The sequence below is a fragment of the Aythya fuligula genome, chromosome 12, assembly GCF_009819795.1.
Source record: "Aythya fuligula isolate bAytFul2 chromosome 12, bAytFul2.pri, whole genome shotgun sequence".
Taxonomy (NCBI): domain Eukaryota; kingdom Metazoa; phylum Chordata; class Aves; order Anseriformes; family Anatidae; genus Aythya; species Aythya fuligula.
Window position 1 is genome coordinate 7229190 of NC_045570.1, and position 105426 is coordinate 7334615.

The following is a 105426-nucleotide window of genomic DNA, read 5'->3' on the forward strand; positions in this document are numbered from 1 at the left end:
GTTTTGTCTCCTTGTCAATGAAAGTGATTTGCAATTTATTTAAGGATAAGAAGACCCAGCATTTGAAACTACGTTTGAGGACAACTTTTCTTATCTTCCCTTTTTCCTGAATTTAATTAAAATACATACATAAATAAATGTTTCTAGCTAGGAAACTCAAGGCCAAGTGAAAATTATCGTCATATAAAAAGAAACGTGGCATGCAATTACAATTCAAATGATGAAAATATTTTAAATTAATCTGTAAAACTATATTACTTCTAACATTGTTCAGATTGCTTTGTAGCAATGTGATATCGCAGAAAGCTGTGTAGAAAGTTTAAAGGAACTTTCTCTAAATGAAGCTTTGAATGCCCCATTGGTACAGTAACCTGCCTGATTATTGACATTGCTGTTGAGTCTTGTTTGTGTCCCCAGGCTGACCACACAGCCTGCTAGAGCTTCATGCGCAGGATGCACTGGCCTAGAACCTGAGAGAGAACATCCATAACTGTGTTATCCAAAATACCTAAAACTCCTTGAGTAGAATACCTGCATTGGGATGTTTTAAATAACAACCATACTGTATCCCTGTTAATACAGACCAGTGTAGTGCATCGCTCTTCTTTGTCAGTGGGACAAGCTCTGAACCTATATTTGGAACTACAGGAAATTTCTAAACCATATGTCATGAAAAGTATTTCTGAGATATCCTAGATCATTGAGATAGTAGCTGGATAGTGGCCCAGAAAAAATATATTCCAGCTAGAACAGAAATAGGGTTTTGGTTAGAGGACACACTTGCAGATCTGTACACAGCACAGATCTAACAATTATAAAAATAAACAAACAACAATTTGGATAACTGAAGGCCTACTCAGATTATCTCCCATACAGCTAGGGCACAAAGCCATGACACCCGGAAGAATTAAATACTTGCAGGTTTTAAAGCCAATGACTTTTTAAAAACACAAAATTTAAATCTTGCAAACGCTGCTCCACTACAAGCTAGAAGTATCCTACTGGTGCTCTGATGGTGTTTGCTCCAAGTAATTTGAACAGTTATTGAGGGAATCCAGATGCTCCCCTTCCTGTTGGGCTGGAATACACACAGTGGGTCCATAACTATTATTTACTGTTTAAAAGGATTTTTTCCCACTTAAGTGGAACTTGGGTGACAAGTAGCCCAGAGCTGACCATCAGAAAAACTAGCAAAACAAAAAACATGCCACTGCCAAGGTACAGCTTCCCCCAACAAAAGGCTTGGCAGAAGTGCTGCAAGTTCATGGCCAGGATTTCACCCCCGTGAACTTCCATTTTCAGCACATTCCTGCTCCTCCACATCCGAGGATCAAACCAGCTTTATGAACAAAGCAGGACGGAAACTGGCAACCTGGCTGCAAAGGTTTCTCCCCAACAAAGACTGGCATCTAGTTCGTCCTCGACAAAGATGAGCAGTCACTGCAAGAGGCCCTTTGGAGAGGACCACAATATGTACATCCATGTGTGAAGAACTGGGGACACAGGAGTAAGAGCTCATGTGAGATGCAACGTACAATCCTCTGCATGCCATTTCCAAGAGGAAGAGAAGGCAAGAAAAGGTCACGTTATATTTATACAAGAGTTGGTGTGTTAACTGCAATTGAAAATTTTGCTGTTCTCCTAGAAAATACACCACAGCTTAGGCATTAAAAGACCACCAGAGGACACTATGGTGCCACTTACATTCAAAAATTATTTACTTCAAGAAACTTCTCACCTCACGTTTTAAAGTTACTCATAACTGTATTTGGTGCATCAAATAGACATTTTCTACAAAGATGCATTAAACTCATCTTTAGACAGTGAAAAATGACCAACTTGTTTTCTTTTTCCCCTCAAATTCAGGTTCTGTACATTCAAATAAGAAGAGATGGATCAATTTTTTCTCTACTAAAACTGCTAAATATTGCAGTAATTTTCAGGGTAGGGTTAAGATGCTGGAAAAATGTTCAGGGTTTGTTGCATTTTTTTCCTTTTTTTTTTTTAATGAGCATTTTTCAGTTCAGTTACATTTTTAGCATGGATAGATTTGTCATGATCTATTTCTTTTTAATAAAAGGCTCAAAGAAGAAACTGAGCACAGGCTTACCCAAGATTCTTTAGATGTTCTGAGTTTATCTACAGGAGGATACTCAGGAAAATTAATCCAAATGGGCTTTTCAAACCTATATTAAACTTTTTTTTCAAAAATTTTTATTCATACTAAAGGCACCTTCATTTGATTTGTCTGGCAAAACTTGCCTTAACTTCAGTTTTAATCTTAGCTATTTTAAAACCTATTTTGTTTCTCAGAAAAACCCATGGGGGAACTTGAATTCATGCTTTCTTGGCACTGCTTTTCTTTCATTGCACTTTGGACTCCATGGGTGAAAGACATGCTTTATAAAAATACTGAGACCAGATACAGAGAAAGAATTTCAGAGAAAATTACTTACCCATTAGAGGGGTGAGGATTAGCCCAGTGAAGGTTACAAAGCAACCTGGGGAGAATCAACAGAAACAGAGCAAAATCAAGCGTCTTCTCCCTTGGTTCTGGTCGTCAAGGCCTTGCTTATAAACAGCAACATTTATGTGATGTAAGCTAAATGAGGAACTTCATGTAGCATCTTTTACAACTTTTACAACAGATTTTTCATGACAGGAGCTGCTGAGCCAAATCTAAGATCTTCTCTAGGGTCACAGTTTTAAGGATATGATGCATGCCATAAGGGTTGTTTGTTGATTTTGCTTTGAATGAAAAAAAAAAATTATAAGTGGCAATAATTTCTCAAACAGCATAAACACTGGGGAAAGAATTGGCGCCTTTGCAATTTGAGTGGTAGGAAGTGAAACAGGCTGTGAGCAGCTCTCATCTGTAATGCTAGACCAAGAGACTGAGAGATTTTAGCTGTCACCAGAGATTCTGACACCTATGAAATACAAAACTGAAACAAAAATGCTTCCTTTTTTCCACAGAACTTTGTTTTTCCTCTGATATAAATTATATAATCAACTTATAAATAAATATGATGGTTAATAAAAGATTTTACTTTCATCTGGTTTAAAAAAAAGAAAAAAAGAAAAAAAAGGCAAATTAAAGGAACACCAAACACCCACCACCACCTCACGGTGTCCTGTGTAGTTGTTAGGCTTGTAAGTAATCTATCAAGTTAAAAAATAAAACCAAATTAAAGAATATATACAGTTCCTAAAATACTGACTCAAGCCTTCCAAAATGGCCCAAGAAACATTATCGCATGTTAGTCTATCCTGAACGCAGCTCCGGAAATCCACTAACATACCATTCTGGGTCTGTGAATTAAATCCAACAAATCTAAAGAGCAAATTTGAAAGCCATTTTGTTTTGTTTTGTTTTGTTTTGTTTTGGGTGGGGGTGTTATGTGCATGTTTGTAGATTAGATGTGTTTTGTTTTCAGAATCTGAAGTAAGTTGATCATTTCCATATGTGTAAATCCAGGGAAGTTCAAACAGACAAACTGCTGCTTCCAATAGCAAACATAGGGGAAAAAAAAAAAAAAAAAAGAAAAAAAAAAAAAGCCTCAGTTGCTGCAGTCTTGCTCTGCTTTTCTGCTTCTCCTCTCCTCTAACACTGAACATGGGTAACCCTGAGAGAGCTGATCAGCAGAAAACCTATCACTTGAGGGAGGAAAACAGAGGAAAACAGTTTTCGGCTAGATCAGCCCCCTAAAACAGCTTACTATGTAGTTACACAAGCACCAGTGTTGCCACAAGGGACAGGGGAGACAACGTGCAGACCAGAGGCAGTGTAGCACTGAACCAGTCAAAGCTGACACTGGCATGAACTGCTATAGCATTGCGGCACAGCGCCTTACTCCAGAAGATGATTGAGATGTAATGATGCCCAGCTCTTCAAAGTTGACTCTGTGGTGCAGATGGCCACTCAACTTTAAAGTCAAACAGAAGTTAATGGACTTAATATAGGTGGCCTGAGTAAATGTATGAAGTTTACTGACCTTGAAACATAGAAATATGCTGACATATTGCTTGAGCAGCTCAATGATATGTAAGAGGGAATGCACATGTGGAGCACTGATCAACTTCAGTACTGCATATCCAATGTAAAACTTGTGAAAGTCCTTTCATGGCCCATAAAAGTCACCCACTGAGTGAGAGTTAGATGCATGAACTGAACTACTCAGATCTTACCTAACAGATCAGCTCTATGTGTAAAAACAGCAACAGATTTTTTAGGCCTCGTTTCTAGCATCACCACATACCCAGATGAGACAAATGAGAATTGCAGTTATTTATTTCTGTGGATGCTACAGCCCATTAGTCTAAAAAGGGACTTGGGAAAGGGTGCTAGCACAAACCCTTTAGAATCAAATCAATAATCTGCATTATTTTGTCTGGAGTTTTTGGCTGTGCATATATCGCATGTGAAAGCACAAGCCTTGGATTTTTAAAGAAGTCCTGAAGTTTGGCTCTTATTTACAACACCAGCCTAAGGTACCTTGTAGTATATACATTTTTATACTTACAGAAATAGTAATAGCTGTTTTCAGAATTCACATTAGCACAACTCATTATTTAGAAAAGGTAAACAATGAATCCTTCATTTGGCAACCAACAAAGTCTATTACAAAGTTGCTATCTTAATTATATCTGATATTTCAGTAATACCACCAGCTGTAACAGAATCAGTCAGTTTAGCTATCATACATTGCAAATTACCAGTGAAAATTGCTCTTATTAATCAGTGTAGGGCAAAGGCATTCAGTTTCTGGATGAATCATCCTATCCATTGGGAGACAAAAATCAGAGTGCAATCATTTTATGCTTGAGCTGTTGGAAATGCAGTGTTATGACTACTTCTACAAGCTGCTGTCAATGGGACCAGAGACACTAGCACTCAGACTAAAGGGACACTACAGTTTTTCAGACAGCAGTCACAGTCATATCTTGACATGATTTCACTTTTGAAATGCACTTTTACTGAGGTGCCTTTCTAACGTGTTTCAGTTCACATCGTTATGATTTTAATTAAGAAAAATAAATTGACCACATCTATTAGATAAGCTAAATAGCACGTGTAATCACTGCAAGATGCCTAAGATTCCATTTCTTGCTTGATGATTTTGCACTTTCATGTTGGTCTCACACAAACAGCTTATTTGACATTTTGTCAATTAACATTGTAACGAGTAATGGAAATGGGGACTTCAGATCATTGTACATCTTTGAGAAATGTTGTGAAGCAGAAGTTAGCCTACCTTGGTGCAGACAATCTGTCTAGTTCCCCATAAGCCTTGTTGTCTACAACTTGACTTGCTTGACCAAGTGATTCGCTACAGGAAACACTGTCATCATGGACTTGCTGCAATGACTTTGAGTTACCCTCCTTCTGTCTTCCTAAGTACCTGCTCAGACTTCTCTCCAGGTTAGGCTGCATTTGAACAAAGATGAAGCTGACTGCCTACATCTGGGATGCTTCAGGGCTGAACCTACCTGACTTTCTCCTGCCTATCATGGAAGAGCTATCTTCCGATGCGGAGCACACCTCAGAGGCCTCACAATACCGTGGCCTTCCTTTGCAGCAAAGTTGCACGGTTATTTCAGGGTTTCCTGCAGTTATGAACATTACATTGTTTTGTGAGATTACACCAGTATCTAGACATTTTTAATCAATATTTTATTTAAATTTCATGTATATATTTTGCCACAAGATTACAAATTACACATTATACAAAGCAATCCAGAATAAGTGCAATACACTACAAATAAAACAAGGAAGTAAACTACAAATATCTATAGCATAGTAAAATAGAGTAATGTAAAAATACTATCCATATCTTAAAGAAGAGGAATGTATATTAAATCCATGCTATGATATCAAAGGAAAGTACAAATTAGGCAGGAATGTGGCAACACACTAAAAATTATAAGTCTGAAAGGAATAAAGAAGCATCTTACATTTTAAATATGCATTAAACTTAATATAATGGTACTAATTTTGTGAAAAGAGACCATGGATGGCAGTTTTCTAACAGCATATGAAGCTATTAGTAGAAGAACTGATGAGAAGTAAACTGATGATAAGAAGTAAATATCTGCAAATATCTATTCCATTCTTCATTTTACCAGTATCGTGCACTTACAAAACAAGTTCTGATGCCAGTTAGGCAGTATCAGGAAGGCAAGACTAGTGCTGTAATTCTCTACTGTATCTCTATAACTGGGCTCAATATTTGTTGAGAAACTGCTTTTAAAAACTTGGCTTGTATGCATTAGAATATTCAACATGGCTTAGAGCCTATTAAGAATATGCTCATCAAGGTGACCACCTTCTCAGAAGAGCTAATGAAGCTTCATTTTGAAGCAATAAAAGGACCTGTCTTCCTCCAGAAACCCAACTTGCAGACGAAAAGCAGGAATGGATGGCAGGAACAATCTCAGGTGACTCTGGAGAACAACTGACTTGTTGTTTCCATTCTGTTTCTGCTTGGCATTATCTTTCAATTGCTAAATAACTTGTGTGTTAGAATACAGGACTTTAATTTATATTAAGGTTATATTATGCAGATGTTCCATCAGTAAATAAAAACATGTATCACAAGATAAATTAACAAGTATCATGAGATGGTATTTACAAGCAAGAGGTGGGAAATGATCCTACAGAGATTTAGTGCTGCCATCTTATAATTTCATGATGAATCTCAGACTATTTGATTAAAATTCCAGCTTTGAGCCTTGAGAACCTGCCAAGAATAGGCCTTTTGCACAAGGACAATTCTCTTCTGTAAAACAGGAGCTGCTAACCTCACATACCTTGTGGACTTGAAAACAAGTTCCAAAGATTTCTTTCTAATCTCATGTTTTTTAATCTTTTGATGATGGTCTGATTTTAGCATGGATAAAATTTTATTTAAATACTTCTTTGCTTTTGATACTGCAGTAAAAATAACAGAACAATATCTTACTCTCTGAGTAGCCAGAATTCCTGCTTTGGCCTGGCTTACTCATGTTCTAACTCCATGAACATGCAGCAAACAGCAGTTCCCAAATTATACAAGGATATCTACAGCACTATCTGGACATCTGTTCCTTTATTTTGCTGACACCTGAATATAAGACACCTACCTTCTCCCTTCATAAACTCTCCAGTTGCCCATTGTCCTGGTCAAGGTTCAAAAATAAGAGTTTAGTATTGCAAAACAGATGCCTAGAGCTAGTGGCAGGCATGAGAAATGAATTCAAATAGTCATATCATCCAGTTTGTTGTCTAGAACACATACACACACACAAATCACACACAACCACTACTCTACACATACCAGAGTGGAGGTGTCTTCTCTGACCAAGCCACTGACTGATGACGAAAGCTGCATCACGTGAAAAGAAGTAATATCTGAAAACATCCCACTACAGATGTCTTAATGTCTTAGTCGCATTCTCTCATTCCTGTGTAGATCTGCTGATTCTGGACTGACCCTGGTATTTACATCAACTGCCACAACATGGGTACCAAAAACACAAGTCATGTATTAGAGGATTTATTCATTAAGTGTGAATACTTTCCATTTACAGTGCTGGTCCTGACTTGGCTGAGATGACAAAGAATTTACCACTTCAAAGCCTAAATGCTTTTGCCACAAGACTTAAAGTCTACATTAACTTTCAAGTATGTGGGTAAAAGTTTAGAACTTACACAAAATATTTTAGCAGAGCTCTACATTAACAACCCCCAAAAAAGATACTAGTGGTATTGCAGGTTACTCCATCTCTTTCTCTCTCCAGGCTCCATAAACTTTATGATCCATAATACAATATTAAATACGGTACAATTACAAGTGTCAGACTAAAAGACTGTGCCACAGAAGAAAATCCAAAAGAACTGATTGTCTCAATCCGATAATTATGTAGGTCTAGGCGACAGGAATTTTGTACTTCTTTGTGCAGGATTTCACTCTCGCCTACATCCATTAGACCACTGGAGTTCCGCACCTAGAAAAATGCAAAAGGTTGCACCTGAAAGCAAGACTGGCATAACAGCAAAAAGCTTTATGTAGCTGGTAAATTCAATGCCATGTCAAGTGAACAGAGTCAAACTGTATTGCAAAAAAAACACAACTGAACTTGGGGAAAGCAACACCATTATCCTCATGTTTGCATTCCAGTGAAGTTTTTCCCAGAATTAGTTACAGATAAATTATAGCACAAGTCACAGGCTGTTCTTTGTCTCGGCTCCTGTTACGTTTGAATGCATTAACTGGAAAACCTTTTAAAAAAACAACTCATGAGCATTCTTCCCTGAAGTCAGCTCACAATCTTAAAACAGAGCTCAAACCTCTCTAATTTAGAAGAAAGATAATTACTAAATCTCACAGATTGATTAGGTGTGATGAATGTCAGCTTCTTTATAATGTCAGTCTGCCATGTGTGCAACTCAGCATTAGGTAGATATGTTGGCAGAATGACTGAAACAAAAATTCCCTATTTCTATTCCTCTAACATATCCTAAAAAGGCAACTGGAAACATATATGACCTATATACATTTGTTGCCTATAAGGTTCTGTTTAGGGTATCCTTACTGTCATACAGTCTCTCTTCATCCCTCCGCTCCACTCTCATCCTTCTCCACTACTTTCTGTCATTCACACGTAAAGTTTGTTGCGATCTAGATGTTATGTTTACAATTTGTTAGTGTTCTAGTCATGGCAAGAGCCCTTTGGATAGGAGCCTGATCCCATGACAAGAATTCAATGGATTTGCAGCAGTCAGCATTCCTTACTGCACCAGCGAACACAGCTGGAGCAAGGGCTGTGACGCTGGAATATCCGCAGCTTATCTAAACCGTGAAGTGATTCCATTTAGAAGTCAACGATGTGTATTTATCAGATTACTGTGGAGAGAAAAAAAGCAACACAGAGTTCTGTCCACTCTCTCTCACTTTCTTTTATTTTGCTAATATTCCCTTGACTTCTTTGTTTCTTTCCTGGCATTTGGAATTAATGCATTGAGTGCTTAAGCTCCCTCATAGCTCTCTCATTGCGCATAAAAAAAGCAAGACACCAGCATTTTCTTTCTCCCCTTTAGTAAGAATCAAGATTCAGTTTAGTTTTTAATCTTACCTTTTCCACTTCCCTGAAGACACGCAGGAAGTTCTCCCTTAAGACCGCTTTTAGTTCAGTTTCGCTCCATCCTCTTCTAAGAAGTTCCTCAATCAAATAAGGGTATTTAGAAACGTCTTCCAGTCCCTCAGGGAAACTGTTGGCAAGAGTCACACAAGAACATTCAGCACAGGTCACTCACTGAAAATATGTAGAAAAAGATTTATTTTTTTTTTTAATCAGTCTTTTGCACACATTCACTTTTAGAATGAGCTCATTTGGGACCCACTTCTTCCTCTGAGAAGTCAAAAAAATGATGAATCCAACTGACATAATCAGAAGGAATGGGACACGATGCTTTTTCTGCACAGAGTATCTCATTAGCAAAACTAAACTACGTATGAAGATGCACTTACATGCAGGAAGGACAACAGCATGGAGCAAACAAACCAAAAAAAAAAAAAAAAGAGTAAGTGAAGATTCAGAATAAATAAAAATCAAAAAAGGCTAAGGGTTATACCAGTAAATGCCACCCAATAACACAATATGCATTTATTTTCTGTGCTGTAATGTAACATTTGCCCAGGACTGAACAGGAGAGAGTTTACGTTGTAGGCTGTTCCATGATCTGCTTTCCTCAAACATATGCCAAGGATAGCTGTCCAAGCCCAGAAAGCAGGAGTGGTTTCACAGCCCCAAAGCACTTCGGGCTTTCCCCACTAGAAAGTAACAGCAGAGGAAAGAGTTTTACAGCAGTCCTGGGCTAACACATTTACCATCTGAAGGATGAAGCAGCTTTACTGTAATTCATCATTGTTTTCTGGAAGAAGGTACCCTCCATCATCATTTCTGTATGCAGAAACCACTGCCTAGAGACACATTTGCAGAGTTCACAGGATGTTGGGACTAGTTTCCACATTTAGAGTACTCCATCACAGAGTTCTAAAAATGAATTATGCCATTCTTTCCCAAAGCCTGTTTTAGAGCGCTCATCACAAAACAACTTGCTACAACTCTTCTTCGTCTGCCTTCTTCTGCCCCAAAGAATGTCAAACCCCTTACAATCTAGGGGTCAAAAGTCAATGTATATATGATGTTACCAACCGTTCCACTCCATCGTAGTCACCACCAATTCCTATTGATTCTGGACCTGCAATTTTCTTTATGTAGTCAAAATGATCTAAAAGAAAATACCAAAGAAGGCAACATCTAAGCACAAGACAAGTAGGAATAATCCAGTTCAGACATATTGGTTCCAGGCTACTGTTCTCAATCATGGATTCATAATAAAATATATATTTTTTTAAATAAGTCAAAAGGCATCCTGATAATATAGCTTAAATTTTAATAATCCAATTGATGTATTCAGGATAATTACAGGTGGTTATCTGGATATTTTCTGCCACTGAGTGCATCAGGTAGCAATCTTCAAAATAACATCTACACAAATGAGATGTAAACAAAGAAAAAGACATGATCATTACAGCACGTTAATTTCCAACAAATAACCCACATATGCCAACAGAATTTTCTTTACCATTAAATAGCAATGTTTTGCACTCTTAATTAGAAAAGTTTAAGGTGTTTTCTAGAAAGGAACAATTACTTTGGGATTAATTGTTCTTTATTTCGGTGCATCAGTTCCTCAAACTATGCACTTTGTCCTCTTGTTATTGTGTAATGAATATTAGCTCCAAAATGACTCAGAGCTGGGTCAATGTGGAGAAGGAAATAAGCAAGTAGTATAATTTACACAGTCTGAAAAATGATGCAGACAACAGGAAATTCTTAGAAGCCACCCACAAAAATCAGAATATATTAACTTCAAACCTGCGAGGGTAGAAATATTAACAACTTCTCTGCCACAGGCCAGTACATCTGCATTGAAAGTCACCATGATAATTCCCCTGTTCCTTTTCTGAAAGATAGGAAGAGACAAGTGATGAGCGTGCCCTGCAAACTTCATGGGTACCTTATATAGATCGTTCCCTATCCATCCACCAGTGAGCACAACAACACTATATGTCAAAGTTTAGATGGCAACACAAGGCTTTGCCTTTATGCTTTACCCTGAATTCATTACATCCTCATGTGGCCTGGATCAGCAGAAGCCCAGTGGCTACATCAAGGAAATTCAACCAGAATTCCAAAGTGTTTGTAGCCAAAGACAAAACACAACCAAAAGAAAATATCTCAGAAGTGATCATGTAACTTGCTGCTCAGGGATCTGCTTATAAATCCAATTCAGAGATGAGAGAATCAAAAGTAAACACTCTGATATGCATGCAAAAATTTGCTTCAGACTAGCAAGTTTTTAAACAACACTCACCAGTTGCTGGAGGATATCATCAGGAACATTTCTCGAATGATTACAAACAGAAAATGCAGCAGAATGGCTGAAAATTACTGGTGCTTTTGAGATATGTAGTGCATCTTTTGCTGTGGAATATGAGGTATGAGATAAATCTATCAGCATACCCAGGCGATTCATTTCCTTTACCACTTCCTAAAACAGATTTACAGACAACAGTGTCAGTATTACATTTCCTTAAAGGAAACTGTTTAGCTGATGTATGTAAGCAGATAAATAAATTCTGCAGCTGTCAGCTAGTTATAATCACACTGCGTCTTTATGGATTTCTATTTACCTATTAAATTAATAGTGATTTATTCACTCACAATTAGTTAGCATACCATCACATGCTCAAACCTTTGAAATCTTTGTTCTTTGAAAATCTTTGAAAAAAGATAAGGTCAGAAGTTGTTAGTTGCATAAGAGATTGCTTAGATTATCACTCAAAAAGAGATCCTTACTTGGCCAAAAGCAGTCAGACCAGTAACACTAGGATAAAAGTTGTGTATTCCTTTAGATGAAGATTCAGACCTTAAAAAGGGAAGTGAGAGAAGAAACATCATATCATTCTGGAAACTATGATATCAGCACCTGAAACGTCTTATGCTATACACAATAAAAGTCCTATCACTTAGCCAAATTTAAGGATAATGAACTGCATAATAAGGATCTTGTTCAAACAGTGCTCTGTATAATCATAACTATTTTGTGGATCATATGTCTTCAGGTTTCAGACTGCTGCATATTTGTGAAGTAATGCAAGACAAGCAAAGAGACACTTGTCAAAAATTTTCCAATTAAACAAACCTTCATTGGAAAACAAAGATAAACTGAAATGTCCTTTACCTGATAGACAGAAAGCTAGATTTTCAGTCCTTTCTGCATACAATTCTATTTTGCCTTAGTCAATACAAAGGAAGTTTGTCAATCCAACAAAGAGTAAGTGCTAACACTCTGAGAGAGGAACTGAGTACTCATCTCTGTAGCCACACATTGGACCTGTCCTGAGCTGGCCAGAGAGGACAGTGTTAAAGGCTTCTGACTGCCAAGTTCTTAGATAGCATTTACCATCTTTGAGCCACATCATAGCATTTTCTTTTGTTTGTTGTTGCCTATTTTGACCTATGTAGCCTCTCTAGTAAAGCAAAGTGGGAGGCAATTTTCCAATCTTTCTGTTGCTAACGAAGTTTAAAAGTTCCCAAACTGTCAGTGTAACAAGCGCTACATAACAGATCCTTCAGTCTCCCAAGTGATTTACCCCCCAAACCTGTCACTGTTGACTTGGTTTGGAATGAGTACAGCACAGGTGAACTGTCTGAATCCATACTTTCCTCATCTTGGAATTGCCACCGCTTTGTATTATATGGTCACATAAACACAGGCACATCAGTTACCAAGGTGTATTGCAGGAATGTGTTAAGGTCATGTAACGAACGCCCAGGTCATAATACATCCTCAGTGTCGCCAAACTGCTGTCAATGGAGTGACCACCTTCGATTCCAATCAAACATGCAATCTTCTTACTGTCAGAGATACCTGGAAACAAGAAGCCAGCACCACTGAGCAACAACAGTTATTGCAAACTGCAAGCAGTACTACTGACATTTTTGTAAGATGGGAGGTGTGTTTATACGGCAAATTATCTCATGGCTGCAGCGGGCCATGACTGTGCACAGTCAGATATTGTAGTTCAGTAGAAAAACTGAAGTTACTCTTTAAACCAGGATACTGTTTGCTTGCTTCCAGTTTTCTCTCTTTTGCATATACCTCCAGAAACCCCAGTAAAAATATTCTGTTACAAGAAAGTGTATCACCTTGGGAAGTCGTCACAAGTTCAAGCTCTTCATAGCTGTTACACATCCTCTTGACAACATCAATTTGCTCTAACGTCAGACGCACAGCATCCTTATTCTGAGCGCTGCAAAGAACATACACTGACCAAAACTGAAAGAGACATTGACAAGTAAACTAGATAACTTCTGTTCCAACATGGAAGCTGCAATTTGCTAATAGTGAAGTTTCTGAGTACTACCAAAATAATTTCCTACAGTTTACAAGGGAGTTGCCACTGCAGTTTCCCCCCCCCCCCCCCCCAAAGGAAGCATTATGCTCTTGCCTTAAATCATCTACTCCAGACATGGTTAAGGCCTCTTGACACGTTCAACTATTCTAGGCAGAAGTGCAGGCAGGAAAGCAGATGTATGTTTACTTTAATTCATTTATCACAAAACAACAACTGCTGTTTTGGTTAAGGGTACCTGGCTTATAAAACACAAATATTTGCAACACAAATGTCCTGAAAAAGTGTCTGTGGCTTTTCCGTTTCATTTTGTTTTTTATCTTTCAATAGCAAAAGCCAAAACCAAGGCCACTAATACTTCTGTGATTGGGAAGGGAGTGAGGCAAGTGTAAAATTGTGTTCTCAGACAGTCTTATTGCCATGACAGTACGTACCTGAGCTCCCACATAACCAGCCTCAAGTTTTGCAAGGTTTGTATGGGTCTTGTTGATCTCTCTTAAGTTGACCTTGCTGAGTCTATTTTGGTAAAATATTCTCAGCCGTAGTACAAAGTCGTTGTGGCTAGAAGAGAAAACAAGTAAGGCTTGTGATAGAAATATGCTGTTACCTTCTAATACAAATGTCATTTCTTTAACTCTTCTTAGTCTCTCAGACAATTAACTGCCAATAATCTTTGCTGTAACATATACTTAAATGTCTCCTTCCTTTCACAAAAGATCTTTTTTTTTCTTAAAGCTCTGTCTAATCAGGACAGCAAGAATCCCTTTTGCTTTTCCCACTTTTATAGCTGTTGTGATTCTATATCTATTTTTCTCCCTATTATTTCTGAAGGAATAGAAGAACTAAGATCATTCACCATGCTCCTTAGAAGCAAATACTCATGGTAGAACAATCAGTGCTGCCTGTGTTAGAAATAGTCAGTGTTTCTCCTCCCAGGTCAAAACACATTCACCACAGGCAGCATTCCTTCAAGTTGCAAGGGTAACCTTTCAAAGCATGGTGTCTGGCTTCTAGCTCTGAAACAAGTCATGGCTGCCAAAGATGCCATTAAATTAAGGAAAGGACACCATGAAAAGGGAAACAATAATTAAGTGGTGAAACCTGACCAGAAAATCACAAAGGCATTTAGAGTAACCTAGTCCTACAGTATGCACCCAGTGAACTGAAATTCCTTCTCGCTGACAAATCTGTACAACGGTAACTAACTGCTATGTGCTAGGCACAGTCTGCTGTTTCTACTCATCCAAACACACTGTGGCATTTCCTCTTCACTTATCAAGATTCACTGAGAGGGTTTAATCAAACATATTTTATATACCCATCGATTAAACGCGTATCTTGCATCAGCTTGATAGCTTGCTCTCTCATTGATTTCTCGTAGGTGAATGGCACAGAATCGGAGAGGAACATCAGCCATAGCAACAACTTTGTTGGATTTCTCTTCATTTCCATTTTCAAGTTTGCTAAAGCAAAGAGATACCACAATTATTTGCTGAACATGATGAAACAGGTAAGTTTCCAGTCTGCAGACATTGTGGATTTAGTAATATAAGCAGAGGCAAAATGCCCTCTTTTCTGGTAAGGCTGGGGTGAGTTTGTAGGAAGAAAGACCAATGAACAGAAGGGAAGGCAGCCATGGGAAGTGTAAGACTGCTACCTTTTCTGAAAGATTTGAAGACCTCTGGCTAGTGTGGTTTTGCACCTATAACTCCATAAACACTGCTGCTGCCACCAACTGACTGCTGAAGGGAACCATCTTATTCAGAGCTAGCAGGGTGAGGGTGCACCTCCCAAAACACTGCAACAAGATTGTTTTCTCCATTGGAACAGCTTTAACTTGTTTGTTCCCATTACTGGGGAAACCTCAGGCTGAAATGAACACTGATACATTTTTTGAGAAATTCCAAAAATCTTCTCCTTTCTGAGTAAACTCTTCATTGTTAAAACACAGAGTATGTGCCAGAGAAAGCTATGGAAACCCTACACATTTTTCATATTTTAACAAGTACAGAATGTGCCAAATTTCAGAGTCACTTTATTTTAATGAGATCATAGGTATGACAACTTCAAGAGTAATCAATGTACCCCCTGTTCTTTTTTAAATATAGCACTCAAGCACTTATACAACAGCCTTCTATGTGTTGGACAAAAAGTATTTTACAAACAGGTTAGAATTACCTTCTGTTCTGTGTAAAGTAGTGTAAGATGTGCTAGGAGGTGAAAGTACCTTTGCAGGGAAGAGAGTTGTTTTTCCCCACATTCAGAGTTACTGGCAACATTACCTATGAAGTTGAGAAGCAGTCACCTCCTTTGCTTATTTGAGTGACATCCTAATCTAGAGACACTTGCCCTATTAATTCTTTCAAGTCAAAGGAGTTCAGCAAGTGGGCATTGTTCAGCTCCTATTGTACAGCCAGTACTCAAGTTTTTCCAAAGGACAACAGAAGAAAAATAAAGTTGACTTTCCATTCATTATTCACTATAAGTCAGTGAAGTTCATGTTTATAAACCTTCTGGCAGCAGAGAAGTGTTTTTGTTCTTGCTGATTATGAAGGTTGTTTTGTGAATTTCTTGTTCCCAGAGGTAAAAACAAATAGCAAATATCCAAGATATGATGAAATTACAAGGCAAAAGAGATTTTGAAATCAGGGCACTAAGAAACAGTACAGTGAAAAAAACATGTTCTTGAGATTCTTATGTTTCCAGGCTATACATTACACTGTTTTCCTGTCACCTGCAATACACAGAGTGTAAATCAAAGAAAAGTTTAACTGGATTATTTGCCCTGCCTATGTCTGAGAGAATGTAAATATGCTATAAAAGGAATTTTGATTTAATAAGCCAGTATAAGTTTAATTAAGTTGCATAATTAAAAAGTTTTAAAATGACAAGTCATTCATTTTGCACATATTTTCTCTCTAAATCAGCATTATGTAAAAAATTCAAAAATAAAAGTAAGAGTAAGAAATGATCTCTCACCTTGGGTTCAGCAAGGTGTAAACTGCTATTCTAAAAAGTCCTGTAATTGAGGAAAATTCCTGAGGTTCCTCTTTGGAGAAACTGGCTCAGGACTTTTCTGTTCCACAGGATTTGGGAAGGTACTCACATGTGGGACCATCTGTCAGGAAGTGGTACTTCAGAACAGCGGGAGCATAAAAACTTAGGCAAAAGGCAGTGTAGAAGGGGAAGCTGGTTTAGAATCAATGCTGAAGTTGTCTAGAAAAGAAGCACTAGGACAGCTGAATAAACACAGTAGCATGTATGTAGGCAGAAGTGAAGATCCAGTATAAACATGACACAGGGTGAGCTGTATTCCTAAGGTTAAAAATAATAATAATAATAATAATAATAAAGTAATACCACCCACCCAGTGTTTTTCCTGAGAAACCCATTACATAAGGATTGGCCCAGGCAGTACCTGTGATGTAAAGAGATCTGTCTAACTCTGCACAGAGAAGAATGCTGTAGAAACTGATTCATCCCTTTGAGGATGCTTAGCAGTCTTCATTCATCAACAAACATAGCAGAAGCATGATTGACTCCATCAAGTGTCTTCTCACGTACAAAACTTAAGAGGTTTTGGCTAGGCCCTTAGGACAATGTAGAAATCAATTTACATCATAGTCTGCGCATCTGGATTTTATCATGGTAATGGTTTCCTTCAGGCCAAAGTACTTCCCCTAGCATCAGGATGAGGAGCAGACCTCTCAAGACTGGGATGATCCTTTCAGGCTTCCCCTTGACAGAGCACAGCTGACTCCCATGCAACACTTTGGTTTGTCCAGGATTCATACCATACCTGATGGAAGAAGCTTTTTATTCCTCTTATGCCTGCAGAATAACCAAGGGAAGTGTTCCTCCCACACTAACTGAGTAAAAGGGAGCTTTTCCACTTTTATTCATTGCCACAGGTTAATGCTTGTATACAGGGAAAAAATATTGGAAAAGTAATTTTCTATCTTGTGTGTGTGTAACACAGCCTTTACAAGACAAGTATTTGAATTGCCATTGGTAACAACTAAGCCGTGTCAGTTCTGAACAAGTTGACCTCTGTTTTTACTTTTACTAGAGGAAATTGAATATTTATGTATTTGGCCAAAAAATGAGGCACTGCAAAGATACGTGGTCTTACACATTACATCTAGCAACAGGGAAATCCTTGTCCAGATTATGAGCCCTGCTGTGCTACTAGGACCCGCTGTTTGGTTTCTTTCTCTCATTTATTTTCAATAAAATCCATTTACGGAAGAAGGCAGTTTCCAAAAATAAAAGATAAACATGACCACAATGAAGTCTTAGATGCCTTTAAAACTGCAGTGGTTCTCTTAAGTTGACTTATAATTAAGCTGGTGCAGGAAGCTGGAAGGTGCCATGCAGTGGGGAGGTAAGGTAAAACAGGCCCTACAGCCTCCCTGCTCCTTTCCCTGACCAGGCTTCTCTCTCTGAGCCCTGGGGCAGGTAAAGCAAGTATCATTAGTTCCCTTGGGACAAACCCAGAGGCAGCCTCCTGATGCTGCCCCAGGGACTGAAATAGGGCCGTATGTCTCTCCAGTTGTGAGTTCAGCACCGCAGCTGAATCTCCCCCAGACCAGGGTCAGTCCCGGAGAAATACGTGTACCACTGCAAGGGACAACGAGCACAGAAGAAATTTTCTGCTGACTTTCAGCTCCACTGCAGCTACTCAAAATATCACAGGCTTGCAACACACAGACACAAACGCTGGGGAACAGATAAGGAGGGTGGTGCAAAATGCAGCGTTATCTGTTCCTCCACATTACACTTCAGAGCTAAAATGCCTCAAGATCCCCATCTGCTTTTGCACCTCCCATTAAAAGCATAACTGCTTTCCATCCCCACTATTCTTCTACACGCAGGGTAGGCACAGCAATTTGGGGGCACCAAGCTTAGAAAAGCCACCAGCACAAAGCCCAGAAGAAACTAAACAGTGGTCCCAAAAGAGCTGGACTGAGCACAGAGTCTTTGCAGACGCTCACTACAGAAATGAAGCTTTGCTACTTCCCTGTATTTTGCTTTTACAATTGCTTTATGTTCTCCAAGCTCTTTACAATCATCTAGGAAGTTACTATCAATAAAGCACGAGTGCTGAGAAAGCAGACTTTGCAGTGAGTGTTCCCACGTCAGGGAGGACATCCCGTAACAGCGGGATGGCCAGATCTGCCTTATAAGGCTGGGACAAGGAGGGGGGGGGGTTGCTCTTTTAAAATAGATGTATTTCAATGGTAAGTTTCACAGTAAAAAAGGAAAGCTTTACTGCATGCCTCTGTCATTTACCATCTTCGGAAATTACAGGCAAGCGCTGCCTGGCCTCTCTTCTCCTTTTCAGCAGCAGGACAGACCTCAGTGCAGGGCATTTAGTAAACAGCTGCTATTTAAGTGCAGCAAATCTCAGTTAGGAATGGCGTTCCTTTCACCCATTTGATGATTTTCCATCTTAATCTTTATTAAAACATTTAATGACAGCCTTGACATTGATACCAGAGTTCATTACATTATTATGCCCGATCAAGTGTAAGAAGTGCCATAAAACAGGGCTCACAGCTCAAGGTAGTAACAGCCTAGAGATGAAGAAGGCTCATGCCCTGCACGGCCCAGTTACGCTGGGAGCTCATGTAGATAATACCAGGGTAGCTCTGAATTAACTACCTCAAATCATGGTAGCAGCTTCATTGCAGACAGCACAAACACCAAAAGATGACTGGGACCCTTGGTGAAAACTTCCTTGCTGATTTCCAGCAAAAGCTTGGATTTTCCCTGTCTCTGAAATAATAATTAAACATGATTAGCCATATGTAAATAGTGAGCATGCTTCTGGAAGAACACATGCATCGGACTGTGCAGTATGTTTTTTACAAAGGGTAGGGATCACTTTGAAATTCCTCTTGTCATCAAGTCAGTCTTTCAAATCTTTCCATATTTTTTCTTAAAAGTCCTTCCACTGTCAGCAGCTCAGAGCCACGTCAGGTTTAGCTGTTCATCTGCTCAGAAACCTCCTCAGTGCTGTCCCAGTGCAATGTTTACAATTTATGATTTCCACATGCTGTTCCTTTCCTCTTTGTGGAGGTACAATGAAACGCCCCCAAGCACTGAGAGAACAGGGTGTTGTTTCACTTACTGCTCAAAAAAAGGGGAATAAATACTGTAATGGTTTGAATGCACGTCAGGTTCCCTAGGGAAGAGGAAGCAACAAGCAGGATAATACGTCCCAGACTTTCTGGGAAAGAGGAACCCCGTAGAGTAATTACAGTACTTATCAAGTCGTGCTTAGCTTTCAGCCTTGAACATGAATGCATCCTTGGACATTTCACATGCTACGCAGGTGAACTGCAGGTTTTTCAGAAGCAACATAACCTCAGTGTGCAAGACTTTTTTGCCCCTGAAGTACAGGAGATTGGTTGCTTTCTATGATATAACTTCCTAAACACATAACAAGCCAGAACAGCCTCCCAACTACTTCTATAGCACTGTATCACAGCGCACATTATCAGGCAAACCTTGCTTTGGTTGAAGAGTGCTGACTGACCTCAGAGGAAGGATCAGCTAGAAGTGTTTCACCAAGAGAGTAGCCTGGTGACAGCTTCTCTGTTAACAGTCTCCCCTTGGTCGGATCCAACAGTGCTGCTTTCGTAGAATGCAAAGCAGAACCCTCACATGTACTCGAGCAAACAGCTCCTCCAGGGTTTCCCTCTGCAGCCACATTCCTAACTGTACACACTATAGCAGGCTCCAAAGCTAGAGACAGCAGGCTGCAGCTGAAAGGGATGGTTTGCCTCACAGTCATCCCCTCTGGGCCCTCTGCCTCATGCTCCTGCCCCTTGGTTAACCAGCATCTCTGCCCCTGTGCTTCTCCATGCCAGGAGCAGTGTGAGCCAAGTCCCCTCCAGACTTCACTGCTGACAGAATCACTCTTTTTGGCAGGGTTTTGTCAAGATCTAAAATATTCCTAATATTTTTAAAATGTTTGGATCCAGCATTCAAAAAATAATGCTACAAAGTAGTGAGAGACATAAAGGCCAGGAGGATGAGCATTAATGAGATTTAAAAACTGATTTTGACCATAATGGATGTAAATGCTGGGGAAATACTGCTCTTGCAGAAGGTAATGACCTTGCTTCAGCACAAGAAAGCCTATCTGAATACTTGCGTTGCTGTGGAGTTTATCCTCACCACTGGCTAAGCAGCGCACTCGATTATGAACCTGCAGCAGAGATGATGATGGACAGTTTTTCAAAGGAGAGTGTTCTCAAACACACCACAAGTTGTTTTGTTGGGTTTTTGTTTTGTTTTGTTTTTTGTTCTGCCCACATTTTTGAAGCCTAAGAGAGAGCACACTTCTGTTATCTTCTGATGGTGACACATAAAGGAAAGATTTGGAGGAACAGCAATTACTGAAAACACAACTGTTGCTGAAATCCTTCTTAAATGGGTATGCAATCTTTGAGAAGCTTTGCTTCCACACAATAGCAGAAATATATACACAGTGTAAGATCCAAAAAGCTCTGGTGAAACAGCACTTCTGCAGAACTGAAAAGGACAGAGAGCAGTTCGAAGTGGCTTCTTTTCTGCTTTGTGACAACCACAAACGTTGCCCTCAAATGTAAAAAGCATAAATGTAGACTTGGTTACCACAGAAAAAAAAATCTTTCTCTCTCTTATCTAGAAAATGCTATATTTGATCTTAAGAGCTAAGTGTGTAAGATGCTAAACAATAAAATGTCAAAAAATTGGCCGAGCATCAGAGTTCTGGCAAGCTGGCATTACAAAGGCCATTTAGCTTTTGAAGGCGACTTTCAGCTTCAGTTTCCACAAATCAAAATACAGCTCCTATGTGCAACCGCTTTCTCTAGAACTCCACGAGTTCCTGACAAAATGACTCATAAAGGAACACTAAGGTTTTATGGTTTATTACAACTCTGTGGCATAGTCCAATATAACTGCTATTCCAGAAATTCACGTAATTTGTTGCTTCAAAATCCTTAATGGGAATGTAGCAAGCCTTTTTCACACAATAACGCTGTTCTGATGCTACATAAATCTGTTACATGCTAAATGTTGATCCAAATATTTACTCTTTTTTCCATCAATATATGTCCATAGTGATTTTCAGGAAGATTTTTAAGCAGAAAACGTAATTGTATGTTCTTCAAGCTGTTCAACTAACAGCAATTATTTATACATTTCCAAATCTCCATTCTGTGTATTTATACAAAAATAATATTATTGGTAGCTATGAAAACTTCCTACTTAACATTAATCTGAAGTCACTGTGCCCCAAGAACATAGAATAAAAGTACCTTCTAGGTTTCATCCTGTTACAACCTATGCAAAATATTCTTTACACTTTGACAATAAGACTTATTTGCCTTTGAAACTATTTAGGTAAATAAGACACTCGCTTGTATCATCATTCAGTAACCTGTTCTTGAAAACTGAAGCAAGCAGTAGACAGAATTAAGAACATGGCATACTAGGCACCTCTATTTAAATGGCATTTAACATAAAGTACAAAAACCATACAGCTTTTTTCTATGCTGTCTGAGCAGAGTTGAGAAATGGAAGTAAACACGAGATTTATACTTTTTCTTGTTTATCTAAAGGCTCCTTGGAGCAGGTTACCTTCTTAGGGAAATGCAGCAGAGACGAAATCCACATACCACTGCAACAGCTAAAGCTTGGCACCAGCTCCTCCTGGCATCAGGACAGCAGCCAAGGAATGTCCTCTATTGCTGTAGCTCACACATCTCAGGCTTCACACTCAACAGGCGTTCGGAGATTACCCCTCGCACAGGAATAAAGTCAGTGAGAGAACTTCCAGCTCAGCTACCGCCCACCCAGCAACCCGCAAGCCTTGTGCTGTGCATGTTCAAAATCCAGCGTCTCCTCCCTCTTGTGGCAGACTTTTGTGCAGTCCATCCTGCATCTGCTCACTAACAAATGATGTGTTTAACACTGCTCTGTTTATGTGGGTTTAGAAACAGGTACCCCTCATCGCAGAATAATTTCGGTTGCAGGGGATTTCTGGAGGGATGTCATCTAGTCCAGCCTCCTGATTCCAACTAAGCTAAATTCAAAGTCAGATCAGGATGCTCAGACCCTTGTCCCATCAAGGTTTTGATGTCTTCAAGGAAAAAGATTGTACAACCTTTCCAGGCCTTAAATCCACTGGAATCTCCCTTTCTGCACTTCGTGATGGTTGCATCTCTGCCTCTTGCTGACCCACACTGAGAAGAGTCTCCTAAGAGCTGAATTTGCAGGAGAACCAGGTACAGGTATGCACCATACCACTGACCGAATTTAGCCACACTGACCACATCTAGCCCTTGTTACCATACCTGCCAGGTTTTACGCAGAACTTACATCACCACTCTGTGATATTTGTAAAAGCCAAAATGCTCACAAGTTACAGGCGACCTTTTCAAATACACTTATCTTTCTGAACCTACAGGGGCCTTCTGTTCCCTTTCTGGGAGCTGACAATTTGGATATAGACAAAGAAATATGTGCAAAAACATGATTCTGGAGTTTTGCAGGAAATAAACTTTGCTTATCATCATTTTAATTTTACTTCATGCTTTGAAAAACACAAATTTAATTTTACTTCACTTTAAATTTAATTTTACTTCATGCTTTGAAAAAAGCAGAAGGCCTTCATGCTTTTGGTCACGATTCCACTTGCAGAGAAGAAAACAAGCCTCCCAAACAAAACACTCACAGGGCTGTTGCACAAGGCACATCTTAACAGGAATATGCATCTTTCCTCAATCCACTGGCTCTCAGTATAGGAAAATTTAAACAGAGACCCTTACATCACTTGAAATTCTGCTGCACATTGATAATTTGACGAACTTCACATACAAACATTTATCATCAACTCAAGTGGACTGAAGCACACTACATGGAACAAATATTTTCTTTACGAAATAGTTGTTTCTTCATCTGAAGCCTAATCTAGGCCAGGTCCACTTTTATGCCTATGGCAGGAAACTGTCTCCCAAATTTAGTTTAGACTGGTAACTAACAGGCTCAGGTTAACTTCTCCACACACACTCTAGTTCTAGCTCAAGTTTCCTTGTTAATTCTCAGCCTTTCAAATTCTCATCTCCTACTTTCAAAGTAATTAATAACCATCACTGCTTGTATTTTGTCACCCTATTTTCCCAGTTTTCTCTCCTAGCAAAGCCAAGTTTCACCCCCAAACTGATTTCTACCTAAAACTATTTCCGCATGCCTCTGGAAAATTAAGCTCACCAACTTCTTATTGAAGAACAACTTTTGCTGAGTGACTAAGCTCCTGCTCTGACTTTTAAGAGTTCAGCCCTGTAGGTTCTGAATGCAAACTGATTTTTAAAGCTGCTACAAGCCAACTTCTTTCTTTGGCTCACAGTCAGCTTTCTTCTGTAATTTCATTTCAATAGCCCTGGATGAGCCTTAGCGGCTGTTTGTGTTTAATAATTCTTATAACATGGCATTTGGGAGGTATGCCTTTCCTGCAGAGTCCATCTGGCAGGACTGTTCTCTTAATAAATATCCTGTGAGCTTTCTTTATTGTCCAGAATGTAGTTACACAGCTGTCCCTGATAATAGCTATCGCTATGTTTATATCATGTTATATTCATCTCAGACGTATTTTGGAGCAAGCTGAGAAGCTATAAACTAACTGCAGCACTTACGTTTGTACCAGCTGCTGTCAGAACACAAAGGGAGAACATTATGTGGGGGAACTATTTTTCACAGTAGAAAGGCCTGGTGCAGGCACAGAGCAGCTTCACTGATTTCAGTGCTCACAAGTCCAAAGTGTTTTCGCTGCCAGCACAGATTAACTACCACTACCACTGCTCAGAAGGTAAGGATTTGCAAATGCAGATGCCTATTGTGGCAGCAGCCATTTTTAAGGGAGATGTGGTTTCTCTAAAACTCTCCCTCTGTTCCATGACTCTGCCAGCTCATGGAACATCTTCCCTACATACCAGCTGTCCCAACTAGCATTTGGCATGGATGTATTTCTGTGAATGAATCAGCTTTGAAACCTCACCACTGCAAAATGGCTAAGGCCATTTCCAGGCCAGGCTGGATGGGGCTTTGAGCACCCTGGTGGGATAGGGGGGTGTCCCTGCCCCTGGCAGGGGCTTGGAACTGGATGACCTTTGAGGTCCCTTCCAACCCAAACCACTCTATGATTTTATGATGACGAGCCCCACTGACATAGTACTATAGGTGCTGCTTACCACGTATCGGAACTTGGTGTCTGTCTTCCAAGTAAAGATTGCAATCTCAGAGGCTGTCCCTTTGGCCTCTCTTGTGCACAGCCATCACTATTTTACTTAGAAATCATTATAACGCGTTAGGAAGAGGAAGTCCTAGGTATGGAAAATTTTCTTTGCATAAAAATAGCAACATTGGCAGTCTTAACTACTGCAATGAAATTCTGTTTCTTCTACTGATCTCAGGATTGTTTTCAGGTCCTAAAATGGAGTGAGTTCATACTCGGAGCGGGGGAGGTTCATTATCTGATTTAATCTATTTAATCAGCATAGTTGCAACATATTTCTCAGATAAAACCTAACAAGAAATATTAATCTAAGGTTTGGAATCAAATGGGTTGTGAGCCAAGTCTGTAAAAAGTGTATTTTTCCCCCATTTTGCTCTGTCTTGGTTTTGTGGTCGGTTGAAGCTGCTAGAGTTTCACGACCCTAGTTTGATCATCATCAGTGAAAACATCAAATGATGGCATTTATTCTCAGGATCTGTACATGCGGAACCCCCGTAGTTGCCACTAATACCAAATACAAAAGAAACAGGAAGGAGTACAAAGATGAACATTTCTTACCACAGATACTGGTTTTATTTTCTCATGTTCTGAACAGGAAAAAAAGGCCTTGAGACGCACGCTAAGGTATCACAGAAGTTTGTTAGTCACTGAAGAGGAACCTACAGCTGTATGTTTCCTTCAGTTGGAAGTAAATAGTGCAATGAGGCCAGGTATGTTATAGGATGGACACAGATGTGCAATCACACTGACACCCATCAAAGACTTTCATCAACAACTTTTTATACAAATACCGAAGTTGTTGGAGGTTCTCTTGAATAAACACTGTACTTCAGCAGAATTTACAGTGTGTTGGAAAGAAAGATGGAGCAAGCAGCTGCAGGAAAACAAAACAAAACAAAACAAAAAAGCCATGAAACTTGTTTAATAAGTCATAGTCTACCCATATAAATTTTCCTTGTTTTAAAATACTACTCAGATTTGTAAAACATAATGTCCAAATGCTGAAGCAAAGCAACCAAAGCCTCTGGTCTCCCTGCTTTCTGTTTGTTTAGCTATACGTTTGTGCTACAAAGGTAATAATTACCCATTTTTCTTCTCTTGGTTGAAGAAAAGTGAATGTTCTTGCCACGAGGTGGCAGGAGCTTTCCAATTAGAGTCTAATCAAATCTGTGCTCTAGGGACAGATTGCTGGTTGTCAAGACTAAAGGCCGTTTCCATGAAAGTCTCAGAAGGCTTGTGGACAACAGTTGTTGTTTTCTCCTCATTCTGGGAACTATAACTAGAGAGGCATCCTGAAACACTTTAAAACAAAACAAAACAAAAAAGTACTTGGAAAAATTGCTTTCAATTCTGGATTGATTCCGATATCAACACTCTTCCTGTTCAAAAGCAGAATCCTGAAAGTTCTATTATTGTCACTTCCCAGACCAATTTTCCACCAGGAACAAAGCCATCCACATCTATTTAAAGTAGCAGCTGCCCCTCCTGACATTTGGCACCCACAGCCATGTGGGGCAGCAAGCTCCACTGAGCACCGCGCTTCCAGCTTGGCACAGATTTCTGAGAGAAGCCAATCCTCCTGGTATCTATAAGAAAACCCAACATAGGGTGAGTCTACTTAGATTCATTTCTGCCACCTAATAGAGGGTGTTTTTTTGCTCTGAGTATCAAAGACTTGGTTTTGCATTTTTGGGGGGTGCCTAGAAGTCGTCGTTGTTTTCTCTGATCTGCAAAAGATGTCAAGGTCACCCTTGATCCAAGCCAAAGACTTCCTTATTCCTTCCTTTCCTTCCTTGACTGGAAGCATATGTCCTGAAATACAGCAGCTACACTGTTTTTGGAGGTGTTTTCCCCCTGCAGTACCTGTGCTGCTGTAATTCATAAAATGGTTTGGGTTGGAAGGGACCTTAAAGATCATCCAACTCCAACCCCCTGCGGTAAACAGGGATGCCACCCTCCAGATCAGGTTGGCCAAGGCCCCATCCAGCCTGGCCTTGAGCACCTCCAGGGTTGGGGCATCCACAGCTTCTCAGGGCAGCCTGTTCTAGTGCCTTACCACCCTTACAGTAAAGAATTTCCTCCTAATGTCTAGTCTGAATCTATCCTCTTTTAGTTTGAGACCATTCCCCCTTGTCCTATTGTTATCTACCCAAGTAATGAGTCCTGTCTTTTTTATAAGACCCCTTTAAGTATTGAAAGGCTGCAATGAGGTCTTCCTGGAGCCTTCTCTTTTTCAGGCTGAACAGCCCCAGCTCTCTCAGCCTTTCTTCATGGGAGAGGTCACAAGGGCAGAGCAGAGGGGCACAATCCCTTCCCATCCCTGCTTCCCACCCCTCTTGATGCAGCCCAGGACGCACTTGGCCTTCTGGGCTGCAAGCACACACTGCTGGCTCACGTCGAGCTTTTCATCCAGCAGAACCCCCAAGTCCTTCCCTGCAGGGCTGCCCTCAGTGAGTTCTTCCCCCATTCTGTGCTCATGTCTGGGATTGCCCCCACCCAGGTGCAGCACCTTGCACTTTGCCTTGTTGAACCTCATGAAGTATATAATAATTATATCTATATGATTCTGAAGTATAGACCTAGCCTAAAGCTTCCAGAGTTGCTAACTGACCTATATTCATGAAAGCAGCACTGAAAATTATATTTCTGTGCCTTGGCCCATGCAATAGTTATATTTTACTGGTACATATATATATATATTTAGTTTTGCTTTCCTTCAGGATGATTCTGGGGAAATGGAAGATTATGCAGCTCAGGAAGGACACAAGTGTTTTGTCTGCTGGAGCAGCTCACATCATGCCATCAGCAGCAAGGAAGTTCCTGGATGTGACCTTCGTGTCAAAGTGTTCGCTGCTGCTCACGACCGACTCCACAGAGTACTTCAAATCTATTGTCACATAACCACGGATGGACTGTGGTGGTAGAGAGCGTGGCACACCCTGTTTTTGTTTGGTTTTCTTTTTTAAAAAATATGGTAGAATAGTAAGATAAACATTCCAAGCATTCTGTTTTCCACTGACTAACAGTTTTCCTTTCATATCACTGTTTTTACGCTCGTATTGTTTGCTACTTTTTCAGCTAAATTTTATTATAAATTGTGCTCCCAAAACAGAACAAAATCCAAAAGATATTTCTCCATAAACATCACTAAAGTTGGATATAGTAAAAATTGTAGATTGTTATTTTATTAACAAGAAAAATTATATTTAGTTCCTGGCAAATTCCATTTTAAGTTAGAACTGGGACTATTGCCCTTCTCACTCCCCTTGTGTCCTTAACAGCTAGCCAGCTACCGTCAGCAAAACAATTCAGTTTTGGGAAACAGGCATTTCCACCAAAAAAAAATCATTGAGCAAAAGCTCCCAGCAAGCTTTAACTGCAAGCTTGTCAGCATACTCCAGGATATTGGAAGAGTCTAGGTGGTACTGATTTATTGATTTTAATTTTAGTGTTCTTTCCTCTGTTTAACACTTAACACTTTGTGTGTTTCATTAACTCAGTGCAAAAATCAATTCCATGGAGAAAGCCAAGCCAGTTATTCTGTAAGATGCTGGTGAGCATGACAGTAAATCAAGAAACTTGGTTCCCTTTTTTTTTTTTTTTTTTTTTTTTTTTTTTCCCCTGGGAGAGGCGGTGCTGGTTTTGTTTTGGTTTGGTTTTCTTCCATTTAAGCCCAATGTATTCAGACAGTCAAGATTTTCTAAAAATCTTTCCAATTTTAGTTCCCTGAAATTAGCATTCCCAATGAAAAAATAGCTTTTGTATTTATACACACATATACACACACAGAGACAAACTAATTATTTAGAGAAAAATTCTAACTAAGTGAATCCTCATCCACTCCTGCTGTCCACCCCACCCACACCAAACCACTTCAAGTCAGCTCCAGCTTGCTTCTTTGGAAGACAGCAAGAACACATCAGCTCAGACACCAGCCCTCCTGCCCTCCTCTTCCTCCCAGGAGGTCCCTCAAACTATCTCCCAATCTGTGGTCCCACGTGGGCATGGGACAAGCAAGAACTGCCCTCAAACAACCTGGGGGGCTTATCTACCAGAAAGAGCTCAAATAGTTGAGAGACATTACAGAAGTCTCACTTCCATCTCTTTTCTCTATGCTTTCTGGAGTGGCCCCAATCCAAAATGAGACATTTGGATTCTGCAGTAACATATCTACCGTGACACTTGCCTAAGCCTAAAAGTTGCAGGACAAAGGAGAAGAACAGTAAGCTAAATAGAAGCAGGGCCTAATACTGATTGTTATATATCACTGTACCACAACATAGCTACAAATACCGCAAATGTCTGTTTGATGGTAGGTTTCTACTGTGTGTACACTGAAATATATGACTGAAAATACCCACCTGTATTGGGTGCACTCACACGTGGTAGATACTTTTCTATATTACAAGTATTAGTACTAGTTGTGCCATTTTGTCGAACAACCTGGAAACTACATAAATTTCCTCATTCAGTCTCTATCGAAGGTTTTCAGAGAAATCATGATTAAATCAAATCTAAAAAAAAATCTAAAATTGGCTGCAAGTATTTGAAGTCAGCTGCTTTAGAATCTGACACGAAGCATAAATGTGCTCTTAAACATTTGTAGCTATGTGCAAAAAAAAAAAAAAGAAATCCTATATACAATGTGTGTGTATATATATATATATATATCCAAAATATTTTTAAGAAACTTCAAAGCACAATTGTCTTAGGGTGTCTTTGTTAGATCAGAAAACTTGCCAACTGAAGATCGACTGTTTCTGAAATACTTTATCACCCATACAACATATTGTGATACATAAGAGTAAGTTTCTTTAATTAAGGAGTTTGTCAGCAGTATGAATAAGGCTGTAGATAGAAAGCTGCCTTGGTTCTATTGGAAAGAGAGCTTTCTTGCAGCAATGAGATAAAATCACCATGGAAACGTTTTTGCTAAGATGACATTAAAACGCAGCACGGACACTTACATCTCTCCTTTTTAATAAGCTGCATTTTGTGATGTGGTCTGGAGTGACTGGGTAAAAGGTCTATTGGCATAGCAGGAGACCAGGACTTATTCAGGACAATTATTGCAGAATTTTGTCGTGCTCCAGAGCTGGCCAGTTGACTGCGTATCTTGTTACAGAAATGGGAGTACTGGGAGATGACCCAAGCAAGTTACCTTAACCAGCCAACTAGGTAAAACAAGTTAGTAGACACACACGACAAGCAGGTTTGTGAACTGGCCTTAGCCTAGGCTATGAACTTGGGAAGCTACTTGAAGGTATTCATAAAAAGAATCTACTTTTTAAATCAGGATGGACCAAGCTCATAAACTCCAGTGAAGTCATCTTAGCTTCTCACCTTTTGCCATCAAAACACCGGTAAGTCTGCTATTTAACAAGGGGAACATCGCTTCTCCCTGAGGTTGCTCTCCTTCTAGTTTCCACAACACCAGAACAGCTCCTCAGGCCTTGCACCGGGATTCGACTACACTTTGCATTGAGTCACACATGCATTTACAGACAGTTCACATATGAGGACCTGTATCAAGACATCTTTTTCTTCTGTGAGAGGCCAGAATGTGAGACATCATTCACGTCACTTTGACCACACTCAGTTGACAAAAGGGCTGTGTACAAAACCACAGGAACACACAGGAAGAAACATGTCTTGAATCTGATGACACAAGTGAAGACACGTTACTTATTCTCTACTGAATAAGCAAAAAGCATCAAGATGCATCCTGTTTTGAAGTTTAATATGGTTTTGACATCTGTTCTAGTTTAACATACATTTGCCAACACTGTAGGCCCCATAATCTCTTTTCATAGCTTTATTCCAACATGAGTTCTATTAGAGCCAAAATCATAATTCGATACTCAGTTGCTCTGTCGAAAACAAATAACAAGCTTAGTTAAACAAATCTACCTGCCCCATCAAAACTGCAGAAGGAAGGCTGCAAACAAAGCATGGACAGCTTAGCTTTTGACTGTTTAAATGCAGTCGTCTTATTTTAATTTAAACTCTAAGAGAGGCAGAAGTAACTTGTATTTGCAATCAGCAAAAGCTTTGATGTGTCCATCTGACCAGAAAGGAAAACATGAAACAGTCACGGGAAGGATTTGCCAAGGAGCACCTACATTGCTGGGTGTTAAACCAGACCTACCTTGTCATGCCCCTGATAGAGCCAGTTTAGGAGAGAGGGAACTCACTGGTTCTTACTCCAGATAACTGCTTCCAAAGGGGTTACCAAAGCGCCTAGAGCAAAATCAATGGCATCACATGCTTCAACTTACACAGAAGGCCAAACACTACAAGGAGAAAAGTCACTGTCTGAATTCTGATTTGTTGCAGTTTTCAAGCTGCCATTGCCTTAAGAGAGGAGCTGATGAAGCTTTGACTGTTCACTACGTACCAGCTAAAGTTGAAAAATGTTCACTGAACCACTAATTTCATTTCTAATCTAACTAAAAGTTTCAGTCAATAAATCAAAGATAGCCAAACAGTTCAACTGCATCTCACTCATCAGTCATTCAGCTTGGACGCGTCTGCCAACAGGGCTGAGTTAGATCTCATACTGAAAAGACTCTTCACAGAAGAATTAACTCAGAGTTCATGTCACAGGGGTATAGTCAATGTAGATAATCTCTAAATTAAATGTAAAAATGAGACCTTGGATTACTGGGTCATACACAGTGGGAGTTTGAAGATTTCAAACAGGTAAAGGTAAAACTGATTTTTGAGAAATTAATCATCATATTAGCTAGATCTCCTGCAATGGAGAGAAAAGGATGCTGATTATGTTATTCCCCAGCAGCTTTGAATTACATGATTGTCTGTATGGAACAACATGGAGCTTAAACAAAAACATGCTCACACAAATCTAATTACACAAGACTGAATCAGCTTAGACATATTACTATTATCACTCAACCTTCCCTGACATGAGCATATACTGCCCACTGAATCAAAAACCTCTATTATAGATCGGTGTAAGTTTTGCCTTTCTCCTGTTACTGAAGAACTTGAAGTAAGACACAGCATTAAACTATACAGCACAACTGAATAAACAAAACAAAACAAAACACGTTTTGAACACTGAACATTCAAGTCACAAAAGACAGGGAACAAAAGAAAAAGATATTCTATGTTGGTTTTTTGTTTTCAAAAAACAAAGTGTCTGTCCAATGTACAACAGAGATTTAGAAAAAAATAGCAGATAATGTATGTAATCACAGCATATGCAGTGTGCAAGTGTTATTGAGACTCTTAAGACTTTTACCACAACGTGTATTTAATTTTCCCTCTTTAGCAAACTGTAGGCTCTAGCATTTAGACAGAAAGTTGTCTCCTTAGTCTACAACATGAAAAAACACCTCAAGAGATAAGAGAACTTGGCAAAGAGATTATTGTGAGTTGTTTTAATAACTATATGGCAGACTACTCAGAGGAAGATTGGACAAAATATTTCTGCTCCCTTTATCTGCATCAGGTTGAGTATGATCTGTTTATTACTATCATCATTTCCTATCTTGGAGACTGACTTTATAAGTCATTATAAAACAGCTCTTCAAGGACGAGAAAGGCAAAGCTCTGATTTGTTTTGAAGCTTTCTAAAGACACTGTCTTAAAGACAACTGTTTGAACACAGCCATGTATGTCTACAGTTTAGGTGACTGAATTTTGTACACGCTGTAATTATTTAGAAGGCTTTAGTTTTAACCTGTTCCATAAGTTTTTGATCAGCAACCTGTATTCAGTGACTGTGTCTAAGCAAGTTGGGCAGTCAGCAATGCAGATTACACATTCAGTCCTGCGAATCTCCTAAGGCGCCTCCTCAGAGTTTTTTAGAAATACTTCCTGTCCTAAGGAAAAGAGTTATCACCAGAAGATAATTTTTTCATCCTAATAACATGTTCAGATCAAGTTAAAACTCTTCAAAAGGGACCAAGTGATTTATATTCAGTACCTGTGACTCTACTTGTCTGTGTGCAGCAGAGTACCCTTTCAGTCAGCTGTCTGGCTGCATCCCTTCTGTGTGCGAGGGTTCTCTTTCATGCATACATTCAGGCTTGTGCCAACCAGGCAGCTATTTACCAAACTCCTGTCCAGCCCTCTAAGATAAAGTGAGAGAGAAAAGCTCTTTGTTACCTCTGAGGCTCCAGTTTAGCTCACGCACTTGTACATAGGGCATTAACAGTTTCAAAGGCCTCATAAAAGATGTTTCTATCTTCTCTTGTAATACAATTTTCATCATTTTCATTGTTTTCATTGTTGAGACACACAGGTTCAATTCCAATCTTCCACCTGTGAGACTTCAACCTTACCACTTGTTGTGGTTTAACCGAGCTGGCAGCTAAACACCACACAGCTGTTCGCTTACCCTCCCCCCTCCCTCTCTGGGATGGGGGAGAGAAATGGGAAGGTGAAGCCTGTGAGTTGAGATAAAGACAGTTTATTAAGACAGGAAAATAATAACAATAATGATGATAATAGTCCTACTAATAATAATGCATATGAAACAAGTGATGCACAATGCAATTGCTCGCCACCCACTGACCGATGCCCAGCCTATCCCTGAGCAGCCGACCCCCCCCCACCCCAGCCAACCTCCCCTATATATTGTTCAGCATGACCCCATATGGTATGGAATACCCCTTTGGCCAGTTTGGGTCAGCTGTTCTGGGTCTGTCCCCTCCCAGCTCCTGCTGCACCCCCAGCCTGCCCGTTGGCAGGACAGAGTGAGAAGCTGAAACGTCCTTGGCTTGGTGTAAGCACTGCTCTGCAACAATTAAAACATCGGCATGTTATCAGCACTCTTCTCATCCTAAGCCAAAACACAGCACCCTACCAGCTACTAGGAGGAAAATTAACTCTGTCCTAACTGAAACCAGGGCACCACTCAGAAAAGGTGAAAGGATTCAATTAGTTAAATAGACTTTTTAACCATAGAACTCATGAGGCAGAGAAGTCACACTCCAGAAAGCCCTCTTCTCTCCACTGAGTGCCTTAGCTTGAACAGTCAGTTAATTTCTCTTCTAGTTCTGTGATGTTTGTACTCACGGCAGAACTTCAGCATAGCTCCCACATGAGCCCAACTACCCCATACAGCTTGGCCAATGGTCTGGTAAAAAAAGTAACTGTTCATCTAAGGGATGTAGGCTTCAGTTCCTTTATGAAAGGGATTATGCAGGGTCGGAAATGAATTGAATCTGGGCTCCCATTTCTTGAGCCAACATATACAGAGCAGGCAGCAGGACCTCCTGCCCCTCCTGGGGTTGTACTTCAGGAGATAAAGGGCACTGCACCTTCTCACCCCAGGGTACAGCCAGGTTTGGGACCACAAGTGGAGAGAGGGCTGTTGCAATCTCCAAGTGCAGACACTTCAGACCTACCATCACTCGTTTCCTTGGAGCTGTGTTTATGTAGCGCATCAGCCTAAAGGGTTTTTTGGCCCCAGCTAGCCTTCTGAAGAGCACAGTACATAAAGACAGATGCTGAACTCAGGGCTATAGAGTGGACTTTTGGGGCTAGATGCCTGCTTGTTTTCCCTTAAATGGATCCGGGTCTGAGATGTAATCCACTTTCTCCAGAGAGAGAGAGAAGTGTGACAGTAAGACTGCTGACTGTGAGGCTTGAGTGGCCTCCTTCCACTCAAAAGTCAAGAGCCGTAGAGAGCTAATGCAGAGGTATCAAAAAGCTGAGCCATGATTATCAAAACAGTAAGTGATTTTTGCAACAAGCCTGGTATTCAGTATAATTAGGAGCTGAAGCACCCATTAGCAATCAGAAAATAGACAAATTGGTTTGTACCTAAACAGGCTAAAAATGTTACCATTTAAATATTAGCATCTGATGTTTTGTTCTCCTTCCCACCCCCCGCCCCCTACCCTTGTTTCCAGATCTGACTTCTCCCTCTATTCTCCTTGCTGTGGCTGTGCCAATCTATCCACAGAGATCCACTGCTGTCCTCCATCTACAACACCTCTGATGTCTGCTAACCAGGGACTCAGCACATGAGGCCAACACTTTCATTTATCCCAGCATCAACTCAGACAAATGGCAACAGCAACTGGCTTCCATTTGTCTTGATCTTCACAGAATCACAGAATTTCTAGGTTGGAAGAGACCTCAAGATCATCGAGTCCAACCTCTGACCTAACGCTAGCAGTCCCCACTAAACCATTTCCCTAAGCTCTACATCTAAACGTCTTTTGAAGACTTCCAGGGATGGTGACTCCACCACTTCCCTGGGCAGCCTGTTCCAATGCCTCACAACCCTTTCAGTGAAGAAGTTCTTCCTAACATCTAACCTAAAACTCCCCTGGCTCAACTTAAGCCCATTCCCCCTCGTCCTGTCACCAGGCACGTGGGAGAACAGGCCAACCCCCACCTCGCTACAGCCTCCCTTGAGGTACCTATAGAGAGCGATAAGGTCGCCCCTGAGCCTCCTCTTCTCCAGGCTGAACAAGCCCAGCTCCCTCAGCCGCTCCTCGTAGGCCTTGTTCTCCAGGCCCCTCACCAGCTTCGTCGCCCTTCTCTGCACCCGCTCAAGCACCTCCATGTCCTTCTTGTAGCGAGGGGCCCAAAACTGAACACAGTACTCGAGGTGCGGCCTCAAGTCATCACCTGATCTCGGTGACGTCTGCCAGATTTCTGTTTTTTCCTTACTCCTACAGAGAATATCCATTTTCCACTTAGTTGTGTTTAAACATTAGTTGTCTTTGTTCAGGAAGCAACACACTGTTTCTAAAGAACTGCAGAAGTTGTAGTTCACGTGGCTCAATCCACACTGAATTCTGTCTTCTGGATTTCAGGCGAATCACCTCAGATTTTACTATACCACGCACCATGTGGACACTGCCAACAAGTCAGATGTGACGGCTCCCATGCTATTTGTGCTCCTGCACTCAATAAAGTGACTTGATTTCTTCCACCCACCTGGACTAGAGGATTTGACTTATGGCAAGTCCTTTGTCTCAGCAGGGTCAGCGTCCAACCCACAGCATTTGGGCTGTGAGTTCTCAAGGACAGAGGATTTCTCACTGTCAGAAACAGACTATTTAAAGCAGGTAGGAAATGGCAGAAAGAGGGAATCAGAAGAAAGAGCCTTTACCTTTTCTGGAACTTTCAAATGTCACAGTAAACACAGTTCCAGGATAAGGTTTTGACAAAGCCTGTAAATTACCACTGAAAATCGTTTCCTCCCAAGTAAGACCAGACAGGAATAATCCCATAGCAGCCAGCTTCTGAAGTCAAATTTGCAGCATCTCAGTTCCCAGCTGAAAGCAAGCTGAGTTTTTGCACCTAATTTACTGGATGTCTAATCCAGCATGTCAGTAACACGTTCCACCCAGAATATTCACCCTCCTTCCCAATCCCATGGTCACAACACTCTCACTGAAATACACAAATTCTAGCAGGCTAGGGTGGTTTGGTTGGTTGATTTTGATTTTTAATTTTAATTGTATTCTGAAGATAGAAAAGCTAGGAACATCCATTCTGCAAGAATTCAAGAGATCTTTGAAAAAAAATGCATTCAGATCTAAAGAACCCTAAAATCCCTCCCTACTCACCAGCAGAACTGTGCTTTCTTCTGCCTATTTTCTGTGTAGTGTACCATGCAAGCTTTCAGATCTGCAAAGTTGTGTTTGTTCTGCAGGTGACAGACACGCAGTTCTCAAATTCCTGCATGCATTGTCTCAAATCCCCTGCAGAAGAAACCACTCCTGTTGTAGTCATTTATTATTCTGCTCAAATCCAATATAAGGAGAAAAAAAAAAAAAAAAAAAAAAAAAAAAAAAAAAAAAAGCACACTCATTTACTGTGATTGCTGTGGGTTCTTCTTAAATAATACTTTCTGGCATGACTGTCCACTTAAAAACAAACAAACAAGAAACCACAGATCTAAAATACAGAGATAACTATTGAACCAACCTCCAATAGCTTTCTTTGAAAAGTTTTATGAAGTTACATGAATAGTAATTACAGAAGGGACATTACTAGCAACATATCGACAAAAGGAAAAGAATACATATTTAAGTTTCCTGATTTAAGGATGGATGTGTACTCAAGGACGAGGGGAAAATACTAAAACTAGTTACTGAATGATGGGACTGTATGTTCGAGGGGGAGGAAGGACGAGAACCGTCAGAGCTGCCTGCAAGCAATTAAGGAGATGAAACACCAGCAGATGGCACTCAAGTCTTCATTATAACGCCAGGCTTCGCAGGGTCCCCAAAACCTGTGTGCTGAAAGCAGCTGTCTGCGAGCTGAGGGCACAGATCCCAGCAGGCAGACAGAAGATTTGGGGAATTGGAAGGTTTAGAGGTGTCCGAGATGCTGTGCCACAGGACGCAAAGCAGCCGGGCTGCGGAAGACCACGAGAGGCGCAGGTGGCATCCAGAGCGGGCTGCAGAGAGGGGACCATGTCCGGAGGTGATCTGCTCGTTGGCACACAACAAAGGTAGATGCGTTTTCCTTTGCAGCTCAGACATCCTTCACGCTGTCTGCTTTCCATCTCACCCCATAACCAGCCTCAGAACTATATCGCATGTGTGTGTGCACTCTTCCATGCACGAAGCTGTCCTGCAGGCACAAATCACTCTGCGAGTACCGTTCATCTTTGCCTAAAAACTTTTTTCTTCCCTACTGCCTGCCTGTACAGTTCACAGAATATCTTCAGAAACAGACTATCAAAACCAAGTTGCTTAGTGCCTTCTAGAACCTGCATGCTGTTTCTAGAAGTAAAGCATCAAGAACATGACTAAGCTATTAATCCTTAATAAAATTTCTTAAAAGGGAAAAAAAAAAAAGGCCATCTCTTTCCCTGGTAGGGAATATTACAGCTGCTCACAGCTACCATGACTGAGCCTTTCCTTTTCCAGTCTAGATGCTCTTGGCACTTCTGGGCTGAACCCAGAACTTCCTTACAGCTAGATCAACAAGAACCACAAACATTCAGGCACTAAGGAATTTGGAAAGATACGAAAGAAGTGGCAGAAGCCAGCTGCTGAGACTAAGGCTTCTCCAGGCTTTTGTGCTGAAATCACTAGTCTCCAGATTGTTTTGTGCTCTAGCATGAGCACATTAGAGACTGAAACAAAACAACAAAATACTGTTCTGTTGATTTAAAAACAACAACAAAACAAAACAAAAAAACACATTTTAGATTTTCTCCTGTTTCTGTGGCCAGCTCCAATGATGCTCCTTATAACATTGCACAGGATATCATTCAGCATCTGCTGCTCAATCCATCCCTTTGGGTTAAAACTCGCTTTCACTTTGTTCTCCCCCTCCTCGCGAGTAGTAATGTATGGGGACAGGTAACGTATGGAGACAAAGCCGACCAGGGTTATTCTTCGAAGGGCTCCGGTCACAGACAGCACTTGTTCTCACTGTCACAGCTCCGAGCAGAGCTGGAGAGCAGGTACAGCAGCTGCAGCTCTGGGGACTGGTGTGGGAGGGAAGCTGAAGAGGAGGGGCATGAGGAAACCAGGCTGCAGCTTCTTTGCCTCTGCTTCATCCTCAGCCCTTCTGGCACAGACTTTTCCTGTACCACAAGAGCTCCTCCAACAGCAGCTACCAAACCCCTTGGATGAGAGCAATTTCCTAGACCTCTTTTTGCCAGTTCCTGGAAGAGACAGACAAGACTTGGAAGAATCATCCAAAGAAAATTGCTCCCCAGAGCAAAGGCACAGAGCATTGGGAAACCCAAGCATCCAGCTTCTGGCCACCATCAGCAAACACAGAGCTGCCCCACAGCAGTCAGGGCTGCAGCGACTGCTCCCCGGTTTCCAACCAGCCTGGCTCCATGGAGGAGCAGGAAGAGAACCTCGCACTTTCCTTTGGAGCCAACGCCAGCAAGTGCAGCCTTGAGACTAACCAGACAGGGGCCTCACCATGCTGGTCAGGAGCAACCAGAGGTGGCCCTGAGGTGGTGATAGTACCGGTGCTTTTCGGCTTCATTTTTCTCCTGGGAATGGTGGGGAACACCCTGGTACTGGTTGTTCTGGGGCGCCTCCGGCCTGGGGGACGCCCATCGCGCAGTGCCACCAACATCTTCATCCTGAACTTGAGCATTGCAGACTTCTCCTTCTTGCTTTTCTGCGTCCCCTTCCAGGCCACCATCTACTCCCTGCCAGAGTGGATCTTCGGTGCCTTCTTTTGCAAGTGGGTTCACTACTTGGCCATGGCGACAATGCTGGTCAGCATCTTTACCCTGGTGGCCATGTCTGTGGACAGGTACATCGCCGTGGTCCACGCCAAGCGTTCCTCTGGCATCCGCAGCAAACGCAACGCTGCCCTCGGCGTGGGTATAATTTGGCTGCTGTCTCTACTCATTGCCATCCCCGTGGCCCAGCACCAGGCTCTTGTGAGTGGTCACCAGCAAGCACCCAACAGCTCCTTCTGCTGGGAGAACTGGCCAGATGGATCAACGGCCAAGCAGACATACAAGGTTACCATCCTGCTGGTGGGATACCTCCTGCCCCTGGTGCTCATCACCTGCTGCTATGCCAAGGTGAGTAAGAGGGATGTGAGTAATATTCAGATAGAGGAAAGGATCAATCCCAACCTCTTGGTGGCTTAGATTCACACATGCAAGCTACCCAGCCAAGAAATAAGGCATTCACAGTGCTTCCTATGTTCCTCCTCGAATAGGATACTTCTCTGGGACAGGGGGAGGGAAACAAGAATGAAATTACACCATCTGATAAAGAGGAATGAAAAACATTTCTATTCAGGGAGGAAGCAAATACATTAAAGTTCAATCCCAGCCTGATGCCCAAATCTACTAAAGATTCCTGTGGATTTTTGTAGTTTTTAGTTTGTCCTTTCTTGATAACAAATCTTTGCTCCATGCAAGAGAAAAACACCATGGAGGATGAAGCTGTGCAGAGAGTGTACAGAATTAGTATCAGAGACATTGCTGCCTTTTTTTTTTTTTTTGGACACAAATCTCAGACTTCATGTCTTGCAAAGATTTCTAGAAAGATATCTTAGGATTTAAGTTTTCTTCAGCAGGGAATTTCTTCATTTCTTCTTGGGAATTGCCATTGTTCAAGTTTTTTCTCTCCTTTTACTGATCTTCAGCATGTTTGAGGCAGACAGTAAATCTATCAGTTATGATGGACTTCCAGAATGAAGTTTCTGTGACTTTTGAATTAATCTCCTATTGTGTAGTGCCTGGTGACTGCTAGGGAGTAAACTTCCTTGTCACTAGTCAGTTGCATGTCAACTCCCCTGAACAAAAATATATTTTCCTGGAATTTAAGCTCGTGTCTGTTTAATCAAAAGTTGTGATACTTTCAACACTGATTTATTTTAGTATTGTCAGTGCTAAGGACAGGACAAGGCACTTAGATTTAAGCTAAAAATCTTTACATCTCAGGCCCTGCTTGTCACAAGAGGAAAAACCCACTAGACTTCACAAATCCTGTCCCTTTGGCTCCTGTTGTTTTTCCCCTCACTGCCCTTGATGAGCACAGCAACAAATGGAAGGGGAGCTGCATTTAACAGAAGCTTTATTTTGTTCATTAACTGCTTTAGAAAACTTAGCCTTTTACCTGTAAAGGCCAAAGTATAAATATTGCCAGGTTACAGCTGTGCTATAAGCAGGTTCCTAAAGGTTAATCTAAATGTTGTTAACTGAGAATTTCCTGACAGGGCTCTAACATTTCTTATGACTCTCCCTGTGAAAGGAGAACCCACTCTGACTGCCCCAGCTGTTACTGCTGCAGTCAAGAGTGGCAAAGCAGTCACACAGGGGTACAGTGTTGGCACCCTGTTCTCTGTCCTTCTAAGTCCTTCTAAGTAATCAGCCCAGAGAGTAAATGTGGATAATTTAAACACAATCTAAAAATCAAAAATCCATGGAAAGTCTCCTCTTGATTTCAGCATAGTGTCAGCTGAGCTCTTAAATAATGCTGAACTAAGTCTTCTTAAAGCTTGCCATTTTCTCCTTCAAGAAACAAGCTTTGAAAAGAAAACTGGGGAGAGCTTAGAATTAAAAATCTCAGTGCATCAGATTGACCCCTGACGTCATGCTAGAGCAGTTCTTTTAACGTCTGGTGCTCATTCAAGAGGTTCAATACTAACATATACAATTCAATTTCATATTCAATGTATTGCTCCTTTTTTCAAGGTTCTGTATCACCTCCATACGAAGGTAAAGAACATTTCTAAGAAGTCAGAAAGATCAAAGAAGAAGGTAAGCATCTTTGATTTGTACACTGATATGTCAGGTTTATAAGATAACTAGCAGTCTTTTCAAGTTTCATTCACATACAAGTGTCATTCGTGTCTTTCAGCTTGAGTTCAAATTCATGTTGACAAGTTGTTATATCTTTATAGACACTGTACAAAGTGAGGCCATTATTGAGTTGCTCTATTGATCTCTACACACATGTCCGCTGGACTGCCTTTTGATTTATTTTGCTGTAACAGAAGTCCCACAAGTACAATGTTTTTACATTGACAGGCAGAAAGATATTCAGGCTATTAGAAGATCTAGGCATCTGAGCACACTTCAGCAAGCTAAAAGGAAAACACGTGAAGAACCCTGAAACTGCAGTACCTCAGTTTTGCTGCAGTTTGCGTTTAAGATCTCTAAGGTTTGCATCTAGTATGTGGTTGATTTTGACCTTGGTTGGCATTTTGACCTCTCTGAAAGTCAAACATCAGCTTATCCCTGCTCAAGCTGTATGAAATAAGCAGAATTGCAAGAATTAACTGAGGAAAATACTAAGGATAGATTTCTTTTTTCCTCAGTGTAAGAATCTTAGAGTGAATAAGCCATAACTAATAGACGTTTTTAGGTAACAAAACTCATCAAGAGCAGCGATGCAACATAAAATTTACCTGTCATGAAAAGAAAAAACACTATTTCAGTCAGAAGAGTTATAATTGTTGTGTGTACAGTGATGAGTGAAACTATAGATTGTCTGGCTGGTCACAGGTGGGAGGTAACAGGGCCCTACCATTACCTGCTGATAGGACAGTCACAGTCTGTGCCAGTGGCACAGCAACCGTACAACCCAGATGAGCAGCGTGCATGCCACCGAGGTGATGTGACAGCCAGTGGAAATGATGAGGCAGAGCTTTGATTTGCTCTCAGCCCGGACAGTTGGAAACTGGACAGTTGTATGACCAAAATGAGGGTTATTACAGCAAACACAGACATTTGATTGAAAAGGGTGCAAGACACAGAAATCAAAGCTTTCACATGACTCCAGCTGAGGGGTGGCTGGAGCACAGACACTGGTACCACAGCTGCATGAAGCTACAGAAGTGTTAAAACACAAACCTGCTTCTGGGCATAACAAACTGCATCCAGGGGGTTCTTCACTGGTGTTACTGGACCCCCCCCCCCCCCCCCCCCCCCCCCCGCCACCACACCCCCGTAGAGTTAGATCACTCACAAGATGAGTTCAAGGTACCAGATTTGCCAGCATACTGATGTTATACAACAACATAACCGGATCCTGTACCTCTATTGATTTCTTTTTCCACCAAAGGGACTTCCTACATTGGAAACCAAAAGGTCTCTCTCTAAACATAACACAGCCACCTGTTGCCTACCTCAGAGAAACTAATCTGAGTAAGGTAATATTTTCACGCAGCCAAGGTGTCACAAGAATGTACAGCACTGATCAACACAGATATCTTCATGAACATCCTATTTAGGAAAAACCAGATGTACTTGAGGATGCTAACTGTGCAATCTGGATGCTGTGGTAGCATCTCAAACAGAAGTCGAGGGTTTTCAATAGAAAAATATACTTTAGCTATATCCTCTGTAACATTATGCTACAGTTTTTCTAGTCTGCTCTATGTTGGTTTTAGTTGATTTTGAGCTGTTACAGAGATTTTTCCAGTCTTTTATAACAATGAATCCTAAATAGATTTAACTATAGATTATATTTAGTTTCTATGACTTCATTACATACACTCAGCTTTGTTGGTAACACACACACAAGTATCAATCCATAATCAGTCTTGCACTCACACTGCCTGTAAGGTTAGAACTCAGCTGATATTCCTACGCTGTGAGACAATATTGCAAAGACCACAGAAGTTATAATACACAACACACATAAAATTTCACTGATATTTTCTGCTCTCCCTTAGGGTGTTTTTGATCCTGTTTTCTGTGTTCAGATGCTGAGTTCACATAGTAAACATACAAAGCCCTACAAATACTTTGCTCATCTGCTTGTTTCGCTTATTTCTGAGCCTTACTGAGATCCATTTTATTAGTCCAGCTCATCTCATTTCAAGCAGGTTCTGACAAACAATCTTTCTATCACATTTTCTAAGGCAATAAATCATGCAATAACCAGCTGCTGTGTATTGCCTTCTACATCAAACCACCAAGACTACATGAGGCAGGCTACACTGAAGAACACCATGCCTTATTCTGCCTTCTGAGTTGCTGTTGAATGCTGGCACTGCTACAGATACAATGTGAATTAAAACTTGAAGACCAGGAGTGTCATTTCTGGGCAGGTTGACTACTTTCTGCTTTTTATCTGCACTGAGTCTTGTGTGCTTAACAAAGATATGAACAAAGCCTGCCCAGCAGCTACCATGACAAAAGGCAACCAAGATCTGTTGATGCTTATGTTTACTTCAGCTATAGCAAATAAAGTGCTAAGAAGCACTGTTCTTTGCATAGAATAATCTCATAACTCAGGAACATTAGCAACACATCCCTAATCCCTAAATCTGGAGGCGAGAATGCTCCAGGGACACCTCATTGCAGCCCTCCAGTACCTAAGGGGGGCCTACAGAAAAGTTGGGAGGGGAGTGTTAGGGAGTGTGGTAACAGGGTAAGGGGGAATGGCTTTAAACTGAATAAGGGTAGATTTAGATCAGATATTAGAAAGAAATCATTTACTCTGAGGGTGGCGAGGAACTGGCACTGGCTGCCCTGAGAAGCTGTGGATGCCCCAACCTTGGAGATGTTCAGGGCCAGGCTGGATGGGGCTTTGAGCAGCCTGGGCTGGTGGGAGGTGTCCCTGCCTATAGCAGGGACAGGGAACTAGATGATCTGTAGACGTCCCTTCCAATCCAGACTTTTCTATGATTCTATGAAACACTTTGGATGGTGTAAATTCCACTTCTGTCTTTTCCTTACCTATACAAAAATGGCCCTATACCTATTTCTTTCCTATATTTGAAGAGAATGCTACCAACTGTCAAAAACTGGTCTCATCTTCGTGTGAAGCACTGAAGTTACAGATATGTTTGTTTGTTTTTTCCATACCCATTTCTTCAAATATATCTGCTTGCATCGTTTCCAGATTTGACCTGTAGAGTTAGATGAAAATCAGATCTACAGTTTTTTCAACTTTCAGTTTCCTGACTAGATACAACTGAGAGGACTGATCATAAAAAATACCTTTGACTTTGCCTGTTCAGACAAGTTAATGACAAAACATGTCTTCCTCCCTCCCCTTAAGTATTTCTATGGCCATAATTCTGGAACACCTGGTAGTGATTGTTGTTCCTCATGGCAGTTAGACCCAAGATAAAGGGAAAAAAATGAATCAAATACATCCCTCCACATACATACACACATCTTCCACAATTTGTCTCCTGCCAGCGCTTTCTGTTGAGAAATTTCTCATTTATTTTTTTGCAGGCCAAACAGCATCTTTGACATCTCTACTGCAATTACTTTTTGTTTACTTCTCTTCTTTATAAGGAATCTTTCTTGTGCAGCCTGCAGACTTGCTCCATTCCCAGATGTGCTTTCATAGTATCCTCGAAACACACCGTGTGTCAATCATTTAAAGCAGATTTTCTTAAGAACACTTCACATTAGGGCCTAATAGAAAATTCATATGTGCATGGCAGTTCTGTTCAATTAGCTTCCTTCATATGTACTTAATTGGTCTATTAGGGACAAGTAGTTTTGTTTGGTCTTAAACCTTAACAATAAGGCAACCAGCTTTTGCTTATTTCACTCAGATGTTTGAGAAGTGAATCTTGCCCCATGTTTCAAAAATTAATTTAGCAAATACAAAACATTCAGCTTTATGAAACACACACAGTTTCAATGGCCAAGCCCTTATCACCTTGGATCCACCAAAACATGAAAACAAGATCTTTCAACATGAGGTGATAATAATCAGATGCGAATCAGGTAATTTTCAGTGTGCATCTTGACCACACTAATATGGAAAACAAAGTGTCATATGAGTACACAAATGAAATCAGTCTGGAACTATGATCACTCAGCACTTACTTCATTCCTTTAATTTCAAGAAAACAGGACAAAAAACCACACCAGTTTTTATCCTCCTTCCACCCCTAAGGGAATGGCTTTGGAGTGTGGTCTTCTTTTTCTTTTTTAAAGAGATAAGCAGTAAATTTTGCAAGCAGCTATTTGTACAGACCTCACTACGTTCATCTAGGCTATATAGGGGAGTAAAATTGTTCAGAAAATCAAATTGCAGACCTCAAATCCATGTTGAACAAGAGTTGCCAGTGAAATGGATGCTGGCATTGCCACTGCAAACAAATTGCTTTGCCATGAGCTCCAGAAACTGTAATGCCTTTTCTTTGGGCATTATCAGACTCTTCAAGATAGAATATTTCCAAGATAAAACAGTTTAGAAACAACGTGAATGCCATAGAGTGAGTGCCAAATCAACTTGTGAATCTGGATAAGGCTAACATTTACAGAACAGGTGAGAGAGAGCCTGCTAGATGCAAACCTAGGGTAGCTTCTAAAAAGATGATGATCACACAGGTTGGACAGTTCCGGCATTGTGACAGCATACACCTGACTTTCCGAGTTCTACTGCTGCAGCAAAGAAGGCAACAGCAAAGTCAATTTAATTCTATCCAAGCATACAGAGTACATTAACAGAACACATGCTTAGTACTTTAGTACTGTAGTTCAACCTCTTCCTTTAAAGTTTTTTTTTTTTTTTTTTTTTCTAAATTAGGATACAGAACTCAAACAATGAGCTACATTACTAGAAATCTGTTGTTTTAAGAACTCTCTTGCTTATTTCCTCCACTGCTTTGTTCTGCATTTTTCAAGCACAGCATGGCTTTCCTGTGCCTGCCGCTGCAGCAGCACTCTCAGCCTTCCCTACAGGCTTGTTTCATGCGTGGTACCTGCACCCAGCAGAGGATCACCAGCTGCTCAGGGACAGAGCAGAGCTGCACACGCAGACACACATGCCTACTGTCAGTTAGATGAGGAAAGAAACAAAACCACCTCAAAAGTTAAAATGATTGTTACAGTTTTTAGCTACCTGCCCAATTAAGAGAAGCTCTGACACATACACCTGAAGTAGAGTGGCACTGCCACTCCATTTGTCTCAGCTAGATTGTGCGTGCAAAAAAGGCACACATGCCAGTTTCCCCATTTAACTTCTTGCTAGCTGCACAAGCTTGCCAACATTACAATTGAGATGGTGCGATACTGCAGGAGTCCCCTTTGTAATTTTGGTTAATCTTTTGTTGAGGCAGGACAGCAAGACAATGTGCTAGGAAATCCTGTGCACCTCTCAATCAAAAATAAAATACATTTCAGTCCTGTTACTTCCAATATGCATAATGAAGAGCACAGTAAGTCTTTGGCTCCAAGGAAAGTTAACAATTCCCTATCTGACAGTGTTGAAAAAGTGTTTCATGAGAGCCCAGCCCTAGGAACTCCAAATATACATTTGCAGTAAATAACATTTTAATAATGGAAATGAATGCAAACCAAGGTCTAGTCTGATCATGAAATGGCCCTGTGGTGTCTTACTGGCTTTTGCAGCACCCCAGGGTTCCTCAATGTTTACTTGGTTTTGTCCTATGACATCGTTAAAGAACAATCTGAAATGCTTTGTCAAGCTTTAAAATGGTTCTGAGGCCGTGAATTTCACAGCTATTTTGCAAGATCCCTTGAAAGGAAGGTAGGAGCTGTGGAATCTTTAGAGGCAATAAAAGCCAGAAGCTCCAATTAACAGGCCAATTGAAACATCTAAATCTAACAAATAAGTACTATTTTATTTTTAGCTACAATAGAAAGGTGAACCAATCTTACCTGGTGGGAAAACACTCTTTTGTTCTCTCTTCTTCTCATAATAATTCCTAAAATTTTATTCCTTTTTTTTTTTTTTTAATTATTTCTCCCTCTTATAACCACTACTTAAGAACTGAGCTAATGTGTTCACAAAACACATAAACCCAAGATCTTGCTCCAAAATTGTAATAGTCAATTTAAAACACATCTCCCTCTTTGAAGCTAAGATTATTGTCTTCCTCAGTTCATACATTCACAACCCTATACTTAACCTACACACAAATTCATTGTTTTTTGAAGGTCATACCACAGCTTGAGGCACAATGTATAGATTTCCTTCAAGGTAGATGGGTATTCTTGAGCATTTTGTTCAAGAGAGGCAGACAAAAGTTTCACTGCAACTGCTTTCCTATATGCTTGTGAAATGTGTTTATTACATGCTGAACTATTTATTTGACTTCTATTCACACAGCCAGAGGGTTTTCATATAGACTTAATGAATGTGATGTTCAGTGCTTAACCATGACCAACGCTAAGGACAGTAAAGTAGCATGGGAGATCATGGGATCCATCTAACAAAAAAATATTAACCAAAAGTGAAATCCTGCAAGCTGTTTTGCTAACAAGAACCTAGGGCAGCAAGAATAGAGTGCTTCATTACCAATTAGTAGATAATAAGAATATCATAATGCTTATAAGCATTTCTGAATACAAAGTGAGTCAGTATTAAGAGCATCAACAGAGGGGATTAGCGGCATTATCACAGAATCAGAGACATTCAGGGGAGTAGTCAGACCAGAGCAAACAAGCTACTGGGAAAATGAAGAGTTCACCACTTAGGAAGTAGCCAAAATGGGCTGATTACAACTGAAAGTTTATATGTTTCAATCCCTCCTCTTCTTCGTGACAGCCAACTGACATTTCTGACCACAAGGGGAAAAACAATGGGGAGGGAAAAAAAAACAAAAACACTTTCAGTGCTGTTTTTAGAACTACACTCAAGAGTAATAAAAGAAAGACCGGAGGACAGTGAGAAGTGCTTCATAAACAAGTAACAAATGAGTTTGTTCTGAAGCAGAGGAAGCTGCTGTCCAAAATTTAAGCTGGCTAAGACTAGATACGGATTTTTCTGAAACACCTTTTTGAAACCTTGTGTGTTTATCATGAAGCTATAAGCATATTTCTGGAGTTCAAATTGTGCTTTGGTACCTTTCTAGTGTTATAACTTGACAGGCAGAAAAGGATGCTTACAAATGCATCAGTGGGTGTCAGATTTGTGAACACAGTAGAGAAGAACCTGACACCAGGAGAGAAAAAACTGACAGTTTATGTACATTGGCTTAGAGAGACCGAGCAAATAAATGTTCAGTTATGTCTCTCTTCTGAAAACAGAGGATAACAGTGTCTAGGGCTGCAAAAATTGTTCTCATCAGGAGAAGCTGGTAAGTACCTCCAGCAGTACATCAGGAGGTTGTGCTGAGCCATGCATCCTTCCTGGGTACTGACACAGTGTAGTATCTAAAAGTAAAAGCTTAGAGCACCATGGGTCACTAGATTTTGGCCAAGCTTTCACCACACTACAAGTATAGTATGTATACACATATAAAATAAATAGCCATGGCTGACACCCAGTAGCTTACCCAAATCAAATGTTGGGCAATAAAAACATGTACCAACTGTCTCTCAAATATCAGGGAAAACGAAGATGCAAGCTAGAGATAAGCATAACAAAATAAAATAATTCAGAGAAAACACAATCAGACTTTTTATTACAAGTCAGGAGAAAAGTATTGGCCCCCACACAATGGCCGAGGAAGTATGGTATGGTGTGAAGAAGCAGCACTAGCTAGAGTAAGGCTGCCTTTGGCATCACAGCAGTGTATTATTAATTTAAACTAGTTTAGAGGAGTGAAGGGAAGCAAGACTCATAGTCCAGTTCATTATATGCCCAGTCCTCCTACAAAGCAGTAATAAAGAAAGAGGTGCTATTTGTTAATGAGACAGCACAGAAAAAGAGGCATAGGTTTCATGCTTCTTTCTTCAAAATTGTGGAAAAGGAGGAAAAAACCTCCACCATATTCAGAAAACAGTAACTGTCCCACTAATGAAGCCCAGTTTTTCTGCAAGCTAGTGAGAACATACTGTTCAATAAAAGCGTCATTGAATGTTCTTTCCCTTTTCTGTTTGGCTGAGGTACAAATGGATAGTCTGATCAGCTCTGAAAAAAAAATGTATCTGTGTCTAGACTAGATGAGAGAAGTGACAGGCTCTCTACCTTTAGACTGTTCTGTCTGTTGTATATTTTATCTCAAGACTATTTATTAACCTAATGCATCAGGTAGTTAGTTCTGCAAAAAAAAAAAAAAAAAAAAAAAAAAAGCTCATGGGATATTTGCCATGTAATGAACCAAATGTTTCAATCTTCATTTGCCTTTGACAAGTTGAGACAGCTTCATTAGAAGCTTATCAAGAATGACAACTCCAAAATCAAAACTAAATGCTAAAAACTTCATTATCCTGCAAAAATTAGGTACTTCCCTAAAAAGGGGTCTTTAAACACGTTTCAGCATTGCTTTCTGAAGGACAGGGGAAGACTAAAAGTAAGACATAGCTCATTCAGGGCTGAAGAAAATCAAAGGAAAAAGAAAACTGGGAAATCTATAAATGAGGGTCAGATCACATATGACTATAACAGAAGAATAGGTGAGTAAATTCTAGGCAATCCTGCGTGGCAGAAACATTAAGGGGGGAAACAAGAAGTTTACCTGTTTGACAAACAAACATTTATGATTTCCCCCAGTCTCTATTTCCCACTCTGTCATTGATTCACTGTATAGCTTAAACACTTTCTTTGTACAACAAATAATGCACTAAGCTGTTTCATGGAGCTTCTCAAAAGAATTCTAGGAGTGCAAAATATTAATAAGAGTCAGTTAAATAATCCAGTGGTGTCCATTGTACATGCCTACTATGGACCCACTAAGACTTCAGAAACAAACCATAAGGTTAGCATTAACTGGGCACAGCTGGACCAACAGTAACCCATTAATGGTGCAAATTATCACAGCTCACTGAACAAACTCAAACTGTACACAAGCGATTTGGATCCATCCTCTGCAGCTGTTCACAGTCTATATTAGCACTAGTTTTAGACTGTTACTGTCCTAAAAGTAAAACAATGTTTTTTTTCGGTTTCTTCTCTTGGCCACATATCCCCCAATTTGAGGGGAAAAAATAGACAAAAGTTCCATTTCCAAAACACGTTCTTTGAGTCCTGAATTATGTAGGTTATTGATATTATTGTCTATATTCTCATTTGAAAAATCCCAGGTAGCTGGATCTCAGAAACAGCTTTGTGCTAACACACAGCGACTGCAAATCCATTTTTAATATCCATCCCTATGCTGAATGCATGGTTTGCCATTTCACAGTAAAAAGAAAAAAGAATCTAGGACTATATCCCCTATTCAAAAGAATCTTTCAATGCTTGTAGCCCCCTAATTTAAGCAGAAGGATGCTACGAAAGGTTGCCTTGGTAACATGCCGAAGCTATTTAACATTGTTAGAGGGTAAAAAAGTAGCACCATTAATGCTGGTGAGAGTTCAGAACGGTACCTGCTATTCATCATTTCTTTAGCACCCATCTTACCACAGTAAGCAAGCTAGACCCCACAAGGCCACCACTTTTGTGTCTTTCAGTTCCAATTGTACCAGCACATTACCAAGGACAGCATCTGTTTCCCAGTGTGGTTCAATTTTTAGGAGTTCAAGAGCAAAGGTTGTACACTCACATGGGAACACGCTTTGTCACCTAATATGTTAAACAGAGCATTTTGGTATGCAAAACAAGGAAGCATCCAAAATATGCCACGTACCGGATGAACCTACAGGCCTTTCAAAATTAATACAAATTTACCTGATACATCTATTTGGCAGAAAACGCCCTGCTCCCCATGTTTTTTTAAACTTGTTTCATAAGCAACTGTTTTCTCTTATCTGCACAGAAATCTTGATCTGATACAACAACATCTTCCTAGAGTTTAACAGATTTTAACTGGCTTGTTAATGCAGTTAAGGCAAGCAAAGGGGACACTGTTGGCCCTCATCCAAAAGCATTTTTCAACTTCAATGACTGTCTGTTTTTATTGCAGGAGATCATTGCTGCAGGCCCTATGTAAACAGAGGAAAGATGTTGCCTATCCAACACAGCAAAAAAACCTTCTTATCATGCAGTAGACTTTTCTGCAGGGTTAAAAAAATAGGAGAGGGAAAACAAAAACAACAACAACAAAAAACCACAACAGTTCCCAAGAAAGCACCTTTAGCCTTCACCCACTTTATTACTGTCAGAGCAAGCAGAATATACTTGAAATATTTTAGTGCAATTCATTCAAATATAAAACATGATTAAATGTATGTTATAAACAGCAATTATAATTCTAGTGTCCTCTCATGTTCAGCAGGTTTTAATGCTACTATTTAGGAAGGTCCAAACAATATGAAAGTCCTGATCTAACTCCATTTGAGTAGATGACATTAACCATAGATTTAATAAAGACCTATATCTGAACACATAAGCTTAACATTTTCTTAGAACTGCAAGTTGGTTTTGAAGTATTTTAATGTTTAAAAAATAAAAAGGATTTTAAATTCCAAACAATCTTATGAAATTTCAAGAGCAGCATAGGGCTGTTACTAAGGTGAAACAAGAATCTGGAAGACAAGTGAACTTCCTGTAATTTTGCCCCATATCTCCAACCCCTTCCAACAAGCCAGTTTATAAACATTTAATACTTGTTTATAAATATTTTAGCACTGCCTCCCATAGGTTCTTATGTATAGGACTGCAGTCATTTGTTATGATCCCAGACCTTACACACCAAGATCTAATCACCTTACCTTCTTTCTTCTAAGAAGTATTGCCACTCTGCTCTTCCCTGGAGCATACTGCCATCAACTTCAGAACATGATCTTTGTAGTTAGTCTGCAGCAGAGGAGTCTACTGTTAGCCAATAAACATTCATGAACACTATACCTAACTCATTGATATAGGAAACTAGAAAAAAACTCTCTGAAGTAGACTCCAGAGGAGAGAATTTTTATTACGTTTTTATTGAAGTGCCATTGACAAGGGAAATACAGCAAATACTCTGAGGAGAAATATTTAATTTGTATCACCACTGTCTGTTAGGGTACCAGAGAAATCAACATGATCCCTTAAGAAATCCAGCTTCATTAGTTCTGTGGCTCTTTGAATAATTTCCTTGTTTTCCTCATATTACTCTTCACACAGGGTCAAGCATGTGCCTTAGATAGTTACTAAAACAAGTTGCAGTTTCCATCTCACACAAAGAACACAGAGTATACAGACAAGTGCAAGTCACAAAATGTTTTCCCATTTAAATGGAAGTCCAAAAAATTATCTTCCTCAGCCCATCTCTATCCTGCCACCTTAGTCACCACTGAAATATCGCCAAGGAGATGTACTTAACTTGGCAAGTCATGCCAACCGTTGTAGTGCTACAGAAAAGTCAGAAGGATATGGAGATTTTGCAGCAGCTATTTTGTTTGTTGTATTGTGGGGCAGGGAGAGATTTCCCTTCTCCTAGAAGAGGTTCCAGCTTAGGTGTTTTATATACATAACCCTGACTCTTTATAGCTTCTATTTATAAGTTTTAACACAGCGATTAAGTAAGTTTTTGTTCACTAGTAAATTATCTCTCTTGTGGAGAAGTAATTGCATCCTGTTCACCTGAAATCATGGAAGTTACTGACTGAAAAATTAGCTTAGACCTATAGGGCTGTAAACCCTAATTTGAAATTAAGCCCAACTTTTCAGTTTTCTTCAACACTTTTCCTTGTACAACTCACATTCTTCTTAGGAGAAGGATAATATCTGCATATTCCCAAAATGTTGTATTTATTTAAGTGACAAAATACAGATGATAAACACTAAAGTTGAAAATCACACATTTTGCTGAGAATTAGGCAAGGGGAGTGGACGGAAGTCACCTGCTGTGCATCTGCTACAATGCTCCAAGAAGAAGGAATTAAATGGGTAAAAAAAAAAAAAAAAAAAAAAAAAAACAGCATTAATGGCTCTCTGGGCCTTGCTCAGTGTTCCCTGCATGTGCTACAAGTAGAAAGTGAGAGAAAAGCAACCCTCTCATGATGCTTAAACTTGAGTACATGGGTACTGTCCGCACAGGCCTCAGGGACTTGCAGGAAGGTGAGTTATAGTTTGATTCAATTCATTGTAACTTACAGTCAGTGAAAGTCATACTTCATATTCTTCAACAACTTCTGAACAGAAAAAATAATATTAATAAAAAAAAAGTAGGTACTTTTTTTGTCAGACAGATCCCTAACCATACCAGGTTGAGGCTTTGTTCAAAAGGGGATACGCCTTTTCAGTAAAGGCTAAGTTACTTCTTAGCATGCATCTGGCAGGTCCCCTCAACTTTAGCTTTATAACATTTATGAGGAACAGGACTTTTCCTACATTGGTGTGGATCTCCTCTTCTGGAACAGCAGACAGCCTTAGCTCACTGCCCCAAAATACAGACACGCTAGTCTTTACCTTCAACCCACACCACCTGGGCTCCTCACAGCCCGAGCCCTTCTCCCCAGACTACCATTTCCCGTCAACAAGAACAAAACCTCAAGAAAGAGCCAGCTAAATTTCACACCAAAATAACTCAAGCAGCTCCCATTACTTACCTTTGCTCCTGGCTGCCTTTCCCCCTACCCTTTCCACTCAGGTAGCCAAGCCCTCATGCTGCTCTGCCATTTTGTGCAGCCCTCCTGAGGCATTGCCTCAGCTCTCTTTCCTCTTCCCCAGCCACAGTTGTGAGAGACCACCACAGCTGTAGTCAACAGCTCACCTCTCCTTAACATTTCTTTTGGATTATGACTTTCAGGAACATTTTTCTGGAAAATTTTACCTCAGTTTAAAGTTGATATGGTGCTGACAAACAATGGCTTGTGAGGGTGATGGCCTAGCTGGAGAGCTGGTGCTGCAGGGTCACATCCCCAGCACACAGCCCACGGGCAAGCTGGGATCCTAGAGGCATATTGTCTAGCTAGGAGTATATCCTAGTAATATTAATAACAAAAGAGCACTATATATTTTTTAAAAAGCCTCTCTACATTGGTTGGTGTTTTTTTTCTGTTTGTTTCACCCGTAAGAGAGAAGCTGCTGGATAAATTTTTCTCCTCAGAAATGCAGAGGTGTCCCTGTTGCCCCTCTCAGTGACCTATTTCCAAGCAGACAATTTTCCCCTATGGTTATTTTCAATACTCTTAATGTTCCTCAGCCTTCAAACGTTAGAGAATATTATTTCAATTTTTCCATGTAACGTGGATAGCATTAGTTAAAACTTCTTGTTTGAGGTTTTATGGGCACTATCTCCACTGTCTTTAGTTGCCCAAGAGAAAAACTGAGAGCCAAAATTCTGTTTTTACAGGGAGGAAGGCTGCATTTTAGCATCCTTTTTCATACTGTCATAGTTTGCCCACCTGGCAGTGGTCACCATTGCAGGTCATGCTGCCTCCCTTGATTCACATGAGCATGGCAACAATTTAATACTTGATCTTGTCTTTCCAGACAGCGCAGACAGTGCTTCTTGTGGTTGCTGTGTTCCTGCTGTCCTGGCTGCCGCACCACATCATCACAATGTGGGCAGAGTTCGGGCACTTTCCCTTGAACAACATCTCCTTCACCTTCCGTATCATCTCCCATTGCTTGGCCTACGGGAACTCCTGCATCAACCCCATCATTTACGCTTTCCTCTCGGAAAACTTCCGCAAGGCCTGTCGGCAGGCCTTCAACTGCAAGTTCTTCCTGAGGCCGGTCCCTCCTGAGAAGCTGGTCAGAATACGCATGGAGAACTTCTCCACCACACACTCGACCACTAATGTGTAAACATGGCTCATAAATACGTTTCAGGAAGGAGGGGAAAGGTGGTGTCTGGGGAGACCAGTTATACGGAGGCATTTTAGGTACCTTGCTACTAGACACTGGGCTATGTACATCAAAAGTGTCTGAATGTCCTTGCAGTACCTCTAAGATAAAACTCATACGCTGTTGTTTTTATGCCCATACAGGCTAATATGTGAGTTTACACAGAAGGTGGAATAAGGATAGATATAAAAAGAGCAAATAAACAATTGTGTGTGTAGACTGTCGTTAGGATGTGAACAGTGAGTGACATGACATTTAGAGACAGCGCTAAGAAGCCAAACTTTAACCAAACTTCGGTTAAAGTCTAGCTAAGACGACATCAAATATGTCTCTTCCTTAAAAAAGAGTTTTACCATATGTGAGCTACATACATTTTTAGCTCACTATCTGTGATGGGGTCTCTAAATCTCTTTGAAGGCTTCGCTATAGTATTTACTTACTCTAGTAAAACACGACATCTCACTGATGCGGATGTCTACGTTTGGTGGCTCTGTATCAGTTTGCATATAGCAGGATTTGAATGTTTGTGTATTCCTGAATGTAATCGCTGCTGCTAATGACAGGCTGTAATAACCATCTCTTTGTGAACAACAGTAGGGAAGTGAGATTTCTCAATATACGCTTAAAAGAACTGCAGTTTTATTTGAAAGTAATGTTTACAAAAGGCTTTGTTGGTAAATATTTGTGTTCTCTGAGCATATCTACCCAAAGCTTTTTATTGGCTACTTTAGTATACAAATGTCAAAATGTCTTTTATTTTTTTGATAAACTGTTTTGATCAACAGTGCCCTAGCAACAATCAGTTCAGAGCATTTGCGCTGAGTTTAAAGTTACTGCTTGTAAATATATAATGTGCATGTTACTTCAAATTTAAGAAGCATATAGCTGAAAGACCTTTATAATTTCACTGTGTTGTTTAATTTGATTTTCTATTGTGTACTTCAAACCAGAATGACCTGGCATGGGACTCACTGTAATATTATTCCAGATTCACAGACTATTGCAGAATTTTTAAAAGTGGGTTATAGAATTTACCCTAAAATTATACATCTAAAGACCTTAACAAGAATATGCAAATGTAACGTTGTAGAACATCTTCAATGTCTTTTGTTATGGCCATTAGAGGATATATAATTCATTTTTTATAACATATACATAGTACACCAATCATTCATTTTTTAACATGTATATTTAATACCTCAGTAAGACTACCATTAGCTTTTATAAGCTGATTTTATGGTGAATTGATCAGAAATCAACCTTCCTCCCATCTTCCTTTCCCAAATTTTAACTCAGGAAAAAATATACCTTCTTATCACCAGTGCCACTTAGTTACCAATAAAAAATAAGTGGATGCATTAATTATGAATGAACATTGCCAGGTAGTTTTGACTGTGGATCCTGAGTCAGAGGTTATGTTTACATGACATCATTTAACTTCTTTGGAACTGTTTCCCTGCAGGAACCAAACATAAACTCCAAAAAGGCTGCATGACTTAAAATCAGTCACACTATTTGCTCTGCTACTAGCAGTTTCTAGCGAAAGAATTATAGCACATATCTACAACAGTTACGAAAGTTTATCCCTAATTGTTTGATTTAGTCTTGTATATTTATGAGAACATGGGTCCAGGGAGTCTAACACCCAAACTCCTAAGCAAAAAACTTCACTCCAACTTAAAAGGGCAACTCTGTATATTGAGCAGAGAAACACAGTTGGCATCACCAGCTGCCTATTAAGAGGAAGACACTCAATGGAATAGATAGTAACTCGGTATTTATGCTAAAATGGTGAAGTAGTATGGATTTGAAAACTGCCTTGTCTTACATCAGATTCAAATTATATGACACTTGAAATGCAGTCAGCCTGAAAGCAAGCAAGCAAATATTACTTTTTTTTTTTCTCCTTGGAGTTTAATACAGTTTACTTCATTTAAGATAACTGTTGTGTCCACAGTTGAAGGAAGCTGTTTCTCAGCAGTTCAGAAAATCTCATAAAGCCTAGATGCATCAAATGGAAATAGGATTATCTGTAAATTATACTACACACTACCCCTAAATTTCTGCTTAAGTATTTACCTTACTGCTCATACTAAGTATACTTCTGCTTGTGGGTGCATGAAATGAATGAACTTCAGATATTAGGCAAGTAGTCTATGCAATGAATGGGTCAAAAATATGAATGTTTTTACACCTAATTTAGAAAGTTGAAAGCTTTCCACTGAATAAAGTAACTTTACTATAGTTTGTAACTTCCCCTAAGAGCCCTTTAGCTGTGGAATTGAACAGAATACATGCGCACAATTTCTAGTTTTGTTTCTATGCTTTTTACTCTCATACTCAGAATGCAAGTAGCTCCAGTGCCTTATTTGCTTTGAAACCAATGATTTAGAGACATTCTGCTGCAATCTTCTAACAGCTTCCTATTCCTGCATGCTGAGTTTTAGCACAGGCTGAAAAAGTGGACAGTGTGAGGAAAAAACAGCCACTAAAAGAAGAAGCTGTGATAAGTCACCGCAACATAAATCAGAGCTAAAATACTCTTTTTGTGTGATTATTTACCATGGATACCAGCTAGCAGCTAGATATGAAATAACCTCAGCCTCATTTTAATCCTTTTGCTTTAAAGCAGAAGAGAACAATGACATGATACTCAAAAGAAACCTTATGCACCTGTTCTGTTATGATAGAACTTGTGAGTCAAAACACTTTCTTTCCTTGCCACAGGAGACATTTACTTTTTTTTCTTTTTAATGCAGTACAGACAGCAGACATCACTAGAGCCCGCATGAAAAACAAGCAGAAAACATGATGCTTTTTTCTTTAATACAATGAAGCAGCACAGATGTCTGTTCCCACTGAAAGGCAACTGTAAGATGATAAATAAAAGCTTGAAAAAGCCTTGAGTTTTATCGTACCTTCTCACTCCCACCTGTCTTTATAGGTATTTGGTCTAGAATTCTCTGAATCAAATGCTACAAGAAAGTTTAATGTAATTTACCATTTAGTCTTTCCACACATAGCTAAAATTGGGTCAAAGTTACAACAAAGTTAGGAAAACATTCTTTTTTTTTTTTCTTCTGCCAGTAGACATTCTTAAGATTGAATAATATTGTTTAACTGCTGTTGGTGGGAAGGCATACATTCACTCTGATTTGAATTTAAGTTAAAAGTCTCAACACAATTAAGCAAATGCAACAGATGACAGGATTCTTGGGTCTTCTCCAAAGGTATTTTATTATTCACTTATTAACCTCCTTTTGGGAAGCTGTGAGTTGTGACGCCTTTGGAAGTGACTATCGCAGCTTCCAGAACAGTGCACAAAATTAACCCCATCACCTGGTTATGAACCTCAATTCTATACTGTTTCAATGGAGCTCACACACTTGAGCTCATATGCTCTGCCTTAATGGCTTCAAGCTTAGGCCCTGCCAGGCCATTTATTACTGCCTGGCAACACAAATCAATCTGCTTTAGGCGGAGGCTCATTAATAGAGGAGTCCATGCCTGGGAGACCTGTCCTTTTCCGGGCTGCAGTCTCGATCTTCCGCACCAGGTCCACATCCCACTTATGGGTGACAAAGCTAACCACAGCTCCAGGGGTCTTGCTTCCGACGCGTCCAACCCGCCCCACGCGGTGCAGGTAGTCCTGCAGAGTGTCTGGGAAGTCGTAGTTGACCACTAGCTGCACGCTGCTGGTGTCCAGCCCCCGGGAGGCCAGGTCAGTGCAGACAAGGACAGAAACGTCACCCTTCTGAAAGGAGGCAAAGATGCCGGCTCTGGCAACGGCTGACATCTGCCCCTGCAACCTCAGGTGCTTGATTTTGTGGTCATCCAGGATGTAGCCCAGCCAGTTGACAGTGCTGGCGCTGTTGCAGAAGATGATGACGGCCCCACCGGATGCCGGGTGGTCCTTGAGGAGCTGCAGCAGTTCTGGCAGCTTGTCCTGGCCCTTCAGCCGGACGAACTTCTGCTGGACGTGGGGCGGCAGGCGGTGCAGGCCCTGGGTGGCCAGGCTGGCGAAGCGGCCCACGTCGACGAACCTCCCCAGCACCTCGCTCAGCCCAGCGGGGAAGGTGGCTCCCACCACCACCACCTGCGTCCTCTCCTCGCGGGGCCCAGCCGGCCCAGGGGCCCCAGCAGCGAGCGGGGCGTGCGCCAGGATCTCCTCGATGGGCGCGGCGAAGGACTCGTCCATCAGCGTGTCCGCCTCGTCCAGCACCATCCACCGCAGCCTCCCGAGGCTCAGGAACCTCCTCCGCAGCGCATCCCGCAGCGCCCCGGGGGTGCCCAGCAGCACGGCGACCCCCGGCCCCCTCAGCTGCCGCCTCAGCCCGCCCGCGGCGCCGCCGCCCGTCAGCCCCCGCAGCCGCAGCCCCGCCGGCCGGCACAGCGCCGCCGCCACCGCGCCCACCTGCGCCGCCAGCTCCCGCGACGGCACCACCACCAGCCCGCGGGGCGCCGCCACCTTTTTCTCCTCCTCCTTCTCCTCCTCCTTCTCCTCGGGCCGGGCGAGCAGGCGGTCGAGCAGCGGCAGCAGGTAAGCCAGCGTCTTGCCGCTGCCCGTCTCGGCGGCGCACAGGGCGCTGCGGCCGCGGAGCAGGGCGGGGATGGCGAGGCGCTGCACCGCCGTGGGGCGGCCGACCTCCAGGCGCTGCAGGGCGGCCAGCAGCGCCGGCTGCAGCCCCAGCTCGGCGAAGGACTGGCCCTGAGGAGCCGGCGGAGCCTTCAAAGCGGGGGCAGCCTCCTGAGAAGGCTCCAGCTGGAAGTAATCCCCGCACGCCTCCCGGTGCTTCCAGCCCGCCGACACCAGCCGCGGCCGCTCCCAGCGCCCCACGATCTGCCAGCGGGGCTGGCTCAGCTCCGGCCGCCGGCTGCGCAGCAGCAGCTTGCCGGAGGGCACCGCCGCCTCCCCGGGCCGCCTCGCCTTCCGCCGCTTCTCCAGGCGCTGCCGCAGGGCCCAGGGGATGCGCACCACATGCTCCGGGGGCTGCGAGCCCACCGCCGCCCGGGCGGCCGCTGCCCCGCCGCGCCTCAGCGCCATGGCGGCGGCGCCGCTCGATGACGCCGTGAGGCGACGGCCGGGCCGCCCGCCTTCCTCACCGCCCCCCCCGCCGGCCTTCCTCCTTCCCTGCCTCCGTCCCTACCCCTCCTCAGCCGGCTCCACGCGAGGAGGGTGAGGAACGGTGTGGGGGGAGCCCGGCTGCCGCCTCATATCTTGCTTTCACCTCCCTCAGGGTGCTTTCAGCGCCTGGCAGGGTGGTGCCGCCATGAGGGGAGCCCCCCCACTGTGGTGGGCTCAGGGCTTCTCTCACCCTGTGGGGACGAAGCACCCAGCCTGCGAGCCGCCACATGAGGCTCCACAGCCTCAGTCCCCCCTGAGGAAAAGTTCTGGGAGTTTCCTGGAAGGAAATAATATTTCATAACCCCCCCCCATCCCCTATGTTCTCTTTCAGACAGTGCTGCAACAGGAATGACGGTGAACACCCCGCTGTGTTTCAGAGGGAAGAACATCCTGGCGCCCATGGTGCGAGTGGGAACCTTACCAATGCGTCTTCTGGCCCTGGACTACGGTGCTGACATCGTGTACTGTGAGGTACAGGGGAGGAGCAGATGAGGCAATCTGAGGACAGGGTTACTGAAAAAATGGAAGGAAAGGAGTAGGCTTGGCTTACTGTGGGACTCTTTCCATATACTTTTCATTTAAAAAATGGAAAAAAATAAAACAGAGTGGCTTGAGAGAACCTTTTGAGCAGTCGAGTTTACGGTAGGCCCATCCTTTAGGACTGTTTAATTATTTCAGTTCATTTAGATGTCAGAACAATTTCTTCATGCTCTACTGCTGTTACTACTTAAGACTACCGTGACACCCACAATAAACAGGGTGCTCAGCTTCAGGTAGCTTCAAAAGTGGCCAAGCAGCAAGACTGGCAGTACTGTGTAAGTATGGATGTGCTGGGACAGTGGAGCCAAACTGGGTGAGAGGGTAGGTCATTCTAAGGTTACAACTCAACCCCAATAAAATGAGATATCTGTATTAATAGAATGGGCTGAAAGGAACTGTCAGAATCAGTCTGAGAGGATCTTTGATCTCTTCTCAGAGAGACAATATGCTGGGTATGATACTTAATTAGTTGACTCTGCTCCATTTGAAAGAACAGTTATTGCTGGATGATGCGGAAGAAATCTCAAAATCCAGTAGTATAGTTAGCACCATGTCAAAATTGGGGATAATAGTGCGTCTTTCTTTTTTGACAGGCAGTAGTAATTTCCCACTTGTCTGTTTTACATTGGGTTAAATGAGACTATACGTTTATTTATTATTATTATTTTTTTAATTTTCTAGGATGTCAACTATAGATTGTATATACAGGAATCACAAATTTACAGAATCTAGTGACGATGCCTTTGACATGTATTAGTATTTGCAGTTAGAGCTCTGTCTTAATAGATTCAGGAACACAGTTCTATCGATTTTTATTTTTTAAGAATTTACTAGATAATATAGAAATTATTTTAGGCAATTGTACGGCAGTTGTGTAGCAACAGAACAGTATTGTGTAGCTTTGTTTTGATACACTGAAACAGAGTTTTCCAATTTTCTTCAGTAAGCTTCAACACAAGGTTTCATTTTAACTTTTAGTAAATTTAGCAAATCTTTAAAGCTTTTGAATTAAGGTAACACAGTCCTATAAACTTTATGTAGGTATTTTGTTTACCTGTGGGTGTAGCCCAGTGGAAACCCACTTCAGTTCTTGAGATGTCTTCTTATAGTATTGTTTTCCCTTTGTTCTCTGGACAATTAATTCTGCTTTTATTTCTAGCTTGGTAGAGAGATATTTGAACTAAATGGATCTTCTAGAACTGTACCAACATCTCACCTTTCATATTTTACAACTTTGGTTGAGCAATTCACAACAAATACAAACAAGTATCTAGTTGTTTCCTTTTCTGTATTTGGTATCTCTAGATAGGTATCTTAATAAAATAGAACAACTGTATAGAGCTGGATGGGTTATATGCTTTTACTTATAATCATTTTATTCCACCCTTTGTTCTCAGGAGCTGATTGACATAAAGATGCTGCAGTGTAAGAGGGTTATAAATGGTAAGCATAGCATTTGTTTTGTTAATATCTGTAAACTTTCTTTCTCGAGTTGAGAAAATAATTACTTTGCTGAAGTAATCGCGTAGGGTTTACAATGAGGTATCAATACAGACGTAAAATAAGCTTTTGAAGCTCCATTCTTATGCCTGGCTGCTGCTGTACAGTTTCAGACTTTGTTTTCCTTCTTAAGAAATTTTCAGTAGTTCAGCTAATATCCCTCAGGAAAACCACAAACCTTCTGAGGATAGGGCTAACCTGTTAGTAGCTAGTAGTTTGGTGTTCTTTCTGGGACCCTAACACAAGCTTCTTCCCTACCTTGTACAGAACAGCAAATATCCACCATTCACTTACGCTATTACAGGGATTTGGTGAGTTTCTTGTAAAGTTTTTACAAGAAACTCACCCGGCTGAGGTCGGGTCAGTGGGTGTGCAGGTACAGGCCTTGGAAAGTTTAGGATGTTAGAATTCTACCTCCTAGTATTATGTCTGTCTCTCTTAACTAAGAAAAGTGGCATTGTTGTTGGAAATCTTAGTAATGTTTCAGCATCATGCTTACTGACAGCAGGTGAGAGAAGTAGCTGGAGTAGGAAGGACAATAAAATTCCAGTACATTGGATGAAGTGCTGAAGGTTTTATCTTTGTGTGTCAAAAAGGCAAGTAATAAATTTTTAATAAGCAGATAACTTTCCTCATTTCTGTGTCTATATGCTGGTTCTAGTATCTAATTTTCTGGTGGTTACTTATGCCATCATAAGAAATAAACAAGCCAAAAACGCTTGTGTGCTTTTGTGTTGTTTTTTGGTTTTTTTTTTTTGGTATGTGCTGAAATAAAATCTAATTTCTGGAGAAAAACTACTCATTAGTTACAAAGCACTTTAATTTTTTCAGTGAAGTGTCAGCGGCTGTGGTGGTTTCACAGTGATGGCTAGTGAAACTCCACCACACTGCCCTCACACTCCCTCTCCACAAAGGAACGGGGGAGAAAATACAATGAAGAAGGGCTCAAGGGTTGAGATAAAGACAGGGAGATCACTCACCAATTACTGTCATGGGGAAAACAGACTCAGCATAGGGAGTTTAATATGATTTATTGCCTCTTAGTAACAGATCAGAGGAGTGAAAAACTAAAACCAAAAAAAAACCACCTGCCCCCCCCCCATACAGGTCCATATCATGTACAGCACAGGTCCCTCATGGGTGGCAGCTGCTACCAGGCCTGCTCCACCGGGGCTCCTCTCCATGGGCTGCTGATCTGGCCCCAAGTCTGCTTCTGTGGGGGCTCTCCATGGTTTGCAGCCTTGTTTGGGTCACATCCACTTGCTCCACTGGGGGCTGTGCCATATGGTTCATGTTCCATGGCTAACCATGGCTGTGGGGCAACAGCCTCTTCCACCATGGTCCCTTCCCCAGGCTGAAGGGGGCCTTTTCAAGCCTTTGCAAGCCAGTCAAGGGTTGTTTCTCTACTGTTTGCTCACTTTCTCCCAGCTGCTGTTTGGCAGCAGTTTTTTCTTTCCCTTTCTTAAATCTGCTCACACAGAGGCACAAGTAATGTCACCTGTTGGCTCAGCTTTGGCCTGTGCCAGGTCCCTTTTGGAGCCAGCTGGAACTGGCTCTTACCTGATGTGGGGCAGCTGTTGCACTCCTCTCAGAGGCTCCCCCTGCAGCCCTGTTTGCTGCCAAAACTTGCCATGTAAGCCCAATATTGTGGCTAAGAAACACATTAATTTAGACTGTAGTAGAGGCAAGTGCCAGTCGTAAGTCTTTATAAATGTTAGCTGGGACATTGTAGTGTGTATATATATATACTTTAGTCTACTCCAGTAAGGAAACAAGACATACAGGACCTCATTGTTTGCCATTCTACCCTTAAGTTGAAGTCTGTGGACTAGTTTTGGCCTAACACTATTTTCACAGGCAAGTTCTTAAATGGATATCTTTTGAGCTCTCCATAAATTTTAGAACAGCTGAGTGGGATGAGAAACAGTTGTTGTGTCCCTGGCAGGGAACAGAAGCCAACCATAAATCCACTTTCCATTCCAGCCCCTTCCCAAAAATGGTAGCGTTATGTTCATTCATCCTGGCTGATTCATCTTCAGATATGTTCTGGTGCTGTTGCTTCCCAACAAACAGGCTGCGGGGATGATTAGGGAGTACTATGGGAGGGAGACTGCAGTGTGCAAGAAATGTGTTTGAAGAACTTTTGGGAGATAGGGTGCCATTAGTTGGACTGTACATAGAAGTTTTATTTGATAGCATTTCATTTATATAGATGCTGTGTTGTCGTATGTCTTCCTTTATGATTACATCTGTATATTATATTTTGCCTGTTTTGTGTTTCTCATTTCATGTAGAAGTACTTGAAACAGTGGACTTTGTTGCACCAAATGAAAGAGTTGTTTTCAGAACTTGTGAAAGGGAGAGGCACTGCGTTGTCTTTCAGATGGTAAGAAACCACCAGCAGGTACTCTTTTAATACCAGTTAAACGAGGTAGTGCTAGTAACTCTGTAAGTCTAAAAGAGCTGTCTGTAATTCACCTATTTATACCTTGATGCTTTAGCTGGAGATAAAATTTCACACCAAATATGTTGCAGATTTCTAATCTGTTGGTACACACACAGTCGACGTGCTGCAGTATAAGTTCTCTATACAGCTGGTTTCAGAAGACATGATTAAGATGAATTATGTGCTCTGTGAAGGCATCTTGGTTTTGTAATCAGTATCTTTGTTATGTTTCCAAACATATAAGTACCAAAAATAAATTACCCTGATGCTTGATCACATGCTTAAATCTTACACTGTGAAGAATTTCACTGGAAAGACTAAAAGAAATGACATTGTTTAGTCTGGATAAGAGAGTATTAGTATCTGCATTAATGTTGCACAAATAGACTAAAGGCTGCTAGAGGGAAAAACAATTTGTTTCTTTGAATGCACTGCATATAAGACATGTTGGAGGAAGGAGCATTAGACAATAAATGACTTTTCTCAATGGTAATGATAGCTCTGGAATAAGCTGCCTGTAAACGCTATTAAGTCCTTATTAGTGGAAATTTTTAAGGACAGGAAAAATAAATATCTATTTGGTGATCAGCTAAGAATGTTTGATACTGTTTTAGGTCAGGAATGTGGACTGACCACTCAAGATCTCTTTTTGTGTCACTTTTTGTTGTTCAGTGGTTGACATGCGTTAGCTGAATGTTTTTGCTATCTGTTGGGCTGTGAATGAGTCTATGTTACTTTGGACTAAATGCTTAGAGCAAATAATAGTTTTATACACGTGGAAGTGAACTTATTTTTTATTAATTTGATGCTATTTTATAATTATACACTCTTGTTTTTCCAACAGGGTTCAGCAGATGCTGAAAGAGCCTTGGCGGTAGCTAAGCTTGTGTAAGTCATCTTCTCTCAGCCCTTTCCCAGTCTGGGTTTGCATTTTTTTTTTGTTGGTGATTGTGGTGTGTTTTGTTGTTGTTGTTTTGTAGAGAGGAGTTATTCTGGAAGACAAATGGTAATGATTGAGAGGATCAGGGTAGATCTTGATAGGACCCTTAATATATTTAAGAAAAGTTCTGTAAGACTGCAACTTCTATTTAAAATAATTTGTACTCAAAGTAGCAGCTGCATAATTTCTATACTGGGATTGAAGGCTTTCTTCTAGTGTAGTAGCTGTGTCCTTGATTTTTCCAGTGTGAAATTTTGCTGGGTTTTACACACCCGCTAACAAAACTAATATGGCTCCTAAAATGGCTTCTGTAAATGGCTCCTATTTTTTTATGTTTTGAAGCACACAGTACTGTGCATAAATGCAAAATACATCTCCATCCTATTTGAAAGGTATTTTGAAGCCTGTGTTTCAAATAGATGAAACTTTTAAGACTTATTTTGTTGACACTGGTGAATTTGGTGGTTGATATGGTGAGTATCAATTAATTCTATGTAAATGCATTTAAGATGAGTATTTGCAGCTTCTGCACAACCCTGGTCATTGAAACCTGTGGGCAGATGGTTGTTCAGACCACTGATAAAGTAGATAATTTACGTAAATGAGAAGCTGAAAATTCAGAAGATCAAATAAAAACTTAACCTTAAATTCACATTTAAGCCTTATAACGATGAAAACAAGCTTCCCAGCAAGATACCTGTTTCCTGATCCTTGTTCTCATACGTTGAAATACCTTTTTGGTTCTTCTCTTTCAGAGAGAGTGATGTAGCTGGCATTGATATCAACATGGGCTGCCCAAAAGAATATTCTACTAAGGCAAGTAGCTTTTGATTATTCTTAACTACTTTTCTTACTTGTGTGGGGTGTGAAATAGACGTACTGGTTTTCTGAGTTGAACAAATTAAAGCAGTAAAATTTTCATGCACATACTTATCTATATTAAAGAGACAGAAGGACAGATTATATCTTGAAATTTTGGAACAGAAGAACCAAAGAGCTGTAACAATTGTAGGTAGAGTATATAAGAGATGGCTGAAGTATTTTTTCCATCACCAAGATTGCTTTTTGTTTGGAGCATATAATGAGTGTAAGAACAGTGTAAGACACGTTTCAGGTATCTTGTATCTTCACTTGAATAGTTCATACTGTTCCAGCCTGGATCTAACAGTGGTCGATGTTGAATGTACCAGGAAATGGTACAAGTAAGTCATAAGATGAATCAATTCACAGAGGAATTTTCTTTTTCATTACTTTCAGTTTTGTAGATTGGCTTGCACTCTGAAGAAGAATTACTTTTACTCTTGTAATATTTAATTTAACTTGTAACTTCACCCATGTAGATTTCTAGTTTTTTTTTCCATTTGAATCCCATTAACTTTTTTTTTTTGTTTCAATGATAATGTCTGAAAATGACATAGTGAGTTATGCTGAAAATAAATATTACATTCTTTTAAAACTCAAATTTGAATTTCCCCTTGTTCTGGACCTTTTTATTTATATATTTAGATTCTGTTGCTTCTGAGCTTTCCATGTATTTTGCCAGATGGCACTACAGTGCTTTGGTAACACCATTTTATATCCAAAGCCATCTGGCAAAAAAAAATGGTGTTACCAAAGCACTGTAGTCATGCTGAGGACATGTTAAATTTGTAGTGATCTGCTGGTATTTCCAGTACTTTTAGTTAGCCTTTTTTATTTTCTTTTATATTGTAGCTAAATAAATGGAAGATGATTTTATCTTTCTGCAGAGTCATAATTAAGAACAAAACAGCAAAACAACCGTCCTGCATTAGGGTAAAAGATCAAAAATTCTGCCAGTAGTATTGGGTCAAAAAAAATGTCATGCAATTTTTAACTTATTTTTTATGACTGCCTATTGACCTCCAGATCTATGCATGCAGATGGAATGTTGCAGAAAGAACAGCCCAAATATTAAATTATTAAAGTGTTTGTAATATATTTAATCCAGCCACTTAGTTTTTGTTTACCTGCTTTTCTAAGTTCAGAGTGTGTAGGCAGAAACTGCTGACACCAAGACCTCTCAAACATGAAGTGGAAAGCTAAAACAATACCTCTGTCCTGCTGTGACTTAATGAGTAGAAAACAGATAATTAAAATTGCTAAAAATGTCTTTTTGAAATCCTGTCTGCTCCATAAAGTAATGGGAGCAAGTTGGTGTCCTGAATTACTGCTTAATTATCCTGATACATTTCTAGGAAATGTTTCACCAGACTGTTCACTAATGCTCCTGCATTTCGTATTTTGCCATTTTCTACTTTCTTTGGCTAATAAGCAGTGGATTTTTGCTGTGATCTGCTATTAGGTAAAATAATTGAGTTGAAAAACATTTGCGTTTTTCATGTTCCTAGTGTGTAACAGTTCCTCTGTGTTTTCCCAGGGTGGCATGGGGGCAGCACTGCTATCTGATCCTGACAAAATTGAGTCTGTAAGTATCACCTTGTGGGTTTTAAACTGCCTTGAAAAGTACTACATGTAGTGCTTTACTGGAAGCAAGGATGAATGCATAGAAGACAAATTTGTAAAAGCTAGAGTAGAATAATCAGTTTGGAATATTAAAATTAAAAAAATATATATTAAAATAGATGTGTGTATGTATATTCCTAAGGACTTCTGGGCTTCCTGATACTGAGCAGTCTGCACACTGCTCTGGGTTTCCAGGGTCGTTCTCAGCAAGTATGTTTTATTTTCCTTTCTCTTTAAAGACTTGGTACTTCCTAGTTTGATGAGTAGACTGCTCACTTTGTCCTGCTTCCCTATAGCTTATGGCTGTATCCACCTTCAGAGTTCCTGAGGGCAGTTGTAGTTTACAGTTCCCTATCTCTTTTTTCCAAAAGCAAAAGCAGAATCGGGTAAACGTTACTATCTGTGGAAAGTCAGTTAACAGGACAGGCAACAGAACTGGAACCAGAACCTAAATTTTTGAGACCTATATGGTATTCCATGAAGTAGGTAACATGGATGATACTACCTAGAGTTAAATTGGAATTGATGTACAAAGTGATGAAGCCTGAATGAAATTTTTAGGAGTGGGACCTGAGAGGAAAGTATATGGCAAGCTGGAAGTAAGTCTGGCAAAAATACTTCTCATAGGAGTGAGAGGCAGTTGGAAAGATGATTGCTAACAGATTCCCTTCCACTCCTTAGCCATTATATTTTGTTTTGGTATTCTTCAGTAGAACAGGAAGCTTGAACTTCAAAAAGTTGGAAATATTTTTTTTAATGTAAGGTGTTAATAAGCAGCAAAATCATAGTACTGAAATTACTCTTAGCCAACTGCAAAGGGATAACTAAGCTTATAGCCTACAGAAGATGTTTGAAATTGCAGCTCCAAATCATTAATCTATGTGAATAAAAAGCATAAGATATTTGTTCTTGTATCAGAATCCTTAATGAGACTGACACTGAAAGCTTATTACATTTAAGATAAGATTGTGAAAATAATATACTGAAAATGTTTGGAAAATGAGGTCATCTCAGTTTCATTTATGTGTAAAAACAAAAAAAAAAAAAAGAAAAATTAAAAATACTGAAGAGGTTTTTTTTGAGAGCTTTCTTATTTATTTTTTTTTAATCAAGAGAATGCTATGGAGGAAAGTTTGGAAAACACTAATTACTTCCCAGCTGTTTTAAGCATAAGAATTTGCATATGCTAAGTATAAAAGCTCAATTCTGTATTGGGAACCTAATAAGTACTGTAGCATTAAATAAAATTCAAGTTTCATTTATATGCACAACTCTGAAATAAATAATTTACCTGCAGTTCAAGCTGTATTATACAGGGGAATTGCACTCAGTAAAATCACATGTATGATAATATCTCAAAAAACAGTTAAAAAAACCAGTATTTTTTCAGTAATAGCCAGGATCAGCTGCTTTCCACTCTCCTGTCTAGGGAGCTATTGAGTTTCTGGTGCCATTTTCCCATAGAATATACTTGCATAAATCAAAGTACTCCTTTATAGTCATATAGTGATTTTAGATGTGTATAGGCCGTTATGTGGCCCTTTTGTTTAAATATGGTCTGTTGGACTTGAATTTAGCCTCTGAAAATAATATTCTTTCCATAGCTTAGTTTTTTAATGGTTAAACTAACAACTACTCAACTGTTCATTTATTCCAAGTTTGTTTTAATGAGTAAAATGTGCTTTGTGTTAAGCATGGAATTCGGTTTACAATTTTTGTTTTTATTAGAAGATTCAATGACATTGCTTAATTTTTTTCCCTTCTTTTTTTTCCATCTTGAAGGCTTTCTTCTCTCAAAAAAGCTCTTTTTAATGAATACTCACATGCAGTTTTCATAAACTTACAACTCAAATATGAAAAGACTATGGAAACAATCTCATGAAAATGAAATTTTGCACTTCGTTTTGAAGTGATTGGTGTTTACAGTTCACCTCCTATTAAAAGCAGCATTCATATTTACCAGCTAAAATGTTATACTCAATTAGAGATTGTATGTGTTCTTTAAGCACTTAAGATTCTTTCTAGAGGTACAATAACTAGTGTTATATTGTTCTAATTTCATTGCATATTCAAGAGAGAAGGAAGAGTTTTATTCATTACTCTTTTGTAATCACATTTGTCTTTTTTTTTTTTCCCTTTCCAGATACTGACTACTCTTGTTAAAGGAATTTGTAAGCCAATAACCTGCAAAATCCGCATTTTGCCCTCAGTAAGAACATAAATCATCATGAAGTTTTGTATTTTTGTTTAATATTACGATGAAAAGTCAGTTATAATATATGGAAATTTAATATGTTGAAATTTTAGCCCCATTATTGTGAAACAGCTTTTGGAATTATAATTTGTTTGGGATGCCAAAGTTTCTCCTCTAATTGAAAACCTCAAGACAACATTAGATGTCTACACACAGTCTTATTCTACTGGATTCCAAGCGCGGGTACTTCTATATAACATACACGTATCTTAGTCCTGTTTATTGTAACCCACTGAGTTAATCCCAAAGCCTTTGCTGATGGATAAGCACTAAAAGAAAAATAAAAAGGAAAAATGTACTGTTATTGTAGAAGATTGCCAAATATGGAATTGATTGAGAGTAATATCGTGTACATAAGCACAGTGTGGCGACCTTTGAATTTCTTGACAGTCTGCATGAAGTTTAAACTGAAGGGGAAGACAAAGCCTTACTGTTACTTCTCCAACTTCCAAAATCCACTTTAACAAAGATTTCACTAATGAAATTGTTTGCAACAGTAACTGCCTGTGCTCTAGAAACTACTTGTATTTTATGCTGCAGGGAGACTTCTAATGTCTTGATTCCTGATTTACTCCACATGTAAAGACAGTAATAAGTACTACAAATGATACCCAACTTAGAAACAATTCCTGCAGCCTTTTTAGAAGCTGTTTGATAGATTGAGCACTGAAATTGCTAGTTTATATGAAGAGATTTATAATCTTTCCCGGAAGCACTGTCTCCATCACAATTTTAGAATGACATTTTCTAGATAGATTCTTGGGTACAATCCTTCATTTCAAGAAGATTGTGGTGGGACTTTACTTTGTTAAAGCTGTTGCATTTTGCACTGTCAGTGTTTTTCTAAAATGTAACAATTAAGAATAGAGCAAAAATACCTAGTTCTTTTTTTTTTTTTTTTTAATAGCTGATATAGTTCCATTATTACTATTTTTTTGTTGAGTCCCTTTCAAAGTTTGTAAAGCTCCAGGAGATGATTTGCCTTCTCTTTAATTGACTGATTATTTTTAAAATCTGTATGTGATTACCTGTTTATTTACTTTGCACATGAACTGGAAAGATAGTTCTGTAGATGGATGAACTGTAACTCAGCTAGCTACTGTTCAAAAGTAATTTGCATGTGCACTTAATTATATGAACAAATGAACCCTGTGTGAAAAGAATCACTAACTCGGTGTAAGATGATTATTTTTGAAGTACTGCCTAATAGTATTAAGCCAAAAAGCTGGCACCTCTCCTTTACATTTCTACAGCCACCACAGGCTTTGTTTCCAGCTGCTTTTGCATAAGGTGTCTCCAGTCAGAACAGCAGGTGGGCTTCTGTCTCTATATCCATGCTACCTGATAGGTGTTGCATTTTTCATACACTGCTATTTTGTGATGGGCCACAGATTGCTCTCCAGCTTTTGAAAAGAAAATTGGCCTCTTTCCGCCCCCCCCATGTCTCCAGAGCTGCAGAGTTATACAAGACAGGCTAATTCAGCAGTGTGCCAACTTTTTCTCTTTAAAGATGTACTTACAGCTTCCCTTTCTCCCCTGCATCTCAGTTCTTTCATTGAAGTATGTATTAAATAGGTATGCATATTGGGAGATGCTGTTGAAGTACAGGAATCATATCCTTAATGAAAGAACAGTATTTCAATATTTGTTTGTGCAATAACATGATGGTTATCACATGATAATTGTTTTTTCTCTGTAAACTAAGATCATGTCATTCCTCTTATCCCTCAGGTTGAGGACACCGTGAATCTAGTGAAGAGAATAGAAAAAACTGGTATCGCTGCCATTGCAGTCCATGGAAGGTAAATGTGTTTCAGGAAAGTGTGTTACATTTTTACTAGTTTTCTGGCAAACGTAGCACAGTAAGGTATGACTCAAGTAAAACTCTACATTTATTATGTACTTCTGATTTCAATTGCTAGATAAATCAATCTTTTAGAAAACCAATACAGTAATTAGGGAATGGATCTATTTGGTGCTATTGAACTATTTGCAGCTATTTTCCTAAAATTTTAGACTCGGTCAAGACCAAATAAAAATAAAATTATGTGTCTAAAAACCCTGCTTATCTGGATATGGAATTAGAGTAGGAACATTTTAAAATGCATTTGATTTAAAATAATTATATATAATTATATAAACTTATAATTTTTATATATAATTTATAATAAGATATACATTAAATGAGTACAAATAAGTACGTCCAAGTAATCTTTGAGTTATTTCTGCTGTGAGCTAAGTGTGTACAACTTCCATAGGAAATCTTTGGTCTTGTCTTTTTTCTTTTTTGGAAAGGAAGAAGGAGGAGAGGCCTCAGCACCCTGTCCACTGTGATGTGATCAAAGCCATATCTGAAGCAGTCTCCATTCCAGTAATAGCAAAGTAGGTTGTACTAATCAGCTGATCATTACAAGATGCCTGTACCTAACATAAGTTGTGCTCGTGCAGGAAAATGAAGGTTCTTCATGTGGAGGCAAACAGAAATATTATCTCTAAATCTAAATGCAGTTATCAGTGATGGAACATTGCCTTGGGAATTACAACTGTATCTCAGGTTTAGTTTTAAAAGTCCTTGTATGCTTCAAAAAATTACTGCTTTTCTGCGTCACAGCCTATCCTATGCAAGTTGTTTCTAACTGCATCCAACAGCTGAATTTTCTGTGATTTTTAAGCCATGTGCAGTGACTGGTTATAACCATACCACTGTGTGTCTTGAACACTTTGCACAGTAGAGCTCATCTGTCCCACTGCTCATAAAGTGTTACATATTGTGGTGTCACAGTTTTCCCTAACACCTGCTTAGCCTACAGGCCTGTTGGCACCGAACCTGACTGCTTTTATTGATAGATCCTTTGGTTACTCTGGTGATAAAATGAGGAACTCATTCTTATAAAAGTTTAGCCACAAACAGGTATCTCCTGCTTCCAAAATTGCTCTTAAAGGTAATGAAAAGCACCAGACTGCCCTGATTGTCTAATTGACATCTTTGTATGTTTCACCTGTTTGTTAGTGGCAGTAGAATCTCCTTGGCCAGAGCAGCTGTGACTTAAATAAAGTTCTCTTGATGTCACGTTTGCCTGGAAAAGCTGTGACTCTGCAAACCGTACACTTGGATCAGGAATTTGGAAGCAGTTTCCTTGTTCACATGTCTGTGTAGAAAATAAATAGAAAGAAAAAGTGTTTGCTGTTGGAAAGTCTGTTTCTGCACTGGACAAAGGAAATAATCCATGTTAATAGTCTTTGCTATTGCTCTTTTCAGTATCTCACCCCCTTTTCGAGTTTTCAGAATAATTCTTTTAAAACATGGAATTCAGAAGAAAGCAAAATTCACATTGAGCGTTGCAGATAATCATTTGCATGCCTGATTAAAAGATGAGGCTACCAATTTTTCCTAGATTTTTTTGCATGTCACAGATAAACCAACTCTGTATGAGTACTTTCCATTATGAAGAAGTGTGCCACTGAGATGCAAAAAAAACCAGAAGTTTATTGTTGATGAATTGCTTCTAATTAGTCAGTGTATCAGTTTACTTTTGTGCAAGTGTCCCAAGATGCTGAAATTACCTTTCTATTTTTTTTTATGGTTTATCTGAGAAGAAGGATGTGATCTTTGTTTTAAATCTACTTCCTTAGACTTTTGCCTCTCAACAAATATAAATGTGCTACTTAAGAATCCTTCTTATAAAATATATATATGATCTGTGATACTTGAAACTGGCTGTAACTTACTGGGCTAGTATTTTGAGTGGCTTAAGTTTGGTTCGCAAATATACAAAAATTAATAAAAGAAATTAGATTGGTGAATAATTAGATTAGTTTTCAACCTTTTAACATTGAAGTGCTCTTTGATCTGTAAGTACTACTTGTAGCTACTCTTCTTGCATTATTACTAGAACAAAAATAGAAGGATGCTGTCCATACTAAAAAAAAAAAAATTGTATAAAATCAATGTGTTAATGATCATTGCTAACTTAGGCCAGACCCATTTGTTTTCTTATATTTGAGATGGTATCCTTGAGCACAGTGCTGCCATTAACAATGTAATGTCCCATTTGAAAATATGAGGTATGTTATAGTATATATAATAACAAATAAAACTTTCTGGAGCATAACACTGATGTTTGTTTGTAGTGGAGGCTCTCATGACTTCATCAAAGAATATATGGACATTGAGACCTTCCGGAAAGCAACAGATGCCTCATCCGTAATGATAGCTCGTGCTGCCATGTGGAACCCATCCATTTTCAGAAAAGAAGGCCCTTTCCCCTTGAAGGAAGTTATGCAAGATTACATCAAATATGTATGGTGGTCTTCTTTTTTTTTTTTTTTTTTTTTTTTTTAATATTTTACTTGTAATTAATATTGTTTAGAATATTGTTTAATTAATTGTTTAATTAATATTGTTTAGAATTGTTCCAAATCTTACCATGGTATCTTAACTCCTCTTATTTTTAGAGACATAGTCTCTGTTAATATCTTAACATACTGCATATGATGTGAGTCTTGCAAGTGAACTGCTGCTTCTTCTGTTTTGTTGTGTTCAGTAAAAAACAAAAATCCAGAAATCGCTCAGAAAACAAGTTTTCCTAGTGGTTATTTTCTTACATACCACGCCTTTTAGCGTGGGAATAGTTTTTTTGGGAACAGTTACGAGATTTACCTCTAAAAATGTCTAGAAATTTGAAAAGCCAATGATAGGTATGGCAACTCTTGATGCTGTTAGTACAATTAATACTGAACAGAAAAGTGAAGGAGTATTAAGTATTACGTTGCTGTTAGATTCGTTTTTAGAAGTTAATTGCCTATCACAAATACTGTCAAGAATGTTTAGCAGCTGGGAAGCAAAGGCAATGATGTGTCAAAGTAATGCTGTATTGCAGTATTATAGCTTCATTAATTGAATCATCTATCATGCAAAGTTGCTGGATCATTCAAAATAGAGTGCTTTTAATGGCAAAGCAGGAAATAAATTGAAAATCTGCAGATTTGATCATGTCATCAATTCATTTTTTTCTGAAGATATGGACTGTCATTAACCGGTTACTTATTAAAAATATTACTTCACTAGTCAAATCTGTTAACTTATAACCTGTTTCTTCATAAGCATATAAATAAGTTGAATTTCCTTTTGTGAGAACATGCCAAAATAATCAAGATATACTCATGTTAATTAAGTTATCTTGAATTGAGGAAACTCTACACTGCTTTTAATTTCAGAAATAGTTTTGAAGTTCATCAAGTGTAATGAGGATTACACAAGAGAAATTTGTTTGGTGTATTTTAATATATTTTGTTTTTCTCCTTCAGGCAGTGAGATATGATAATCACTATACCAACACGAAATACTGTTTGTGTCAGATGTTAAGAGAACAATTAGAAACTACTCAGGGCAAGAAGCTGCATGCTGCACAGTCCACACAGGAAATCTGGTAAGCATGTACTTCTGAAATAGGAATTGTCTCTGCCAGACTTGCAAACCAGTTCTGTCTGTAGCACTGTCTTGGCATATAGACCCTCAGAAAAAGTTGGGGGAAAAAAAAAAAAAAAGCAGTTGCTAAAATGTGGAGCACTACAGTAGCACTTTCCAAGTTTCCTCCATTCTCAGGTGTTAAAACTTTAACCCTAATACTGTCTATATATTTGGCATACTAATGTGAGAGGCACATCACTGAGTGATAGGAATTTATCCAATATTTGCATGAACTAATTAATTCTTAAAAAAAAAAAAAAAATTCTAAAAAAATTAAGTTTTGCTATTTTCTAGTGGTAGTTTGGAGGTTAATAGGTTGGAACTTCTGAGATTTTTATAAACTTTTCCTGTGCAAGTGGGGTTTTTAATATTGATGGTATTTTTATGGTGAGATGTATATCTTGAAGGACCACTTAGAGATGATCTCAAAGCAATATATGAAGGTAGCCTGTATGACACTTGCATATATTTTTTTTGTGCTGCTTTGCATACCTGAAATACCAGAACTGAATATGACCTCCTTTTTGAGGAAATACAGTAGCTTTGTTGAAGTTCTTTGTCCTAGATTTCTGAAATGATCTGAATGAAATTTCTGGAATGGGGAGGCAAAAAAGGAAGAAGGAAAAAAATGTGAGAAACAATACAATAGATGTTAAATTCACACAGAATGGAGGGGAGTTCAAATTTGGACCCACTCGAACTGAACAAAGTAGAGGTCTGAGCTTGCCTATGTCATATCCACGTTGCATGCCACAATTATTCTGCTGATTGAAGGAGGGGAAGTTTTTTGGTTTTTATGAAATACAGTCTGAGACTGTTTATCTTCCATGTAGGAAACTGGAAAGAAATGTTGAAAGCTTGAAATATTTTGCAAATTGAATTATTGTTGTCTAGTGAGACCTAATCAACGTTCTGTTCGCATTTAAAATGAATGTAAATGTTTGCAGTCCTTCAGTCTGTTTACTGTGATTTACCAACTCTATAAACACTGCTGCCCACAATTGTTCTGTATAAAAGGAGCTAGCCTCTGTTAATCATAAAGGAGCAGTGGAACGTGTAAACAACACTTAAATTTTGCAAGATATTTTTCACTTTTGCAATTAAGTAGTTGAACAATTTTTAGTATAGTAACTTGCTGTCTTTTTGCATATAGTTTTATAATTCCGTTAAAGAAATGTAGCATAGATTGCAACTACCTTCTACAACTTCAAATAAATCATAGTCAAAAGGGTGGTGGGGTTCTCTACTGCATTAACGGTAATGCATATTATGTAAAGAAAAGAAATTGTAAAGTAAGAGTCAAGCCTTTAAACAGGTAATTAGAAGAGGTACAGTTTATGCACATAAATACTTTATGGAGGTCTGGGGTAAAGTTTTTGGTTTTATTTGCTATGCCTAGTGATGCTTTAGGGGCTTCCAAAGTTGAACACAAGCATTTTTGTACATGGGATGCATTACCATGTTCAAAATTGGCTTAAGTAGTGCTGACTGCATAAGAGAGGGGCAGAAAAGAGTGCCTCTTAGAAACCGGTTTTATCAATTTTCATCTGCGGACTCAAAGCCTTCTAACCACTGTTTTAAATAGTCTGTTTAACCTCCAGATAAAAGAATAACTTTGTTATTTAAGATTAGCCTATAGGTTGCCAGACAAAAATGTTACTTAACACTGCTGCCTCGTGGTGGGGATAGTATGTTACAGCCATTTGAGATTTTAATCTCAGTACTGAACTCAAGAGAAAACCTGCTGCATTTCAGACAAGTGTTTGCGTACCAATACATAATGAGCTGCCTTCTCTTCACTCATCAAGCATCACTCAGCATTATTCAGCTTCAACACTTTTCCATTTAGAGCGCTGACAATGGTCTAGTGTCCAGAATTCATTTTATTGTTGAACAGATTCATACCAATGAGTACTCTCATAACTCATAACATTCAGCAAGTAAGTTTGCCAGTGCTGCAGGTTATATTGTTCTCTTTGGAAAATGAGGAGTATCGGTTTTTCAGCGTAGATGGAGCCTGCCATGGATGTAAAATTGAAAATTATTTGAGGCACTTGCCATTGACCCAAATCCTAGTTTCTTCCCTTGCTTTGGGACTTGCAAATAATATTCAAATTGAGCTAATAACTTGAATGGACATTGCAGGACTTGTATTTCTTATGGTTCTGCCAGAACTTTCAGATTGCTAATTAAATATATAATGCTGGAAATGACAGCGTTCTGCTTGTAGCTCAAGTATGTCTTAAGAGACATGAAGGAGAAACAATATAATGTCACTGAACAGAAAATAGCCATACTTCCATGCAATTCTCTGTACATGTATACTTTATTTAAATACAACTGGTTTCTATACTTTTTTTTTTTTTTTTTTTTTTTTTTACTCTGTCATAATGGGGTACAAAAAGCAAGCTGATCTCCAATACAAACTAATTCTGTTTCAATAGCGAAGCCTTTGAAATGGCTGATTTCTATGAAGAAACAACAGCTATTTTCGAAGCAAAGAAAACATCTCTGGAAACTAAGATACAAGATGATGATGACCAGATAGAAGATCCAGATGTAATAAAAATGGCTGTTAGATTTGACAAGTAAGTATGCAAATTTATTTTATTCAACTTTTTTTGCATCTGTAAATAAAAAGTATGAATTTGGCAACGTTTTACAGTTTCTAGGAAATAACAATTTGTATAACAGCATGTACTGAGTGCATTTTTATGAAGCAATTAGTGTACATTGTTATGTAATCACTAGCATCACTATTCTTCCTGTGCTATTTGGATGTTATGAGATGTTCATGTTTTTTAGTTTCAGGCTTCCCAAGACTCAGTAAATTTGTTAAAAGTGTGAGTGGGTTTAAGAAAAAAAAAACAAAACATCTGTATATAAAAAATTGTGAATATACAAAGGCATAGAGTTCATTAATTGTTTTGTGGAAATTTGATTAAAACACACTTTTTTTTAATAGAAAAAGTCCAGCATAAATTTCAGAAGTCTATTCCAAGCAGATAACTTATCTGCAGCCTTCTAAACATGTTCTCATCATCAGGTATTCATTGAGAAACTAATTCATGAGATTATGTACAACATTATTTTAAGTAACTTCTGGCTATAATCTGAGGCGTATAGAATTGCTGTTACTTTACATGTTATACCCACCCTGCTATTACGTCTATCAACCTGCTCAAGAAGAGTACTATATAAAGTGCTCCACAAATCCATTCATACTGCATTAATAGTTACAGGGTATATTACATGGCTCCCTTTGGACAGAATACAGTGTTTTACTGTATTTTTTCTGCCAAGTACAAGGAGTATTTTGATATTAGCAACTGAATCGATACCTACCTTTGCTACGATTATTTATTTGATGACTGTATTATTTTGTAACAGAAGCAGTTTTTGTTCTTTATTTTAATGTTTCATATTGTGTTGTTGCTTATAATAAATAGTATCAAGCTGTATTTCTACTCTGTATCATAGATTTAGTTAGAATTTCCTTTCTGGTCACTGTTTTTTCTCCTGTATTATTACAGGATGTGAATGTTTAAGAAAAATAGTTAATAGAAGAGTTTAGGTTTTATTTTAGGTGCTAGGTCAGACATGCTACTTTAACTGTCTAATAAGGAAGTGGTATTTTTCTCATAATTTGAGCTGTGAAAGTAAACCACAAAGAATAATGTGCAGAAGCAATATAATGAGTAGCCCTTATTTTGTTTAATTATTGAGCTGTCTGTTTTAAAATAGATTTGTTTAGTAAGTAAACTCTAGGCACAGTTGTTGACCACAATTTTTTTTCTGTCTAGGCGAGAATATCCACCACAAATTACTCCAAAAATGTATCTTCTGGAATGGTGTAGGAAAGAAAAGCATCCTCAGCCTGTTTATGAAACTGTGAGTCAATCAAAAGAACCCTTTCAGCCCTCTTCCCTGTCTATAAAATTGTTATTTTAAGACTTGGGGTAGAAAGAAATTAGCTTTATAGTGTGACGTAACTATTAAGTAAGCTGCTTCAGAAACGGTAATAAATACATACACACACGCACATATATATACGAAAGTAGCTTATTTTATTATAAAAAAGTGAAAGCCAGACCTTCCGTCCAGCTTCAACTGAGTTGTGAAAGAAGTTGCTGTAGTTACAGCTTTTTACACAGGAGTCTGTGTCCAAGTTTCTTTTACTTCTGTGAAGTAAAGAATTTGGTTTCAGGATGTTTTCTTCTGTTACTGGATGCTGTTATAGGTAGGAACTAGACAGTATAGAAGCTTGGTTGGTTTGTTTTTTACTTGTTTGTTTTTCCTGTAAAGCAAAAGTGTTTGCAGTTTGGACAACTTTTTTTTATATATATGCTAAATATACAAGATTAAATTTTTAGTCTGAATTACGGTAATTTTAACGGCTTTACTTAATGTGGTCTTAAGAGTAACAAAGAACTTTGACAACCTTTGTTGTATAAATGACATGACTGTTTTTGACACATCCCTTTTGATTCTTTATCTCCAGGTTCAAAGACCACTGGATAGACTGTTCTGTTCAGTTGTGACAGTAGCTGACCAAAAATACAGATCAACTCTGTGGTAAGTCATCCTTAATGTTTTTTTTTTTGTGGCTGTATTGTAACTGTTTAATGAAATACTGCTTAAAATTTGCAATGAAAGGCTACTCTGGTTCACAGCTGTGACATTAGTAAAAGTCAGCTAAACAATACCTCTTAAAGCTACCTGTAGGAAAAAAAATCTGAAAATTGAATGTGACGAGGGAGTAAGCTCAAATAAACCATTACTGATTTTAATTCACCTATTACATTAGCCCACAATTCTAGTGGAAGGGGAGCACATAGGTGACCCAATTTAATTGTGCCTATGAAGAGTGCAGTGACAAACCAAAGGTGGCAGAGGGGACATTTGGAGGAGGCAATGTCTTCAGCCACTACAGCAGATCCATTTTCAGTAATAAGTCAGGATTAGGTGTCCCTATACAGCAAAGTAGAAGAAAGTTCAGTGGCATCTCAGAAATCACAGTTGATCAACAGTAACATCCAGTGCTGATCTAAAGTTTCATGGCAGTATTTTATGCTGTCGTCTATTAATACTGGTGTTGACTTCAGGCATTTGCACCTAAGTTGAACTGGATTTAAATGCACAGTTAGAGCTCCAACATTGGACATATTAAGGAAGATAAATGCACACAACAGTTACTGGTGTTTCCAGGATTCCTGTTCAGAGACTTTAGGAAGCTAAGCTCAGATGATGTGAAATGTTGAGAAGAAAACATTTTCAAATTCTGAATTCGAATTTCACAAATGTGTAATCTGCAGTCAGTCCCTCGTGGAATTGAGAGAAGTTTTTTTATTACGGAACAGTTCCTTCTTATGTCAGCATCAGTGAGTGAACTTGTATGCCTACCAGAGATACTTGGGCCTGAGTGTCTTTTCAGAAAGTGATCCTTCAGTACTCAGTTTTGTTTAGTGATCGTATTTGCAGAAGTCAACTTATCTGAGGATTGCAACCGCTTGGGCCAAACACGTGTTGACTTCATATCTTTGAAATGAAGAGTACTTGAGACACAAGACCTGATGTAGTATTCCTAGAAAACCTATTACTATCAGCAGTGAGAAATCAACATTGACACCTAGCAAGATTCAAATTCTTCTTCTGGAGCTGATCTATTTTTTCTTCTGCTGTGAGATGACTACAAATACTGTTTATTTCATGATGTTGCATCAGAGACAGGAAATGAATTGTGTTTCGGGAGTGTAGAGACTTCGGTTTCTACTTTTACCTGTGCTCTGTCTGCTTGCTCTTCAGGGACAAGTCAAAGAAACTAGCAGAACAGGCTGCAGCTATTGTCTGTCTGAGAACACTGGGTGTCCCAGAGGGAAAGCTGTGTGAGGGAGAAAACCACCTGATAAACAAACGCAAGAGGGAAGACCTGGAGCACTTGAATAACAGAGACCATGGAAAAGATCTTGCTGAGCCTTCCCACAAAAAAGCTAATTTTACTGAAGAAACTTCTGACATGAATGTGCCTCAGATGCCACGGTAGCATGGAGATCAGAGGTTTCAGGCAGCTTCGCAGAAGCTACAAATAAACTCCTGTTTGTATATCTTGCTGTACACATTTCATTTGGATTCTCTGAGAGATAAATTCCCCAGGTGTGAAAGATGCCAGTAAGATGTTTACTATTCACCACTCACTGTCCCTGTGGTGCCTTTCAGACTGGATAAATTAGCAGTTTGATTTTAGAGAACATTGAGAATATTATCCCAAACAATAAATTTTTTAATATCAGATGCTTTCAAGGCTATGTTTTAGTTGGTTTTATTATTTGTTTGTTTATTTTAAGAAGTCTGTGGTGTGCTGGTAAGAGATTTCTGAATGTATCGACCAGAAGAAGGTAGGTTCACTATGGAACTATGTATTTAAAAAGAAAAATTCATGTTGGAAAATGCTAGCAGCTAAGTAGACATGGTTTTGTCAAATGAGTTTCATGCATGACTTGAGGCTTTACTTACACCCATCATCTGTCAAAAAGGATTTTGCAGAAAGGAGAACTTGGAAATTATAACACTAAGCATGATAACAGTTTTTCTTTAATAACTTCCACTACATTTCACCTTCCAGAAATATGATAGCAACAGAATTAATCATGGTTTCCTGGTCTTAGGTATTACAATTGTCTTTTCAGTAAGAAACTGGAGCCTAGTAGCTGTGAATTATTTGATTTAAGGCACTTTGATCTGTTTTGTTCTTTTGAACTTGGAAGTCCTAGTAAGCATCTACATGTATATTATTTGCAATATAGGCATTCAAATATGGCCTTGTGTGTTCTTGAAATGTGACCTACTTTGCCTCAGTATTTAACTGTTGATGATACTGGTGGTCTTAATCAAAAGCACATTTGTGTTTTTTTTTAATTTATTGTAATCTTTAGATTATCAGTACTGGTCTGAAAGCAAAATTACAGGGATACCATGCCATGATCTCTGGAGTATTGTGCATAAGTAACTTTAAAAGTATAATTTATTTGGATGTAGTTCATAGATAGCCTTCCTATTTAAAACTTCGAATCTTTTTCACAGATGATGGCGTCAGCATTAAACCATTCTTTTATAATGGCAGAACAGTATCTCATCAGATAATGTTCAGACTTTTATGTATACATTTATACATATATGTATACATTTATAAGTATGTGTATACTTATATGTATACATTTATACATAGAAATGTATACCTACGTAATTTTAAATGACTCCTGTTCAGATCATAGAGTAATTTCTAGTAAATCTATACAGTCTAAGAAGAAAAGTTTTTCTTACTCATTTTGTATACGGCAATAAATGCAGTTCAGTATACTTAAATTTGATACAGTTTCAGTGTTAGAATTTTACTCTGAACTTGCAAAAGAATTTGCAGCATTAAGCAGAAATTTTAGAAGTAGCCTTTTTCCTGTTGGAAGTACTATCTTGTATCTTGCTTCTGTTCATGTTGTTGGGGGCCATCACAAAGGAAAAAGTCATTTTTTTTTAGGTCCTGCTAGTGATGTGGCCTGCAAGTTCTCATAATATCATAGAACCATTGGATGCTTGAGCTTGGAATGGATGTCTGGAGATCATGTCCCATTTGACTCCATGAGGTCTTTAGCTTTTCCAACCACATCACTGTGCTCAGACAGCATCTCTCTTTCTCCTGGGACACCTGATCTTGCTTTCACCTTTTGTTCTTCCCATGTATATTTAATTTTGACTTAAAATGCTAGTCAGAGCGCTTGTTTATGGCAAGAGATCGGTTAACTCCAGTGGCAGTTATGAATGTGTAAGGTTTGATTTTACATTGAACAACTAAGCAGATTTCTGCAGTTCTGTCAAAAAATCACGTGTAACTATACCTGGAAGAACTATAGTTGGAGAAAGATGCCTAAATAGAGGTTGTACGAAATACTGTAGCTCATAAAAGTTCTACTAATTATCTTATATTCTAGAATATGTGCCTTGTTTTGGCTAATGGAGAGAATTGACTAATACTGAGTATATATTCCTCTATAAGCTGGAAAAAATGTTACGTCAGTTTAGGACTGCAAAGTGTATGTATTGTATTTTTGTTAAATCAAAACTAAAAGTTTCTGGAGGTTGTTTCTGTTTCCTAGTAAGAGCATGTCTTCAAATCCTAATTTAAATTACTACATGGTCAGAAATGCTTACATTTATTCCTCATAATTTGTTGTAATAGTCGTATATGTTGATGAGGTGGTCTGTGTTGTAGTTCTGGATGACCACAACTAGGCCAAACAGCACGTGAAAATGGGAGTGAGAGTCACTCTGTCGGAATGAGCGCTCTATGCTAAATATAGAAGTGCTGTAAATTCTGGCAATTGGCTCGAAAGCATAGCATATGTTTGACATCCTTGACCCGTGTCAAAAGGGAAACTTGCAATTGTGTGTACCTGCACATGTCAGAGTGAAAATATTTTTGCTTATGCTTTGTTTTCTGTTCATTCTTAACTCTATTGCAACTAATGTGTGACATTGTGCCATTGCTCAATCCAACCTCATTAGTTCTACAGTAAGTAGAATTTGTATTTAACGTGTGTATTCCCTCCCAAATACTGGTTTTAAAGTAATTCAGCACTGTGCTTTCCTTCTAGAGGCTGTTGTGTTCACATTAGTTTGAAAGAGCATTAGTTTTAAAGACTTTGTTGGACAGTTTAGCCTGTGCGTCTCTTTTCTGCTGTACCTCTCATAAACAGAAGGTGGCAGATTTTATTGCTCTTCTCCAGGAAAATCTGCTGACTTCGGCAAGATTTGGCGGTGCAGCCATTGCATTTCTGCATTCTTGCATAGGGTGGCAATTGAGACCACGGTTGGGTTGGAGGATGTTTAGCCTCACTCGTCAGAAATACTTTTATTTTGCCATTTTTAATATGGTGTGGATGTGATACTTGGTCAATACAGACTGAAGCTATGCTTTAAGTATGTAGTGGGGAAAAAATTCTATTAATCCAATGGAATTCAGTGAAGCAATCTTTCTTTTCTACAAGGCTACAGCAAGTAGATGAGAGAGCACTTGTGTTTGGTTCTTGGTATTGCTGCTGCAGGAACTGTTCCTAATACCTGCCAAAGGTGATCCATGTGCATAGGGAGCACTGTGACACCCCCCCGATAGCCTACATGTATTCTACTTACCAAAGCATGAATGGGAACGCGAAGATACGCTTACTGGCCTTTTAGCATGGATGCGCTCAGTGTGGGCTACCTCTGGGGCCTTGCTGGTTGGAATGCTTTTTGGAATGTCCCAGGCTCTGAGCCCAACCCCGCCCTGGAATGTGAGGTTAAATGCTGGCGGTACAAATCCAGAGTTTGAATATCAAAATCCTAGAGTTCCCCAGTGCTGCAATTTCAGAAAGCTGGCAGGCGAACCACATGTCAGCTCAGCTGCTCTCTGATTCAAAGAGTAGGCATGCCTTGGGTTGCTGGGGGAGGAGGGAGGGAGGATGTTTTTTGTTTTGGTTTGGTTTTTACTTACCCGTTATGACCTGCAGAAGGGCATGCTTTTCAAAGACATTAACTGGCAAGATCGCAGGAGGTCCCAAACAGGTGCTAGCTTGAAAAAAAGCCTTCATTCACACGAGTGTTTTATCGCCACTTCTTTAACCAAACCTACGAGCTCAACATACGTGGGAGCTGTTGCCTTATCAAACAGGAGTCTGCTGATTCTTGGACTCAGAGTCGAGAAGCTGTACTGATGCAGTGGCCCACAAGGCTTAAGTTGCCGTCCATCCAGAGTGCAGGAGGCCGGCCTTGCAGACTTTTAATCTGAGTTTGATGACAAAGCTGATGAAAAACATTAAAAGCAACATGCAAGGCCTTTGGTGAGGAGGGAGTGCCTTGTGCATTGTTAAGCAGCAGTTGTCTAGGTCAGTTGAGGAGAAGAACTGATGAGCTCCAGAGGGAGCCTAGTCCAGTATCCCCACTCGGAGTATTAACCTCAGGGTTTTTATGAGGGGAGGCTTGAAAAAATAGACATGTTTGTGGTGTTCGCTTAGCTCCCAAATGAAATTCTGTTGCAGGAGTTAATGGGAATCTGCCTGTTAAATAGCTATTAGATAAATAAATAAATACTTTTCCCTTGCCCCGGCATGGTGGGAGAGGCTCTGGTTTCCTTTTTTAGAACGTTCTTGTCTGACAGATATCCTCTTGTGAGAGTTTACAAAGTGCTGCAGTGCAAAGCTGATGTTTTACCCATTTGGACTTTATTTTTCCTCGATGGTCTCCATAGATTGAATACTTCAGTTTGTACATGTGTGTAATATGAAAAATGGGCTTCCTGTTTAAGTGCCTTTAAAAAATATCGCTTGCTTGGTTCTTGCAACTGAACTAGTTGTAACTGTGAAAATGGATTTTTGACTAGTGTTCTGTGGGGTAGAGCTGACGGAACTGTATTTGAGAACTGATCTTCAATATGTACTTTTTATACAATTTTAAAACAGCTTAAAATTTTACCTCTCCTGTGAAGGTTTTCTGTTGATTGTGAAGTTACCTATGCCATGCTAGGAGGCTGCACATGCCACGCATGTCTGTTTGCTTGCTGTGCACAGGTGTTAGCAGGGACTGTTAGAATGCTGCCGTAGGTCTGTATCTGAAACTTCTTAAACTGATAAAATGGTTTCCCCCACTGGCAGCTGAGAAAAACCAAGGTTATAAAGATATTAAACTAAAAGCTAATACCTTTTAACCTTTTTTTTAGTGTTGGAAAATGTTCTCCTTTTGACTTAGAGAAAGAAAAAGGCTCCCATCAAGCTTCCATGGCCCGTGTGATTTGATTCAATGCATGTTTATCTAGAAATTAACTACTGCAATTTTCTTTAAGTTTCTCAGGTAGCAAAGACATGTATACCATTTAGTATTTTACAGTCTCTCTACCTGTCTGAATAATTACAGAAATGTAAAGTAAATTTCATGGCCATCAGTATATCTGCTCTAATTGCATACTCAATACACGTCCCAGGCAGCAAACAAAAGTTAAAACCATTGTTTTCTGCTCACTGTGCTGAAATAAAGCAAATCCTGGACACCAGACAGAATACAAGTAAACATGTCTGGGTAGATGTACCTATACGAACCACAAAACCCATGAGATCTTGAGTATGTTCAAAACAATGTGGGACAGTTTCACTTCAGCAGTACCATGCATTTATTTCCCCTGTATGGCATACAGTGCTTTTTTTGCATATTTTTTTTTTTAGAAGTTAATTGAACATTAAGCATTCTGGTCATTAGGTGAGAAGGAACAGCAGGTGTTTGATAGGTGCATCAGAATGACAGGACTTCAGAAGCTGGAATATTGAAATGTCAGGATTAAGCAGGTAAATCACTGTACAGTTAGACCATGATGCTTGCCTGTTACATCTGTGGCATGTAGTTCTTTTTTTTACTGTCCTACTGCCCTGTGACGTTTGTTTATTACAGCTAATATCAGCTTTCCTGTTTTGCACTGCCTGAGCCTGGAAAGCAGTTGCAGGACTTAGTGTTTTATAGTACTTAGGCTATAAAAATACTGCATTATGAATACTAAATTAATAACATGTAATAAATTATCTTCTTTCCCATTAACTTTCATCAGTAGGCCAAATAGTACAATGTAGACTCTAAAAATCACGTGTAGTTTGCTGACTTGTAGAGGTAACATTCAAAGACTACAGTGTGACCTTAGATGCGTGCACATCCTATAATGGCAGTAATGCACCAGGGGTGAAGAGATGAGAAGGGCAAACAACCCAGCCCACCAAATCCCCCGAAACCAAACAACAAAAACCTTACTCACTGACATCTTACTGCACAGTAGTATTGCTTCAGTATTTACCCATAGTTTCTGTCTTCAAAACTGCTTTCCTCATATTCATATTCATATTTAAGCTCTCTTGAGGGCACAGTGCAAGGATTCTTCATTCTTTGTTAGAAACATGCTGTGTAAAACATGACTTATTTCAAGTGATGCCCTATGTCACTGTTCTGTGGAAGCAAATGCAACTCAAAGTATGATGGAGGACAGTTTCCATTTCATGTCTTCTTGCAGAGAACCACAATGAAGACAAACAGATTTGTTCCACCCCCACTTGGTTATTTTTTTTCATACATCTTAATTAAACAACAACAACAAAAAAGTTAATTTAGATGAAAAGGAGATTTTCCAGAAAGGGTTGATGTATTTCCATGAAAGGAAGAGCTAACCTCATCCTGTTAAAAAACAACTTGTATTTTCACCTATCACTGCTAGATTGCCATTATGCTTACCATTTCCCTCTCAGCCTAGCCTGTGAATTCAGCGGATCACCTGGTCGGAGAGAACATTTCGCCCACACAATTCACACTCTTCTCACTTCCCCTGTGCTTTAGAACCCCACAGCACACTGTCATCACACTGACATCCTATATGGCCCGACAAGACAAACAATAAATAATGATATTTGTGTGTGAGTTCATGCACAAAAAGTGAATACTCTCCTTTATGCATTTTACAGTTTTTTGGGGAGCCACACCTTATCCTTAGGCCATGAAATCTTCCCCTCTGGCAAAATGACAGAGGTAACAAACACAGGATCTGTCCTGTTCTGGGACATTTTAATCCTCTAATTATATCCTTACAAAACAGGTACCTGGGGCCAGTGGAAAATAATTCTGTTCTAAGGCCAGGACCCACACCCAGGTCTGTAGTTTATTACTGCTGCTTGCAATGTTTTTTTGTCATGTGTATGTGGCCTACTGTTATTCTGCTCTCTCTAATAAGTTTCCTTGATAAAAGTGCCTGTGAGCAAACTGGAGGGATATGCCTTAGTTTAGTATGCAATGGTACCTGGTTTTGCACAGTTCTAGGACCCTTTTCCAAACAGACATGTAGAAAGCAGCTGGCTGTATTCCATCTTGCATTAGTAAGTTTGATTGGCTTTTTTGTAACTGTGACTTAAACTCATTTTGACTAAATAAAGCCTGGCCTTTAGAGAAGAAGTCTTCTGTACCTTTTTAACAGACTTTGGGATACAGACAAAAAGCTACTGTGGGCTCATTGGAGTTACTCTTTACTCAGGTCAGTGTGGAGGTGGGAAGAGGGAGGTCCTCCAGTGGTAGCTCAGAACATTTGCTGGTCTCAGTTATTTTTTCAGCCTCACTAAGATGAAGTTAGCATCTCTAGAATTATTTATTATTTTTTTTTCCCCACCCATTGTTTAAAATCAGCATGTCAAGCTCAGCACTCCTTTTATCCAAACACAGTTACCTTGTTAATCCCCATTCTTCCATGACAAGCCTTTCTTGCATCCTTGGGTGAAAATGGATTCTGTATTCAACTGTTACACTTGAGTTACCAGTACAGTACTGTACAGGTGTTGACTTCTATTCAAGAAGGCATTTAGCTGGGATGATGAACCCGTACATCTGTTGTCTTCCTATCTTCACTTGGCAATGATTGCTTTGGTAGTACAGACCCCTAAGGAGTACAGATACCTCTTCCTTGACTTCTGCTGTGTACTGCCTGTAGCGTTTGATTAGTGTCAGTGCTGATTGCCACAATGCTGCTTCCTCACACTCTGTCTGGGGTGCTAAGCCTTCAGCAGGTGCAGCTAGCAGATGGGCAGAGCAGGCAGCCGAGAGTGGTCACCACCTTTTTTGCTCCAACAAAATCTGCCACCAAATGTTACTCAACACCTGAAGTGCCTCTCTTGACAGGTAAAGACTGGCTAGGGCAGCGATGTAGCGAGAATACTGAAGATGAATTATGAAAATGGAAGATGCAAACAGATAGGGAGCCTTTTGCTCTAACACCTGCACTAATGATAATACATATGCAGACAGTAGGGATGTTTTAACTGAAGTGGAATGAGCTGCTGGTTACAGTCCAGTTCTTAGCATGAAACATCCTGTTGACAATGTTAGCACAAAGATCAGTGGCAGAAGACAAAAAAAAAAAAAAAAAAAAAAAAAAAAGCAATTAAAATATTTTTGTAGTTCCTTCAAGTGCTGTGTCTGCAGGTCAGGACTCAGAGTAAGTAATACTGGGGTTCTGTGGACTTTGTCCTGGTACTGTCTAAGATGCATTGGATCTCCTAAAAGAATTTAATCATTTTCATTTTTTGACCCTTCTTTGCAACTTAGCACAGACATTAGTGAGATGAGAAGGTACAGACCAACTGGATGTGCAGTTGTTTGATAAGCTTCCTTGCGATTCTAGAAATGGAAATGGGAAATGTCTAGTGTATTTCTATCCACTACACTTCTACAGACTGCCTACTATTTTGTAGTCAAGTTCATAACCTCTGCACAGCTGGTAAAAGCTATCAAATGTATTCTGCTAATTATTTGTATAGGTAAAGAGCAATATGTAGTATTGAGCTCTGTCAGCAACTAGCCTGTGTATTACAAACACACCCGCAGTACATCATGAACTGCTGTAGTTTTACATAAAACTAGCACCAAGAGGATCTTCCTTGATAAGTGAGGAAGTTGCATGATCTGTCATTAGTTTCCTCCTAACGAGAAACAACTATCTTCAACCACATCTTTAAACTCCCACGCCACTGTGGATATTGAGATACTAAGCTCGGTTTATTTTAAAGGTCATCATGTGAGATCTAACACACAATTTCTAAACTATAAACAAAACATCACTCCACAAAAGGAAAATGCAGATTATCAAAAGTGAGTGAAACTTAGCAATGTCTAAAAATAGATTCCAACCTCCCTTTTCTGGCTTAAAAACATTAGCAATTATGCACAAAGTTTGGGGTTTTGTTGTAAGATGAAGTTTAGGTCTATGCGAAATAACATATTTTATGTAATATAGCAACATCCAAAATAGGCCAAGTGTTGTAAGTATATGGAACATCCGCTATGAAGAATTTACTAAGAGAACAAACATGAAAGATGGGGCAGACAGGATATACCATAAACAAAGGGTAGAAGGTGGGGAGGAGCACAAAGCTGACTGACCCATTTTTCACAAGAGTAGAGGAGAAGATGAAGTGCATCGTTTTTGTGCTTTTTGTGCTCCCTGGGATGCTAGAGGATGGATGTTGTAAGGGAGGAAGAAGCCGAGGGACTCAAGAGTGGATTGAATTTCATAATCATGACATGGAAGAAAGAAAAGCTTTTGTATAAAGCAGCGTAAAGAATGTATTGTTGGACAAACCAGTGAGAAGAAAGTTAAAACAGGGGCCTGGAAATGGGGTTACGTGAAACCGTATCAGGAAGATGATTTACTCTCTCCCTGAGTGCTTGTATTGGTGATTTAAATGTGGTTCTGAGCTGCTGGTAACATCCTGAATTCAGAGTTACACGCTATAGGTAGGGGAACTGGGACATACTTCCTTGTGTATGATTCTTGACAGCAGAGTCTTTAAAATGGAGATCGGTGTTGTTCCAGGTTTTTGCTAGCTGACTGTAAAGCTTTAGACTGAATTACTAGAAAGCATGAAGTGCTGGGTAAATTAGCTGGATTAAAGTAACATATTTTGGATCTAAGTTCTCACAAACTTAAGAGCTATTTAGGCTTGGAATTTTGCTTCAGGCCTTTTTCTGTTTGAAGTTTTAAAATTGTGTGCTTAAAAGGAAGGAACTGCTATCCAGTACTTCAGGGGGACTGCGTGAGATTGCTCCTGAAATGTATTAGACTTTATGGAGATTGGAGATGAACTGAGGGATGCCAAAAAGGAGTATTGAAGGAACATCAGTTAGGGGAGTTGGCATCCGTCCTTGAATCTCACAGGTGTACTGGCATGGCACTGTGTCTGAGCTGCCAGTGTATTCCTGGGACTAATTATTCCTGAAACAACACACACTTCTCAGAGACACTCAAAGCTACTAAATAAGCCGCTGTAACATTTAATTCAAACATGTAAACACTTTCTTTCTTAAAAAGTTATAACTAAGGCAAGGGACTGTGAAAGCTGACTTGACACCCATTCTGAGCTCTTTCATTGAGCTATTCAGACTCATCGGTGCTTTCATCCTCTTATAGTTATATTTGCTTTGGGACCATAGGCATAGTATGCTTTCAAGGCTCACATAATAGGCTGTGGTTCATGTCAAATTACCTTACCAAATTCTTGCTTCCTGCTTCTCAGTGCAACCTCCATTGCTCTTTGCCACCCCCACTGTGCCAGCAGAGATGCTTGCTTATGCTTGCTTTTATTTCTCAGGGGAATCAGTTCCCTGGTCTGATTCACTCTGGGACCCCACAAGTAACTGTAGAGACACAATAGCAAGAATGGCACTTAGTCAAGCAAGGGTGCCCAAGAAAGGAAAGTCCCTAAGAAGGGGAAATGGGGACTGCTGAAATCAGCATTCGTCACCCAGGAAAGGTCAGTACAGCCTCATTAGATTCAGGCCCAGAGAATCTCTCTTGGCAGGCTAACCTTTGCATTTGTAGGTCTTATTTATGTGCAGGGTTCTGATTAATCAAATCAGAGTTGTATTTGTGTGCATCAAATTGTCGTTACAGGTAGCGTAACTCACGGTGACAGTCTGAGCTGAGTAAGAGCACTGCCCGTTGGGAAACAGTCTGCTCTGCGAGTTCTGTGATTCCTGAGAACAGCTCTGACGAATGTTATTTCCATGTAATTGAAGTCATATTGTTAAAATACCAGTTAAGATGACTGGCTACTGGCAGAACAGCTAGGCCCAAACAGATTTCAGAGCCGGACTAACGTCTCAAGTATTTATTTCGTTTTGTAGGATGTCATGCATCCCTGCAATGAAATATGCACTGCAAGGGTTTTGCCAGCTACAGCTAACGTGGCTGCTTTATAGCGAGGCTGCCTCTGCCTGTGTCAGCTGGAGTTCTGAAAATGCCTACAGCGTGCGTACACACTCAGTCGCAGTGGGAGGACTTGGTGGCTTGGTATCTGCTTTCTGTTATGGTGAAATAGCTGCAGTTCTGATGGGGTACACATCCACTGTGATGCACACGGCAACAGTCTGAGTGATGGCAATCTCCATTTCTGAGGATAGATGGTGATTTTAGGGAAGAGATTTTAGGCAAGACGATGTCATTTAACCCTAGATGTTTTATTGCTTCTTTCCAGTCTGCTGTACAGATCATGGCAGCCGACAAACAACTCAGCCAAGAGTAGAATCTAAAATTGAACACCGTGTTTTTCTCTTTGTGCCCTCCCCCTATGATTTCCTGAGAAGGAATATCTTGAAATAGCTACTGAATCCACAGCACATTTGTAAATGTTTGTTTAGGGAATTAGCGCTTTGGGAAAGGTTTGGATTAGTGCCTGTCTAGGCTGAAGTCCCCTGCCTGTGGTTCAGTACAGCGCACTCAAGTCAGCGTTACCCAGGGCTGGTGGAGTCAATTCTAGAGAGGTAACCCCGGACACCTCTTCCTGCCCCCGCGTCGCCCTCTCAGTTCTGCAAGTGCAGCTTGCACAGCTGTTTGGCTAACTAGACCGGGGGAACTGCTGCGGGTTAGAAACAAGCCAGCCAAATAGTGCACTTATTGGGTGGATTATTTTTGATAACCAAGGGCCACAGCCACCAGAAGCGCTCTCATTCTCATCCGGGATGACTTTGAACCGGGCTGTGCAGTTCCCGGGCTCTCCAGGGCCCCACAGTTCACATTACCAGATGCTTTGGCCAGTGTCTCACTCCTAAATGAAAAGATGAAAATAGATACTTTTTCAACACAGAAGTGGCAGCTGTAAGTATTTAAAGGGTAGATATTGGCAACTACAAATGAGCTGTAATGGGAGCTAAGTGGATACTCGCATGGCTAACAGACAAATAGCATTCTTGTACAAAGTGAGTTGTCTTTCCTGGCAGTAAGACAGTCGGAGTTGTTTCTTGACCGTGTAACAGATGCTGTGCCTAGTCTGTATACACGTAAGATATCAGCATTTAGTGTTTTGGGGGGTCAGTCTGCAATAAACAAAAGCTGTGGCGATTCATGATGTGGACAAGCAATCATGATTTTCTTCCTGCAGCAGTTTCTGAGTTAACTGGTTTTAATTGTAAAAGATTATTTTTTAAAATAGAACTGCCAGAGGCTGAACTTTACAGATCATTAAAATGTAAAGACTTTTTTCCAAATGGTCATCAGTTTCTCACTTTAAAGAAACTGCTATACAGTCACCTACCCCTATGATATTTCTAGGGTTTCCCTAAGTGAGATTTTGCTCCTTTCTTCTTTAGCTAAATCATGGCATTCATTCACTTTGTTTCAGGGTATTAATAGCCATGGTAACCAACTATCAGTGAGAACCTTGTCCAGTCCCCAGAGTAACAGGAGCCAACAAAAAGGAACACTTTTCTTTCATTCCTTTCCGATGGCTCTCTGATCGTTTGCCATGAAAAGCAGATTATTCTGACAGAACCAGGTTAGGGAGTGGCTCCATGTGAAGTCAGACGGGCAGATCTGAGAGGACTGGCAACTACAGGCGGTGTGAGGGAGTTCACCTCTTAATACAGATCAGCTGCACAAGTCTGACTGTGTCCACAAGTTCAGCAATGCTCCTTCTCTGTTCCCTCTCTGATCCAGGCAGAGAAGACAGATGTTCTGTTCCCAAGATGACTTGTGAGACCAGTTCTTTCAAAAAAAGAGGCCAATTAAATACTCAGTTTATGGTCCATATGATTTCTGAATGATAAACTTGAAGTTCTGATTGCTCTAGACAGGCAAACGAGTTTGATCCTTTGCTTTACTTGGCTGTGAGCGAAGCCAAGGTTTGCAGAGATATCCTCCACACTGGACTGGTCCCAAAGAGCATGAGGGATGGAAAAATGTAAGGAGAGGCAAAGGTTCAGCGGAAAGAATTGAAAGAGAACTTGTTCCAGGATCCATGCTAACCATTTTTCAATTATCTTTGATGCTCTTCCTGAGGACCTATTATTTTTTAAACTCAAAAGATGATGATATCTTCCACGCAAGACACCTTCATGTCTTCCTGATGAATCCAGGTACTTCTTGGAGCTGCTGTGATAGGTGACAGACAAACTAGATGTTGTTATCTGTGGATCTTTTAACATATATTTGGGAAAGCAAATCAACTTTATGACATTATTCACTCATAAGCTCTAGTGCAGATTGGCAAAAAAAAAAAGTACAGTTGGTTCCAGTCTCCATATTCCTACCACATCAAAATAAGCCTAGATAAGATAGAAGTTCCTTTAAAAGGATTTATGTATTTTAGTTTTTATCTGACTCCTGTCTCCATATTTTTGTCTATAGAATAATAATAAAAAACAAACAAACAAACAAACAAAAAAAAAAACACAAGCTTGCAGAGTTGCCAAGAGTCATTTCTAAAGGGAACGATTTGAGAGGGGTGGAGCAAAACAAAAATGCCCTTGTTTCGTAAAACAAAAGCATATTCTTTGGAATCTCTTTGACAGCATATAGGTTGGTCAGTCTGAAAGGTACTCAGTCTAGTCCCCCTGCCCTTCAGAAAATTTACCAGGCTCTGTCAGTATCACTGGGGAGACAAAAATGATCCATAAACAGACTAAGATTTAGGGATTACCTCCTGCCTTACGACAAAACAAATACTGTATTATATGGAGTAATAATTCAGTCCAGTATTCATAAAAGTGGGGAATGAGCAGCTGCTTAGCAGTTCTTTTCTGAGTGTTTTAGAGCCTTTACAAATCTGTCTGTGAATTTTCCCTTACAAATGCCTGTATTGTGTAATCTGGTTTGGGAATAGGCAAACACACTGGATCTTGGAAGTCTGTAAATTTATGTGTGGTTATAAAATAGTCTGCATATTTCAATTTCTAATTTTCCAATAAACTGCAAGAGTCAGTAACAACAAGCTTGTTCATAAAAATGTTGTATGCAACTGCAACAGCGTCTGGGGTGGGAGGGAGAAGGAGAGACCCCCTTGAAGACTAAGCAGAGTGAGCTTATTACAGTGTGATTTCAACTGTGTGTAATCCTTTTTGAGAGGGCATCTTCTTAGTCCTCATAAAAAGAGCTTGAGTTATAGATAGATAGTTTTTTTGTTTGTTTGTTTTGGTTTTGAAGAAAAGGACAACATCATCCAGCTCATGCACAGACAAAACTGCATCAGATTTCCCTAGGAATTCTGAATATGCAGCATGGGGAGATCTGACCCTTTACAATTTTTGAAACTTCAGTAAGAACTCTACTACACAAGCTGTGTGTAAACAAGCCCAGTTTGGTACTTTAAGTAAATGGTCTATACTGTGAATTTGTAAACGGGAAACCAGAGTATACAGCTGATAGGAATGAGGGTGATGGTTTTGAACTAGGAGGGTAGATTTAGATTACATGAATGGAAGAAATTCTTTACTCTGAGCATGGTGAGGCACTGGCACAGGATGCCTGGAGAAGCCGTGGATGCCCCATCCCTGGAGGTGTTCAGGGCCAGGCCAGATGGGGCTGTCAGCAGCCTGGTCTAGTGGGAGGTGTTCCTGCCCATGGCAGGGGGTTGGAGCTGGATGGGCTTTGAGGTCCCTTCCAACCCAAACCATTCTGTGATTCTGCATATTTGCAAGCAAGGCACTGAATTCTACTCAGGCTGTTTAAATGGAATCCCCAGTTTCATTTTGAAATAGTTTTGTTATTTAAAGGACAAGTTTTGCTGCCAATCTTTCACTAATTCCTTTTTACTTCCCAAGAATTCTCTTTTAATTGGCTGCCTAGATAAGTAGCAGAAACATTTTATTCTCCGTCAGCTTGGCTGCTGTAGTTTGACAAACACCTTTTCTGGTGTCAGTGTTCTTCAATCCCCAGCTGTTCATTTCTCAGATCTGTATCACTGTCATAGTTGCAGCAGTACAATCTTTCATGACATTTTGGGGTAAAACAGATTAGGGAATTGATGCTGGTTAAGAACATGCTCTCCTCCATGCCCCCTTCCAGCAACCTTCTGAACAGTTGTTTTGGGGGAATGAGGAACCTGTAACAAGGGTGGTTTAAGTCAGCACTGCTGACAAGAGAAGTATTTGTCAGACTGTGTCCTATAGATGTTTACTACCTGGTTGATTTGGATGTCCTTGACATTAGACTTTCCAAGAGAGCAAGCCCAAGGAAGCATTAACCATACCCATATGTTCCAACAAAAAAAATGTGAGCTGCCATTATGGAAGTGATGTGGTGTTCCCATAGCTGCCCCTGGTGAGGCAGGGCAGCCTGTTGGATACAGCGTGAAGATTTGTGCACACGTGTACAGTGTGGCCTTTCCAGATGAATGTGTATCCTCGTCGCATAAAGTTGTTGGTTTAAAAAGCACAAAAAATCAACAAGTCTGAATAATTTAAAAGTTCAAGTTCCATTTTCAGATCTGTTATTGGAGACTACGTCCCACTGACTTGTAATGAAAGACTGATACATTCCTAAGGCATTTTGGAAATGAAACTTAGTTTTTGGAAGAAATTTATATACTGTAGACAATTTTACTCTGGCAATAGCTAAGACCCTACTCCTACAATGAACTTCAAATGGTCAAGCTTCATTTCAAGGCAAAGTTGAACAAACTTGGTGGTTGTCAGAGTTAGTTTATAGGTTAATTAGGAGAAGCATTTTGGATTAGTGCATTGTACCTAAAAATCAGAAGTTGTCTTTCATGTTGAACATAAAATGGATACAGTGATTTCTTCTTGAGCTGCTGCCTGCCAATTTTACCATCTCTGAAGTGGAAACATTATAGAATTAGTGACTGAGCTGCAATTTAAGCCATATTGTTTTTAATTTCCTTTTGCTGTTTTAACTAAGGTTGACTCCTGATAAAGGTTCTGAACCATGTGCAGCTTCTCAGTTTTCACCAAAATTTTACTTTACCAACTTCGTCTTTTTCAGTAACAAGAAACAAAGTTAGTTTACATAGGACAAGATTCTCACCGTAATCTTTTTTTAGAATTGAACTTTTTCCCCACAACTTCTGAAGACAAAACACTATGTGAGAAGTTGACTACTTTCATCATATTCCAGCTGAGAACAGAAATAAAAGTGCCAACAACATCACAAATAAGCCTATTTCTCATAAGACGTACAGCACTTTTTTTTTCTTTTTCTGACAGAAAGTGTTCAGATGAATATCCAAACTTCTGGATGTTTATCTGAACTATACCCACATTTTTAACCTTTTGTAGCTCTTGCTTATATCTGAGACAAAAAAATACATCTATCAGAGCCATGGCTTTGAACAACAATCATCCCTGGAGGACAGATTGTTTTCAGAGTTACTGGTATGAATTGTGGGGAAGGGGATAAATCGATGAGTTGTTGTCCAAGTGCTTTAAAGATTCTCTCAAAGGGAATACAAACTTCAAGCAGGTTTCAGTCTGTTTTTCCTGATGATTTACTATTGCTTATCACTTATTTCTAACAACGGTCCTTTGAAGTGATCATCTTTCTCTTTATTGAACGCAAGTCATACCTGTGAAACTAAGTAAGGTTAACAAGAGAAAATCCAATAGCAAATAGTTCAATTGCCCTGGTTTTATCGCTTGCAATAGACCTCAGTAGTTACTTTTCAGACTTACTTTCTCCTAGTTTCCCTCCCTGTTGATCTGCCTCATCACAGGTTTTCTTCTAAAGTCACTCTACAGGAATGCATTTGCAGCACTTACCCTTGAGATAGCATCTGTTCACTTATAAACTTGTTCTGGGTCCCTTTTACAGACGTTGTGATGAATTGTTGCCTTGGCAGTGTATGGGGGCCTTTTGCTATTGCCCCATGCAGGCAGGCACAGTTATTAGTACCACTCGTGCACTTGCATTTCATGACACAGAGTTTGGCATCAGCACTGGCTGAAGATGTCCTTGGTCTGCATTGCTTATTGCAGCCACTACACCACCCCTGAACGGTTGTGCTGACACAGCTTTGTGTGGGGCCACGCTTTGGATCGGATCAGGGAACTTACCTAACTATATCAATCTCTCTCCCCTCAGATAAAGAATAAAGCTGGGTTGGTTCCTTGACCTATCTCACAGGCTGGTCTGACAAATGGTTGTGCCAAAACAGGTGAGCTGATGGCGTGCTCCTAAGGTGCAGTGAGAAGGAAGAAACCCTTTAGCTGGTATTGCCTAACACCATATCACCATATTCTTATTAGTCTCAAAGTACAAACAGACGTTAATATTAAATTTATTTCCTAGTATTTGTTGTAACTGCAACTGACCTTAATGGCTAGGTTGCTGATTTTAAGTATAAAAGAATGAAATAAGAAGGTTTTGAGACATAGGTGCTGTAGTTTATCTTGTAGCCTACATTCATTTATTCATTCCAATTGATTAAAACGTCGTTAGAGAAAGATCTATACTTATTATATCTAGTTGGCATTAATGGCAGCCTGCCTAGCTGGTGCAGATCAAAGCGTTGCCTCTTCTGCTAATTATTGTTTAATTACTAAGTTAATATTGTCTTGGGTTTGTTTTCTGGTACAGTAAAGAAACATTTAAAACGGCAACAAAGGTCCTGCAAATGGGGTCAGGTCTGTCTCTGTTCCCTAGATTAGAGTATGCTCTGGCACGCAGTCAAATTGAACTGATTCCAGTGATTTCTGCACTCTGTCTGACTTGTGCTGGCTTTTCCTGTAAGTCTTGTAGGTCAGAAACCTGTGCTTGTGCATTTGCTGCCCCCCATTCATTCTCCACGGTTTGTTCTCTGATCCAACCTGCAGATACCCCAACATTTTCAAAGCTTTTTGCTTTTCTCTGTCTATGCTGAGGAGCAGGGCAAGCAATTGAAAATGTACATTGAAGCAGCAGGTTCATCCTTATCAGTACCTTACTGACTTTTTTTGGAAGTGGGCATGTTCATTTGGTACAAATTACGCTTTTTATGGAGAGGGTGTGTAGAAGGCACAGCAGTGGAGGAACGGAACAGAAAGGGGCTATGTGCAGAGCCTTTCACATGTGTTTTGGCAGGTGAGGAGAATGGGGGTGACAAAGCTACAGGATCCATGTGATTTTTCATTTTTTTTCCAGTTTTCAGGTCTGCGTTGAGAGGGAGCTAAGGAATTGCTGCTCTTTAAGCTGTTGGGGCTAACGTGGCTGATTTTCATTGCAGCTGCAGAAGGGGTGTTCACTGCTTTGCTTCTGTAAGCTGTGTAGGTGGCTGTGAGAGGCAGCCACTTCACCAACCCAGCAGCAATCAGACCAGGACATGCATCCGCAGCCCCGCAGGCAAAGGCGGTAGGCAGAGCTGAGCTGAGAAAAACCTGCTGCTTCCACAAGAAAGTGATCCTGTTCCCACCTTGTACTGCCTCGGGCAGAAAATTAACACAGCAAAAGTAAGTGAGGCTTTTTCATCTGGTTTAGCAAGTTAAGTCCATTCTCTGATGGCCAAATGAAGGAGAGCAAGCAGTAAACCCTCCTTCCCGTAGCAGGGAGGTGTTAGACCGGTGCAGCTAACTCACTGCACCTTTGGTTCTAACAACTTAGAACAAGTCATGCTGGGTGATTTGTGACTTACCAGCTGAAAGATGTCACCGTTCCCTTGTCAGAGGTATCAGATTTAGCGAAGTTTTGTCCGTTTAATTTACTAGCTGCCATATTTGTGGACCCTAAAGCTAATTATAGTTTAAGTCACTATTTTGTGAGCTACGATGCTCGTACACAGATGGTTAGCCACTGAGTGTTGGACAGCTGATGGTCCCAGGGGCTCTCTCTGTAGCCCTTTATATCAAACTTGCGTGAAACCGAGCGAGGTGAGGTCCCTCCCCTGTGCCAGCCTTGCTACCAAATAATGAGGTATTCAGGGAACTGAGACAAAAAGTTGCTTTCTTTGGAGAGCTGTTTTTAACTGGCTCAGATCCCTGAGCTGACTTACTGCGCAGTGCTCACATCAGCACAAATCTCTGAGCAGCTAAGGGCTGCTGGAGAGGCAGGCTGTGGCAGCTGTGCATTAGGTTGGTTTAAGGTGGTGTAGAAATATGTCCCACATTGAGGCAGAAAAAATATAAAAAATTCTCTTCAAAAATAATATTTTTCTTGAGTGTTTGAGACGCTATTGAGAAGTGCAGAGAGATTAGGTACAAGGAAATTTAAATCCTACACTATTTTAATATAACTTTGGAGTTATATTTGGGCCAGTTATATTGAAATAGATTTCCCAAATAGAAATTCTTCCCACTCTTTTGTTTAAAGACCTGTCATTCTGGTGATTTCATGGGTTAATTAGTTCATTTTCTCAATGTATTTCTGGGATATTTTCCCTTTAACTACTTTGACCCGTAACCCCATGTTCTGAGAGTTACTTAACCTTTGGTCTTGTACAGTTTACTGGCAATCATTCCTTTCCTTTTAGGATCTTTCTTATTTGTGATTCTCTTTGCAGTATAAACCACATGTAGCTACTGTTTCCTACCATAAAGCCTCAAATAGTGAATTGATATTACATTTAATTGACAGAAGAATTTTAGGTATCTCACAAAGTTACGGACACCATGAACACTGTACATTAATACCAAATGTTTGATGTGATTTACTGTAATAGATTTGTAATCTCAGATTAAATTCATTTTCAAGGATTCATCAAATGTATTTTCCAACTAAAGGGCTGCTATAGGAAAGAGTTAACATTCCTTGCATATACTGTATGAGGTTCTATGCCTTAACAAGCTTGGATTTCTTTCAAGTTTTACTCCAACAGTAACATTTCTTGGCTTGCAATTGTTTTCTACTCTAAATCATTTTAAAGCTTAATTTTAAACTTTTACAATCAATTTTATAACAATCTTGGTATAATTTATTAGGGCATTCCCAATGACAAAAAAAAAAAAAAAAAGAAAAGAAATCCAGTAAGACTGTTTTTAAGACTCTGAATGTATATAAATATCAACTTTGAGACTATTTTTGGTTTGATCTTTTGTCTGATTCACTGGTACATACCAATTGTTTTGTACCAAGCACAGTCAGAGCCTGGTAGCCAGTTGAACTGGGTTTACAACTTTGGAAGCTGCTAGACGAATAACTTTCATGTGCTGTCTTGACTGGAAAAAGATTCACTTCCAGTTTATGGTCATACTGTGGCAGACACACCCCTCCCTTTGTGATAATAAATGAGAGACAGTATTCTGTGATACAGATCTTTAATATATTGACTGGTTTTGGATGGTGCCACTGTAGAAATTTCATAAGCACAAAACACAGAGTTTCCTCATACAGGTAGAACTCGGTGCAAGCAGTTTCCCACTTGGTGCCTCTGGTGTTTTAGAAGGCTTTTCCTTTTAATGGTTCTCGAGCAACTGTATAAACCCAGAGGATTAGAGGCTGCCTGCAGGAGAGCACCAAGAAGGGCAGCTGTTGCTCTCTTCAGCATTTTTCTGCTGAGCAAAAGTATCTCAAAGCCATCAGGACAGCTTAATGCCACTACATGCTAAAAAAGTCATACATTACAGTGATTGTGGGTACATACAGTCCTGCTGACTACTTCCTGCTGAATCCCTGCCCAGCAGAAACCGCTTCATGGCTGATGGATTGCTTCTTGTTTTTTAATTGAGCAAAACTGGAGAAGATGTATATGTTTTAATTCAAATGGAAAACTAACTAGCAGATTCCAGAGGCTTCGCCTTTTCTTGTCTGTGAGTACATTTAGCTCAGCAAAAGGGCTTAGTAAGTTAATGAAGAGATTTGCAGGAGGGACTAGCACCTCCCTGTATTTTATACTTTTATATGTTAGTTTATAAATACTGAAGTATGTTTTCCAAAAATAACTCCGTCCCATCCTTTTGTTTGGAAACCTGTCTTTTTGGGTGGTTTTATGGGTTAATTAGTTTCTATTTTTAACTGGATTTATGGGATATTTTCTTTAACTGCTTCAACCCATAGCCTCCTACTCTAAGAGGAACTTAACCAAAAGCATACTGTTACTCTGCACGCTGCTGCTAAAACACACATTATTCCTCAGGATCCTCCCTTTGATTAAAATCTTTTTCTCTGCATGTTTCAGAAACCATTTTGGACTGTTCAGAACAAGGCTTGAGAACGGACATGTGTTGTTTTATTTCAACAGGAAGTAGGCTGACACTGTCCCAATATCTATTATGGCCAGCTGATGTGCCGAAAACATCTATTTACAGGGACAGGCTTGCAGTCATAGTACTGTAAGATTTTGAAAGCATTTCCTTTGTTGTCCAACCCTAGATTTTAGGCTGAATTTCAGATTTTACCTCTGTTCCTGCTGTCTTAATGGCTGACCAGATAAAAGTCTATATAAACAGAACCTATTCTGATTCATTTATTTGCTGTGGTTCTGCAGTGGGCACTCAGCAGTGCCCACACACACATGCATTTACTCATCTCTTTACATTACTCTCCTCTTCCAACGTCTTTCTTTTCCAGAATCTTTATCCATAGCTTTCTAACATTGCATTAAAACTCTTGTATCTACTGTCTGCCTATTTTCTTTGTTTACAATAAGATAAAAGGTAGATTGCATATTAGCAGTAGATATTTGAGATAGAAAAATTATCCATCTTTTTGATGTTTTACTTGGCTCTTATTCTATAAAAATACAAAGAGTAAGAGGAGAGACAAAAGTGGCAAAACAACAATTTTCAAGCTTTTTTTTTTTTCCTTCTAATAAGATCAATTCCCTGATGGAGTATCTTTCTTGATGGTTTTTTTCTTTCTTTTTTTTTTTTTTTTTTTTACATTTTTCCTCAAATGTTAATCTTAAATGTTCTTTTCCTGATTTTCCCCCCATTCTCTTAAGTTTAGCAAAAGCTAAATTATTTTTAACCTCATTGTGTCCTTATCAAAGACCACTCTACTCTGCCATGCAATAGTTCTGAGCTTTTTTTGATCTTCATGGGTTTTGCATTCTTTTTCCTCCAGATATATGTTTCATAGCAGGCCTTGCTTCAACTCTGGTTTGTGTTAATCTTCCATCTGTAGAAAAGCCTTTGAAGATGGCTTGCAGAAGTACATGGCATCTTTTCATCTCCACATTATTGGTTGAAGCTGTATCAAATCCGCTCAGGCCAGAATCTGTTTCCAACCACTAGTTTAGCAGTGTTAGTCAGCAGCTACAATATAACAGAGACATCTCCATATCTGGTACCGCTATAGCAAATGCTGGTCTTCCTGCTATGGAGCAAACATCACTGGAGGCCCCAGTATAGAGCCCAGGTTCATTTATAATTTGCTGCTTGAACAGTGGCCTTTGTGCTTTTCTTTGGTGTTGTCAGCCCAGCATTCTTAACAAACTCCATCTCCCTCTTGGCTTTAGGGAACATTATTTGTGAAGGCCAAAACGTTTTGCTGTGCTGCTGCTCCCTCATGGATGTAACATAAATAGATAAATAGTATGTAGAGGTTTTCTAGTATTATTTTTTTGACTTCCATCTACTTTCTCCTGAGGTAGCTTTTAATTTTGATATAGTGCCTTTCATTTATGGATCTTAACCTACTTATTACCAATTACTTCTGTGTGTTTGTTTTTTCATGGAGATGACTTTCCCGTTGGGTTACCTTCTTTGTTTCCCAGTTGTTACTACCATTCTAGATGCAACTACTATGTCGTTTCTAGCTAAAACCTAGAATAGAATTATTTACCCATTCTATTACTGTCATAATGTCAAATTTAACAAGTTTAGCATGTTCTCTTACCAGTTTTCCTAATCTGAAAATAATTGTTCTGTAGCTTATTACTAGTTACCTCCTTGTGGCGTATTGGTATTATTCTTTCTTAATGTATAGGAGCACCAGGCCCTGGCCAACCAAGGAGTATGCAGTAGGTCAAACATTTTGCATTTGCTGACAGATGATTTGTGACATGCTCAGTGAACTCAGCCTGCATATTCACACCTTTATGGCCTTTTTGATAAAAGCAAAAAGACTGATTATATAATTTGTTTTTGCTTGCTGACTAGATGACATAAATCCTTGGGATAAGATTTTTGAATACGTGTTAGAAATCCATTTTATTTGAGCATTCACTGAAACTCAGTTGTTTTGTTCAATATAAATTAACAGCTAGCCCATTGCTTATGCAAATCTGAGAAACAAATATATAGGACCTGCAAATACAGAAAAAAAAAATCAATATTAGAAGTGTGAACATATATTAAGTAATATCCTTCCAGAGCTGACTGTGATCACAGCGTTAATTGAACAGCTCATTCTCCAGCTTGGAAGAATACTAAAGCAGTATTTAATCAGTTCTGAGTTTTCACTTTTCTGCTTCCCATACATTTTTAATAGACAGCGGTACCTTTATCTCACAATTCAGTCTTGCATAAAAGGAGCCAGAGGACCCAGCAAAGCCTATGCCTGGGAAGGGGTTAGGGTAGAAAGATAAGGACCAGGGCCAGCAGCATGGTGTCAGATAACTGGCTGTAGTGAGGATTGATTCTGTGACCAAATCAAATAGTTAAACCTCCCAGCCCTTGCTCGGTCAAAGAAGCATCAACCCTCTTCTATGCAACCTGGACACCAAGCCAGGCAGAAACTCAATCAACTCAAAACTGAGGGGCAGGAGCAGTTAATGAAAACTCTTGATGACGCTGCCAGTGCTACTTTTATTCTAATGCAAAGCAAAAACTAAATGTAAACCACCTGGCTGGGCTGCTCGACTTCATACTGGAATGGATCGCAGTACAAAAGACACACAAGCACCTGCCACAGCTGGGACATGGCAGTCGTGTTCAACACCTGTTGCCTCTCAGCTGAAAGCTGTTGTATCCAAATTAAGACACTGGGTCACAAAGCTCATTAGGAACAGACCAAACAAGTGGTGTGAGCACATGTGATCTGATGACTGCAAAATGGATCCAGTTCCACAAAGAGAAAAGGTAGCAGTCCAAAATCCAAACTACCAAGGAGCCTTTCAAGCGTTCCGCAGCACTAGAGCCTATTGTTTTATGTTGGCTTAGGCTGACCTGAGTCAAGGACAAAAATTAATTTGCACAAGGCTGACAGTCTCTCACTGAAGAATGAGCCTCTCAGGATTCATACAGGCAGTACACTTGAACAAAAA

The 105426-nt window shown here is 39.7% G+C and overlaps 4 protein-coding genes across 7 annotated transcripts; 2 read left to right on the plus strand and 2 right to left on the minus strand.

Annotated features, from left to right (window-relative positions):
- Positions 1-5868: 5868 nt before the first annotated feature.
- Positions 5869-51701, minus strand: LOC116494044 (dipeptidase 2-like). Of its 2 annotated transcripts, none has more exons than XM_032195748.1 (11): positions 51665-51701; positions 14785-14929; positions 13901-14027; positions 13261-13390; positions 12841-12982; positions 11908-11977; positions 11423-11599; positions 10924-11011; positions 10198-10273; positions 9115-9250; positions 5869-7986 (listed from the first exon to the last, which is right to left on the minus strand). In XM_032195748.1, the coding sequence occupies exons 2-11, from the start codon at positions 14916-14918 to the stop codon at positions 7792-7794; spliced, it is 1275 nt and encodes a 424-aa protein (XP_032051639.1). In that variant the 5' UTR covers positions 14919-14929; positions 51665-51701; the 3' UTR covers positions 5869-7791. The 2 variants fall into 2 exon arrangements, with proteins under 2 accessions (XP_032051639.1, XP_032051638.1); XM_032195747.1 differs by lacking the exon at positions 51665-51701 and adding an exon at positions 22101-22318.
- Positions 38549-55178, plus strand: LOC116494045 (galanin receptor type 1-like). Its single transcript, XM_032195749.1, has 3 exons — positions 38549-39256; positions 40880-40945; positions 54372-55178. Exons 1-3 carry the CDS (start codon positions 38549-38551, stop codon positions 54687-54689), a joined length of 1092 nt encoding a protein of 363 aa, XP_032051640.1. The 3' UTR covers positions 54690-55178.
- Positions 55179-55627: 449 nt separating this feature from the next.
- On the minus strand, positions 55628-59772 carry DDX28 (DEAD-box helicase 28). Its single transcript, XM_032195756.1, has one exon. It carries the CDS (start codon positions 59770-59772, stop codon positions 58192-58194), a length of 1581 nt encoding a protein of 526 aa, XP_032051647.1. The 3' UTR covers positions 55628-58191.
- DUS2 (dihydrouridine synthase 2) lies at positions 59175-81776 on the plus strand. Of its 3 annotated transcripts, none has more exons than XM_032195692.1 (16): positions 59175-59268; positions 60185-60324; positions 61791-61836; positions 64188-64279; positions 65184-65227; positions 66035-66095; positions 67678-67725; positions 69907-69972; positions 71749-71819; positions 72313-72399; positions 74149-74317; positions 75325-75446; positions 77932-78075; positions 79291-79378; positions 79989-80062; positions 81293-81776. In XM_032195692.1, exons 2-16 carry the CDS (start codon positions 60202-60204, stop codon positions 81528-81530), a joined length of 1473 nt encoding a protein of 490 aa, XP_032051583.1. In that variant the 5' UTR covers positions 59175-59268; positions 60185-60201; the 3' UTR covers positions 81531-81776. The 3 variants fall into 3 exon arrangements, with proteins under 3 accessions (XP_032051583.1, XP_032051582.1, XP_032051584.1); XM_032195691.1 differs by lacking the exon at positions 59175-59268 and adding an exon at positions 59875-59904; XM_032195693.1 differs by lacking the exon at positions 59175-59268 and adding an exon at positions 59875-59904 and having other exon boundaries at positions 60189-60324.
- Positions 81777-105426: the final 23650 nt, after the last annotated feature.

What these genes read in the sequence shown, in the direction of transcription:
- LOC116494044 (XM_032195748.1), bottom strand. Translation starts at nt 14,918, where the DNA reads ATGGAAATGAAGAGAAATCCAACAAAGTTGTTGCTATGGCTGATGTTC. An exon ending in CATTCCTGCAATACACCTTG is followed by an intron (nt 11,978 to 12,840) that starts GTAACTGATGTG and finishes TCCCTTTTTAAG; the next exon opens with GTCTGAATCTTCATCTAAAG. An exon ending in GTCTGACTGCTTTTGGCCAA is followed by an intron (nt 11,600 to 11,907) that starts GTAAGGATCTCT and finishes AATCTGTTTTAG; the next exon opens with GAAGTGGTAAAGGAAATGAA.
- LOC116494045 (XM_032195749.1), top strand. Translation starts at nt 38,549, where the DNA reads ATGGAGGAGCAGGAAGAGAACCTCGCACTTTCCTTTGGAGCCAACGCC. An exon ending in TCACCTGCTGCTATGCCAAG is followed by an intron (nt 39,257 to 40,879) that starts GTGAGTAAGAGG and finishes CCTTTTTTCAAG; the next exon opens with GTTCTGTATCACCTCCATAC. An exon ending in CAGAAAGATCAAAGAAGAAG is followed by an intron (nt 40,946 to 54,371) that starts GTAAGCATCTTT and finishes TTGTCTTTCCAG; the next exon opens with ACAGCGCAGACAGTGCTTCT.
- DDX28 (XM_032195756.1), bottom strand. Translation starts at nt 59,772, where the DNA reads ATGGCGCTGAGGCGCGGCGGGGCAGCGGCCGCCCGGGCGGCGGTGGGC.
- DUS2 (XM_032195692.1), top strand. Translation starts at nt 60,202, where the DNA reads ATGACGGTGAACACCCCGCTGTGTTTCAGAGGGAAGAACATCCTGGCG. An exon ending in CTGACATCGTGTACTGTGAG is followed by an intron (nt 60,325 to 61,790) that starts GTACAGGGGAGG and finishes CTTTGTTCTCAG; the next exon opens with GAGCTGATTGACATAAAGAT. An exon ending in AAATACAGATCAACTCTGTG is followed by an intron (nt 80,063 to 81,292) that starts GTAAGTCATCCT and finishes CTTGCTCTTCAG; the next exon opens with GGACAAGTCAAAGAAACTAG.